At 40.3% G+C, this 128,567-nt stretch overlaps 9 protein-coding genes, 1 non-coding gene and 1 pseudogene across 10 annotated transcripts in view; 5 read left to right on the plus strand and 6 right to left on the minus strand.

Annotated features, from left to right (window-relative positions):
- LOC129623513 (olfactory receptor 1J4-like) overlaps positions 1–7,218 on the plus strand; it is a 16,626-nt gene extending 9,408 nt beyond the window's left edge. Inside the window, exon 2 of the mRNA XM_055541060.1 lies at positions 6,276–7,218. Coding sequence (XP_055397035.1) covers positions 6,276–7,218 — 943 coding nt within the window. The remainder of the gene's footprint in view (positions 1–6,275) is intronic.
- Positions 7,219–17,856: 10,638 nt separating this feature from the next.
- Positions 17,857–18,798, plus strand: LOC129622588 (olfactory receptor 1J4-like). Its single transcript, XM_055539188.1, has one exon. The coding sequence runs from the start codon at positions 17,857–17,859 to the stop codon at positions 18,796–18,798; it is 942 nt and encodes a 313-aa protein (XP_055395163.1).
- Positions 18,799–26,942: 8,144 nt separating this feature from the next.
- On the plus strand, positions 26,943–27,015 carry TRNAW-CCA (transfer RNA tryptophan (anticodon CCA)). Its single transcript has one exon. It is a non-coding gene; the product is annotated as a tRNA-Trp (tRNA).
- Positions 27,016–36,109: 9,094 nt separating this feature from the next.
- LOC129623859 (olfactory receptor 50-like) lies at positions 36,110–37,045 on the plus strand. Its single transcript, XM_055541765.1, has one exon. The coding sequence runs from the start codon at positions 36,110–36,112 to the stop codon at positions 37,043–37,045; it is 936 nt and encodes a 311-aa protein (XP_055397740.1).
- A 6,509-nt stretch (positions 37,046–43,554) lies between these two features.
- On the minus strand, positions 43,555–44,565 carry LOC129623860 (olfactory receptor 1J1-like). Its single transcript, XM_055541766.1, has one exon. The coding sequence runs from the start codon at positions 44,563–44,565 to the stop codon at positions 43,555–43,557; it is 1,011 nt and encodes a 336-aa protein (XP_055397741.1).
- Positions 44,566–56,370: 11,805 nt separating this feature from the next.
- LOC129623516 (olfactory receptor 1N1) lies at positions 56,371–84,265 on the plus strand. The gene is made up of 2 exons (XM_055541062.1): positions 56,371–56,875; positions 83,328–84,265. Exons 1-2 carry the CDS (start codon positions 56,371–56,373, stop codon positions 84,263–84,265), a joined length of 1,443 nt encoding a protein of 480 aa, XP_055397037.1.
- Positions 64,329–65,288, minus strand: LOC129622686 (olfactory receptor 1N2). Its single transcript, XM_055539262.1, has one exon. It carries the CDS (start codon positions 65,280–65,282, stop codon positions 64,329–64,331), a length of 954 nt encoding a protein of 317 aa, XP_055395237.1. The 5' UTR covers positions 65,283–65,288.
- Positions 84,266–89,904: 5,639 nt separating the features above from the next.
- On the minus strand, positions 89,905–90,921 carry LOC129623861 (olfactory receptor 1J4-like; annotated as a pseudogene).
- Positions 90,922–98,015: 7,094 nt separating this feature from the next.
- LOC129622589 (olfactory receptor 1J4-like) lies at positions 98,016–98,954 on the minus strand. Its single transcript, XM_055539189.1, has one exon. The coding sequence runs from the start codon at positions 98,952–98,954 to the stop codon at positions 98,016–98,018; it is 939 nt and encodes a 312-aa protein (XP_055395164.1).
- A 13,516-nt stretch (positions 98,955–112,470) lies between these two features.
- LOC129622592 (olfactory receptor 1J4-like) lies at positions 112,471–113,412 on the minus strand. The gene has a single exon (XM_055539191.1). It carries the CDS (start codon positions 113,410–113,412, stop codon positions 112,471–112,473), a length of 942 nt encoding a protein of 313 aa, XP_055395166.1.
- A 7,665-nt stretch (positions 113,413–121,077) lies between these two features.
- On the minus strand, positions 121,078–123,884 carry LOC129622591 (olfactory receptor 1J4-like). Its single transcript, XM_055539190.1, has 2 exons — positions 123,877–123,884; positions 121,078–122,020 (listed from the first exon to the last, which is right to left on the minus strand). Exons 1-2 carry the CDS (start codon positions 123,882–123,884, stop codon positions 121,078–121,080), a joined length of 951 nt encoding a protein of 316 aa, XP_055395165.1.
- Between the last annotated feature and the right edge of the window lie 4,683 nt (positions 123,885–128,567).

The raw sequence follows: 128,567 nt of genomic DNA on the forward strand, positions 1-128,567 counted from the left end.
GATCTGAGCCACAGTCAGCTCCTGGTCTTGCTTTTGCTGACTGTATAGAGCTTCTCCATCTTTGGCTGCAAAGAATATAATCAATCTTATTTTGATGTTGACCATCTGGTGATGTCCATGTATAGAATCTTCTCTTGTGTTGTTGGAAGAGGGTGTTTGCTATGACCAGTGCATTTTCTTGGCAAAACTCTATTAGTCTTTGCCCTGCTTCACTCCGGATTCCAAGGCCATATTTGCCTGTTACCCCTGGTGCTTCTTGACTTCCTACTTTTGCATTCCAGTCCCCTATAATGAAAAGGACATCTTTTTTGGGTGTTAGTTCTAAAAGGTCTTGTAGGTCTTCATAGAAATGTTCAACTTCAGCTTCTTCAGGGTACTGGTTGGGGCATAGACTTGGATTACTGTAATATTGAGTGGTTTGCCTTGGAAATGAACAGATATCATTCTGTCGTTTTTGAGATTGCATCCAAGTACTGCGTTTCGGACTCTTTTGTTGACCATGATGGCTACTCCATTTCTTCTGAGGGATTCCTGCCCACGGTAGTAGATATAATGGTCATCTGAGTTAAATTCACCCATTCCAGTCCATGTTAGTTCGCTGATTCCTAGAATGTCAACATTCACTCTTGCCATCTCTTGTTTGACCACTTCCAATTTGCCTTGATTCATGGACCTGACATTCCAAGTTCCTATGCAATATTGCTCTTTACAGGATCGGACTTTGCTTCTATCACCAGTCACATCCACAGCTGGATATTCTTTTTGCTTTGGCTCCATCCCTTCATTCTTTCTGGAGTTATTTCTCCACTGATCTCCAGTAGCATATTGGGCACCTACTGACCTGGGGAGTTTCTCTTTCAGTATCCTCTCATTTTGCCTTTTCATATTGTTCATGGGTTTCTCAAGGCAAGAATACTGAAGTGGTTTACCAGTCCCTTTTCCAGTGAACCACATTCTGTCAGATCTCTCCACCATGACCCACCCATCTTGGGCTACCCCACTGGCATGGCTTAGTTTCATTGAGTCAGATAAGGCTGTGGTCCTAGTGTGATTAGATTGACTAGTTTTCTGTGAGTATGGTTTCAGTGTGTCTGCCCTCTGATGCCCTCTTGCAACACATACCATCTTACTTGGGTTTCTCTTACCTTGGGCGTGGGGTATCTCTTCACGGCTGCTCCAGCAAAGCGCAGCCGCTGCTCCTCACCTTGGATGAGGGGTATCCACTGGAGAGTATATAACTCCATTGCTAACACTAGCAAGGGGGTACTCTTTCTGCCCTCTTCTGATGCCTATGTCAGAAACTTTCTCTATCTCCTTTATACTTTAATAAAACTTTATTACACAAAAGCTCTGAGCGATCAAGCCTCGTCTCTGGCCTTGGATTGAATTCTTCTCCTTGGAGGCCAAGAATCCCAGGGTCTTTTCATGGTTCAGCAACAAACTTTCAGTAATATACATGTTTCAATGCTATTCTCTCAAATCATCCCACCCTCACCTTCTCCCACAGAGTCCAAAAGTCTGTTCTTTACATTTGCGTCTCTTTTGCTGTCTCTTATATAGGGTCATTGTTACCATCTTTCTAAATTCCATATATATGCATTAACATACTGCACTGGTGTTTTTCTTTCTGACTTACTTTGCACTGTATAATAGGCTCTAGTTTCATCTACCTCATTAAAACTGATTCAAATGCATTCTTTTTAATAGCTGAGTAATATTTCACTCTGTATATGTACCATGGCTTTCTTATCCATTCATCTGCCAATGGACATCTAGGTTGCTTCCCTGTCCTAGCTATTGTAAACAGTGCTGTGATGAACATTGAGGTACATGTGTCTCTTTCAATTCTGGTTTCCTCAGTGTGTATGCCTAGCAGTGGGATTGCTGGGTCATATGACAGTTCTATTTCCAGTTTTTTAAGGAATCTCCATGCTGTTCTCCATAATGACTGTACTAGTTTGCTTTCCCACCAGCAGTGTAAGAGGGTTCCCTTTTCTCTGCACCCTTTCCAGCATTTATTCTCAATATCACTCATTATCAGAGAAATGCAAATTAAAACCACAATGAGGTACCATCTCACTCCAGTCAATGGCTACTATCAAAAAGCCCTGTACATTTTAAGGGGCTTTGTGTTTTAATGGAAGCCTGTGTAGGTATTGGGAAGCCTGCAGAAGCTTGCTGAGTTCCTTACACTGTCTGTACCATACACTGCCGTACATAGAACCTGAACTCATGGCGCAGAAGCTGTGGGCAATAAGGGAACTTCCACTTCCCACCCATAGATTTGACCAGAAGCCCAGTACCACTGACTTTAGGGACAATATCTCCTGTGGCCCCAGGTATAGCTCAGTCCCTCTGGATCCTAAACATACTCCCCATCAAGGAGCCAGGAGGAAGCTGGGCAATTAGCCCCAGTTGACTGCTTCTGTAGTCAGGTATTGGTGGCTGTTTCCCTCTGGGGTTTCTTTCTGATAAGTCAAAGGAGACCTTCTTGCCTGTTGTTTTGAGGCTGCTGAACAGACATGAGAGTCTGTAAAGGTCCTCGGGCCACCAAGGTTTGCTCTTTTTCTTTGGATGCTGGGTCTTTTGAGCAGAAAGTGAAGATTCAGGTGACAGAAAGAAGCAGAAGGTATCTGAACTTATAGCACCGTTAAAGCTCAGAAGAAGCTCAGAAATCTCCAAGTCATGCACGTGTGTCTGTGTGTAAATATGTGCACATGTGACCATGAGAGACATTGCATGTATCTGTGTGTGTGTTGTGTTGTATGACTATGTGTGTATGTGTAATTGGAATTCCAGAGAAGCTGGAAATTTCCTATCAGTGTGTGCTCCTTTTACTTCCATTCGTTGCTTGTGTGCTGAATGTAAGGCCTTGTTCATAACTCGTGAAATGAATACGTATGACTTCTTGGTCTGCAATGACTGTGGTATAGGATGGTTGAGAGTTCTCTGTGTGTAGCTGTACTGTACATGTGCATTTTGTTTGTGAGTTTTGCATAGATTTGAAGCTGACTCACATCCTGACTGTATTCACCTATTAACAGTTTGAGCGTGTGTGTGTGTATGTGTGTGCAAAGTCATTTTTTACTGTTTTATGGCCCTATGAACTATAGCCCACCAGGCTCTTCTGTCCATGGAATTTTCCAGGCAAGAATACTTAAGTGGGTTGCAATTTCCTACTTCAGGGAATTTTCCCAACCCAGGGATTGAACCTGGGTCTCCTGGGTCTCCAGGCAAGAATATTGGAGTGGGTTGCCATTTCCTACTTCAGGGGATTTTCCCAACATAGGGATTGAACCCGGGTCTCCTGGGTCTCCCGTGTCTCCTGAATTGGCAGGCAGATACTTTACCATTGTGGTACTTGGGAAGCCCAAGTTAGAGAAAAATAAAATCCATTTGGCAGGTGTTTGTCTGGGATACTGTGTGAGTGCCTTTGTGAAAAACAAACAAACAAACAAACAAAAACACCCACATCTTGACTTACTTCACACAGAAGATACAGGTGTGTGTGTGTGTGTGTGTGTGTGTGTGTGTGTGTGTGTGTGTGTGTGCATAATGGTCTCATATTTTAGCTCTCCATTTGGATGAGACCAGAATCCACACAGGCAGCCCAAAGGAAGCCCACTTAGAGGAACTTCTGGCATCCATTTGTCAGTGATGTAAATATTCCAACAGTACTGGAAACCCAATACTTTTGACACACTTCTTCAATTTTGGTAATACATTTTAGAAACAAAATGCTCATTTCTGGTGTCACATATGTATACACTCAAACCGTTGACTTTTCCCCACTTAATAGCTTTGGATTTGGCCTTGGTGATGCTCAGCATCCTCTACTGTCAATGGAATCCTGATGATTGCTGAAAGATCTTGTGTGTAAGGTGCTTCAGACATTCTAGACACATTGCAAGCTCTTATTCAATAGTAAATTGTAGACTCATGGAGGCTGAGACAGCTGACCCTCCATTTCTCTACTTCTCAGGAGAAAAAATGGTATGAAGACAGGAAAATTAGACCCATCCATAGGCTGTCTCCCAATCCCCAGACTGCACTCCCCCAGATTGCCACTTCTGTCTTTATTACTGAGCAATTCCCTGGCCACCTCTTTCCACGTGGTGTTGATAGCACCACCTCTGTATTGTTCCCAGCTCCTTGTTTTCATTATGTGCTCTGGTTCTCCTCCAGGAGATCTTTGTGATCCTGGGTTAAGTTCGACCTAGCAACTTTCAGGGAGAAGGCAGTCCTTGGCAGAATGGTCCAGAGCCTGGACCCTTCTTCTGCCCTATGAACTGAGTCAATTAATGACCTCAAGTAACTTCCTGGTCTGGAGCAAGCATCTAGTGAGAGATTCTTACACAATGTTAATGTTTATCTTTCTCTCTCAAGCATATTTTACATTTTTACTTTAACTTTTCACATTTCACATTTAAATGTTGCCTCTCTACCACTCATAAAAATAAATGAGTGGGTTCTCGCTTTAGCGAAAAGATTATCAGAAAATCAACCTTTGAGACCAGGCTCCACTATACAGTATCTATGTGAGATTATTTAATTTATTTCACTACTCCTGTTAGTAAAATGATGGAAAAATTTACTGTCTTCTCTATTTTCCAGATACAAATAAACATTGATGGACTGAACAAAATTGAAGGCAAATAAAAGCCATTTACAAACTAAGGGGCTGCAGGAATATGAGTGTTGACAGTTATCTAAGCAGAGAGAATCCTTCAAATCTTGAAATAACATTTCTTAAGATCCTGCCTATTCTAACTAGAGAGAAAGAGAAATAGTAGAGTCACAAGAGCAGAGATTCCAAAAAATTTTAAAAAACACAAGAGAGAATTGTGACTATAGAAGTTACTATATGATCATGCTAGCTTCCTACTGCTTCTCAGTATGTTTACAATGAAGTTTAATAACACCTACTTCTTAGGACTGTTGACAAAATTTAGTGAGGCTATTTTCCAAAAATGTATTAGTCTGACATAGTGTTCATTAAATGTCAGTAATTATCCAGTGTGAGGATCAATATTGAGAAATTGTGAACGGTCAGTCAGGTAACTGAATTCTAATAGACCCTCCAATCCTTCAGTATCTCTCAGCTCTCAGACCCCAGATCTCAGATCTCAGGTGTCTTCCTACCTATGAACATCCAGATCTGAGACAACATGAAAAACCAGAAATGGATGGAAATACATGTATAGAAAGAAGGTTTGTTTCTTGGCCAGAAGATAAACATGCATTAAGACAAGTTCTACCAGAGAATTGACCTCAGTGATATCTGAACTCAGTTCACCTTAGTGTGTGAGTGCTCAGATAGATGCAAATTTTAGGCCAGTTTCTTGGACCTTTGTGCTCACCATCTCATAATACTGTTTTATTAAATCCTTGAATTTAATATTGAGTTTTTTGGATACTTGTCCTGTCATAAAAAATAATTGAGGAAATTTTGTATGTATTTTATGTAGGACATTATTCTTAGATATTAATATGCCTTGAACTAGAACGCTTTTTTAGGCAATGGCACCCCACTCCAGTACTCTTGTCTGGAAAATCCCATGGATGGAGGAGCCTGGTGGGCTGCAGTCCATGGGGTCTCAAAGAGTCGGACACGACTGAGCGACTTCACTTTCACTTTCCATTTTCATGCACTGGAGAAGGAAATGGCAGCCCACTCCAGTGCTCTTGCCTGGAGAACCCCAGGGACAGGGTAGCCTGGTGGGCTGCCGTCTATGGGGTTGCACAGAGTTGGACATGACTGAAGCGACTTAGCAGCAGCAGCAGCAGAATGCTCTTATTAACTCTATGAATGTGTGATGTTGGTGTCTTTGCATTATAGAGGCACATGTGAGGCCAAGAGAGATTTAGTATCCCAAGTCATATAGCTAAAAAGAGGTGTGGCCAGGATCACAACATGAGGAATCTGGCTTCAGGTCCATAATGTTAGTCAATCCTTTGACAGGTGTTCCCTAGAGGGTGAGTATCCAAAGAGAAGAGGTCCTGTGTGACCTGTTTATTCCTATATCTCCAGTCAAAAGCTTAAAGCCAGAAACATGGTTAATTAAAAAGAAAACTTAAGAATGAATTTGCTCTGGTTTTCATCAAAAGGAATCATATTGATCATTGAGGATGTGTCGCTTGCTCTGGCAACGTTAGGTGATAAAAGGAATTTAGGAGAAAATTCTTTTTCTCTGAGAATAAATTAGAGACCCTAGTGTGGTCAAAACTTCTGACATTTTCCCCCTCTCCTTCATCTGCAGCAGACAGGAGAGGAGCATGAGGAGGGAGAACCAGAGCAGCGTGTCCGAGTTCCTCCTCCTGGGGCTCCCCATCCGGCCAGAGCATCAGGGTGTGTTCTTCACCCTGTTCCTGGGCATGTACCTGACCACGGTGCTGGGCAACCTGCTCATCATCCTGCTCATTAGGCTGGACCCTCGCCTCCACACCCCCATGTACTTTTTCCTCAGCCACTTGGCCCTCACTGACGTCTCCTTCTCATCTGTCACTGTCCCTAAGATGCTGATAAACATGCATACTCGGGATCAGTCAATCCCCTATGCAGGGTGTGTAACACAGATGTACTTTTTCATATTTTTCGGTTGTGTTGACAATCTTCTTCTTGCAGTGATGGCCTATGATAGGCATGTGGCCATCTGTCACCCTCTACACTACACCACCATCATGCAAGGAAACCTGTGTATTTCACTAGTGGCTGTGTCCTGGATCTTCTCCTGTAGCAGTGCAATGTCCCACACTCTCAGCCTGGCCCGGCTGTCCTTCTGTGCTGATAACACAATCCCTCATTTCTTTTGTGATCTTGCTGCCCTGCTTAAGCTCTCCTGCTCAGACACCTCCCTCAATGAGTTGGTCATCTTCACTGTGGGAGCACTGGGAATCATCATACCACTAACTGGCATCCTAGTCTCTTATGTCCGCATCGGGGTCTCCATCCTAAGAGTCCCTTCCACCAAAGGGATTTACAAAGCCTTGTCCACCTGTGGCTCCCACCTCTCTGTGGTTTTCCTATTCTATGGGACAATTATGGTTCTGTACATTTTCCCATCATCAAACAACTCCAATGACAAAGACATAATTGCTTCAGTGATGTACACAGTGGTCACGCCCATGCTGAACCCTTTCATCTATAGTCTGAGGAACAGAGACATGAAGGGGGCTCTTGGGAGATTTTCCAGGAGGGAGATCTTCTTCTCTAAGTAACAATACCTCACCTTCTCAGTTTCTCACTCCGAAGAACCAAATGGCACCAGTGTCAGAGATTCCCCTGTGGAAATCTGTGCCAAAGACCTTGCCTGTTGCTGGTACCCACCACACTTCCCTGTTTCCAGCCACTTGCTTTGCTTGTTTTTTTCTGTTTGCTTTTCTTAAAACCAGTGAGTTCCAGACATGGACACAGCAAGTGCTATTTGTTGTAACTGTCTGTGTTTTTTGAACAAACTTCTTTTTGCTTTAGCTTTATTTTATGTCTCTTTCTGTTTCATAAGCCTTGGAATTTGGCAATACACTAGAGCACCATCATCTTAGTTGTCTTCAAAGCACCAAAGGTCTTTTAAGTCATGAGTAGGAAGCGTCATCTTTTACAGTTATACTATTGACTTATAGTTATGAATAGGCAAAAAGATCCCTTACTTTGATACATATGTTTCTTCTTTAAAGAAAAAGAAAATTTGACTGCAAATTTATTTGCTCTTTGAATGTGGTAGAGCAAATAACAATTTTTAAATTTTAATATTATTTTTTAAAATAATATTTTTTAAAGCTGTATTTTCTCAAAGTTTCTGATGCATATATCAAGAATACTAGAAATGTCAGAACTAGACAGAAGTACTAGAATGGTTTTATAGTTAGTAATAATATGTATTTTAGCCATCATTCCTTAGTTTCACTCTCAATGTTTATAATAATTTTTTTTCTAGAGCTATAAATTTCAACTTCCAAGTTTAAGTTAAGGATATTCAAAATGCTGGCTTGGAGAAGATGACAGAGAAATGTTTCTTATGGTTTTTCAAAATCTTAACACAATACCACACTTTTGGCAGCTTATTCTAATGCACAGCCAAGATGACACTTGGACTAAAGTGATTAAGAAAAGCACAGGGAACCGAATCAAGATGCATGTTCTAAAAATAAATATCTACAATTACACTGGGAATTCTATAGAAAATTTATATGGTAGAATCCAGGAGGAAATTTTTGCCAAAGTTTTGCCATAGCTGAAAGAACATCTTATCCTTGGGAGCCTTGTAGATAATGAAATGTCGACCAAAACCAAACACAAAGAATCACCACTTGATGAGGCCTTACAATACAGCAGATATAACTCTGAACTCTTTAGATAGTTCAGTTCAGTTCAGTCGCTCAGTCATGTTCAACTCTTTGCGACCCCATGGACTGCAGCACACCAGGCTTCCCTGTCCATCACCAACTCCCAGAGTTTACTCAAACTCATGTCCATTGAGTCGGTGTTGCCATCCAACCATCTCATCCTCTGTCATCCCCTTCTCTTCCCACCTTCAATCTTTCCCAGCATCAGGGTCTTTTCCAGTGAGTTAGTTCTTTCCATCAGGTGGCCAAAGTATTGAAGTTTCAGCTTTAGCATCAGTACTTTCAATGAATAATCAGGACTGATTTCCTTTAGGATGGACTGGTTGGATCTCCTTGCAGTCCAAGGGACTTTTAAGAGTCTTCTCCAACACCACAGCATCAATTCTTCAGCGCTCAACTTTCTTTATGGTCCAACTCTCACATCCATACACGACTGCTGGGAAAACCATAGCTTTGACTAGACAGCTGAGTGCAAAAGACAGGCTTCCAAAGGAATCTGCTTTGAAAAATGAATATGGACAAAAATATATTTCCATGTTTAATATTTTTGTGAAATGTCTTTGTGTGGAAAGTATTCCCTAATGTGAAAATTGTGTTAATTAAGATAATGGCAGGGGAAGGTCTCAATGGAAAATATTTCTGTTGTTTGGGGACTCTGGCTTATTTCTTATTTCTTCATTTTCTTTTACAGTTTTATTGGGGTGTAATTGACATACAGTTTTTAAAAGTTCAATTGAAGATATTTTAACATACACATGAACAGATGGCACTTTGATCTTTTACTTCCTAGCCTTTAGACCTCTGACAAAGAGGGATCTACCAAAGTGGTGTACCAATTTGTGTTCCTACTAGCACTGAGCCAGGGTTCTTGTTGCTTCACATCCTCACCGGCATTTAGCATTGTCAGTGTTTTGGATTTTGACTTAGCTTTGGTATTCCTTTGTCTGAAGAAAGGGAGCTGATCTACTGATTATAACAGTTACTGAGCCCCTTATATGTGGGCAGGCCTGTGTTAGGCAGTTGGACAAAGGAAAACATCAACCAAAGGGTCTTTGGCATAAATACAACTTTTTATGGTCAGAATAAATGAACCTCATCGTATTTGGAGGCAAATATGTGTGTCTCGAGACTGATGATTTGGGAAGCTTCTTAAATTGATACACAGCCTGGAGCAGAACCTAGAAAATCATGCATTTTTGAGACATGGAGAACACTGGAGGCAGCCATCCCAACAATTATGTTGGTGGCAACTGGGTTGATTGAGAATGGCAAGGCAAAATGTAGATTTAGTATATTAGTCTATTCTCTACAGATGTAATAAATTATTTGTTGTAGTGTGAAGTTTCCTCCTCAGAAAGACATTTCCTCTTCCTTTCCTTAAAGGTTATGAAAACATTCTCATTTGAATCAACTATTTTTTATTCATATCTAACTTTCTCGGGATGCCTACTCTGACCACTTTGCTTAAGTGTATTTATAATCACTTCTCATATCCCTATCCTGATCTGTTAACACCATGATGTTTTTTACCCACTGCCAAGTCATAGACTGTATTATTTTGATTTTTTTGTGTTCTTGTTTTACTGAGTAGACTTGTTTTGTTTCCGGCTTTTGTTTGTTTCCTCCCCTTAAACTGTAAGCTATACCAGATAACATGACTTCCCTGGTGGCTCAGGTGGTAAAGAATCTGCCTGCAATTCAGGAGACCTGTGGCAATCCCTAGGTTGGGAAGATCCCCTGGAGAAGGGAAAGGCTACCCACTCCAGTATGTTTGTATTTTATTCACTCTGTGTTCCACAGCTTAGCTTATCACCTTTATAAAGTCTTTAGTCAATATATATCAAAAAGAACAAATGAATACAGGAAGTTAATTAAATGTCCTGAGATTTAAAAATTATTGCTGATATCCCCTAACAATTACTGCACTTTTTCATGTACCAGGCACTGTGATAAGAATGCTAATGTGTATTATCTCATTTAATCTTCACAACAACCTCTTGAGGAAGGTACGATTCATAACCCCAAGTTATATTTCAGACTGAATACTGTAGAACTGAATTATATCGTTTAGGAGCTCTTGTTTAGGAGCTCGCAGTAAGTTCAGTTCAGTCGCTCAGTCGTGTCCGACTCTTTGCGACCCCATGAATCCCAGCACGCCAGGCCTCCCTGTCCATCACCAATTCCCGGAGTTCACTCAGACTCACGTCCATCGAGTCAGTGATGCCATCCAGCCATCTCATCCTCTGTCGTCCCCTGCTCCTTCTGCCCCCAATCCCTCCCAGCATCAGAGTCCTTTCCAATGAGTCAACTCTACACATGAGGTGGCCAAAGTACTGGAGTTTCAGCTTCAGCATCATTCCCTCCAAAGAAATCCCAGGGCTGATCTCCTTCAGAATGGACTGGTTGGATCTCCTTGCAGTCCAAGGGACTCTCAAGAGTCTTCTCCAACACCACAGTTCAAAAGCATCAATTCTTTGGTGCTCAGCCTTCTTCACAGTCCAACTCTCACACCCATACATGACCACAGGAAAAATCATAGCCTTGACTAGATGGACCTTTGTTGGCAAAATAATGTCTCTGCTTTTGAATACGCTATCTAGGTTGGTCAGAACTTTCCTTCCAAGGAGTAAGCGTCTTTTAACTTCATGGCTGAAGTCACCATCTGCAGTGATTTTGGAGCCCAAAAAAATAAAGTCTGACACTGTTTCCACTGTTTCCCCGTCTATTTCCCATGAAGAGATGAGACCGGATGCCATAATCTTCGTTTTCTGAATGTTGAGCTTTAAGCCAACTTTTTCACTCTCCACTTTCACTTTCATCAAGAGGCTTTTGAGTTCCTCTTCACTTTCTGCCATAAGGGTGGTGTCATCTGCATATCTGAGGTTACTGAGATTTCTCCTGGCAATATTGATTTCAGCTTGTGTTTCTTCCAGTCCAGCGTTTCTCATGATGTACTCTGCATAGAAGTTAAATAAGCAGGGTGACAATATACAGCCTTGATGTACTCCTTTTCCTATTTGGAACCAGTCTGTTGTTCCATGTCCAGTTCTAACTGTTGCTTCCTGACCTGCATATAGGTTTCTCAAGTGGCAGGTAGGTGGTCTGGTATTCCCATCTCTTGCAGAATTTTCCACAGTTTCTTGTGATCCACACAGTCAAAGGCTTTGGCATAGTCAATAAAGCAGAAATAGATGCTTTTCTGGAACTCTCTTGCTTTTTCCATGTTCCAGCAGATGTTGGCAATTTGATCTCTGGTTCCTCTGCCTTTTCTAAAACCAGCTTGAACATCAGGATGTTCACGGTTCACGTATTGCTGAAGCCTGGCTTGGCGAATTTTGAGCATTACTTTACTAGCATGTGAGATGAGTGCAATTGTGCGGTAGTTTGAGCATTCTTTGGCATTGCCTTTCTTTGGGATTGGAATGAAAACTGCCCTTTTCCAGTCCTGTGGCCACTGCTGAGTTTTCCAAATTTGCTGGCATATTGAGTGCAGCACTTTCACAGCATCATCTTTCAGGATATGAAAGAGGTCAACTGGAATTCCATCACTTCCACTAGCTTTGTTCAAAGTGATGCTTTCTAAGGCCCACTTGACTTCACATTCCAGGATGTCTGCCTCTAGGTCAGTGATCACACCATGGTGATTATCTTGGTTGTGAAGATCTTTTTTGTACAGTTCTTCTGTGTATTCTTGCCACCTCTTCTTAATATCTTCTGCTTCTGTTAGTCCATTCCATTTCTGTCCTTTATCGAGCCCATCTTTGCATGAAATGTTCCCTTGGTATCTCTAATTTTCTTGAAGAGATCTCTAGTCTTTCCCATTCTGTTGGTTTCCTCTATTTCTTTGCACTGATCACTGAGGAAGGCTTTCTTGTCTCTTCTTGCTATTCTTTGGAACTCTGCATTCAGATGCTTATATCTTTCCTTTTCTCCTTTGCTTTTCACTTCTTTTCTTTTCACAGCTATTTGTAAGGCCTCCCCAGACAGCCATTCTGTTTTTTTGCATTTCTTTTCCATGGGGATGGTCTTGATCGCTGTCTCATGTACAATGTCACAAACCTCATTCCATCGTTCATCAGGCACTCTATCTATCAGATCTAGGCCCTTAAATCTATTTCTCACTTCCACTGTATAATCATAAGGGATTTGATTTAGGTCATACCTGAATGGTCTAGTGGTTTTCCCTACTTTCTTCAATTTCAGTCTGAATTTGGTAATAAGGAGTTCATGATCTGAGCCACAGTCAGCTCCTGGTCTTGTTTTTGCTGACTGTATAGAGCTTCTCCATCTTTGGCTGCATAGAATATAATAATCTGATTTTGGTGTTGACCATCTGGTGATGCTCATGTGTAGAGTCTTCTCTTGTGTTGTTGAAAGAGGGTGTTTGCTATGACCAGTGCATTTTCTTGGCAAAACTCTATTAGTCTTTGCCCTGCTTCACTCCGGATTCCAAGACCAAATTTGCCTGTTACCTCAGGTGTTTCTTGACTTCCTACTTTTGCATTCCAGTCCCCTATAATGAAAAGGACATCTTTTTTGGGTGTTAGTTCTAAAAGGTCTTGTAGGTCTTCATAGAACCGTTCAACTTCAGCTTCTTCAGTGTTACTGGTTGGGGCATAGACTTGGATTACTGTGATATTGAATGGTTTGCCTTGGAAATGAACAGAGATCATTCTGTCATTTTGGAGACTGCATCCAAGTACTGCATTTCGGACTCTTTTGTTGACCATGATGGCTACTCCATTTCTTCTGAGGGATTCCTGCCCGCAGTAGTAGATATAATGGTAGTCTGAGTTAAATTCACCCATTCCAGTCCATTTTATTTCTGATTCCTAGAATGTCAACATTCACTCTTGCCATCTTTTGTTTGACCACTTCCAATTTGCCTTGATTCATGGACCTGACGTTCCAGGTTCCTATGCAATATTGCTCTTGACAGCATTGGACCTTGCTTATATCACCAGTCACATCCACAGCTGGGTATTCTTTTTGCTTTGGCTCCATCCCTTCATTCTTTCTGGAGTTGTTTCTCCACTGATCTCCAGTAGCATATTGGGCCCCTACTGACCTGGGGAGTTTCTCTTTCAGTATCCTATCATTTTGCCTTTTCATACTGTTCATGTGGTTCTCAAGGCAAGAATACTGAAGTGGTTTGCCATTCCCTTCTCCAGTGGACCACATTCTGTCAGATCTCGCCACCATGACCCACCCTTCTTGGGTTGCCCCACCAGCGTGGCTTAGTTTCATTGAGTTAGACAAGGCTGTGGTCCTAGTGTGATTAGATTGACTAGTTTTCTGTGAGTATGGTTTCAGTGTGTCTGCCCTCTGATGCCTTGTTGCAACACCTACCATCTTACTTGGCTTTTTCTTGCCTTGGGCATGGGGTATCTCTTCACGGCTGCTCCAGCAAAGTGCAGCCGCTGCTTCTTACCTTGGAGGAGGGGTATCTCCTCACTGACGTCCTTCCTGACCTTCAACGTGGGATAGCTCCTCTAGGCCCTCCTGCACCCTCGCAGCCACTGCTCCTTGGACGTGGGGTTGGTCCTCCCAGCCACCACCCCTGGCCTCGGGCGTAGTGGCAGAGCCCAAAATCAATTCCAAAAGTGTCTTTGTCATGACCTATAGGGTCCATTCTTCTATTCTTCAATCTTCTGATCTAGGCTCAGCCCCTGCTCTATAGGAGCCTCTCCAGGCAGTGGAGAGACCAGTGAACTCTAGGCATGGCTTGTGCCAGAGGTCCAGGAGCATTGCTCTGACATGGGAGCAGGCTTACTTTATCTCCATGAATACTTATGAGGCCCAAGACTGACTTTGGTCCCTTTGCCACCCACTTGAAACAAGCAGATCAGACAGAAAGAGACCAAGGTATCGCTAACGTCAGAAACACTGTCCCCAGGGACTCCAAGGTTTCAGCCCCTCTGGGCCCTGCACAGGCTCCTCCCCTAGAGGCCAGCAGGAATGTTGTTCAATTAGCCCACATTGACTGTTTCTTTATTGATGATCCTGGGTGTTTTTCCCTCGTGTCTTCTTTCTGCTATAAAATAAAAGCCTCCTGCCAGTTGTTCTGTTACTGATAAACAGACATGCAAGTCTGTGACAGCCCCTGAACCACAGAGACTGTATCTTGTCCTTTGGCTCCTGGGTCTGTTGGAAAGAAAGCAAGGACCAAGGCAATACCCCAGAGCAGAAGGTATTTTAGCATATTGATAACAAACATAGGTCAGAAGGGGCTTGTGTAAACTGATGTGTGTATGTGATTATGAGACTGGGTGTGCATGTTCTGTGTTTTCTATGTGTGTGTTGCTGACTCATAAATGGAAAATCTCCACCTGGCATATGCGTTGACCAGGCATGGCTAGAAATCTATGAGCAGTATATGTGCTTTAGTGGTTAAGTCTATGTTGCCTGTGTAGTGTTTGTATTGTTGTGATTTGAATATTTGTGATTGTCTGGGAGTGCCTGTACATATGCATTTCTATTACATGTTTTTTGTCAGTTCTTTGTGGGACTCTTTGTATGTTATGTGTGCTTACACATTTATGTGCCTCTATGAGAGAATGCTTATGAACTTTCTGTGAAACAGATTTGTACCCTGATCATCTTCATCTATGGCATGCATATGTCAGAGAGAATAGAAAATTACCATTTAACAGTATGTGTGTTGTGAAGTATATGTGTGGGAGAAAGAGAGAAATTACAGGTGTAGAGGTGCCTGTACTATATTTAACAAACTCACATCTCTATTAAATTCACCTAGAAGTGATAGGGGAAATGTGAGGGCTTAAGTTCTAATAAAGCTGTGTGTGTGTGTGTGTGTGTGTGTGTGTAGGTATGTTTGTGTATACATGCACATGTGTGCCTGTGTATAGGGCAGTCTTTCCAGTGTTCCTCTTGACTCAAACCAGAACCCACCAAGGCACTTTCAAATTGGATTCTCCTCAAGACCTATTGCTGCCACTGGACTTGGTGAGTCAACTTTTCCCAGAGCCCTAAACATGTCCCACTCTGGCCTTTGGTATTGTTCATATTGACATTTTAGGAGCATGGTAACCTGGTTCAATGTCCAGGTTCTGATGCCCTAGGAATCTGGTGGTGCCATGCAATAGCTTTTTGGGCTTACATTTGATCTCTCTAAGGTCCGCAGCCTTAAATGTAAAATAAGGTAATAACAGCTGCTATGAGATATTCTTTGCATGTCAGGCATGTAGTAAGACCTAGCCAGCCTATATATTATTTCCCAAATGTAGGCTGATGTCCTTGACTCTTCTTCAGGTAACTCTAACATGGGAGAATATGTCATGTCAGTTAGAACAGAAAGTTCATGCAGATTCTCTCCCAAACATTAGGTTACAGTTTCATTCCTGAGTATCTCTCACATTGCCACTTAAATACATGATGAATGCTTCCTTTCTTCTGGTTCACCTCTTGATTCAGCTCTGTGCCTACTTCAGGCTTCCTGATCACCCCATCCCTCACACTCCCTTCCAGAGAAGCCAGAGCTCTTGGTTGAGGTTTCACCCAAGAATTGTCAATAAGCATCCAGACCCCATAGGGTGAGAGGTCACTTCCTTCTTCCTAGTGTCCTTGTGTTCCTGAGAATCACCTTGGTCTGGAATAAGAATCTACGGTTATCAGTCTTTTATGCAGTCCTGTGTGTTAATGTCAGTTTCCTCTTCTAGGCATGCATGCATGTATGCGTGCTAGGTTGCTTCAGTTGTGTCCATCTCTTTGCGACCCCATGGACTGTAGCCCGCCAGGCTCCTCTGTTCCTGGGATTCTCCAGGCCAGAATACTGGAGTGGGTTGCCCTGCCTCCTCCAGGGGATCTTCTGACACAGAAATTGAACCCATGTCTCTTATGTCTCCTGCATTGGCAGGTGGGTTCTTTACCACTAGCACCACCTAGGAAGACCCTTTTAGGCATATGGGTATTTTAATTCCATTACCCACTCCTCCCACCCCCAAATGGGAAGTCTGTCCCTAATGAAAAGAGTATCAGCAGACTCTGAGATCAAATTCTACCACCAAATACATTTTGTAAGTGACTCACTTCTCACATTAGTAGAATGAAAGAAAATAAGTCACTGTTTTCTCTCCTTCTCAGACACATAATATATGCTGATTGCATATAATTGAAAGCATATGGAAGCCATTTGTACAGTGTAGGCTGTGGGAATCTAAATGGATATAGGTATGAATGATGGCAGATGGGTGAGCTGGTGGTTGAGGTCATATTGAGCATAAACATCCTCTTGCAAAGACTGAAATAACACATCTCAAAGGCATGGCTCTTCTGATCAATTAAATAAGGGGAGGGAGAGTATGTAAATAAGAGTAGAGACTTAATAAAAACTTGAGTAAAGAGTGATGACTCTCGCAGTTACTGGCTGTGTGATCAAGGCTGGTTTCTTAGCATCTCTTAGCTTGAGCATCACGCACGCATGATGTGTATGCTAAAATCCATTTATTTTGTCTGGTGAATAGTAGACTCCATGCTCATTAAATGTCAATTACATTAAGACTGATAGTGGGGACTAGCCATAGAAATCAGATAAATATTAATTCTAATAGGCATCACTTATCATATAGCACCTACCAGCTCTCATATCCTAGGGCAAATGTTCCAGTGCCTCACTGCATATGGCTACCTAGATTAGGCAATTTGATTCACTAAAGGTAGATGCAGAGAAATGAACAACAATGGAGATGGGTGAAATACAATTTATTTCACTCCAAATTAAACAAAATGTGTCAAGTTAAGTTCTATCAGGAAATTAACCACAGGGTCTTGGGCGTGTGTGGCTCTGCATCTCCCTTGGGGCACTGGGAGCCCATGTAGATTAACACAGCTTTGAGATCAGCTACCTGGTCTCCTCTCATTCCTGGTGTAATGAATGGGTTTCTGAAGATTAATCCAGGATGTATCTGGGTACCTACACTGATGTGAAGATAATAAATTATGTATCTGTGCCCTTACTATGTGAACATTGTTCTAATATTGTTACTCACATTGAATCATTTAATTCTTCTACAATCCCTATGTAAGTGTTACTGTGAGTATTGGTAGAGGTTCAAAATGGAGCTGGGAGAGAGTAAGTTTATGCAAATAACTAGAAAGTCTTGGAGTCAGAACCCACTAGAGGTCTCGCCACAAATACAATGAACTGAGCAAGTTTCTGAAGAGGCTACTCCTGGGCATATGAGCTCCCTGAAGGAAGGGTCTTTCTCTGTCTTTGTTTTCTCCAGCAAAGAGTCTCCTGATAGAACTATCTGTCTTTCATATTGTTAAACAAATAAATAAGTTTCCCCTGGTATACACTGAAGGACAATTTTTGCTCACTGGAGTTTTGATAACTTCCTCCTGCTCCACTGGGGGAGGGTGGAGATTGAGGTGATAGCATGTAAGGAATATCCTGAGGAATGCCTCAGTGGAAAGTAGATAGCCCTACAGGGATTGTCATTATCATGATTTATCATCTGGGACATTTCCAATCTAAGCAGAGAGACAAGGAGCATGAGGAGGGAGAACCAGAGCAGCGTGTCCGAGTTCCTCCTCCTGGGGCTCCCCATCCGGCCAGAGCAGCAAGGCGTGTTCTTCGCCCTGTTCCTGGGCATGTACCTGACCACGGTGCTGGGCAACCTGCTCATCCTCCTGCTCATCAGGCTGTACCCTCGCCTGCACACCCCCATGTACTTCTTCCTCAGCCACTTGGCCCTCACTGACATCTCCTTCTCATCTGTCACCATCCCTAAGATGCTCATGAACATGCAGACTCAGCATCAATCCATCTCCTATGTAGGGTGTGTAACACAGACATATTTCTTCCTCTTTTTTACTGATCTGGATGATTTCCTGCTCACCTCGATGGCCTATGATCGGTACGTGGCCATCTGCCACCCTCTCCACTACACCACCATCATGGGACAGGGGCTGTGCACCTTATTAGTAACTGCGTCCTGGATTCTCTCCTGTGCCAGTGCCCTGTGTCACACCCTCCTCCTGACCCAGCTGTCCTTTTGTGCTGACCACAGCATCCCCCATTTCTTCTGTGACCTTGATGCCCTGCTGAAGCTCTCCTGCTCAGACACATCCCTCAACGAGCTGGCCATTTTCACAGTAGGAGTGGCCGTCATTGTCCTCCCACTAGTATGCATCCTGATTTCTTATGGCCGCATCGGGGCCACCATCCTGAAGGTCCCCTCCACCAAGGGGATCTGCAAAGCATTGTCCACATGTGGCTCCCACCTCTCTGTGGTTTTCCTATTCTATGGGACAATTATTGGATTGTATACTTTACCCTCATCCAGCACCTCTAAGGACAAGAACATAATAGCTTCAGTGATGTACACAGTGGTCACACCCATGCTGAACCCTTTCATCTACAGCCTGAGGAACAGAGACTTGAAGGGGGCTCTCGGGAGACTTTCCAGGATAGAGATCTTCTTTTCTAAGTAGCAATACCTCACCATTTCAGTTCTTCCTTCAATGAATGGCACCAGTGTCAGACATTCCTCCATGGAAAACCATGCTGAAGACCATCCCTGTTGCTGGTATCCACCCCATTTCCCTGTTTCCAGCCACTTGCTTTTCTGTTTACTCCTCCTGAAAGCAGTGAATTCCAGGCATAGACATACCAAGTGCTATTTGTTGTAACCATCTGTGTTCTTTGAACCAACTTCTTTTTGCTTTAGCTTTATTTTATGTCTCTTTCTGTTTCATAAGCTTTGGGATCTGGCAACACTAGAACACCATCATCTTAGTTGTCTTCAAAGCACCAAATGTCTTTTAAGTCATGAGTAGGAAATGTCATCAAATAAGGCAATGGCAACCCACTCCTGTACTCTTGCCTGGAAAATCCCATGGACGGAGGAGCCTGGTAGGCTGCAGTCCATGGGGTCGCTAAGAGTCAGACATGACTGAGCAACTTCACTTTCACTTTTCACTTTCATGCATTGGAGAAGGAAATGGCAACCCACTCCAGTGTTCTTGCCTGGAGAATCCCAGGGACAGGGGAGCCTGGTGGGCTGCCGCCTATGGGGTTGCACAGAGTCGGATATGACTGAAGCGACTTAGCAGCAGCAGCAGCAGGAAATGTCATCCTTTACAATTACACTATTGACTTATAGTTATGGATAGACCAACAAAATCCCTACTTTGATACATATGTTTCCTCTTTAAAGAAAAGAAATTTTGAGTGCTAATTTATTTGCTATTTAGATGTGTTAGGCATTTTAAATTGGAGAAGGCAATGGCAACCCACTCCAGTACTCTTGCCTGGAAAATCGCATGGACAGAGGAGCCTGGTAGGCTGCAGTCCTTGGGGTTGGGAAGAGTCGGACATGACTGAGCGACTTCACTTTCACTTTTCATTTTCATGCATCGGAGAAGAAAATGGCAACCCACTCCAGTGTTCTTGCCTGGAGAATCCCAGGGATGGGGGAGCCTGGTGGGCTGCTGTCTATGAGGTTGCACAGAGTTGGACACGACCGAAGTGACTTAGCAGCAGCAGGCATTTTAAATAGCTGTGTCTTCTCTTTCTTTCGGAGAAGGCAATGGCACCCCACTCCAGTACTTTCTGATGCCTATGTTGAGAATATTAAAAAATCTCAAATGTGCTGTGGTTTGGAAATGTTTATCTTTTGTAGTATTTATGTGAACCTCTTATATGTGTTTGTATCAATATTTGTGAAACTTAGTGGTGTTAGTAATTAGATCACTCTTAAAATGGCTGTATAAAATTAATAATAATCCATATTTTAACAACCAGCTCCTTAGTTTCACTCTCAATTTTTATCATATTTTTTCCTATAGCTGTCTCAACTTAACTTCAAAGTTTAAGAACATTCAAAATGCTGGTTTAGCTAAAGGATCAGCTGATCAATTAAATGCTTCTTATGGGTTTCCAAAGTCTAAACACAATACCAAACTTCTGGCAGTTGATTCTAATGCACAGTCGAGGTTGAGGACACTGGACTAAATGATTAAGAGAAGCACATAAAACTGAGCCAAGATTCTTGTCTTAAATACACCTGTACCTACATTGGACTTTTCTGGTGGCTCAGATGGTAAAGAATCTTCCTGCAATGCCAGAGACCTGGTTTTGATCCCTGTGTCAGGAAGATTCCCTGGGGAAGGAAATGGCAACCCACTCCAGTATTCTTTTTTTTTTTTTTAATATAAATTTATTTAATTGGAGGCTAATTACAATATTGTATTGGTTTTGCCATACACTGACATGAATCTGCCACAGGTGTACATGTGTTCCCCATCCTGAACCCCCCTCCCACCTCCCTCTCCATCCCATCCTTCTGGGTTATCCCAGTGCACCAGCTCCGAGCACTCTGTATCATGCATCAAACCTTGACTGACCAGTATTCTTGCCTGGAGAATTCCATGGAGAGAGGAGCCTGGTGGGCTACAGTTCATGGGGTTGCAAAGAGTCAGACACGACTGAGCAACTAACACTTTCACTTTTGTACCTATGCTGGGAATTGCTATAGAGAATGTATATGGTAGAACACGAGAGTAAAATTTTGCCAAAGTTTTGCAATTATCCTTGGGAGCCTTGTAGATAATGAAATGTGAACCAAAACCAAACACAAAGAATCATCCCTTGATGAGACGTTACAATATGGCAGATGTAACTCTGATCTCCCATCCTTTAGATAGTAGCTGGATGGAAAAAAAAAGCTTATTTTTTCCAAAGGAATCTTCTTGGAAAATGAAGATGGAGAAAAAGATATTTCTGTGTTAATTTTTTTGTGAAATACATTTGTGTGGAAAGTCTTCCCTGATATTAAAATTGTGTTAATTAAGATAATGGGGGAGGGGGTCTCAATGGAAAATTTCTGTTGTCCAAATAAGACTCCTGAATGTCTTATTTCTTCATTTTCACTTACAGTTTTATTAGGGTGTAATTGACATATAGCTTTTAAATGTTCAACTGAAGGTATCTTGACATCCACATGTGGAACAATTATCATAATCAACATAACGATCATATCTATAATCCTCAAAGGTCACCCTGAACAGTTTCCTCATATGCTTTTGTAAGCCTGCCCTCACTTCATTTATACCTAATATTTTAATTTGTGTCTTTTTTCTTAATCAGCTTGGTTGACAAATTTTATTATTTTCTTCAAAGAACCAATTTTTGCTTTTATTGTTATTGTATATTGCCTTTTCTGTTTTCTATTTCACATATTTCTGCTTTTTTATTATCATTTTCTTTGTTTTGCCTACTTTGGGTTTTGGATTCACAAAAGACCCTGAATAGCCAAAGCAATCTTGAGGGGGAAAAAAAAAAAAACACTTGAAGCAGCACATATCATGATTTCTAACTATATTACAAAGTTATAGTAATCAAAACAGTATGACATTAGCTTAAAACAGATGCATAGATTAGTGGAACAGAATAGAGAGATTGGAAGTATTTATAAACCTACACACATATGATCAATTAAATTTACCAAAAAAGTACCAATAATATACAATGGGGAAAGGACAGTCTCTTCAATAAATAGTGTTAGGAAAACTGGACACCCACATAAAAAAGTGAAACTGGACTACTATCTTATACTCCTAAAACAAGTAAAAAATTAACTCAAAACGGATTAAAGACTTGAACATAGACTTGAAACCATAAAAATCCTAGAAAAAGACATAAGCAACAATCTCCTAGACACTGTTTTTGGTGTGATTTTTAAAAATTTTGACACCAAAAGCAAAGGCAACCAAAGCAAAAGTAAACAAGTGGTACTACATAAATTTATAAAGCTTCTGCCCAGCAAAGGAAACCTCCACAAAATGAAAAGGCAACCTAACAATGGGAGAAAATATTTGCAAATAATATATCTGATAAGGGATTAAAATCTCCCCAAATTATAAAGAATTTATACAACTCGATGACAATCAGGCAATCCAATAAAAAAAAATGAGCAGAGGATATGAAATGGATATTTTTCCAAAGAAGACATATAGGTGGCCAATAGGCACATTAAATGATGCTCAACATCACTAATCATTGGTTTTGTTGCTAAGTCGTGTCCAACTCTTGTGACCCCATGGACTGTAGCCCACCAGGATCCTCTGTCCATGGGATTTCCCAGGCAAGAATACTGGAGTGGGTTGCCATTTCCTTCTCCAGGGGATCTTCCTGACCCAGGAATAGAAACTGGGTATCCTGCATTGCAGGTGGACATTGGGAAAATGCAAATCAAACCATAATGAGAGATCACCTTACTCCTATTAGAATGGCTATTATAAAAAAGACAACAGTAATAAGTGTTGGCAAGAATGTGGAGAAAAGGAAATGATTGTGTACTGTTGGTGGGAATATAAATTGGTGCAACTGCTGTGGAAATAAGTATGGAGGTTCCTCAAAAAATTAAAAATGAAGCTACCATATAATCCAGTAATTTCACATCTGGGGTGTTATCCAAGTAATATTTATTTGAAAAAAATTATACCAATTTATTCCATAGAAAATGAAAACAGTAATTTAAAAAGAGATGTACACATCCAAATATTCATTACAGCATTATTTACAATAGCCAAGATATGGAAGGAACCTAAGTGTCCATCAGTGAGTGAATGGATAAAGAAGATAATTGTATATATATCTGTGGGTGAAATGGGCAAAAGGCATCCAAAGGTGTAATTTTCCAGTTTTAAAATAAAGAAGTCTTGAGGGTGTAATGTACAGCATGGTGACTATAGTTATTAATAATAATACTATATTGCATATTCAAAAGTTGCTAAGACTGTAAATGTCCACATCACAAGAAAAAATATTTTTGTAACTATGTATGAGGACAAATGTTAATTGACTTATTGTGGTGATTATTTTATAATATATAAATATCAAATCATTATGTTGTACACCTAAAACCAATATAATATTATATGTCATTATATCCTAATTCTAAAAACTCTTATAAAAGTATAAAACAATTCTGATAAAGAACATCTCTTTTTAAAAACCTAAAGAGCATATTATCTTTCATGGTAACATTTTAAGCTTGCCTTGAGAACCCCATGAACAGTATGAAAAGGCAAAAAGATAGGACACTGAAAGATGAACTCCCCAGGATAGTAGGTGCCCAAAGCTGCGAAAGATTGAGGGCAGGAGGATAAGGGGATGACAGAGGATGAGATGGTTAGATGGCATCATCAATTCGATGGACATAGGTTTGAGTGGACTCCAGGAGTTGGTGATGGACAGGGAGGCCTGGCGTGCTGCAGTTCTTGGGGTAGCAGAGTCGGACATGACTGAGCAACTGAGCTGAACCAAGATTTTTAATGAGACAAAGATTAATAATTTTTACTGTACTTTCCAACCAGAGCCTTTATACTAGTATGATAAAACTGGCAGTGCTCAGATCAGATCAGATCAGATCAGTCGCTCAGTCATGTCCGACTCTTTGCGACCCCATGAATCGCAGCACGCCAGGCCTCCCTGTCCATCACCAACTCCCGGAGTTCACTCAGACTCACGTCCATCGAGTCAGTGATGCCATCCAGCCATCTCATCCTCTGTCGTCCCCTTCTCCTGCCCCCAATCCCTCCCAGCATCAGAGTCTTTTCCAATGAGTCAACTCTTCGCATGAGGTGGCCAAAGTATTGGAGTTTCAGCTTTAGCATCATTACTTAACCTATGAACATTACAATCTTTACAACATAGTTTTGGTCAGATTCTCAGTCACGGCTATTCTGCAAACACCCAAGGTAAAGGGAAATGCTTCTATTTAGGGTGCTCTAGGGGCACTCTGATGCTTGTACTTATATTTAGGTCTTTGGGTTTTTGGCTTGCTTGTACATACTCTTTGGGTAGTCAGAATCAGCAATCCCACCCCATAAACATTGTGATTATTGTGTTACATTAATGACTCTATGCCATAGTGAGTTGATCTCCCAATGCTTTGTCCTCCATCTCTATTATGTATCCAGCCACCACCAGTGATAATTTGAACAACCAGGATGCTGCTGCTGCTGCTGCTAAGTCGCTTTAGTTGTGTCCGACTCTGTGCAACCCCATAGACGGCAGCCCACCAGGCTCCTCCGTCCATGGGATTTTCCAGGCAAGAGTACTGGAGTGGGGTGCCATTGCCTTCTCCGAATCAGGATGCTACCATATCCCAAAGGTTATCTACCACTCCTTGTCATGAAGGTGACTCAGGTGCTTTTCAAATATATGAGCAACCCAATCTCAGAATTCTGGTTTTAGTCTGTCTGTCCTTTAGCATGGACAATGTGTGCTATCAATTACTATTTTATGTAGTGTCCTGACAACAAACAATTATACACTCAGATGGTGAGAAGCAGATACCATTCATAGGTATGAACACAGAAGATGTGAAAGCACTGTCAGCATAGTTAACGCACTTAGCCATATCCAACTCTTCATGACCCCGTGAACTGTAACCTGTCAGGCTCCTCTTTCCATGGAATTTTCCAGGCAAGAACACTGGAGTGGGCTACCATTTCCTACTCCAGGGATCTTCCTTACCCAGGGATCAAACCTGCGTCTCTTGCATCTCCTGCATTGGGAGGCAGATTCTTTACTACAGCACCACTCTTAGTATAAGCCATGAGTATTCTAGCTGTGAGCAAGAGGCTACTTGAGATGAACTACAGCGTATAGGTACAGGGGCAAAGGAAAAACACACCCTACTCCGGTAAAGAGGAAATCTCAACCTCAAATCTCCTCCCATGGCTTAACCCTACAAGAAGTCAGAGGTCCAAGAATATCAGAAACAAGAAAACCTAGGTTTGAAATAACACTGAGAAAAAAGGAAATAGTCCTAAATTGCCGGGGTCCAGCCCCGGCTGATCCAGGGAGTTCGAAGCGGGGACAGCGTCAACAAGGATCAGGATACAATAGCTTCAATTAGATATTAATTAGAGATGTAAAGAGTAATAGAATGAGGATAGCTCAGTAGGAAAATTCAGTGGAGAAAAGAGGCTGAGTAGCTTGGTTTACGCGGGAGACCAATAAAACTTCAAGACAAGAAGCTTGCACCACTTACGTAGGCCGCAGGCGTCCTTCCATTCTCCCAAAGGAGAGGAGACACTGACGCCTCCCTGGTCGGATGTTAGAAGCCCAGGCAAAATTAGTAAGCTTGGTGGGTTCCACTCTCCAGATGGAGACTCAGCCAGAGTGAGAGAGAGAGAGAGCGACATGGGGAGACCAGTATTTCGAGAAACTGATCCCAATTCTTTATTTTCCATGGTCTACTTTTATACACTGAGATGTTATACAAAAGTCACGCGGGGTCAGCAGTCCTGACTTTTATCAAAGTCAGGTGCTTCATACAAATGAATACAGAGGTCTTAGGGGTGTTACATCATCTTCTGGCCAGGGGGCCTGCTGACAATTTATGACCCTCTCCTTGTGACAGTGGTCAGTCAACCAGGACACTTATTTCTCCAGGGGTGATTATTCTTAAAACAGACGTCACTCAAATAAAGTTACATTCCTATAGGGTGAGGGTGTAGTGGGTTTTAGTTAAGGAAAGAATTTACTTGGCCTAAGGTCTAACGTGATTTATATCAAAGGTTAATACTTATTTCTTCTATATATTCATTAATGTGTGTAAGGGCAGGGGATATGGAGACTTAGCAATAAACATTGGCTCAACAAATGAAAAACCCTTCACCAATACAATTTCTAATCAGTCCATTATACTTATACTAATAGTTTTCTAACTTTTCTAAGGAACCTATTTTTAGAAGGTTTAAAGCATCTCGTGCCTCTCACGGTTGGGAGGCTGTGAGCAATCACATGTGACCGGACAAGCCTGTCAGGCAGGCTAGAGAACCTTCAGAGGAGTTTGTACGTTAAAACACTCTTGTCACACCCAGGAGTTTTTATTAACTGGAGCTCTAAGTTAACTCCTTCTCCGAAAGAGGTGGTGGGGGACAGCCCCCTGTAAAGTCAGAGGTGTAGGTGAGAGCACAAAGTAGTAAAGTAGGCAGGCTCTGGTTATGGGGGTAGATGCTCGAGGATCTCCAGGGGGACTCCTGAGGCTCGATCCCACCTTTGCGTATGTCGAGCCTCCTTCCTCATGACCTTTGCCATGGGCGGAGTGCCTCATGCTGGCCCCCAACACTAAATGTTATCGTTTTGAAAAATATAGAAAATAACCTTCAAATATATATCCAAAATTTCAGAGAAAAGAAAAATAGGTAAGTCACCTTGGGGCATGTATACTAAGTAGCTTCAGTTGTATCTGACTCTTTGTGACACTATGGACTGTAGCCCACTAGGCTCTTTTGCCTATGGAATTCTCCAAGCAAGAACACTGGAGTGTTTTGCCATGCCCTCCTCCAGGGGATCTTCCCAATCCGGGATTCAAACCTGTATCTCCTGTGACTCCTGCATTGCAGGTGGATTCCTTACCACTGAGCCACCTGGGAAGCCCCAAGTCACCTTGGTAGCAGTGTTAAATAGTTTAACTTGAGATGGAAAATCAGTCAAAGCAAGTGAAATAAAGTGAAATGTTTAGAGGGAATTGTTACAATCTACTGCATAAAGAAAGGCAATGCCAAATAATGCTCAAACTACCACACAATTGCACTCATCTCACATGCTAGGGGCTTCCCTGGTGGCTCAGAGGTTAAAGCATCTGCCTCCAATGCAGAAGACCCAGGTTCGATCCCTGGCTCAGGAAGATCCCCTGGAGAAGGAAATGGTAAACCATTCCAGTATTCTTGCCTGGAGAATCCCATGGACGGAGAAGCCTGGTAGGCTACAGTCTATGGGGTCACAGAGTCGGACATGACTGAGTGACTTCATCTTCACCTTCACCTTCACATGCTAGTAAAGTAATTGCTCAAAATTCTTCAAGCCAGGCTTCAGCAATATGTGAACTGTGAACTTCCAGATGATCAAGCTGGTTTTAGAAATGGCAGAGGAATCAGAGATCAAATTGCCAACATCCACTTGATCATCAAAAAAGCAAGAGAGTTCCAGAAAAACATCTATTTCTCTTTATTGACTATCCCAAAGCCTTTGACTGTGTGAATCACAATAAACTGTGGAAAATTCTGAAAGAGATGGGAATATCAGACCACCCGACCTGCCTCTTGAGAAACGTGTATACAGGTCAAGAAGCAACAGTTAGAGCTGGACATGGAACAACAGACTGGTTCCAAATAGGAGAAGGAGTACATCAAGGCTGTATATTGTCACCCTGCTTATTTAACTTGATGCAGAGTGGATCATGAGAAATGCTGGGCTGGAGGAAGCACAAGCTGGAATCAAGATTGCTGGGAGAAATATCAATAACCTCAGATATGCAGATGACATAACCCTTATGGCAGAAAGTGAAGAAGAGCTAAAGAGCTTCTTGATGAAAGTGAAAGAGGAGAGTGAAAAAGTTGGCTTAAAGCTCAACATTCAGAAAACAAAGATCATGGCATCTGGTCCCATCACTTCATGGCAAATAGATGGGGAAACAGTGGCTGACTTTATTTTTTTGGGCTCCAAAATCACTGCAGATGGTGATTGCAGGCATGAAATTAAAAGACGCTAACTCCTTGGAAGGAACGTTATGACCAACCTAGATAGCATATTCAAAAGCAGAGGCATTACTTTGCCAACAAAGGTCCGTCTAGTCAAGGCTGTTGGAGAAGACTCTTGAGAGTCCCTTAGACTGCAAGGAGATCCAACCAGTCCATCCTAAAGGATATTGGTCCTGGGTGTTCATTGGAAGGACTGATGTTGAAGCTGAAACTCAAATACTTTGGCCACCTGCTGCGAAGAACTGACTCATTTGAAAAGACCCTGATACTGGGAAATATTGAGGGCAGGAGGAGAAGGGGATGACAGAGGATGAGATGGTTGGATGGCATCACTGACTCAATGGACATGAATTTGGGTAAACTCTGGGAGTTGGTGATGGACAGGGAGGCCTAACCTGCAGCGGTTTATAGGGTCGCAAAGAGTTGGACACGAATGAGTAACTGAACTGACTGACTGACTGTGTAATTAGTATTTACTTGTGTCCCTCCAAAATTCATACATTGAAACCTATTCCCCAATATGATGGTATTTAATGTTAATTAGGTTATGAGGGTGGAGCCCTCATGAATGGTATCAGTGCCCTGTAAAAGAGACCCCAGAGAGCTCCCATGCCCCCTCTGCCCAGTCAAGACACAGCAAAAAAGATGACTGTTTATTAACTAGGAAGCAGGCTTTCACCAGACACCAAATCTCTAGCATCTTGGTCTTGAACTCCCCAGCCTCCAGGACTATGAGAAAACAATGTTTGTTGCTTAAGCTCCCCAGTCTTTGGTATTCTGTTATAGTAGCCCAAACACATTAAGATATGCTCTTATCTATAAAAAGAAGAAATAAGATGCAAGGTGGCCAAGATGGCAGAGTAAGAAGACCCTGAGCACCTCTTCTCCCACAAGCACACCAAAATTACAGCTATTTACTGATCAGCTATCTAAGATAATAACCTGAAGATTAGCAGGAAAGATTTTCCACAACTAAATATATAAAGAAGGAAACAGTGAAACAAGAAGGAGGGGTAGAGATGTGATATTGTCAAAATCCATACCTCTGGAGAGGTGACCCACAAAAGGGAGGATAATCACAATTGGAGAAGTTCTCGCCTAAAAGCCAGGAGTCCAAGCACCACTTCAGGCTTCCCAGCCTGGAGGTTCTGCACAGCAAAGACAGGCTCCCAGAATGTCTGGCTTTGAAAGCCAGCAGGGCTTGCATGTGAGAGAGGGCTGTAGGAAACAGAGACTCTACTTTGAAAGGGCACATACTAAATCTCACATGATCTGAGTCCCCATGCAGAGACAATAATTTGAAAGGACCCCTCAGATTCATTTGCAGATCTTGGAGAACCTCCCAGAGAGACAGGACTCCATCTGGGAGCACAGAGGCTGGCAGCAGCCATTCGTAGAAGCTTGTTCTACCATAAGAAGACCAGTGCTGGCAAGTGCCATGTGGGGGTTCTCCCTCTAGTCCATTAGCACCAGAGGTTTACCCAACCACCAGTCCCAGGTCCCCCAACAGCCGGTGGCCTAGTTACCCCCACCAGTGGGCTGGCACCAACCCAGGGATGACAGTAGTTACACCAGACCTGGCCCCATCCAGCCCCACCCAGTTGGAGCCAGCAGCCAACATATGAAGTAGAGCCAGGCAGCCAACTGGGTAAGGGAACAGTCTTACCTACAAGCTCCCTACAATAGCCAATCCTTCCACAGCAGAAGGACTCACACAGCCCACATAGGGGGCATCCCTAGAACACATAGCTTAGATGGCCAGGGGGTAGCATGCTGTTAGGCACATAGTGCATGTGGATAGTCCTATGTAGGATTACTTCTCCAATACTAGGAAACATAACCAGTGTACCTAATACATAGAAATAAACACAGAGAATTAGGCAGAAGAGGAGACAGAAGAATATATTCCAAAAAAGGAACAAGACAAAGCCCCAGAAGAAGAACTAAGGAAAGTGGAGATAAGCAATTTAACAGATAGGGTTCAAGGCAATGGTCACTGTCATTTAATCGCTAAGTCATGTCCAACTCTTTGTGACCCCATGGACTGCAGCATGCCATGCTTCCCCGTCCTTCACCATCTCCCAGAGTTTGCTCAAACTCAAGTCCATTGAGTCAGCAATGCCATCCAACCATCTCATCCTCTGTCACCCTCTTCTCCTCCTGTCCTCAATCTTTCCCGGCATCAGGGTCTTTTCACATCAGATGGCCAAAGTATTGGAGCTTCAGCATCAGTCTTTCTGATGAAAATTCAAGGTTGATTTACTTGAGGATGGACTGGTTTGATCTCCTTGCAGACCAAGAGACTCTCAAGAGTCTTCTCTAATACCACAGTTCAAAAGCATCAGTTTTTAGGCCCTCAGACTTCTAAATGGCCCAACTCTCACATCCATACATGACTACTGGAAGTGCCGTAGCTTTGACTAGATGGACCTTTGTCAACAAAGTGATGTCTTTGCTTTTTAATACACAGTCTGGGTTTGTCATACTTTTCTTCCCAGGAGAAAGCATCTTTTAGTTGTGTGGTTGAGTCATCATTGACAGTGACTTTGGAGCCCAAGAAAATAAAGTCTGTCACTCTTTCCTTTTTCCCCATCTATTGGCCATAAAGCGATGGGACTGGATACCCTGATCTTAGTTTTTTGAATGTTGAGTCTTAAGCCAACTTTTTCACTTTCCTCTGTCACCTTCATCAAGAGGTTCTTTAGTTCCTCTTTGCTTTATGCCATTAGGGTGGTATCATCTGCATATCTGAGGTTGTTGATATTTCTTTCAGGAATCTTAAAGATGATCAATGAAATTAAGAAATTAAAAAAAGAAATCAATGAAATTAAAAAAGAAAAGAATAGATGAACATGGTGAGATGCTTATGAGTTAGAAAATATAAAGAAGAGATAAAAGAATACAAAACAGATCTCAAGAGTACAAAAACTGAAATAAAAATACACTAGAAGGAATCTATAGATCAATAGATTAGATAATACAAGAAAGTGGAAATTACCAAGGTGAACAGAAAAAAAAATAAAAAGAATTTTTTAAAATGCTGATGAGTTAAGAGATTTCTGGGACAACTTACCATTCACATTATAGGGGTCCCAGAAGGAAAAGAGAGAAAGAGTCGAGAACTTATTTAAAAAAATAATTTCTGAAAACTTTTACCTGGGGAAGTAAACAGATATCTAGATCCAGGAAGTACAGAGACACTATACAAAGACACATTATAATTAAAGTGACAAGAATAAAAGATAATGAGAGAATGCAAAAAGCAGTAAGAGAGGGCTTCCCTGGTGGTCCAGTTGTTAAGAATCCACCTTGCAATGCAAGTGACACCAGTTCAATCCCTGGTCCGGGAAGACCCCACATGCCTCAGAGCAACTAAGCCAATGCACCACAACTGCTGAGCCTGTGCGCTAGCGCCCATGCTCTGCAACAAGAGAAGCCACCTCAACAAGAGCCCTGTGTACTGCAGTGAATAGTAGCCTCCCTCAGTGAGACCAGACAAAGCCTGCGTGCGGCCATGAAGAACCACTTACAGTCAACAATCATAAAATAAATAAATCTTGTTTTAAAAAGCAGTAAGAGAAAAGCAGCTAGTTATGTATATAAGACTAGCAGCTGATTTGTCAGCAGGAGCTTTGCAGACCAAAAGGAAGTAACATGACATATTCAAAGTTCTGAAAGAGAAAACTACAACCAAGAATACTATATTCAACAAGTCTTTCATTCAGATTTGAAGGAGAGACAAAGAATTTTATGGACAAGCAAAAGCTAAAGGACTTAAATAGCTTTCAAGAAATGATAAAGGGACTTCTCTAAGCAGAAAAGACCATAAATGGAAAAACAAAAATGACAAAAGGAAAAATCTTGTTGGTAAAGGCAAACATAAAGTAAAAAAATATATGTAAAATGGGCAACTAGTGACAACCTGTCATTAAGCACAGGAAGCTCAGCTCAGTGTTCTGTAACACCTAGATGGGTGAGAGGGGGGTGGGTGGGAGCAAGGCCCAAGAGGGAGAGGAGATATATAGATATAGATATAGATATAGATATAGATATAGATATAGATATCCAATACATATATATATATATATATATATATATATATCCAAGTAGCTGATTCACTTCATTGTATACCAGAGGCTAACACAACATTATAATGCAATTCTACTCCAATAAAAATAATAAAATCACCAGCCATAAAGCTGGTAGAAAGAGTAAAGGAAAAAGCAATAGAATTATCTATAGTCACAATAGGTAGTTCAGGGATTCACAAAATAAAAGGATGTGAAATATGATGCAAAAAAATTAAATGTAGTTGGAAGGAGTAAGAATGCAGGGTTGTTAGACTGTATTCAAACTTAAGAGATCATCAACTTAATCATAATGTGTAAACGAACTGTAGTCCATTCCCCAGGGTCCAGTTGTGGTGACAAGACATAAAATCCCTCAATCTTTTGTTCAGAGAACAAGAGTATTAAAGTGTTTCTGGTGTTCTTGAAATAACATGGAATCCAGAAACAAGAGACTTCGGTTAACTCACTCAAGCTCCAGTTTGGTTTGTTATAGACTCTGAAACACATTTTCCCCAATGTCAACTGAGAAAGTAAAAAGCTTTGTGAATCACCAAGTTCCTAAAAGTTGCTTTGTTGTTATTATCCATTATTCCTCTGGGGTGAACTTTCCTATTTCCTGCTGTCAACAGACAGTTCTTCCCTCAAGGGAACCAAAGACAATGAAGGAATTATTTCCCATTTGTCTCTAGCCTGGAACTAGCAGTGGGGTTTCCCCTCCCATCCCCAATCTGGTCCTCTCCATTATTCATAAATTTAAAAGCCACTCCCATTGCTCAGGGGTTATAAGAAAATGTGTGTCAGCACATTTATCTTATTTGGTTTTGAACTCTTAATTCTTCCCTTTGCAAGGCTTCTTCAATATCCTTAGAGCCTCCGCTGTTTCAGTGTACTGTTTGTCTTCTAGAGAGAAATGGAAGAACGTTCCCATGCCTTGTAGCTGAAGGTATATGTGCTAACCACCTAAGAGGCAAGAGTAGGAGTAGAATTTACTCAATACTGTGATACATGTTCGGAGAAAGCAATGGCACCCCACTCCAGTACTCTTGCCTGGAAAATCCCATGGACGGAGGAGCCTGGTAGGCTGCAGTCCATGGGGTCTCTAAGAGTCAGACACGACTGAGCGACTTCACTTTCACTTTTCACACCCATGCACTGGAGAAGGAAATGGCAACCCACTCCAGTATTTTTGCCTGGAGAATCCCAGGGACAGAGGAGCCTGGTGGGCTGCCGTCTATGGGGTCGCACAGAGTCGGACACGACTGAAGCGACTTAGCAGCAGCAGCAGCAGCAGTGATACATGTTTGTGTGTGTGTCTCCAATGTGTATTATTGATCCCTCTTGTAGTTCTACCACTTTTCTCACCAGCATATAACAGACAGTTCCATGTAGAATAATTTATCTCAAACTGATCCTCTAGCCAATCTTTGAGAGGATAGGGAAAACTATATCTCTTCTTACTTACCTTTCTTCCTCATTGTTGTCTTTTTGGCTTTTCCTCTAAGTTTTATCCTAAATCTGCGATGATCTTCATTTCTGCTGTTATGATTCGGGTGTAAGCAGGTATTCTTTTGTACCTGAACTACTGCAATAGCCTCCTGTTAAAATTTTTGCTAACACTCTTGCCTTGCTATTAATGTAATCTGTTCTCTATCCAGTAGCCAGCATACAACTTAGAATTTTTCATTCACTCCTTTACTTAAATATTTTCTTCGGTGTCGATTGCTCTGAGAATAGAATCAAAGCTTTCAATTACAGCAGAAAAGGTCTTAAATAAGCTGACTCCTAGATAATTCTCCAACCATGTAAGTTTCCTGTGCTTACATTGCTCCTGAATTTTACCTATTCCTCAAACACCACAGTCCTGTATTATCCAACCTAACTACAAAGCCTGTTTTTATAAGCTTTATTCAACAGGATTTTTATTATCTAGAATTCACTTTAAAGAACCCATAAGAACAGACTTCCTCACCGCCTTAGCTTGTAGTTTAACAAAATCACTGCAGATGGTGATTGCAGCCATGAAATTAAAAGACGCTTACCCCTTGGAAGGAAAGTTATGACCAACCTAGATAGCATATTCAAAAGCAGAGACATTACTTTGCCAACAAAGGTCCATCTAGTCAAGGCTATGGTTTTTCCAGTGGTCATGTATGGATGTGAGAGTTGGACTGTGAAGAAAGGTGAACGCCGAAGTATTGATGCTTTTGAACTGTGGTGTTGGAGAAGACTCTTGAGAGTCCCTTGGACTGCAAGGAGATCCAACCAGTCCACTCTAAAGGAGATCAGTCCTGGGTATACTTTGGAAGGAATGATGCTAAAGCTGAAACTCCAGTACTTTGGCCACCTCATGCGAAGAGTTGACTCATTGGAAAAGACTCTGTTGCTGGGAGGGATTGGGGGCAGGAGGAGAAGGGGATGACAGAGGATAAGCTGGCTGGATGGCATCACCGACTCGATGGATGTGAGTCTGAGTGAACTCCAGGAGTTGGTGATGGACAAGGAGGCCTGGCGTGCTGCAATTCATGGGGTCACAAAGAGTCGGACATGAATTGAGCGACTGAACTGAACTGAACTGATTACTATCATGAATTTATATAGCCTTCAATAGCATTTCTAGGAATTTATCCTACAGATATATAAGCTAATGTGAAAAAGGCCTTTGAACAATGTTACTAATGAGGTATCATTGGAAATAGTAAAATATTAGAAACAATCTAAATGCCCATAGACAGCTAGTTAGCACTTTTATCGTGATAAACTGATTAGTATTAGCGTAGTAATAATTAGCAACACTGAATGTGTAATTCATCTAAGGTAGTAATATTAAGTAAATAGGATTTTTTAATGCAGTAAATTGGGGAATATAGAAATTGTAGAGATAACTTGAGTCAAATTGGGAGAACTGGTAGATAATGCAAACTTCAGTTAACCCCCAGCAGAAAAGATGAGTTCTATTGTGAGATACTTTCTCAGCTCCCAAAGAGAGAGAGAGCTTTAGAATAAATGTGCTTATATAGTATGCAGATTCTATTTTTCAGTCAACAGACCACCATGTTCTCTTTCTCTATTATTTCATGAGCATTCACATGAACAAATCTAATTGACATGAAGAAGAAAGAAAAATGATAATGTTAACAAAGTGTTAAAAGTGTTAGAATACAACAAGGAAATCTCAGTTATGAATCACTGGCATAAAACTTAGGTTAGGACTCTGAAAGTTATTCAGTAAATTATATAGGCCAGATACTTAAGATGAGCTTTTTTTTTTTTTTTTTTTCTTGGCAGATCCAGGACATGATTGGAAAAAGCCAAAGCATTTACTGGTGTTTTGAAAACTTGAATAAAATGATCTGGTTAGAACTGAGGGAATAAGTTTGGAATTTAAAAGGGAAACTGTTTTTTTTTCCTCCATGTCCCATGAAAATCTCTCTACAAAGAATGATGGCAGATTGAAAATGTTGAGGAATGGAAAGGCATTTTCTTAAGAGAAGAACTGATTATATTACATGGTGTGTCACTTGATCTTTTATGTTATTGACAAAGACTTCTGTCTTTAGTGCCTTCATTTGATCAGTTACATGTTTTCACCAAGTCTCCAAATCCCAATTTCTGGGCGATACAAAGCAGTCCATTGGTTTGTCTCATCTTGATCCAATCCAATCAAAGTATAAGCTAAAGTGTGTGAGAGGCATGTGGAAGGTTAAGAAAGGCCAACAGACCAATTGTAGAGTCTCTACTAGTATTTCTATTTTTTTATTATTTTTTTTAAATTTTATTTTATTTTTAAACTTTACAAAATTGTATTAGTTTTGCCAAATATCAAAATGTATATTTCTAATAACTGGTTACTGACATAGCCATGCAGGCTAATATTCTATTAATAATCTCAGATTTCTGTTATAAACTCCTGAACTCCTCAGGTTTGAGCCTGATTTGATATAATAATAATTCTAATGTTACGTGGTTTCTCCAAAAGAAATAGTGCTGGTTTCTAGGTGGACATTTTTATCCAGACCATCACTAGTCCATTAGTGGAGCAAAGACCATGAGCCATTCAGGTTAAGATTCATGTACTGACTTGTTCCAAAGTACGCTTCATTATGTGATAGTCATAATGATTTCTCATGCTTCCACATTTTCATCTCTTTTTTTCATCTCCAGCAAAAGAGACCATGGGGAGGGAAAATCAGAGCAGCGTGTCCGAGTTCCTCCTCCTGGGGCTCCCCATCCAGCCAGAGCAGCAGGGTGTGTTCTTCACCCTGTTCCTGGGCGTGTACCTGGCCACGGTACTGGGCAACCTGCTCATCCTCCTGGTCATCAGGCTGGACCCTCGCCTTCACACCCCCATGTACTTCTTCCTCAGCCACTTGGCCTTCACTGACATCACTTTTTCATCAGTCACAACTCCGAAGATGCTCATGAATATGCAGACACATAGTCAATCCATCTCGTATGCTGGGTGCATTTCCCAGGTGTATTTTTTCTTAATGCTTGGGTGTCTTGACAGCTTTCTTCTCACCTCAATGGCCTATGACAGGTATGTGGCCATCTGTCACCCCCTCCACTACATCACAATTATGAGTCAGAGCCTGTGTTTCCTGTTAGTAATTGTGTCCTGGGTCCTATCCACTGCTAGTGCCATCTTACACACCCTCCTCCTGGCCCATCTCTCTTTCTGTGGAGACAACCTTCTCCCTCACTTCTTCTGTGACCTTGCCACCTTACTTAAACTGTCCACCTCAGATACCACAGTCAATGAGCTGTTTATTCTCACTGTGGGAGTGGTGGTCATTACCCTGCCATTTGCATGCATATTGGTCTCTTATGGTTGCATTGGGGCAACCATCCTTAGGGTCCCCTCCACCAAGGGACTCTACAAAGCCTTGTCTACATGTGGGTCCCACCTCTCTGTGGTGGCTCTGTACTATGGAACAATTATTGGACTGTACTTTTTCCCCTCATCTAATAACTCCAATGACAAGGATGTTACTGTGGCCATATTGTACACTCTGATCACTCCCATGCTAAATCCTTTTATCTACAGTCTGAGAAATCAGGATATGAAAGGAGCTCTGGGAAATATACTTAGTAGAGGAACATTTTCATAAGGATAACCTTTGTTTCCCTATTAATTGAACCCCACACATACAATGTGAGTATCCTTTCCTCTCTGATTAGTTATTTCTTAGTGAGTCTCGATGTGGCCTTCTATCTTCAGTCTCTGCTTCAGCTTGGACATGGCTTTCTTCCCTGTTTAATTTTTTGCTCATTATAGAGAGGGAAAGATTTTACAAATATACCTGCACAACTACCATTTCCTTCCCCCCTCCTGTTTTCTGTGGTATTCATTGTTCCACAAACATTGAAGAAAAAATTTTGTAGTCACAACTCTCACTATTTTGGTGAAGGGGTGTGGATAATTTACAGACCTTATGTAACAAAGCATTTTTCCCTTCTCAAGATAACAAAAAGATTATTTCTGGTTGGCTTATGATTTTATTTTTAGTTTAATTCCATAATACATTTAAAAGTTCTCTTTTGAGTGACCTTAATTAGAAACCTAGTATTAATTCTATCTGTAATTTCTTATCAAATTATTACTATATTTTTACTTTTAAAACAACCTCCTGTTACATTTTTAAAATCCCTATCTTTTAAGCTTTCATTGAAACATTTCTTTTTCTGTGGCTGTCTTTTTTTTTTTCACAAATATAATTGTATATATTTAAAGTGTACAATGTGAACATTTGATAAACTAGACAACAATAAATACTATATGGCATCACTTATATGTGGAAACTTTTTTAAAATGCTGATTTCGTAGGAATAGAGAATGGAATGGTGGTTACCAGGGGCAGGGAGTAGGGGGAAGTAGGTAATGTAGGTCAAATGGTTCAAAGTTTTAGTTTGAAGAAGAAGTTCTGAGGACCAAGTGTAGTGTGATGGCTAGTTAATAACATGGCATTGCATACTTGAAAGTTTCTGAAGATAGTTCACAAGCATTATCACTACACACATGAAAAGATTAACTAAAGGAAGTGATAAATGTGTTAATTATCTTAATCTTGGTAATCATTTCACAATATATATGTATTTCAAATCATCACATTGTGTACTTTTGTTTATAATTTCTTATAAAAAGAAACACTTATCTGTATTATTCTCTATGGCTTTTTTGCTTATTTTCAGCATTATGTTATTATGAACGATGTAGCAACAAATATTTTTGTGCATTACTTATTGTGTATAAGCAAGAGAGCATGTAAATTATATACTCAGAAGAAGAATTATTGGATTGTAGATGTGTATGTTCAACTTAATTATCACTGCTAAATCTCCTGAAATAGTTGTACCAAGAAGTCAATTTGAAAAGACTACATACTGTAGGATTCTAGCTATATTAGATGCTGGAAGAGGCAAACTGTAGAGAAGACAAAAATTTCAGTGGTTACCAGGGGTCCAGAGTTTGAGGTGGAAGAAGGATAAATAGAAGAGAGGGGATTTTTAGGGCAGTAAACTATTCTGAATGATAATATAATAGTGCATACATGTCATCATATATTTTCCAAAAATTTTAAAACTACAACACAAAGAGTGAATTCTAAACATAACTATGAACTTTAATAAAATATATCGATGATGGTTCACTCATAACAAATGTACCAAATGGATGTAAGATGTTTGTAATTCTCTCCCCCCATAAGGGTTGGGGAGAAGTTCCTGGACATTTTCTGCTCAATTCTTCTTAAACCTAAAACTACTCTAAGGAATACTCTATTAATTTTTTTAAAGTTATACAAATTTAAAACTCCATTGTCTGAGTATGAGAGTCCCTAATATTTTACTTCTTCAGCAATAAGTGAAGTGAAGTCGCTCAGTCGTGTCCGACTCTTTGCAACCCCATGGACTGTAGCCTACCAGGCTCCTCCCTCCATGGGATTCTCCAGGCAAGAGTACTGGAGTGGGTTGCCATTTCCTTCTCCATTCTTCAATGATACTTGATACTAATAAATTTCTAAAGTTTTTACAACTCTGGTGAGTAGAAAATTATATCTCATTGTAGTTTTACTTTCTATTTTTCTGGTAATTGATGACATAGAGCATCTTATCTTATGCTTATTGGATGTTTGTGGCAGAGATGGCTAGCTGTCCACCAGAATTTCTGATCTCTTTCCCAACTGTGAAGCTGGCTCTGGGAGACAGCTGCCACATTTCCTGCTAATCTAGGTGTGGCTCCGTGGCACGTCCTCCCCTTTGGAAAAGAATGTGTGCTATTTCCTGGCTGTAATTTTAAAGAAGGATGTGTGTCTTCTCTATTGTCTGGAAGCAGATTTATCTGCAGTCCTGAGAGATCGGTGGTCTTGGTCCCTCATTTACTACATAGTGAAATGCCATCTACCCACTAGAAAACCCACTTTGCAACATTTGAGCAGCCATCATTGTCCCTACTGGTACAAGATTTTCTTCTGTGAAATAAATGATTATGTCTTTTCCTGCTTTTCTATTGAGTTATTTCTCTTTTTTAATTGCAGTACAGATGGACTTCATATAATCTTAAAATTAATCCTTTGTCACATTTGTATATATTGTAAATGCTGTCCATTATTGGAAGCTTGCTACTTTTGCTTCTTACTTTCTATCCATGTCTTAATTTTAAAGTGATTAAAGTTATTAATGTATCATTTTGTGATTTGCATTATTGACTTTAAAGTGCTTCCTTGAGAAAGTCACCCTGAAAATGGCAACTGTTGTATTTTACAGACAACAAGAAAGGGATGTGACATCAGAAAAAGTGTAGGGTCTGAAGAAAGGTGGACTCAGATTTTTTGTCAGCATCATGAATGTGCATGCTGCTGCTGCTAAGTCACTTCAGTCATGTCCGACTCTGTGTGACCCCATAGACGGCAGCCCACCAGGCTCCTCTGTCCCTGGGATTCTCCAGGCAAGAACACTGGAGTGGGTTTCCATTTCCTTCTCCAATTCAAGGAAGTAAAAAGTGAAAGTGAAGTCACTCAGTCATGTCTGACTCTTAGTGACCCCATGGACTGCAGCCTTTCAGGCTCCTCCATCCATGGGATTTTCCAGGCAAGAGTACTGGAGTGGGGTTCCATTGCCTTCTCCATGAATGTGCATAAATAGTAGGAATACCCCACTGTAATATCCTCTAATACAATTTACTATAGGTGGGTCTACCTTGTACAGGGTAGAGTTGTTTAGCAAGATAATCTACAACAAGACAGTTATGGTATGTGGGTTAACTGACTGCCACAAACATCACTCCGGTGGGGGATGTTGAGAGTCAGGGGGGCTGTAGGTGTGCTGTGACAGGGGTATATAGGAACTCCATGCTTACACTCAATTTTGCTGTAAACCTAAAACTTTTCTTAAACAGTAAGATCTATGATTTTTTTTTAAAAAGACAGTTACGGTACTGCAGTGTCAGTGTCAATGTCTTTCAAACTCAAACATCAATTAATATCAACTGAACACACACGAACACTGTATGACGAACAGCTGTTATGTGCAAGGCATTGTCCAGAGTCAAGGGGAGGTTCGTGACTTTGGAAAATAGCAGCAATTGAATGTCTAGAGTAAAACCCATACTCCTGACCTTGTTAATAGAGCACAAGAGCCTGAGCTAGGTGTCATCAGAATAGAATAATAGAATATCAGTAGTATATCTCTTGCTAACAATTGAACAGGCTTCAGTTTTTGTAGCACTTTGGACATCCATGCCTCAGTAGTGTTTTGTTCTAGCATTTGGTAGTATATTGTGTGATGTTCAGTGTGGTTTATATGAAATATATCTGAATTTTTTAAAAGCAAAAAATGACTTCCCTGACTCATGTACATAAAGATAGTGTGACATTTATGTAGAAATTAAAAACTTTGTCTCTAGTTCTTGTTATTTTTTTTGCTATACCACATGGTTCATGGGATCTTAGTTCCCTGACAGAGATCAAACTGTGGCCCTGGGCAATGAGAGTATGGAGCCCTGACTACTGGGCACCCAGGGAATTCCCTGCCTTTAGTTCTTAAAACACATGGAGTTGTTTTTAATGCAGTAGGAAATAAAGATTTAGTTTAATGTTTCTTCATAGTAATAAGGAACTTCTAAAATTTAATTTTTAAAGAGTTCATCCTTTCTTCACTACTCTATGATAGATGTCCCTGACTAAAATTGAAAGTATTTCAATCTGGCAATTTCATCTCTATACCAAAAAATAGACTCAGATAAGTGATGAGTAATTTTGATGTGGAAGTATTCCATAAGGATTTGCTCAGAAGAGTAGAACAAAGGTGCTTGCTTAGCCAACTATTGCAAGAGCTGGAGAATGAAGGTCAGAGGAGTGGCCCTTGAAGGTTAAAATAGCGACAACTAAAGATTTCAGCCTAAAATGTAAAATAGATGGTTTTAAAAGTTTGATGGTTAGTAGCTGAAAAATCTCAAGAAATACTGACAAACTCCTCAAAATGTCTCAACCTGCTGCCATGCAGGCAGCTCTTAGAAGTCCACTGGGAAATTTCTGTGAACTTCACTTTTGCCTGTTTCTGCCTGTAATGTAATTACCTCCAGAAAGTAACGCCTTCTCCTTTTCTGCCTTCTAAATTTCTCATGAGTTCTCATTGCAAAGCATTAAACTTGAACAATACAAAAAGGAAAAATCTGGAAATGTTTCCAGCCTCACCGCTACAAGGAGGGGAAGACTTAGCAGTGGGTGATGATGATGCTAAATTCGCAACAGATAGTCTAGTAGTGCATAAGGACAAGAAAGGTGGGGTGGGGTAGGAGGCTGCAAGTCCTAGGAAGAAGGTGAAGGATGTGTGATTCAAAACCACCCCAAATGAGCCCATTTTAGATCAGCTAACCTTGTGTCTCAGCTGGTAAATAATCCCCCAGCAATGCGGGAGACCTAGGTTCGATCCCTGGGTTGGAAAGATCCCCTAGAGAAGGGAAAGGCTACCCACTCCAGTGTTCTGGCCTGGAGAATTCCATGGAGTGTACAGGTTTCAAAGAGTCGGACACGACTGAGTGACTTTCACTTTTCAAACTGCAGCTGGCCACAGAAGCATGAGTGAGACCAGCCACATCCAGAGAAACCGCCATTCTGAACTGAATCAGCCAAGCCTCAACCAACCCTCAGAATCATAAGTAACATAAACATTTTCTCCAAAAGAAACATCTTTACAAAAACCTCTCATGTCCTCCTCTTAGCACTTTTAGGATCTAACAGTTGAGATCTTTAACCTCCTTCTAGTTTGGGAGTCTCAGGAGTTACGAAATTGATTATTGGACATTTCCTATAAACATCTTCACTTTATGTCTTCCAACTCACTTTGGTACCTGGTGTCTATCAGATCTTGGTTCCTCAGTTGAAACAGCCAGTTTGTTGTCCTGAAACACACTGCCTCCTCTACCAGTGATCATCAGGGTGAGATAGAATGTGTACGTCTGGATAATTCTGATTTGTTAAGTCTCAAGTAAAGAGACATCTTCTCTAGGAAGCTTTTCATGTATCCTCTGCCACTAGGCTGAGATAACTATTCCTCCCCAGGACACAGTGTCCCACATACATGACTACAGTCCTTGGCAATTCCAATGCAGGAGATGCAGACTCGATCTCTGGGTTGGGAAGATCCCCTGGAGAAGGAAATGGCAACCCACTCCAGTATTCTTGCCTGGAGAATCCCATGGACAGAGGAGCCTGGTGGGCTACAGTTCATGGGGTCGCAAAGGACATGACTGACCAACTAAACAATAACAACAAACCACTCTGGAATCAGACAGCCAAGTTTCAATCCTTCTTTTCACCGACTGTGATCCTAAAGTGTTCTCCACCTCTTTGAGCCTGAGTTTCTTAACGTGTCTCTGAGGGTTGCTGTCGGGATGAAAGGAGAAGATTTTATCACATAGTAAATTCTTTGACTGGCACCTGAAATGATAGAGGTGACATTTATTTTGTTGTTGATTATCTGCAAGGGTCTTGGAAGAAAGTTAGTGTGGGTTATATTCCTGAAGGACAAGAGAAGTACATTTATTATGGGAAGAGAAAAATCGAATATGTTCTAGGGAACTTCCCTGGTGGTTCCACTGCAGGGGATGTGGGTTTGATTTCTGGTTGGGAAACTTAAAAGATCCCACATGCCTTGCAGTGTGCCCAAAAAAATAAAATAAAATAAAATTATTTTTCTTTCCCTGCAAGTTCTAACAGGACTCAGGGTCTCTGGATGCCTAGGTGTCTGGGTGCAGGAGGAACCATATTCTCACCAAAATGGAAAATTCTTTAGAAATGGGGATGTGAACATTCAGGCACATTTTATAAAACTTTAAAATCTGGGGAAGAGCCAGCCCTGACAGCCTCCATTTAATGGCACCAGCCAAAGTGACATAGCATCCCCAAAGTATTTTCCAATCCCCATTAACCAAGAAAAGAGCAAATTAAGTTCTATAAAGCATATCCCACCTTATTATTCCCCCAACAAGTATAAGAATACTGTCAATAAAGATTTCTGAGTGACAGCTACGAAAGGAAGACAAGGGAGCCATGTTTTCAATAATTTGTATTTACATGTAAAAATGGAATCACAGGGACTGTTTATAAAGGAAAAGTAAATATCAGTTGGAAGAATATGTTCTCTTGCTCAAGAGTTTTCTCAAGGCCCCTTTCATGTCTTTATTTCTCAGGCTATAAATAAAGGGGTTCAACATGGGAGTGACCACTGTGTACATCACTGAAGCAATTATGTTACTGTCATTGGTGCTGTTGGATGATGGAAGAAAATATACACCAATAATTGCCCCATAGTAGAGAGTCACTACTGAGAGATGAGAGCCACATGTGGACAAGGCTTTGCAGATGCCCTTGGCAGAGGGTACCCGGAGGATAGTGGCCCCAATATGGCCATAAGAAACCAAGATGCATACAAATGGAAACATAATGGCTGTTAACCCTGCAGTGAAGATTACCAACTGGTTGAGGGAAGTGTCTGAGCAGGACAATTTGAGGAGGGCAGCCAGATCACAGAAGAAGTAGGGGATAGTGTTGTCAGCACAGAATGACAGCCGGGCTAGGAGAAGGGTGTGCAAAAGAGCACAAGCACAAGCAATGATCCAGGATCCAAGCACCAGCGTGACACAGACACTCTGGCTCATGATGGTGGTATAATGCAGAGGGTGGCAGATGGCCACATACCTGTCATAGGCCATCGAAGTGATCAGGAAGCTGTCCAAATCACCAAGGAGTATGAAAAAACATGTCTGTGAAAGGCACCCTGCATAGGGGATGGATTTGCGCTTAGTCTGCATGATCACGAGCATCTTAGGGACAGTGACAGATGAGAAAGTAATATCAGTGAGGGCCAAGTGGCTGAGGAAGAAGTACATGGGGGTGTGGAGGCGAGAGTCCAGCCTGATGAGCAGGAGGATGAGCAGGTTGCCCAGCACCGTGATCAGGTACACGCCCAGGAACAGGGCAAAGAACACACCCTGCTGCTCTGGCCGGATGGGGATCCCCAGGAGGAGGAACTCGGACACGCTGCTCTGGTTCTCCACGGTCATCAGCTGGAGGGGATTAGTAGGGAAAGTTGAAGGGAAAAGGTGAATGTCTTGGGATACTAAGGTGATCATCGTGGCAGAGCATGATAAAGATGTTCTTTTGATTTAGGGAAGGTCTTCATCGATATTTTCTTATATTTGTACCATATTTTGCTGGATAAATGTAGCAAAAGTGTAGGTTTCTTTCTCAATCTGGTGCCAGACCCTGCGAATGACAATATTTACAGTTAATTTTTGTTAAATAATATCTTTATTCACTGTTTTTATAGCTTCTGTGTAGTAACTGATGTAATATTCTTCAGAATGGGAGTTAGGTAGGCACTATTAATATTATTATTTACACTTTCCAGATGGGGTACCTGAGGCAGACAGTCTCACAGACCCTGAGGTAAGAAGGGAAACTGGGATTTGGACCCAAGCATTTCACTAGGAGTCAGACACGACTGAGCGACTTCACTTTCATTTTTCACTTTCCACTTTCATGCACTGGAGAAGGAAATGGCAACCCACTCCAGTGTTCTTGCCTGGAGAATCCCAGGGACGGGGGAGCCTGGTGGGCTGACATCTGTGGGGTCGCACAGAGTCGGACACGACTGAAGTGACTTAGCAGCAGCAGCAGCATGTTGACTTCAGAATTTGTGCTCTGGAAGCAAAACAAATTATTTGACATCAGAAGTCTCTTTGCCCTTCATAATTTTGTATGTAATAATATGTTTAATTCTGCATCCTCTTCTTCTGTACACCCTCCATGATTACTTCTAATTTGTTCATTGGTTGTAGACCTAGAATCTATCAAAGACAATTAATGCATACACATTGTAAGTTTGTTGATCAAATACAAGATGTCACATCCAATTAAAATTTAATGGCAGTCTCTTTAAGAAAATTACATCAAGGATCATTGGAGTGCATGTGTCTTTTTGTTTTTGATACAACATTTAATCCAAATTAAAAGTTTCCATGTATTTAGAATATCCAGTTTTCTTTCTTTCTTTCTTTCTTTTTTACTTTACAATGGAGTGCATGTGTCTTTTTGAATTATGGCTTTCTCAGCATATATGCCAGTAGTGGGATTGCTAGGTTATATGGTAGTTCTATTTCTAGTTTCTTAAAGAACCTCCATACTGTCTTCCATAGTGGCTGGATCAATTCATATTCCCACCAACAGTGCAGGAGTGTTCCCTTTTTCCCCACATCGTCTCCAGCACTTATTGTTTGTAGATTTTTTGATAATGGCCATTCTGACCAATGTGAGGTGCAGATATAGAGAACGGACTTGAAAACACAGCAGGAGAAGGAGAGGGTGGGATGAAACTGAGAGAGTAGCACTGACATATATACATTAGCATGTGCAAAATAGCTAGCTAGTGGGAAGCCGCTGTACAGCACAGGGAGCTCAGCTTGGTACTCCATGATAGAGTGGTGGAATGGGGTGTGGGAGGAGGCTCAGGAGGGAGGGGATATATGTATACTTACAGGTGATTCATGTTGTTGTAGAGCAGAAACTAGCACAACATTGTAAAGCAGCTATCCTCCAATTAAAAAATAATAAATACATTTTAAAATACTAGTGTGAAGGAGGAAATAGATCAGCAATAGGGCTGCCACTGTTGGGGAATTGGGTGAGGAGCGTGCTGTGATGGGGGAAGAATAAACAGTGGTTTGGGAACAACAAGCAAGTTGTTAAAAGGTTGGACAAGAAAAAAACCAGAAACTTACATCAGGTCTTGTTCAAGACCCAGGATTAATCCTAATCATTCAGGGGCCCCATGTTATTTATTTGCTATACAGTATGACAATCAAATAACACTCTAAAAGCCAAATGTAATTTTAAAAAGGAATTCTAGTCTTTTCCAGTGTCTCTAAATAGCCTATGAGATATTTATCTACTTACCCAAATCAGTATTTATCCAAATTTCTATGAATATTTTAAAAAGAGAAGGTAAAAATTCACTACAGCCTATCAAACATTATTATGAAGCTATACCAGTTACAACAAATGATATACCTTCAGAAGCACAGATCAATAAGGCAGTGGAGAGGAACGGAGAGTCTAGAAACAAAGACACATTTATAATGAGGACATGGCCTCACCATCACTCTGTCAACTGGATTCCAAAGGACACCATGTACCACCACTTCCCCACCCCCAGCTGAGTGAAGGAACAGTGTATTAACAAATCAACCTAATCCAGTAGCTGAAAATTCATGTCAAATGATGTAATTTCAATGATTACAGCAAAGGAGCCAATGGTTTCCCAATAATGTGGGAATGAGATATCAGATTACTATATCTAAGAATTCTTTACCTTTAAGTCTCTTGAGAAACCTATATGCAGGTCAGGAAGCAACAGTTAGAACTGGACATGGAACAACAGACTGGTTCCAAATAGGAAAAGGAGTATGTCAGGGCTGTATATTGTCACCCTGCTTATTTAACTTATACGTAGAGTACATCATGAGAAACACTAGGCTGGAAGAAGCACAAGCTGGAATCAGGATTGCCGGGAGAAATGTCAATAACCTCAGATATACAGATGAAACCACCCTTATGGCAGAAAATGAAAAGGAACTAAAAATCCTCTTGATGAAAGTGAAAGAGGAGAGTGAAAAAGTTGGCTTAAAGCTCAACATTCAGAAAACAAAGATCATGGCATCTGGTCCCATCACTTCATCTATTTCATGGGAAATAGATGGGGAAACAGTGGAAACAGTGTCAGACTTTATTTTTGGGGGCTCCAAAATCACTGAAGATGGTGACTGCAGCCATGAAATTAAAAGATGCTTACTCCTTGGAAAGAAAGTTATGACCCACCTAGATAGCATATTGAAAAGCAGAGACATTACTTTGCCAACAAAGGTCCGTCTAGTCAAGGCTATGGTTTTTCCAGTGGTCATATACGGATGTGAGAGTTGGACTGTGAAGAAAGCTGAGCGCCGAAGAATTGATGCTTTTGAACTGGGGTGTTGGAGAAGACTCTTGAGAGTCCCTTGGACTGCAAGGAGATCCAACCAGTCCATCCTAAAGGAGACCAGTCCTGGGTGTTCATTGGAGGGACTGATGGTGAAGCTGAAACTCCAGTACTTTGGCCACCTCATGTGAAGAGTTGACTCATTGGAAAAGACTCTGATGCTGGAAGGGATTGGGGGCAGGAGGAGAAGGGGATGACAGAGGATGAGATGGCTGGATGGCATCACTGACTTGATGCACATGAGTTTGAGTGAACTCCGGGAGTTGGTGATGGACAGGGAGGCCTGGCATGCTGCAATCCATGGGGTTGCAAAGAGTCGGACACGACTGAGCGACTGAACTGAACTGAACTGAAGTCTCCCAGAAACAGATAAAATATAGTTTGCTACTTAGTCCTAGAGGCAGAAGCTTTTCTGGTCAGATTTCTAGCACCTTGGACCCAATCCCAACCCCCAAATCTTCATGGAGTGTGGGAAATGAGCAATGCAGTACTCTCTCTAATATTCCCAAGATTCAGATTTTGGGGGACAGTTTTTCTTGGGGGAACATGCAGAGTTATGCCTGTGTAGTGTGATTTGCAGATCAACATTGAAACTTCTGTATCTCTATCCAGAATTCCACCCTTCACAGGCTGCTGGTACCTAAAATTCTTTCAGTTAGATAAAAACTTAAAGGTTCCAATTATAGATTAGGTTTAGAAATAAGTAATCCTGGGAGAGAGAGCCATAGGGATTCATTGAGACAGAATGACTGGGAACTGTTCATATTTGGGGGCCAGATTTGGGTGGCTGAACAAGGGCACTGACCTCTTCAGACAAAGTGAGGAGGGATAAAGCGGGGAAGTGCAGGAAGAATAAGAGCAGAGGCTGTAGACACTGAGGGTCAGTTTACCATCTTTCCAGTTTGGCTGAATGTATACCATAGGGCTAGAAATAGCCAGATTGTTAACAAAATCTGATCTGGCACTTGATTCACACCAGGTGACTTTCAAATACTCTTTACTTCTTCCCTAAACTTCTCAAAATAGGTATTCAGATCCTCATTAGAGAGGTGAGCATTGAATACAAAGGTATTCAGATCCTCATTAGAGAGGTGAGCATTGAGACTCAGTGATAAAACTTGCCCAGTCTTATAGCACCAGTATATGGTGACCCTGGGATTTGATCCCACGTCTACCTGGCTTCAAAAATCATATTCTTCCCACTGTATTACATCCCTTCATTAACTATATCCTCAGATAAGACAGTACTTGCTGTCTAAGAACATTCAGAAATACCGGGAAGTAAATCAGGAAGTTTGAGGATGAGTGGAAGATTTGTGGTTTCAAGATAAGTGCTTAGATGATCATGTCAACGATACTGATAATAAAATTATAATAACAATCATCTTTTAGCCACATATCTATATAAATATAGATCTTATGTTTATAAAAATAATCATCTTATAGCCACATATCTATGTAAATAACATGGACCAGCTGCTGTGATGTACTTTATATCATATCATATCTAAAAGGACCACAAAAAGGCATCATTCTCACTTAACAGTTGGAAAGTTGGACTTACAAGTGTAAATAATTTGCCATAAATCATTCAGCAAGAAAATGATGGACAGATCATTCGGTTCCATATTTATCTGATTTCAAGCACGTGTTCCCAGTCACCATGCTACAATGACTCCAGAAAAGTCAACTGACAGAAAGGAGACATCTGGATACATATTCCTCAGTAAAGAGAAAAATGTAAGATCTGTTATTTCCCCCGAAGCTTTTGAGTGGATATACTGCATCAGTCCTTAAATAAATAATCAGAAGTGAATAGAGAGACTAGAAGACCAGCTACTGAATTTGTAAAGACAACTGCTTATAAAATGAATTTCTCAGGGTCCCAGTACAAAAGCAGATCAAATTCTGATCAGTATTTTTCATAGGCTACCTGATTTCTATCAATAAGTCAAAGGTTAAGACAATTATGGTAAACATCTATTGGAAGTAACATCCTGTAGCCGATAAAATGAATTCGTTAAACTTATAATATGATTTTTGAAGGAACTTAACAGAAAGCTTCCCAGGTGGCACAGTGGTAAAGAATTCATCTGCCAGTGCAGGAGACACAGGACACTTGGGTTCGATTCCTGGGTTGGGAAGATCCCCTGGAGTAGGAAATGATAACCCACTCCAGTATTCTTGCCTGGAAAATTCCATGGACAGAGGAGTCTGGCAGGGTACAGTCCATGGGGTCACAAAGAGTCAGACATGACCGAGTGAGCACACACACATGTTTACTACTATTTGCAAAAAAAAAATACTGATTATATTATTATTATTAAACCTGGAAGGTTGTGCTCTCAGCTTGCATGCATGCCAGATATCCATTGTGAAAAAGAGAACAATTTATTAAAGGGGAAGGTATAAATGCCAAGGAATTACGGTTGTTATGTCTAACTAAGTTATTGAGATGACACAACAAAATTATAAAGTGCTAAGCACAGTATAATCATCTTCCAGATTTTGTACCAGACCATTCATTCATTCACACACACACACACACACACGCGCGCGTGCGCGCGCACACACACACACACACACTACTGAGTGAAATCTACAAATACCACCCTTACCTAACTCAGGAGTGATGAATTCAGCTACTCTGAGCTCAAAGGTATGACATGACTGAAGTGACTTAGCATGCAGCATGCAAGGGTATGAACTAATTTTTCATTTTCTGTCCAAAATACTTTGATCTGGAAAAAGGAAAAAGTCAGGCACTCAGTCTTGAAGTGGGAGGAGGTACACTCTTCTTTTCACCAGATCCAAGGCAATGACAAAGGTATCCATTTTTAGCAGCTAGGTTGGGACCCAGGAGAACAAAGGTGCCAATTTCTCGCAAGGAACAATTTGGGAGTAATAAATGCACTTCCCTTAACCATTCCCAGTAGATGTATCTTCTCCAGATACTACAGATAGTCGATTCCTTTGGGAATACAAATGAGGACTCATTATTTCAGATTCATTTTAAGAATGTTTGCATCTAGGAATTCATTTAACCCTCTCAATCATTTTTGAGGTAGATAGTAGCTTTCCCATTTTATTGCAATGCATACGTTCTTGGTCGCTCAGTCATTTCTGACTGTGTGGCCCCCTGGGCTGTAGTCCACCAGGCTTCTCTGTCCATGAGATTTTCCAGACAAGAATACTGGAGTGGGTTTCCATTTCCTCCTCTAAGGGATCTTCCCGACCCAGGGATCAAACCTGCATCTCTTACGTCTCCTGCATTGGCAGGCGGATTCTTTACCACTGAGCCACATGGGTAGCCCTTTATTGAAATGAGAGTGGCTCAAAAGAAAACAGTCAAATGAGGATTCAAACACAAACAAGCTAACTTCACAACTAAAGCCCTGTTCCATTGCACCATAATGCCTCTCTTCTCACAGTGGGCTCTGAATAGTGTGAATTTCTTCCTTCCACATTCAGTCCGAAACTGGGAGGAAAGTTGCTATTAATACTTGTCTCTGAGGAATAAAGACATTTAACAAAGAATCATTCGTTTCATCTCAGAAATATAATTTTTCCTTCTTATAGAAATAATTGTACACCTGTGGCGGATTCATGTTGATGTATGGCAAAATCAATACAATATTGTAAAGTAATTAGCCTCCAATTAAAATAAATAAATTTAAATTTTAAAAAAGATATAAATTATAGACTCTTGACTCTTTTAGAAGAGTCAAGTTCACAGGAGAAGCTGCAACAAGATGTAATGATGGTTCTCAGGGGCTGAGGTTCAAGTGAAACGAGAAGACATAAATCAATAGACATAAAATTTCAGTTAAGCAACATGAATAAGTTGTAGAGATCTGCTATAAAATATTGTATCTGTACAACAATATTATACTGTATACGTTAAAACACGTTAAGAGAATAAGTCTCATGCTAACTGTTCTTATCACAATAAAATAAACATTAAAAATTAAAAAAAGAAAAAGAAATAATTGACTCCATACAGGGATTTTTGGGTGGTCAGTTGTGACAAATAACAGTAGTTGGCACACAATTAGGGCTTAAAATATATTCTTTAGCCATAAGTATTAGTGTGAGAAGCCATCAGTGTCAGAATCTACTCCATTCAGACTGGCAAAAATAAAAAAAAAAGAAGAGATACAGAATCAAGTGGAAGAGATAGCATTTTACTCAATATTTTCCAACAGTGTTTGTTTACTCATTGATAAAAATATCGTATAACTACTATGTGTCAAGGGTTTTGTGAGGGACTCTGAATAAAGATTTGAAAACACATTTCTTTTCTCTAAAAGAGCTCCCGATCTAGTGAGCAGGAGAGACAAAATAGTGCGTGTCAAGTGTTGTAACAAAAGCAAGTGATGAGAGTTATGCGAGCACAGAGGAAGAGTGCCAAATCCAAATTCAAGAAGTTAAGTAAGGTAGGTTTTAGGAAGTTACAGATAAGCAGAGACCTAAGACAAAAAACAAGTAAAAGATGACATGAAAGTGTGAAGACAGAGCACTTGAGAGAGAGAAAAATAGAGGAACAGGAAAAGGCATGGAAAAGAGAAAAGGCAAGAAATTCAGGAAACTACTCAGGAAAATTGAAAGGCTGAAATGTACACCTCATCAGGGGAAGAAGTTCAGGATGTGGCAAGAGAAATTAGCAGGAATGAATGGTGCAGAGCCTTGGAAGTCATGTTGAATTATTTGCACTTTTCTACTCTTTGCCCTGTACTGAAAAAAGCTTTCCTTAGGATTATAATTAGGAAAATGTCGAATTGTGGTATAGTTTTAAAAGATAATAAGTAGTTATAGCTTAGTTTCTGTCAACAAATGAGGGGTAAAAGTCACTGTGGTATACTCCCATTGGAATATTATGTAACTGTTAAACTGATGTTTATGAAAATTTTATATGTCATTTTTGAAATAACAGAAAATTTGTATATAGGCATATTTACAACTATTTGCAAAGATGCAGATTATTATCTTCTTAAAACCTAGAATCATGTGCTCCTAAATGTTAAATAAAGTATTTTGTTGTTGAGAGCAGAGACATAAATGTATTTAAAAAATACTTCTGGCCATAATATTTATATAACCCTGCCTTTCCTTTATAAGTATTACAAGTATTAGTTTTGTGAACTGTTGCTGAGTCATGGGAAAGGGAGAGTCCAGGAAGAAAAATCCATGGGTTGAGAAACTTTAAGAAACGGATAGGGACTTCCCTGGTGGTCCAGTGGTTAAGAATCTACCTGCCAATACAGGGGACACAGGTTCAATCCCTGGTCCAGGAAGACTTAACATGCCACGGGGCCATTAAGTCTGAGAGTCACAACTACTGAAGCCCAAGGGCTCTAGAGCCCATGCTCTGCAACAAGAGAAGCCGCTGCAATGAGAAGCCCAAGCACTGCAACTAGAGAGTAGCCCTTGCTCACCACAACTAGAGAAAGCCCATATGCAGCAGTGAGGACCCAGAAGGGCCAAAATTAAATAAATAAAAAATTTAAAAAAAAAAAGAAGAGAAATACAGGTTGAATAAAAGGCTGTCAAAGATCATCTCAAGCTGTAAACACCACTTTGTCCTGTGTACCTCACTCCTAGCGATCACTAGTGGCACAACAAACGATCATCTTCTTCAAAAAGTCAATTTTAAAGAATCTGAAGCTGTTCAATTTTGAGTCAACTTTTCTGGGTCGTGTGTGTCAACATCCTTTCCCATTTCCAAGTTTGTTTCCTTTGTGGGTTATTTTTCATCTATTTTCTTTCCTTCTTCCCCTCCTTCCTTCTTTCTTCCCTTCTTTTTTTCCTTCCTTGAGAATTGTTTTTATTTGATGTAACCAAACCTAAGTTTGTCAAGAAAGCAACAAAACCTCTAAAGAAAAAACTGCCTCTTGCCAGTTTGCATTGCATGATGACCACCAGAGAGATAAAACACAAAATCATTTCCTTTGGGTTACCTGGTGGGTATAGCCCAATAAAAGCCTTTTGAGTGGGATAGAGTTCTAAATTCTCAGACACCACTTGGTCATTTGGCTACCTGGACCTCACTGGAACCAGTAATTTTTTAAAAATAACTCTCTAGAGTTTATCTTACACCAAAATGTGAATAAAGCTGGGAAATAGAACCTGAAACAGAAAGAAGACTGAGGGTGCCTGAGATTCTTCCTCCATTGGTTCATTCTATAAGATTCCAACACAAACATCCTTCCCATGGGACAGATTTCCTAGAGGAACCAAGGGGGAAATTGGGCAATTAACCCAAGTCTGATGGACATCTTTAAACTGTAAACTACAAGTTCATTTCCCCATCCCCTAGGGTTCCTTCCTTGGCTAGTTATACTCCTCAGTTCATAGATGTGGGGCTGGTAGACAGGAGTGAGAGTCTGAGCTTGTAGCTTTTCTTTTTGATGCTCAAGAAATGTTGATGACTTTGGAAGCTGATATTCAGGTTCCCTAAAGACAATCTCAGGACATATTTATCCACCTCACACTGGGTCACAAATACACTTAAGGTCAGTATTGGGGACAGAATGGATATTTTTTTTTCTCAGCAATATGTAAGTTAAAATATGGGTATGGATGAGGAAAAATCAGAAAGCTGATTTGGGCATGGAAAAGGGAAAGAGAAAATAAGAGAGAGTATGGAGAAGGAATAGAGACTTGGAGTGTCAAAGAATGAAGATGCAGAGGCAGAGAGAGTAAGAACTGAGAGAGAAAGTAGGAGAAAATGAAAGAAAAATAAAGTGAAGGTGGGAACAGGAAGAGAGAAAAAAGCAAAAGGAGAAAAGTGAATCAAGAGATAAAACAGAGATTCAGAGAAGCAGAGTCTTTCAGGAGGAATTCTACTTGCTTTGGGTCCTGACAGAGTCCAGTTGCTGAATGCAGGAGAAGGGATGTTTTTGAGTCGCCATTGTGACCAATGGCAAATGCTTCCAATAAGATAGTAACCTCATGTCCTTACATACTAGGTGGGAGTTTGTTCTGTGAAGCTATTGTTTTTTGTGGTATACAAGGTGAAAGTTAGGGAAGGACTCAGGGATTTTGTTTCACTTTGGTACCCAAATAACCAAAGTATTTGAGTATGTTTGAAATCCTCCCATTATTGGTATAACTGTTTCTTATTTCCACTCTAAGAAATTGCCACAAATTTAGTAACTTAATTTAGTAACTTATTTATTGTCTTACAGCTCTGAAGGTCTTTGACTTGTTGGCATTTCTCCTGAAGACTCTAAAGGAGAATTGTCTCCATGCCTTTTCCAGCTTCCAGAAGACACTTGCCTTCATTGCTTCTAGCCCGTTCCTCCATCTTCTATGCCAGGAGCATAATGTCTTTAAATCTCTCTCTGACAAACTTCTGCTTTCCACTTCTACATTTAAAGACACCTGTGGGCCCACAAGATAATCCAGGGTAATCTTGTATTAAATCAGATGATTAGCAGCCTCAATTCCACCTGTAGCTTAATTCCTCTCTTGCCATATCCACAGGTTCTGGGTATTAGAACATGGACATCTTTGCAGGTTACTATTTCTGCTTACAATCACCAACTAGAAAGTGTATTAAAAGGCAGGACCATCTAATAAGGAGATGAAAGTTTGGGATACAGCTAAAATTTCACTTATTTTGGCATCTTTTGATAATAGTCCTTATTTTTTAATGAGATGTTATTATGTTGCATAGAAAGGAAAGGGAATGTATTAAAAATGATATACTTTGTATATATAGGGTTTCCCTTATAGCTCAGTTGGTAAAGAATCCACCTGCAATGCAGGAGACCCCGTTCAATTCCTGGGTTGGGAAGATCTTCTGGAGAAGGGATAGGCTACGCACTCCAGTATTTTTGGGCTTCCCTTGTCTGCCTGAAATGCGGGGGACCTGGGTTTGATCCATGGGTTGGGGAGATCCCCTGGAAAAGGGAAAGGCTACCCACTCCAGTTTTCTGGCCTGGAGAATTCCATGGACTGTACTTTGTATACTTTGTATACATGATGTTACACCATCCCTTAGCCTTCTATCTAGAAAATAAACCATAAATAAATTTGCATTAAATATTAGCTGGGAGTCCGATTGGTCTTTGATTTCTTAACATAACATAGGATCCCAGAGAACATACAACCACCAAAGGGGAGGAAGTCTAAACGACATAAAATGGAAATCTGTCTTTCCAGGAAAGATGGAACAGACATGTCAGCAAGGTTGAGGATGATGGGGATGAGGAAGAAGAGATTGGAAATGTAGGAGACACACACAGATTTCTTAGGGTCTCTAAACCATATTAAGGTTGTTTCACTTCATCTTAAGATCCATGGGAATCGTTTGAGAATTTTTAAACAGGGGAAGTCATTTAGGTTTTCAAAAAAGGAACATAAGTTTTTAAACGAATCTCTCTTTGACTGCAGGAGGGAGAATGGATTAACATAATCCAGAGTTTCTTAAGGACCCTCTCTGAATTGAAAAAAATACAAAATATGTGTATATGATGAGTGCTGTTTAGCAAATACAATATTTTTTTTATCCTTTCATATGAAAAGTATAACTCCCATACAAAATTTAACTGTGGTTGTTGAAGTCAACTCTTCTAAAGGTTGCTGTGCAATGGTTGATGATCCTCACCACAGAGCACTCATGGGGCAGTAAAATGGCTGTGTCATCATGTACTCACCCTCAGTGACACAGATACACGAATGCTATTTTGCTAGTGAATCAAGAAAAGATGGCTCTCTTTAACGTCCCTCGCTGATAATTTTTTCTAATTCCCTTATGTGTCAACATATAGGGAGTATATAAGAAATACATTGTTTCCCACTTCCCAAAATCAGATACATATTTTTTACAAGACTGATAAAACTATTTCAGAGACCTTCATATTCTCAACCATTCTTCATCCGCAGCAGACAGGAGAGGAGCATGAGGAGGGAGAACCAGAGCAGCGCGTCCGAGTTCCTCCTCCTGGGGCTCCCCATCCGGCCAGAGCAGCAGGGCGTGTTCTTCGCCCTGTTCCTGGGCGTGTACCTGACCACGGTGCTGGGCAACCTGCTCATCCTCCTGCTCATCAGGCTGGACCCTCGCCTCCACACCCCCATGTACTTCTTCCTCAGCCACTTGGCCCTCACTGACGTCTCCTTCTCATCTGTCACCGTCCCTAACATGCTAATGAGCATGCAAACCCAGGATCAATCTATCCCCTATGCAGGGTGCATAGCACAGATGTATTTTTTCATATTTTTTACTGATCTGGACAGCTTCCTTATTACCTCCATGGCATATGACCGCTATGTTGCTGTATGTCGCCCCCTTCACTACACCACCATCATGAGGCAGGAGCTGTGTGCCTTCCTAGTGGCCGGATCCTGGATCCTGTCTGGTGCCAGCTCCCTTTCTCACACTCTCCTCCTGACCCAATTATCCTTCTGTGCTGACAACACCATCCCCCATTTCTTCTGTGACCTTGGTGCTCTGCTCAAATTGTCCTGCTCAGACATCTTCCTCAATGAGTTGGTCATGTTCACAGTAGGCGTGGTGGTCATTACTCTGCCATTCACATGTATCCTGGTATCTTATGGGTACATCGGGGCCACCGTCCTAAGGGTCCCTTCAACCAAAGGGATCTGCAAAGCATTGTCCACGTGTGGCTCCCATCTCTCTGTAGTGACTCTGTTCTATGGGTCAATATTTGGGCAGTACCTCTTCCCAACACTGAGTGATTTCATTGACAAGGACATCATTGTGGCTCTCATGTACACGGTGGTCACGCCCATGTTGAACCCCTTTATCTACAGCCTTAAGAACAAGGACATAAAAGGGGCCCTGGGGAAACTCTGCAGTAGAGCAATGTTTTTCTTACAGTGACACCCAACTTTTATTTAAATCAGAACCTCATTTTGATTCATCTCTTGTATTTGATTTTTCCATTTGAATATAATTCAAAGCTTTAATGTCGCCAAACCCTAAGAAAAATGATGGCATGTTGTATTTACTTGACAAATGCTCATTGACCAGAATTCCATTCCCTTATTAGCAGTACTCTTCTGGTGTGGAGAAAAAGGAAACCTCTGCACTGTTGGTAGAAATGTAAGTTGGTTCAGTAACTATGGCAAACAGGATGGAGGTTTCCCAGAATTTCCATATGATTTAGCAATCCAACTCCTGGGCATATATCCAAACAAAACTGTAATTCAAAAAGATATATGCACCCCTATTATGTTCATAGCAACACTATTCACAATAGCCAAGACATAGAAACAATCTAAATGTCCACCAATGTTTAGATGAAGGGATAAAGAAGATATGGTATATATATATATATATATATATATATATATACACACAATGGAGTACTACTCAGCCCTAAAAAAGAATGAAATAACACCAGTAACAGCAACATGGATGGACCTAGAGATTATCAATTGTACTTACATGAAGTAACTCAGAAAAAGAAAGACAAATACATATGCTACCTCTTATACATGGAATCTAAAATATAATACAAATGAACTTATTTATGAAACAGAAACAGACTCACGGACATAGAGAACAGACTTTTGGTTGCCAAGGAGAAGAGAAATGGGGGGAGGGATGGACCGGAGGGTTAGCAGATGTAAACTACTATATATAGAATGGATAAACAGCCATGTCCTATTATATAGCACAGAGAACTATGTTCAGTACCCTACGATAAATCATATAGTAAAGAATATTTTTTAAATGTGTACCTATGCATAACTGAATTACTTTGCTGTACAGCAGGGATTAACATGACATTGTAAATCAACTATACTTCAATAAAAAAATTAAAAAAAAACCCAGTGCTCTCCTTTGGAAACAACTTTTGATCAGAAAATGCTATATTAATTTTATTACTTATTTCTACAACTTGGGGACATTAACAATACAAAAATATACAGGTCATTTAGTTATCTTTTATTTGAGGAGAATTTTGGAAACCGATATATTTTAGGCCCATAGTCTCAGGCTTTCACACCCCGAGAATCTAAAGAATTACCTATATTATTATACCACACTCTTATGGAGACAATGCAGGATTTTCTTTTTGTCTTTATGGGTCTATTAAATCATAGAATCCAAACTGTCACTTAAATAAAAGGAAATGCATAACTTTCTGCATGTGGTATAAAATGTTACAAAAACAACTCTGAGGATAGGAGAACCTGGAGGAGATCCAGACTGGCCAGGAAGTTCCCCTTTGCCAGCACAGTGTGGTTGACATTGATTAGCCCCCAAACACAGTCAGCAATGAAAGCATACTTAGTGCTGGCCTCCTTTGTATACATAATGAAATGCACTAGATTATTCCAATGCATAATCTCTGAAAACGTCATTCATTTTTGTTAATATCACTGCAGATTCAGCACTCTCTATCCTTCCTGGACTTCTTGCTTTCCCAAATAAAGAATGAAAGCAAGTCTTTTCAAACTTTAACATGCCTAAGAGTTCCTGGAAAGCTTGTTAAAACAGAGATTCCTGAACTATCTCCATGAATTCCAATCCTGTAGTTGTGGGACGAGATCCAAGAATTTGCATTTCTAACAAGCCCCCACACGATGTGGACACTGCAGATTTGTGAACAACGATTTGAAGATCAGTGAAAAACTAAACTATGGAAGTGGTGGGATGCAGGCTTATAACACCTTCCAAGAATTCTTTTTTTTTTAATTTAATTTAATTTTATTTTATTTGGGTAGAGTGAAACAAGAGAACACTTGGATTATTTGGGGAATAGAGGAATCAGTGGTTCATGGTGATATTTTCAGATTAATTCTAGCTACAGTAAATTCCTTTTTTCAATTTCTAATAGAAGAGGATCTTTCCTGAGCTATCAGATTCTCTTCTCTCTTTCACACTCACTACAGACATATCAGACACTGCTGACTGTATATTCAATGAAAAAAACCCAAAGCTTTGAAAAAAACTGCATCCTGTGTTCATTGGTAGCTTCTTGTTTACATTAAGCTACGTGAAATTTCAGTGTGACTTGCAACTTTGCTAATGTCACTCAAAAACATTTTAATATTTTATTTTTTAATTTATTTTTCATTTGGAGGAAAACTGCTTTACAAGGTTGTGTTGGTTTCTGCTGTACAACAATGCTAATCAGCCATAATTATACATGTATCCCTTCCCTCTCCCCCATTTTACTATTTTAAACTAACAGTTATTTCACATATGCTGCCAAAAACTGTACATCTGTTATAAAGAATTAGTTGATTTCAGAGCATCTGTACCTCCACAAAGGGACCTTTGAGTTCTTTTTTAATAATTAATTATTTTTGGCTATGCTGGGTCTTCATCGCTTTGCATGGGCTTTCTCTGGTTGCAGCAATCAGGGGCTATGCTGTAGTTGTGGTGTGCAGGTTTCTCATTGCGGTAACTTCTCTTGTTGCAAAGTACAGGCTCTACGCACATGGGCTTCAGCAGTTGTGGCTCAGGTGCTTAGTGTCTCAGGAGCTTAGTTGCTCCAGGGCAGGTGGAATCTTCCCGGACTAGGGATCAAACCAGTGTCTCCTGTACTGGCAGGCAGATTCTTATCCACTGGACCACCAGGGAAGTCCCATTTGAGTTCTTGACAGGACACTAAAAATGTTTTGTTGTATAATGCTATTCATGTTTAAAGGCCCTCATCTACCTTGCCATGTTTCTTGACACAGCACAAAGGATAGGACTTGTCTTGAATCCAATATTACAGGCATTGAGGCTACTTTACCCATCTTTTCCCTTTCTCTTTGTGTGTATGTGTCTGCCCTATGTAAAATGCAATATGTTTATCCAATTTTGTACATAAATATAAGACTAATTAGTATGCAACCAGCATCTGGAGTGACATTTAAGGCTAAGGTGATGTCCCCAACTCTAGTCTGTTTTGAGGTGTGAAGATGGAAGTCAGAAATTTTGGTAAAAGCTTAATATTTGATACACATGTAGTATATTTTGATAGCAACTTTCTTTTATTATTCATTTATTTCATTTTTTAAGCTCTGATTTAGGTAATCCCTTAGGTAAATGAGGCTTCCCTGGTGGCTCAGAGGTTAAAGTGTCTGCCTGCAATGCGGGAGACCTGGGTTCGATCCCTGGGTTGGGAAGATCCCATGGAGAAGGAAATGGCAACCCACTCCAGTATTCTTGCCTGGAGAATCCTATGGACGGAGGAGCCTGGTGGGCTATAGTCCACGGGGTCACAGAGTCGGACACGACTGAGCGACTTCACTTTCACTTTTAGGTGAATTAAGACAATCTGGCTTTGTTGTCTCTCTTTCCATGGGGTTCAACCTAGACTTCCATTCTTCATGTATTTTTATGAATATTTTCTTTTTTTTTTTTTTTTTTTTGAAGTTATATCGAAATTGTTTTATTTTTTTTTTTTTTTTAAATTTTATTTTATTTTTAAACTTTACATAACTGTATTAGATTTGCCAAATATCAAAATGAATCCGCCACAGGTTTACATGTGTTCCCCATCCTGAACCCTCCTCCCTCCTCCCTCCCCATTCCATCCCTCTGGGTCGTCCCAGTGCACCAGCCCCAAGCATCCAGTATCGTGCATCGGACCTGGACTGGCAACTCATTTCATACATGATATTTTACATGTTTCAATGCCATTCTCCCAAATCTTCCCACCCTCTCCCTCTCCCACAGAGTCCATAAGACTGTTCTATAATTTAAATTTATTTATTTTAATTAGAGGCTAATTACTTTACAATATTGTATTGGTTTTGCCATACATCAACATGAATCTGCCACGGGTGTACACGTGTTCCCAATCCTGAACCCCCCCTCCCACCTCCCTCCCCATACCATCCCTCTGGGTCACCCCAGTGCAGCAGCCCCAAGCTTCCTGTATCCTGCATTGAACCTGGGCTGGCGATTCGTTTCTTATATGGATATTTTCAAAGTTCATGCTTCTCTTTTCAAAGGAGTAAGCCACAGGCACTGGGGAACTAAGACAATGGAGCTCTTTAAAATAGATGCTTTGGAGATATGAAAGTAACCTTGATCAGACAACTGACACAAGACATTTCAAGTGTAATATAATTGTTAATAAAGTTTCACAATGAATCACTGTGTTAATTCAATAAGAGATAAACTAAAACTTAAAAATTTTAAGTGGATTGATGTACTGATGCTGTGTACATTCTATGTATTGATATGTATAGAGGCAGAAATGTAGATATTACAATACAATAAAACTAAATTATTATAGAAAAGGAAAGCTATAAAATACCATGTAAAATAAGTCCCATTTATGTAAACATAAAACTTTATGAATAAAAACCATTTTAGAAGGATAAAAAATGAATAACAGAAGTGTGAAGTACTTTGTATCCTTTGTTTTCATGTCTGTGTTACTATATTTGGATTTCCATCATAAAGCAGATTTAATTTTAAAAGCAGCAAATCAAAAAAGAATTTCCACTTAGGAGAAAAATCCCTCTTCACTTCCCAAGCTGTGACTTAAATAGGAGAAGCAGTAAGCTGGAATAAATACTCAGAAAATATATGATGGCTTGAATTGCATTTGTTTCTAGTTATTCTCTTGTCCTAGTGATTCTTTACATAAATAGTGAATTCTAGTTATTATTAATGATAGCTCTTGTGTATTAAATTGAGCAATTAACATCACTAGTAGAACTTAAGTTTCTAGTCTTATTTCCTGAGAAACTATTAGTTCTTTTTTAAACAGCTTTATTGAGGTATATTTGACATATAAACATTGTATGTATTTAAAACGTACAGCTTGATATTTTGGTAGGTGTATGTTGGAAATCATCACCATAGTCAAGTTAATTAATGTATTTGTCACCTCCATATAATGGCCATTTTATTTTTGTATGTTTGGTGAGAAGACTTAATTCAAGAGCCACCTTAATAGTACATGACAAGCACACAATACAGTGTCATTCACTATAGTCGTCTTGCCGAATATTTGATCTCAAAAAACTCATTCATCTTGCATAACTGGAACTTTGTACATTATGCTAGGTGAAATAAGTCAGACACAGAAAGACAAATACTGTATGAGTTCACTTACTTGTGGCATCTAACACGGTCAAATCATAGAAGCAGAGAATAGAATGGTGGTTGCCAGGGGCCCAGTGAAAGAATGGAAATGCCTTCTTTGTTAAACACCTAATTTTTTAATGTCTTGATAACTTTCCCTTAAATCAGTCTGAAAATAGTGGAGTCATTCAAATGATGGAGTTCAGTTCAGTTCAGTCACTCAGTCGTGTCCAACTCTTTGCGACCCCATGAATCGCAGCACGCCAGGCCTCCCTGTCCATCACCAACTCCCGGAGTTCACTCAGACTCACGTCCATCGAGTCAGTGATGCCATCCAGCCATCTTATCCTCTGTTGTCTCCTTCTCCTCTTGCCCCCAATCCCTCCCAGCATCAGAGTCTTTTCCAATGAGTCAACTCTTCGCATGAGGTGGCCAAAGGACTGGAGTTTCAGCTTTAGCATCATTCCTTCCAAAGAAATCCCAGGGCTGATCTCCTTCAGAACGGACTGGTTGGATCTCCTTGCAGTCCAAGGGACTCTCAAGAGTCTTTTCCAACACCACAGTTCAAAAGCATCAACTCTTCCGCGCTCAGCCTTCTTCACAGTCCAACTCTCACATCCGTACATGACCACAGGAAAAACCATAGCCTTGACTAGATGGACCTTTGTTGGCAAAGTAATGTCTCTGCTTTTGAATATGCTATCTAGGTTGGTCATAACTTTCCTCCCAAGGAGTAAGCGTCTTTTAATTTCATAGCTGCAGTCACCATCTGCAGTGATTTTGGAGCCCAGAAAAATAAAGTCTGACACTGTTTCCACTGTTTCCCCATATATTTCCCATTGAGAGAGTCATTTCCTAGGCAGGTTGATAGAAAATCTAGGGGTCCCCAAGGAGAGAGGGGTCTCCAAATGGAGGAAATAGCCTGCAAGTATCAGACATTTTTATCTCTCTTAAGCGGCAGGAGGAAACAAACTAACAATATTTTTTTCCTTCTCTACACAAATTTAAAGGGAGGTTTCTCTTAAAATACTGTGTTGCCATAATGACACCAGGTTTCGCCTGAAGTTAGCTATTCTTGAGCCTAGAGATAACCAATGCCTTTTTCTTATGGAAATGTTTGTCTTGAGCTATGCTAATGTACTATGCCTTTACCCCAAACTCTGTCTCCAAGTCGGTTCGCCTCTTGGCCCAGAACCTACTTGACAAACCAATATGTTATACTCAGATATTATTCCCCTAATCTATGTAGATGAAACTATTTGTATGGTGGTCTGCCCTTCTTTAAGATTCAAGTTAATCATTTTATGGCCCAGGATAAACCATTTGGTGCCAAGATTATCCCAAAATACACCTTATGGGCGAGGGGCCTGGTGCTATTCTGAATTTTAAGACATTCCTTTCTTTCATTAACAGACTGCTAGTGACTATATAACATCCAGCTAAAGACTAGCAGGGGGGTACTCTTTCTGCCCCCTTCTGATGCCTATGTCAGAAGCTTTCTCTATCTCCTTTATACTTTAATAAAACTTTATTACACAAAAGCTCTGAGCGATCAAGCCTCGTCTCTGGCCCCAGATTGAATTCTTCTCATCCGGGGGCCAAGAATCCCAGTGTATTCGCATGATTCAACAACAACCTTTCACCATGAAGTGATGGAGATGCTGCTGCTGCTGCTGCTACTGCTAAGTCGCTTCAGTCGTGTCTGACTCTGTGCGACCCCATAGACGGCAGCCCACAAGGCTCCCCCGTCCCTGGGATTCTCCAGGCAAGAACACTGGAGTGGGTTGCCATTTCCTTCTCCAGAAGTGATGGAGAGCAGGGGTTAATTCAGATACCAGGATTGGCCATCACTGTCATGGTAAAAAGATGGTTTTCCCACTGCCAAAGAGTTTACTCAAAGCCTCATTCATATCTTTATTCCTCAAGCTGTATATGAAAGGGTTCAGCATGGGAATAATCACCATATAGAGAATGGCAGCCCTGCTCTCCCTCTCTGCAGAGTGAGTTGATGGAGGAAGTAAATACACACCCATAAGAGACCCATAGAAGAGCAGGACCACTGTGAGGTGAGAACCACATGTCGAGAAGGCCTTCCACCGCCCTCCAGGAGATGAGATGCCAAACACGGCCCAGGAAATGCGGACATAGGAGAGGACAATCAGCAGGAGGGGAGCAGTGAGGAACATCAGGCCCATGGTGATGATCATCAGCTCGTTAATGCGGGTATCTGAGCAGGCAAGCTTCAGGAGAGCACTGGGATCACAGTAGAAGTGGGGAATGGCCTTGTGGGCACAGAAGGCCACACGGGTCAGCAATAGTGTGTGTGTCAGTGCAGGACAGTTGGTTAGCGCCCAGCATATGCTCAACATTAATGCACAGAGTTGGGGACTCATAGCTGTGCTGTAATGAAGTGGCTGACAGATGGCCACATAGCGGTCATATGCCATCACTGCCAGAAGTAAGTTGTCAAGGCCACCAAACACGAGGAGAAAATACAGCTGTGCAAAGCACCCAGAATAGGAGATGCTCTGACTCTGAGTATGCATGTTGACCAGCATTTTGGGGATGGAGGCAGAAGTGAAGCAGGCGTCTGTTATTGATAGGTTGGCCAGAAAGAAGTACATGGGAGTATGGAGGTGAGGGTCAGAAGTGATGGCCAGGATGATGAGCAGGTTTCCCATCACAGTGACCAGGTACATGCCCAGGAAGATGACGAACAGGAGAGTTTGCTCCTCTGGCTGCTCAGAGATCCCTAGAAGGAGGAAGTCTGAAAGGGTGGTTTGATTCACTCTGCTTGGTTTTCCCATCCTTTGTAGTTTTGCTATCTGTGCAGATAAAACACTTCCACGTGTCAATATTTAAGTATTAGATCAATTCACAGATAATATCTGTGTAGCCCAAACTGTTCCAGGAAAAAAAGAAGAAGTGGTCCTTGCCCATGAGAATCTCTGGATGCCATTATGATGTGAGAGAAAACACACATGGGACTTTAGAGAACAGGCAAACCAATACCCATGCAAACTATACCATGCCTTCATAGCTGTATATAATAGGGTCCTTAGGAAAGTGATCAGTTTGACCAGAGAAGTCCATGTTGGAAATTGGAGGAGATAAGAATTGAGCATATCCTTAAAGGCAAGATTGGAAAAGTCACTTTTGCTCACCAAGTAAAAAGGAAATGCATGATCTTCCTTGCTGCCCCTCCCCCAACACCCACCCCTTGACATACACCATAGACAAGATAGTCTATTTCTACTTGCCTCCTCAATCCCTAGAACTTGACCTCACCTATTTAGCTCCACTCCCTGTACTCTTACCTTACTGGAAGCACGGATATATGGGCTGAGGCCAGGGAGTGTCTGTGATGTTCCATTCTCTGTATCCACAGTAGACAAACAGGACAGGGCTGCCAACCCTTGATCCTCATCACTCTCTCTCCTTTTTCCCTGAACTCTTCCCCTATTGCACATCTAGACATTTGAAAACTGGTATTTCTCTCCCCCTAGTCTCTTGGACATGAACATGATCAGTACCTGTTTGTAGATGCTTGCTATGTTCCAGAGAAATTGATGGCACTGTTTTGTTCTTTCAAGTCTGGTAGGTATTATTCTCCTTCACGATTCTGCAAATGGTGCGATTGAGTCTTAGAAATATTTGATGTACTCAAGATCAGAAAGCTAATGAATGTGATTCAACAGCAGGTGTGTCTGACTCCAGTGTCTGTGCCTTCCATCAACACTTGTACTCTAACTCTCTGATGTTTCTTTTCAGCAAAGGGAAGGTAGAAGGAATCAGTGTCTGGTTCTCTGGGCTTGAAAATGGCCACTCTGATCTTCAGTTCTCCTAGGACTTAGAGCAAGCTTGTATAAGATGTCATTTCACGTCCTCCCTAACCTTATTAGATTTTGCCACTGTATTAGTACTCCATTTGTTCTTGGTTTATAGAGAGGCTTCTAATCTTAGGCAGACATTTAGATCAGCCACCCTACAAACTTTTGCCTGGTCCTTGGGCTGGGAAGGGAGGTGTTTGTACAAGTGTGTGTGTTTGTCCCCTACCCTTCCAGATTCTCTCACCTATCAGAACATGGATTGGTTTCAAGCATATTCAGATTCTTCAGTTCCCTCTTGTGGGTGGGAAGTTCACAATAAGGAACTCCTTGAGACCTTTCTGACCTTGTAAATCTGGGGTCTATTGAGTCCAGGGGTCATCAGGAATACCTGGAGTGTATAATGCATTTTTCAGACCTGGCAAGACAGGAGCCTTTCTTAGGGTTTTAAAGATCCCTAGAACATCATCCCCAAAGTGCTCATTAGAGCCAACCTCAGTGTTCCTTTTCAGCCTATTCTCTAGCCATCTCTGCTGGGGTCCTGGGAGAATAGACGGCATCTCTTTCCCAGGGGTTAAGCTCTCAGATGGGGAACTTGGGGGTGAGATTCTGAGGCCTTTAGCTGGGATGCTATGCACTCCAGCTTGACCAGCAGTCCTCCTGGAAACTCTTGCCTCTGCCCTGAACCATTTAATGCCTGTCCCAGGTTCTAGGTTAAACTGGATTGAGGGAGACATTAAGAGCTTAAAATATAATGATCCTGCTGGTGATTTCTCTAAATGGACTGTAGCCTGCCAGGCTCCTCTGACCATGGGATTATCCAGGCAAGAACACTGTAGTGGGTTGCCATGCCCTCCTCCAGGGGATCTTCCCGACCCAGGGATGGAACCCACATCTCTTATGTCTCCTGCATTGGGAGGCAGGTTCTTTACCACTAATGATACCTAGGTATTACCTCTCTAAACAGAGTAATGTTAAGAAGCAACTCCCCCAAGTCCTAACCTTTCAGTTACATAAGGCAGCCTATGTAGAACACACCAGTCATAATATCTGATACATAACCACAGCAAAAATGTAACTTCTTCAGTATTGTCATTAATACTAGTAGTACTGGGACTTCCCTGGTGATTCAGTGGTTAAAACTTCACCTTCCAGTGCAGAAGGCATGGGTTTCTCCCTGGATGGGGAGTTAAAATCCCACAAGCCTCAGGGTCAAAAAACCGAAGCATGAAACAGAAACAATATTGTAAAAAAATTCTATAAAGATTTTAAAAATGTCCATATAAAATATCTTTTAAAAAATACTGTAGTCCTTACTGCACACTTTCATTAAATGATCTCAAGTAATACAAGTTTATTAGGATAAAGAAACTATAGTCATCCCTATTTTACAAATGAAAAAACTGAGGCCCAGTGAAGATAATGACTTGACCAACTAAATGGAGAGGATGGAATTCCAATCTAGGTCTCCATGACTCTAGAGCCCACTTTTTTTTTTTTTTTTTTTGAGACAGATAGTGCAGGGTGTAGTGTTGGCAGACTGGAAAGGAGAGAGAAGTAGAAAATCAGAACTTGGATGGAGACCTAGAGATGGAGAGTATACACAGGAAAAGGAAAGAAGGAAGAAAGGATGGAGTGGCTTCAGTCCATGCTCTTAACCGCCATAGTTTGTCCCAGTATCATTGTTGATTTTAATCATTAGCAATATCATTGGTACAGAACAATCTCATTTTCTATGTGAAAATCTCATTTTCTCTGTGTATGCCTTTGGTTACTAGCAAGATCAACTATTTTTTTAATTTGATTTTTAACCATAGTAATTATTCTTCAAATTATCCTGTTAATATATTTGTCTTTTTCCTACTGGGGTGTTTGTGCTTTTAAAATGGATATTAAATGAAATAAAACAAAATTAAAACATTTTATTTGGGGTGTTTTTTATGTCCTTGCCATTGAATATTTATAGAAGTTTTTTAAAATTAATTAATTTATTTTAATTGGAGGCTAATTACTTTACAATATTGTGGTGGTTTTTGCCATACATTGACATTAATCAGCCATGGGTGTACATGTGTCCCCCATCCTGAACTCCCCTCCCAGCTCCCTCCCCATCCTATACCTCTGGGTTGGCCCAGTTTCATGCATCAAACTTGGATTGTTCATCTATTTTTATAGAAGGTTTTAAAATTATTTTTTAGTCAAAATTGACAGATATTTAGCTTTGTATTTTTCCCCATTACTTTTATACTAAAAAGTCCTTTCCATCCTGTAGATCAAGGAAATTCCATTTAGTTCTTTCTTCTAGTTTTAAACACTATACTAAGTTTTTCATTTACTTGCAATTTATGTTGCTGTGGGGTGAGAAAAAAGTATCTAGCTTTACTTTTAATTTTTCACATGTAGCTAGTCTGATTGAGGGCATGAGAAGCAGGTGACAGAGGATGAGATTGTATGGCATCATCGATTCAATGGACATTAGTTTGAGCAAACTCAGGCTGCAGTTTATGGGGTCACAAAGAGTCAGCAGACATGACTGACTGACTAACAGCAGCAACAGTTTTATCAGTACCACTTTTTAGTAACTCACACATTCTCCATTTGTTTGTTAGGTCTGAACACACACACACACACAAACACACACACACACACGTATATATATATGGCCTTTCCAGATATGTATGGCCTTTCCATATATATCTAGGCTACTCACAGCACAGCAGTGGGCTTCAGAAGTGGGGCATTTTGAGAGCAAACCATCTAAGAAGTCATGATGGAAGCTGCAAGGTCTTCATAAAACCTAGCTTTGGAAATCTGAGAATCTTGCTTTCACTGTCTTCTATAGAGCAATCAATCACTAAGGCCAGCCCAGTGACTAAGGGAAAGAAGTTAAGCTCCATCCCTCCATAGGAAGAATAGGAAAGAATTTGGGACCCTCTTTCACTTAGCACAGCCTGCTCTCTTGACTCAAATTATTTATATTCTTTCCAGATTCAGAATAGACTTGTTCCTTCCAAAAAGCCTCAGAATCCACATGGACTACAGACTTGTCTAACTCAATGAAACTATGAGCCATGCAGTGTAGGGCCACCCATGATGGATGGCCACCCAAGACGGATGGTCATGGTGGAGAGTTCTGGCAAAACATGGCCCACAGGAGAAGGGAATGGAAAGACACTTCAGTATTCTTGCCTTGAGAATCCCATGAACAGAAAGAAAAGGCAAAAAGATAGGAACTGAAAGATGAACTCCCCAGGCTGGTAGATGCCCAATATGCTACTGGAGAACAGGGGAGAAATAACTCCGGAAGGAATGAAGAGATGGAGCCAAAGCAAAAACAATGCCTTGTTTCGCATATGACTGGTGATGGAAGTAAAGTCCTATGCTGTAAACAACAATATTGCATAGGAACCTAGAATGTTAGATCCATGAATCAAGGTAAACTGGAAGTGGTCAAGCAGGAGATGGCAAGAGTGAACATTGACATTTAGTAAAGTGAACTAAATCAACTGGAAAGGGTGAATTTAATTCAGATAACCATTATATCTACTACTGTGGGAAAGAATCCTTTAGAATAAATGGAGTAGCCCTCATAGTCAACAAAAGAGTCCGAAATACAGTAGTTGGGTGTAACCTCAAAAATGACAGAATGATCTCTGTTCATTTCCAAGGCAAACCATTCAATATCACAGTAATCCACACCTATGACCCAACCAGTAATGCTGAAGAAGCTGAGGTTGAACAGTTCTATGAAGACCTACAAGACCTTCTAGAACTAACACACAAAAAAGATGTCCTTTTCATCATAGTGGACTGGAATGCAAAAACAGGAAGTCAAGAGATATCTGCAGTAACAGGCAAATTTGGCCTTGAGTACAAAAGGAAGCAGGGCAAAGGTTAACAGAGTGTTGCCAAGAGAATGCACTGGTCATAGCAAACACCCTCTTCCTACACACAAGAGAAGACTCTGCACATGGACATCACCAGATGGTCAATATTGAAATCAGATTGATTACATTCTCTGCAGCCATAGATGGAGAAGCTCTACACAGTCAATAAAAACAAGATTGGGAGATGACTGTGGCTCAGATCATGAACTCCTTATGCCAAATTCAGACTTAAATTGAAGAAAGGGGGGGAAATCACTAGACCATTCAGGTATGACCTAAATCAAATCCCTTATGACTATACAGTAGAAGTGAGAAATAGATTCAAGGGATTAGATCTGATAGACAGAGTGCCTGAAGAACTGTGGACAGAGGTTCATGACATTGTACAGGAGGCAGTGATCAAGACCATTCCCAAGAAAAAGAAATGCAAAAAGCCAAAATGGTTGTCTGAGGAGGCCTTACAAATAGCTGAGAAAAGAAGAGAAGTGAAAAGCAAAGGAGAAAAGGAAAGATATAAGCATCTGAATGCAGAGTTCCAAAGAATAGCAAGGACAGATAAGAAAGCCTTCCTCAGGGATCAGTGTAAAGAAGTAGATTTTTGCATCTATGTTCATCAGTGATATTGGCCTGTAGTTTTCTTTTTTTGTGGGATCTTTGTCAGGTTTTGGTATTAGGGTGATGGTGGCCTCATAGAATGAGTTTGGAAGTTTACCATCCTCTGCAATTTTCTGGAAGAGTTTGAGCAGGATAGGTGTTAGCTCTTCTCTAAATTTTTGGTAGAATTCAGCTGTGAAGCCGTCTGGACCTGGGCTTTTGTTTGCTGGAAGATTTTTGATTACAGTTTCAATTTCCGTGCTTGTGATGGGTCTGTTAAGATTTTCTATTTCTTCCTGATCGAGTTTTGGAAAGTTGTACTTTTCTAAGAATTTGTCCATTTCTTCCACGTTGTCCATTTTATTGGCATATAATTGTTGATAGTAGTCTCTTATGATCCTTTGTATTTCTGTGTTGTCTGTTGTGATCTCTCCATTTTCATTTCTAATTTTATTGATTTGATTTTTCTCCCTTTGTTTCTTGATGAGTCTGGCTAATGGTTTGTCAATTTTATTTATCCTTTCAAAGAACCAGCTTTTGGTTTTGTTGATTTTTGCTATGGTCTCTTTTGTTTCTTTTGCATTTATTTCTGCTCTAATTTTTAAGATTTCTTTCCTTCTACTAACCCTGGGGTTCTTCATTTCTTCCTTTTCTAGTTGCTTTAGGTGTGGTACATATACACAATGGAGTATTATTCAGCCATTAAAAAGAATACATTTGAATCAGTTCTAATGAGGTGGATGAAACTGGAGCCTATTATACAGAGTGAAGTAAGCCAGAAAGAAAAACACCAATACAGTATACTAACGCATATATATGGAATTTAGAAAGATGGTAACAATAACCCTGTGTACGAGACAGCAAAAGAGACACTGATGTATAGAACAGTCTTATGGACTCTGTGGGAGAGGGAGAGGGTGGGAAGATTTGGGAGAATGGCATTGAAACATGTAAATATCATGTATGAAATGAGTTGCCAGTCCAGGTTCGATGCACGATACTGGATGCTTGGGGCTGGTGCACTGGGACGACCCAGAGGGATGGAATGGGGAGGGAGGAGGGAGGAGGGATCAGGATGGGGAACACATGTATACCTGTGGCGGATTCATTTTGATATTTGGCAAATCTAATACAGTTATGTAAAGTTTAAAAATAAAATAAAATTAAAAAAAAAAAATAAAAAATAAAATGGTTACAAAAAAAAAAAAAAAAAAAAAAAATAGAGGAAAACAATAGAATGGGAAAGTTTAGAGATGTCTTCAAGAAAATTAGAAATACCAAGGGAACATTTCATGCAAAGATGGGCACAATAAAGGACAGAAATAGTATGGACCTAACAAAAGCAGAAGACATTAAAAAGAGGTAGCAAGAATACACAGAAGAACTATACAAAAAAGATCTTCATGACTGTGATAACCACAATGGTGTGATCACTCACCTATAGCCAGATGTCCTGGAATGCAAAGTCAAGTGGGCCTTAGGAAGCATTCCTATGAACAAAGCTAGTGGAAGTGATGGAATTCCAGTTGAGTGATTTCAAATCCTAAAAAATGATGCTGTGAAAGTGCTGGACTCAATATGCCAGAAAATTTGGAAAATTCAGCAGTGGCCACAGGACTGGAAAAGGTCAGTTTTCATTCCAATCCCAAAGAAAGGCAGTGCCAAAGAACACTCAGACTACTGCACAATTGCACTCATCTCACACATTAGCAAAGAAATACTCAAAATTTTCCAAGCCAGACTTCAACAGTACGTGAACCATGAACTTCCAGATGTACAAGCTGGATTTAGAAAAGTCAGAGGAACCAGAGATCAGATTGCCAACATCTGTTGGATCATGGAAAAAGCAAGAGAATTCCAGAAAAACATCTACTTCTGCTTTATTGACTATGCCAAAGACTTTGACTATGTGGATCACAACAAACTGTGGAAAATTCTTCAAGAGATGGGAATACCAGACCATCTCATCTGCCTTCTGAGAAATCTGTATGCAAAGCAAGAAGCCACAGTGAGAACTGGACATAGAACAACAGACTGGCTCCAAATCAGGAAAGGAATACATCAAGGCTATATACTGTCACCCTGCTTATTTAACTTATATGCAGAGCATATCATGAGAAATGCCAGATGGATGAAGCACAAGCTGGAATCAAGATTTCTGGGAGAAATATCAATAACCTTAGATATGCAGATGACACCACCCTTATGGCAGAAAGCAAAGAAGAACTAAAGAGCCTCTTCATGAAAGTGGAAGAGGAGAGGGAAAAAGTTGGCTTAAAACTCAACATTCATAAAATGAATCTCATAGCATCCAGACACATCACTTCATGGCAAATAGGTGGGGAAACAATGGAAACAGTGAGAGACTATTTTCTTGGGTTCCATATTCACCGCAGATGGTGACTGCAGCTATGAAATTAAAAGATGCTTGTTCCTTGGAAGAAAAGCTATGACCAACCTAGACAGCATATTAAAAATCAGAGACATTACTTTGCCAACAAAGACCCATCTAGTCAAAGCTATGGTTTTTCTAGTAATCATGTATGGATCTGAGAGTTGGACTATAAAGAAAGCTGACACCAAAGAATTGACGCTTTTGAACTGTGGTGTTGGAGGAGACTCTTGAGAGTCCCTTGGACTGCAAGGGGATCAAACCAGTCAATCCTAAAGGAAATCAGTTCTGAATATTCATTGGAAGGACTGATGCTGAAGCTGAAACTCCAATACTTTGGCCATCTGATGTGAAGAACTGACTCATTGGAAAAGACCCTGATGCTGGGAAAGATTGAAGGCAGGAGGAGAAGGGGACAACAGGGCTGAGATGGTTGGATGGCATCACTGACTCTATGGACATGAGTTTGAACAAGCTTCAGGAGTTGGTGATGGACATGAACACCTGGCGTGCTGCAATCCATGGGGTCACAAAGAGTCAGACATGACTGAGCAACTGAACTGAACTGGAAAAGCCTCAGAATCTCATTCCATTGCAACATGAGGTCAAGGTCCAAGATCTTGTCATCTAAATGAGGTCCAAGTGGAAAAATGTCTCCTTAGATGCACCCCTCTATGTATTGTTCCTTTTAGTCTGAAGACCTTGGATTTTATTTCCTCTATACATATACCCAGTACAAGAGTGATGCAGACATGGCATAACTACAATGGAAATCATCTGGAAGTGGGAGAGTAGACAGGGAAGCAAGCAGGAAACTCAAACCTGTGTTTCATTCATTCTCATTGCTGCTGACATTCATTCATGGAAATTACCATAATTCACCTAGTCTATTGTTGATAGCTATTTAGGTGATTTTCAGTTTGGTATTTTATAAATAGTGATGGTACAAACATTTTTATCCAGACCTCTTGAGGAATGTGTATACACATTTTGGTTGGATATATGTTTAATAGTAGAATTTGGGAATCCTAGGTTTTGCATGGTTCAGCTTTAGTTTTCAGAGTGATTGTTCTATGGTGTTGACAGTGGTTATGAGATTCTGGTTGCTCCAATCTCACTAACTTTTGGTGCAGTCTTTTTCATTTTATTCTGATAAATGTGTAGTAGTAACACATTGTAGGTTAAATTTAAGCTGTCCTGATGACTAATGAGGTTGAAAATATTTTCATGTGTTTTAAAAAATATTTGATATTACATTCTGATATATTTTTAAATGTATTTTGGAGTTTCTTTCTGTTTGTTGATTTGAAAAGGGTCTTATATATATACTGGTATACAATATTTTGTGAAATGCATGCATGACACATGTCTCCTTCTTGCTTGTGTGTTGACTTTTCACTCTCTTACTGGTGCCTTTTGAAAAATAGAAGTTCTTAATTTTATTTTATTTTTATTTTTTTTTAATTTTATTTTGTTTTTAAACTTTACATAACTGTATTAGATTTGCCAAATATCAAAATGAATCTGCCACAGGTATACATGTGTTCCCCATCCTGAACCCTCCTCCCTCCTCCCTCCCCATTCCATCCCTCTGGGTCGTCCCAGTGCACCAGCCCCAAGCATCCAGTATCGTGCATCGAACCTGGACTGGCACCTCATTTCATACATGATATTTTACATGTTTCAATGCCATTCTCCCAAATCTTCCCACCCTCTCCCTCTCCCACAGAGTCCATAAGACTGATCTATACATCAGTGTCTCTTTTGCTGTCTCGTACACAGGGTTATTGTTACCATCTTTCTAAATTCCATATATATGTGTTAGTATACTGTATTGGTGTTTTTCTTTCTGGCTTACTTCACTCTGTATAATAGGCTCCAGTTTCATCCACCTCATTAGAACTGATTCAAATGTATTCTTTTTAATGGCTGAATAATACTCCATTGTGTATATGTACCACAGCTTTCTTAGCCATTCATCTGCTGATGGACATCTAGGTTGCTTCCATGTCCTGGCTATTATAAACAGTGCTGCGATGAACATTGGGATACACGTGTCTCTTTCCCTTCTGGTTTTCTCAGTGTGTATGCCCAGCAGTGGGATTGCTGGATCATAAGGCAGTTCTATTTCCAGTTTTTTAAGGAATCTCCACACTGTTCTCCATAGTGGCTGTACTAGTTTGCATTCCCACCAACAGTGTAAGAGGGTTCTTAATTTTATTTTTATTTTTTTAGAAGTTCTTAATTTTAATATGGTCCCACTTATTTATTTACTTTCAGTTAGTCTGTTTGTGTCCTATTTAAGAGATAGCTGCATACTTCTTGATTAGGAAGATATTTGTGTTTTCATCTAAAATTTTGTTGTTTTGTCTTTTATTTATATATGAATTTAGTTGGAACTGATTTTTTATACAACATGAGGTCAGGATCAAGTTAATTTTTTTCATTTGAATATCTTATTAACTGATAATTTTGTGAAAAGCATATAAAATTTAAGTGTTAACTACAATGAATTTTGCACTGGAACTGCCTGGAAGCCCTGTGTTTATAGAAGGAGCTGTCAATTTTGAGTTTCACTGTAGGATTATCTGGCTGGGAAAACTTTCGGGGGAAGGCCAATGCCAGTATCCTTAGTTCTTTCCTGCTCAGCTACTTGAATGTCAAAGAAATTCTTACACTATTCTGTATTCACGATATAGGTCTTTAGGTTTCAGGATTCATCATTTGGTGTTATATAGACATTACTTTGCCAATAAAGTTCTGTCAGTCAAGGCTATGGTTTTTCCAGTGGTCATATGCGGATGTGAGAGTTAGGACTGTGAAGAAAGCTGAGTGCTGAAGAACTGATGCTTTTGAACTGTGGTGTTGGAGAAGACTCTTGAGAGTCCCTTGGACTGCAAGGAGATCCAACCAGTCCATCCTAAAGGAGATCAGTCCTGGGTGTTCATTGGAAGGGCTGATGTTGAAGCTGAAACTCCAGTACTTTGGCCACCTCATGTGAAGAGTTAACTCATTGGAAAAGACTCTGATACTGGGAGGGATTTGGGGCAGGAGGAGAAGGAGATGACAGAGGATGAGATGGCTGGATGGCATCACTGACTCGATGGACGTGAGTCTCAGTGAACTCCGGGAGTTGGTGATGGACAGGGAGGCCTGGTGTGCTACGATTCATGGGGTCACAAAGAGTCAGACACGACTGAGCGACTGAACTGAACTGAACTGATAGTCATGCATATATTTTTCTGGGCTTTATTTTTCTGGGCTCCAAAATCACTGCAGATGGTGATTGCAGCCATGAAACTAAAAGACACTTACTCCTTGGAAGGAGCGTTATTAAAAAGCAGAGACATTACTTAGTCAACAAAGGTCCGTCTAGTCAAGGCTATGACTTTTCCAGTGGTCATGTATGGATGTGAGAGTTGGACTATAAAGAAAGCTGAGCACCAAAGAACTGATGCTTTTTTTTTTTTTTTTTTGGTTTACTGGTGAGAAAATTTATAAAATCTCCCTAAAAAAATTTTTTTTCTACTAATACAATTTTTTTTTAATTTTTTTTAAATTTAATTTTATTTTTAAGCCTGAAACACTGTATTAGTTTTTTGAACTATGATGTTGGAGAAGACTCTTGAGAGTCCCTTGGACTGCAAGGAGATCCAACCAGTCCATCCTAAAGGAGATCAGTCCTGGGTGTTCATTGGAAGGACTGATATTGAAGCTGAAACTCCAGTACTTTGGCAATCTCATGTGAAGAGCTGACTCATTGGAAAAGACTCTGATGCTGGGAAAGATTGAGGGCAGGAGGAGAAGGGGACAACAGAGGATGAGATGGTTGGATGGTATCACCGACTCGATGGATATGGGTTTGGGTGGACTCCAAGAGTTGGTGATGGACAGGGAAGCCTGGCATGCTACAGTTCATGGGGTCGCAAAGAGTCAGACACACTGAGTGACTGAACTGAACTGATAGTCATGTAAGGGCTTCCCACGTGGTGCTAGTGGTAAAAAACCCACCTGCCAATGCAGGATAGGTGGGTTCACTCCCTGGATCAAGAAGATCATTTGGGGAAGGAAATGGCAACCCACTCCAGTATCCTTGCCTGGGGAATCCTATGGACAGAGGAGCCTGGCAGGCTATGTCTATAGGGTTGCAAAGAGTTGGTCACGACTGAAGGACTTAGCGCGCACGCACGTGTGCACACATGTGCACACACACATATACACAGAGTCATGCAAAAGGCTTCCCTGGTGGTGTTAGTGGTAAAGAACCCATCTCCCAATGCCTGGTGCCTCAGACGGTAAAGAATCTGCCTGCAATGTGGGAGACCTGGGTTCGATTTCTGGGTTGGGAAGATCCCCTGGAGGTGGGCGTGGCAACCCACTCCAGTATTCTTGCCTGAAAATCCCTATGGACAGAAGAGCCTAGTGGGCTGCAGTCCATGGGGTCACAAAGAGTAGGACACAACTTAGCAACTAAGCACAGCACAGCCAATGCAGGAGACACAAGAGAGTTAGGTTTATCCCTGGGTGAGGAAGATCCCCTGGAGGAGGGCATGGCAACTCACTCCAGATTCTTGCCTGGAGAATCCCCATGGACAGAGGAGCCTGGAGGGCTACAGTCCACAGGGTTGCACAGAGTTGGACATGACTGAACTTAGCACGCATGCACATAGTCATGTAATTCTCGTTTTTATATATTATTCACTAATTTGAATTTTATGTGACAACTCCTAGTCACAACTTCTCCAGAAAGTAAAACTACCAACTTCTGCTGGGATAGAAGACAGTATTCCAGTACTGAGGAGTGAAAACTAGAATCTAGAGATTCCATTTCTGAAATAGCTATTACCTCTGAGTTTATTTCATATACCCAGAGCTCCCAGTTTCTGTTTTTTTGTGGATTCTTCAGTATTGACAAAATTGATTATTTTATTTCATCTACCACCAGCTTAGTATCTAGCTTCTTCATGTCTGTTAACCCACTCACCACTGTCAAAGATAAATTACACATGTGGAGTTAAAGAAGCAAGGAAGACTTTATTCAAGAATACTGTAATTGGAGAGACAGACTGAAGTCAATTCTGCTGAAACAAAAGGAAAGGGGATTTATAAAAGCTGGGATTAGCTAGTGGAAAAGTATCAGAGGGTGTTGTAAAGAAAGTAGGTCAGAGATATAGGCCATCTATTAATATGTTTGCTAATTGGCATCTATTGAAGTTAGGTTCCTACCCTTTCAAAGAGACTGGGAGACAGGGGTGTTATCTTTATTGATAATTACATTTCAAAGGGATAGCTCCCAGAACCTTGAGAAAGACATTCCTAAGGTATAAGAACAGTATAACAGATAAGAGCCTGGGAGATTTACAGCCCAAAAGGGCAAAGAAAGAATTTTAAAACACAATTTTTCTAAAGTTAGATGTTCTAAAAAATGGGAGGTCAGCAGTCTATAGTCAGGAAAAAGCTGTCTAACATTTAGTCAAGTTGAGGAAAGAAAGAGCATTTTGATCACCACTCACTCATCCCTTTGCTTTCCAACTTCTGAAATTTTACTACTGTTTGCTTTCCACTCTTCTCTGCCTTCATGGGTTTTATGTCTTTTTTTAAAAAGTCACTTAATAACATATATGAAACAAGTTGCCAGTCCAGGTTTGATGCATGATACTGGATGCTTGGGGCTGGTGCACTGAGATGACCCAGAGGGATGGTACTGGGAGGGAAGAGGGAGGGGGTTTCAGGATGGGGAACACGTGTATACATGTGGCGGATTCATGTTGATGTATGGCAAAACCAACACAATATGGTAAAGTAATTAACCTCCAATTAAAATAAATAAATTTATATTTAAAAAAAATTTTTTTAAGTCACTTCACTTTTAGTGGGTTTGAGGGGACAGTAAAATTGAATGCATGGCTCTAATATAACATCTTTAACCAGAAGTTCAAGAATTCTTTAAGTATGTCATATGCCACTAAACTGCACATGTGAATACAGGCAGTTTCTGGATTTCTTTAAAGGAGGAGCTTAGGGGCAGGAATCTTGTTGCAAGGGGGCAGCTAGGAGACTTCTTTACATAGAAAGTGGCATTTTTGTCATGGACTGCGATTACAAATCAATACAAATAACACCAATCCTTAATGCTACCATTTAACAAGAGAAAGCAGTAAAGCTTCCAAGTTGTTTTAATGAAGCCAACACTGTACTAATTTAATCTATTATATGAGATACAGAGGAGAAACTGGGCAATTATGACTGTTCTAACAAGGCTCTGGGGAACTCTTTCCCATGAAGCCCTGTCTACATATGGCCAATGTAGAGCCCTGTTCAGCCTCTTCTTGGTATAGTCTGATGCATCCTCTCCATTTCTGAGTCCCTTGTTCAGGTTTCAAAATATAAAATATTTCCAAATTTCTGTAGACCTGAGTGGGGTCAGTGTACCATGTGCAGCTGCTGCTGCTAAGTCACTTCAGTTGTGTCCAACTCTGTGTGACCCCATAGACAGCAGCCCACCAGGCTCCCTCGTCCCTGGGATTCTCCAGGCAAGAGTACTGGAGTGGGGTGCCATTGCCTTCTCCAGTACCATGTGCCCCAGACAGTCTTAAATACTCTTCATTCTGGGCTTCTCTGTTCCAGTTGGCAAAGGTGACTGTGATTGCTCTAAATTCCCCTTCACACCTAGCCATGGCTTGCCTTTGCAATCTTTTGCTGATTTCTTGGGCTCCTTACTGGGAATTCTGGTATTTCTTTCTCTCCCTTCCTCGCCCTAAACTTGTTTATAACATCAGTTTAGCAATCTGACTTATGTTTCTGGATATTTGCCAATTGTATTTATTATTCTTGATCCTAAATTCTGATTCCACATAATCCCATCACGAAGGTTGTCAGAAAGAATCTGAGCTCTTTCCTCCTTCCTTCCAAATTAAAGATAACCACAGTGCCTTCTCGGAGAAGGCAATGGCAACCCACTCCAGTACTCTTGCCTGGAAAATCCCATGGATGGAGGAGCCTGGTAGGCTGCAGTCCATGGGGTCGCTAGGAGTCGGACACGACTGAGTGACTTCACTTTCACTTTTCACTTTCATGCATTGGAGAAGGAAATGGCAACCCACTCCAATTGCACAGAGTTGGACACGACTGAAGCGACTTAGCAGCAGCAGCATAGTGCCTTCTTCCTGGTAACTGGTATAGCAGTAAGAAGAGAAATGAGACAAACAGTTGCAGACTAGTAAGCCCTGCCTTTGGAAAAATCCTCTCCATCAAGGCAAAGCCATCTTTTACCTGTTGGCAGACACAGTAGGTGAAGAAGCAGTAGAAATAAGTAAAGGGGTGTCACTCTGGGGTGACAAAGCCAGAGGTTGGCCCAAGGATCTGGAGCTGCTCATTTTAGTCTCTAAGAGCAGTAGAGTTTTTTGAGGTTATAGTCAGGATGAAGACTGAGAAACTCTTTTAGGGAAAGAAGAACCAGAGAATAGGACAACAGAATCAAAGGATAAGGCCCTTGATAGAAAAAACAAAAAGACAAAGGTAAAAAACAGGGTTGACAATGGAGAGTTTTAGGCCCTTTGTTGAGGATTTTGAAATTTTTCTGATGTTAAATGGTCAGTGCTATTGATGAAGAGAGCACTAAGGGAATAACCTGATTCAGGCTTACACGCTGACAGATATAGTGAAACAAATGCAACTCCATCCTAAGATAACTTACAGTTCCCTTGAGAAGCTTTGTGGGGATGGGTAGACTTTCTCACTAAAGGCAAGGTCTGCAGTCAGGAAAGCATAAAACTGTCTAATCATTCAATCTGTATCACTCTCCTCTCAATGAGATACACCATCATTTGAGTCTTAAGAATCTGTCACTTTCCAGAACATGGTTATTAGAATGTGCCCAGTCAGGGGAGTCCAATCTTTGTGAGGCATTGTATTCTCCATGGAAAGACGGAGTAGGAAAAAAATAACTTAGTTTGTGGTTTTATGATATCTTGGGAAAGGTTATATAGTTCTGAGATACATTCCTAAATTAGTACAGGGCTCAGGAATAAATAAATATGCAATAGTGTTCAGATATTCTTCATGTTCATGAAGTATTAACTTCAAAATATGAATAATGTTTCAGTAAATCTTCTTGTCCATCTATAGGTAAGTTTTTCTTTAAGTGTGGAGTTTGAATAGAAGTTAAGAATAGGAACATATTTAGATCTGCAAGATACTGATAACAAAAAAAAATAATTAAAAAGATAACTGGCTTAACAGAAAGGGCACTAGTCAGAGAGGCTGAATATCCTGGTTGTCATACCATGTCTTCCTCTAAAGCACAGTGTAAATTATTTCAATAACTTTATTTTTGAACTTTAGCCTATTCATGTGTGAATCAAATGGAGGAGTTAAGCAAAATTATTTATTCTTAGTGTCTGAAAAAGTGAAAGTGTTAATCACTCAGTTGTGTCCAACTTTTTGTGACCCATGGATTGTAGCCCGCCAGGCTCCTCTGTCCATGGAATTCTTCAGACAAGAATGCTGGAGTGGATTGTCCTTTCTTTCTCCAGTGGACCTTCTGGACCCTGGTATGGAACCCGGGTCTCTTGCATTGCAGGGAGATTCTTACCATCTGAGCCATGAGGGAAGCCCTTCTTAGTCTCTGATGAGCATTAAAATACTTGAGAATTTAGCTTTTGTTTTTAAATAATACCCAGTATTTAAACTGGGTAACCAGACTATATCCTAAAAATTTTAACTCATAAGTCTGAGGAGTCTGTATTTTTTAAAAGCGTCTCATCTGGTTATGATTGTGACCAATGTTTGGGGATCTCTAGACCATATGATCTTGTATGTGTGTGTGTGCTCAGTCACTCATTCATCTCCATCTCTTTGTGACCCCACAGACTGCAGCTCAGCAGGCTCCTCTGTCTATGGGACTTTCCTGACAAGAATACTGAATTGGAGACCATTTCCTCCTCCAGGGGATATTCTTGACCCAGGGATTGACTCTGCATCTCCTTTGACTCCTGTATTGGCAGGTGGATTCTCTACCACTGAATCACCCAGGAATGCCATATGATCCTGTAGGTTCTATCTAGTTCTTAAATTTCATTATTCTTCTATGAAAAATAAGTATATAAGATAGAAAAACTACAAGGTGAGGTTAAAGATTCTAAAATAAAAATACTTCTGGGTCATCCCAGTGCACCCATGGTGGATTCATGTTGATGTATGGCAAAACCAATACAATATTGTAAGGTAATTAGCCTCCAATTAAAATAAATAAATTTAAATTTAAAAATTAAAAAATAATAAAAAATAAAATAGAAATACTTAGAGATAAAATATAAATATAAAGTATAAAGATAAAATATAAAATAAAATATAAATAAAAAACCACTTTCTATCTATATTGATTTATTATTCAGTCTCTGGCATCTTGTGCATGGGTTTGAATTCTAGCTCCAATATTTGCAAATTGTTGGTGCAAATGATTCAAGTAATCTTAGCCTCAGTTTTCTTCAACACATGGCCTTAAGCATAACAATCTCTCCTTCCTTGTTTTGTTTAAGGGCTAAAGCAGACAGTCTGTATGAAGTGCTTAGTTGAGCACCTGACATGTAACAAGTGGACGCAAATGTTAGCTGCAGGATGACCCTATGCCAATGATGAAAACGGAAAGGCAGATGAAAAATGCACTCCATAGTTTCTATTTCAGAAGAAAAGATAAGAAAATAATGCCCTTCACTCTAAAATGAGATATTGTGAGGGCTTTAAGAACAATTTTTTTATGGAATTCAGGAGCTATCAACAGAGTATAAGATTTAGCTCACCGCCACCTACGCGTGTATCCACGTTACTAAAAATGATGACACTGATACAGGGCCGCAGAAGTAGACCAAAACTTTGTAAGACTGAAGCTGAATATGCCCAGAGACTCCCTAAAAGAATCATATCTGTATAAAAGATTGACCAGAGGGAAGAGAGAGGAAAGAAAAAAAGCTATGATATTCATAAGGAGGAAAGAAAGAAGTATGGTCAGATTGGAGGTGAAGTCCAGATTGGGGATGAAAATGAAATAAAAGGGAGATTTAGGAGTTGGAAAATTTGACAGACAGCACAGGCAGAGTTCTAGAAGAAATCTAGCATTCTAACTCTCCTTCCTACCTTCCAGGTGCAGCAGAGTCATGGAAAACCAAACCAGCATTTCTGAATTTTTCCTGCGAGGAATACCTGGCTCGCCAGAGCAACAGCAGTTATTCTTTGGAATTTTCCTGTGTATGTATCTTGTCACCTTGACGGGGAATGTGCTCATCATCCTGGCCATCAGCTCTGACCCACACCTCCACACCCCCATGTACTTCTTTTTGGCCAACCTGTCTTTTGTTGACATGGGTTTAACATCCTCCACAGTAACCAAGATGCTGGTAAATGTACAGACACAACTTCATACCATCTCCTATGTTGGCTGCCTCACACAGATGTACTTCTTTCTGATGTTCGGTGATCTGGACAGCTTCTTCCTGGCTGTGATGGCATATGATCGCTACGTGGCCATTTGCCGCCCTCTCCACTACTGCACGGTTATGAGTCTGCGAGTCTGTTCCCTGCTGCTTGCACTGTGTTGGATCCTCACCCACATTGTTGCCTTGACTCACACCCTCCTCATGGCTCGTCTGTCCTTCTGTGTTGTTGGGGAAATAGCTCACTTTTTCTGTGACATAATTCCCGTCCTGAAGCTGTCCTGTTCTGACACCCGCATCAATGAGTTGATGGTCTTTGCCTTAGGAGGCACTGTGCTCATGGTCCCCTTCATATGCATTGTCATCTCCTACATTCACATTGTATCTGCCGTTCTGAGGGTCCAAACGCCGGGTGGGGGTGGCAAGGCCTTTTCCACCTGCAGTTCCCATCTCTGTGTCATCTGTGTCTTCTATGGGACACTCTTCAGTGCCTATCTGTGTCCTCCATCCATTGCCTCTGAAGACAAGGACATTGCAGCAGCTGCAGTGTACACTCTAGTGACCCCCATGCTGAACCCCTTCATCTACAGCCTACGAAACAAGGACATGAAGGTGGCCCTTAAGAGGCTCCTCAGTCATAGGAGAATTACTGCTTCTTAGCTCTAGTGATAGTAACTTTCAGTGAAAAGACGTAGACTCGGAGTCAAACTTGGCTTCAGTTTTGATCTGCCACGCAATAGTCATAAAAGTTACCTAACCTTGCTGAACCTTAGACTTCTCATCAATAAAATGGAAATGTAATCTCTATTTAATAATGTGACTTGGAGGATTAACTAAGATAAACTACAAAATGTGTGTAGTATACTGGCTCATAGTAGGATGTTTTTAATAAATGATGGCTATTATTATTAGCATCTTTCTCAATCTTCATCCCTCTTTCACTGAAAAGGTATAAAAATCTTTTCTTTGAGATCCATTCATTAAACAAATATACACCAGACACCTACTATGTGGGGGGAGGTTTAATAAGTTCTGGGAATAGAACCCTGAACAAGACATTGACCTTGCTTTCATGACATTTTCATTCCAGGTTGTTAATTTGTCAATCATAAAATTGGTGGTCATCTCTATGTTTATAGCACTAAGTGGAGGTTTGGACAAAAGAAATAAAGAGTAGAAGTCCATTCTAGGAGATGCAAAATAGGTAAAGACTTCCCTGACAGAAGACTGATATTTCAATGTTTAGGTTTCCATGATGGTTACTTTATATTCCATGGTTTGCCAAAATTTCAACCAGGAAAGATGATTGAGTTCCATGGGCTGCCTCTTCACCCTACTTAAGGGCCAAAATGTTCAATGCCAAGCATCTTTTGTGTGACCTGAAGGAGTGAACACTGCAAACTTTTCCTTATTTACTTTCAGGTTTGTTGTCAGATCTAAAAGGGGCACCAAAGCTTAAACAATTGCAGAGATAGGGAAAAAACCAACCTTTTTATGGGCACCTAAGTTTTCTTCTGCCTTTAAGAATCTTAAACACATTAAAAATATTATTGTTAAAAATAAAGACCATAAAATTTTGACTCCTCACATCCCCCCTGGTGTGACCAGGAGTCTACTGGCTACCTAAAACCCCTCCGCAAAGCAGTTTGTTTCTCATACTCAGCCTGTCTTAAAATGTCTCACAATACCTATATGTGTAAATTAATTTTCATTACTGAGCATCCTTCATGGAATTAAACTCTCCCAGCCTTCAGCAGTGGAAGGCACAAATGTGAATCATTTCAAGCAGCATGCCTCATCTTAGTACTTGACGATTCCATTTGTTTGCTGATTGGAGGTGGGGCTTCTGTTCCCTTGAGATCTCCTTTCTGGATAGTCTCTCTAGGGTCCTTGACTCGGTGAGAGGGGCTTTCTTTTTTTCCCTTTTTAGTAATGAAGCATGATTGCTCTACAATGTTGTGTTACTTTCTGCTATATAATGAAGTGTATCAGCTATATGTATACATATATTCCTTCCCTCTTGGACCTTCCTCCCACCCCTCTAGTTCATCACAGAGCACCAAGCTGAGCTCCCTGTGCTACACAGCCTGTTCTCACTAGCTACCTATTTTACACATGGTAGTGTATATATATGGGAGAAGGCAATGGCACCCCACTCCAGTACTCTTGCCCGGAAAATCCCATGGATGGAGGAACCTGGTAGGCTGCAGTCCATGGGGTCGCTAAGAGTCAGACATGACTGAGCGACTTTACTTTCACTTTCCACTTTCATGCATTGGAGAAGGAAAAGACAACCCACTCCAGTGTTCTTGCCTGGAGAATCCCATGGACGGAGAAGCCTGGTAGGCTGCAGTCCATGGGGCCGCACAGAGTCGGACACGACCGAAGCGACTTGGCAGCAGTGTATATATGTCAATCCTAATCTCTGAATTCATTCATTGCAGCACAATTTACAATAGCCAGGATACAGAAACAACCTTAATGTTCAATGACAGGTTTATGGGTAAAGAAGATGTAGTACGTATATACAATGGAATACGACTCAGCCATAAAATGGAACAAAATTGGTTCATTTGTAGAGATGCAGATGGACACAGTCTGTCATGTCATATGGAATGAAGTAAGTCAGAAAGAGAAAAACAAATTCATATATTAATGCATATTTGTGGAATCTAGAAAAATGGTATTTTCAGGTCAGGAACAGAAATGCAGACACAGAGGATGGATATGAAGAGGACCTTCTCAAATAATCAGATCTGGAGCTATTGAAGCCGCAGAGTCCTTCTGTCCCATCTTCTTATCGTTGACTCTCATTTCATTTTCTTGACATCTATTATTTTGCAGACTATGGGGAACTGATAGTCTAGTCTCACTGAACTATTAACCTCTAGTGTTCTTTCTGTCCTTCGAATTGGCAAGAAAATATCTTCGCCCCTCTTGATTGGCTCTTTTAGGAAAGGCATCTCTGGCAGGGTTCTAAAGCTCATGTTGACATATCACATGGACATGACAGGGGCTGGGATGTGAGATTACTGAACACAGCATCCAACCAACCTTGCCATCCAAGACCCTTTTGATACTCTGAACCTGTTGCTCACACTGGCCCCCATCAGTTCACCTTCTCTACTCATTCTGACCCTCAGGTAATCTTAATCCAGTAACAGTGCAGTGCACATAGGAACCCTGTTGGGTGGCTGGATTTACATTTATCCTACAGGTCCCAAACAGACTAGATGAGACTGGGTTCCCCACAACCAGAATAGTTATCACTGTATTTAAATTTCCAAACTTATTTATCTCCTGGTACATCCTATCATCCAGACCCCAATCTCTAAATTCAACCTTCAATCATTTTAGGTCCCCAATTCAAATAAAGTTAATGTGATATTGACATTAAAACAATTCACACTGGATTACAAGTCACTTCTAACTCTGCATTTTGGTAGTGTCATCTGAGAAAGAAGTGCTTTTGATTGGGATCTGTTCATGGGTGGGTGATGAAGAGTTTCTGGTCACCCCTTCACTATTCAAGGTACTTGCCTTCCTCTTGCTTGGAGCCCTTTTATAAAAAAGCAGATAGTCAGAAACTTATTCTCTCTCCCACTTAAGACTATTACAGTGTAGACAGCCCTGGCATGGCTGAGGGAAAATGCTTCAAACAAAGTTCATACTTTCAAAGAGATTTTCAGAAGTTTTATATACATAACCAAATCAATATGGTGCATACCAGATTGCTTTGGACTGTTCACAACCAAGGAAGGCCAATCTAGCATAGCAGGTGGTGATAAAACTCTTCCCAACAAGCAAGTGCCTTTGACATTTTTTGAGAAAAATCCACTAAGAGCACTGTCACCCACCCATGACCAAAAATGTGAAGAACAGCAATGACCTCTAGGGAATGAGCCAGAGACAACCAGGTAGATGATCAGGGATCCAAAACAGAACTCTAGTGCCAACAGGGATGCTAAGCCAGGCACTCATGGGTGTGTCCAGGCCAAATATGCTGTGTGTCCACAGCATATTTTCTCTAGGACAGCACAAAAGGCTTCAGCTCTGTTCAGGTTTGGGTTCTGGAACTGGAGGATACTAAACCTGCAGACACAGTAACTCCATGTCTGCAGCTTAATTGTTCAGGGTTGGGGTAGGGGACAATTTTGTCTTTCCACAAAGTCAACTGGGATGTTGAATAACAGCTTCATCAGCTCCAGGGGCTTCCCTAATGCCTCAGCTGGGAAAGAATCTGCCTGAAATTCAGGAGACACAGGAGATGCAGGTCCAATTCCTGGAGAAGGAAATGGCAACCCACTCCAGTATTCTTGCCTGAAAAGTCCCATGGACAGAGGAGCCTGGTGGGCTACAGTCCATAGGCTACTCACAAAGAGTCAGACATGACTGAACATGAGCACATCAGCTCCAGGTCAAGGATCATTCTCTGAGTGAACGTTAAACAAGTAGAGAGTAAGATACTCTTCTGATCTCTTTCCTCATCTACTCAGCCACCAACTTATCCATTGCTTCTTAGTCATTTGGTTCTAGCCTCATCAGCCGAGATGTGTAACTGTGTCCTTAGGAGTGCAGATTACCTTTGTATTGGGAATATAATCTCTATTCCATGATTCCAAGTTGGCATAATTCAGGAATATTTATGCAAATTTTCCTCCAAAATTCACCTCTGATGAATCAGTAGGGAAAGCTAATATTGATTATTTTTGGTCAATTGTAATGCTGACCAAATTTAGTATTTAATTTTTTAATCAAAAATACATTAAATGTTTTATAATATTTTAATTTACACAAGAGAAATTTATATTTAGAGGAGTTAAGTGAGTTGTCTGAGGCCGTACCCTATGGCAGATACAACTTACATGAGCTCTGTCTTTCCCAAATGCTCTTCTCTTACAGCTATGTGGTGCTGAGCCTCAGAAGCAGATTTGATCATGGTTGTCCTCAAATGACTGCAGCCTGAACAAAGAAAACTATGTGATCCTTCACTGGATGTCAAAGAAAATAGATTACTTGGCTTATACCACAAACGTAGGTTCACTAAACTGAGTACAAATGAGTTTCTGGGAGACATATTTTGACATTGAATGTGACATGCTCCAAATTCAGTGTGGGCAACAGAAGACTCCAGTCCCAGTCTGGACTGAGCAGGTGTCTTCCTGAAACTCACACATGCAGTCAGAAAAATCCATAGACTTGGTTTCAGTGTTTCTAAATCAAGAACAAGCTTTGAGTCCTAAAGTGGAGGGCCTGAACTCTTATCTGTAGATTGTTTCCTGGAGCAATAAAGGCTACTATACAGTTTCTTCTCCTGATCCACCATTATTACCACCACCAAGAAAAACTGAAAAGAACACTGAAGGGAAAGTGAGGAAATGAAAGGAAATACATTACAAATCCCAAGCTTTCTACGCTGTGGGAGCCTTGTTAGTGTCTTCCAGCAGGCTATAAGAACCCCATTTCTTTCCATCCTCTAGGAACCACCATTCTGGTCTCTGCTTCTGTGAATTTGACTATTTTAGATTCCATATACAAGTGAGATCATGAAATATTGGTCTCCTTTTGAATTTGACTTATTTCACTTGGCATAAAGTACAAAGTTCCAGTTATGCAGATATATAAGTTCTTGGGAGGTCCAAAGTGTGGCATGAGGACTATAGTTAAACATACTATATTGTATGGCTTTTCTGGTGGCTCAGATGGTAAAGAATCTGCATTCAATGCAGGAGACCTGGGTTTGACCCTTGGGTTGGGGAGATCCCCTGGAGAAGGGAATGACAACCCACTCCAGTATTGTTGCCTGAGAATTTCATGGACAGAGGAACCTGATGGGCTACAGCCCATGGGGTCACAAAGAGTTGGACATGACTGTTTAACTAACACACACATACTGTATGCTTGACATTTACTAGTAGAGTGGATAATAAATTACATCTTCTCAACAAACACACACACAAATGGATTAAACTGATAACTTAATGAATGATGATGAATATGTGAACTTGATTGTAGTGGTTATTTCACAATGTATATACATCAAAATATCAAATATAAACATTAAATATTTACAATGTGTATATGAAAATTTTAGCTCAACAGATATGTTTTTGAAAGAACTAATAAATTCCTGAGAAATAAGACTAGAGACATAAGTATTACCAGCTGTGTATTTTCTCAATCTAATACACAAGATCAAAAATCAAGAATATCTACTCAGAATCCATAATTTATACTAATAAATTGTAAGGGAACAATAACTGTAAAAGAATGCAATCAAGTGGTCATTCACTGAGTATTCATTTCTTGCCAGGCTCAAATGTAGCGATGTAGGCTCTGGGGTTTGTGTGAACACATGTGGCTGTTATAAAGATGAGCAAACACCGAGACAAGACTTTCGCCCTGTGCAAGAGTCTCTCCAAGGCCCCCTTCATGTCCCTGTTCCTTAGGCTATGAATGAAGGGGTTCAGCAGTGGAGTGAGCACTGTGTACATCACAGAGGCAATGGTGATCTTGTCCCTGGAGGTGCTAGATGAGGGGAAAATATACAGCCCCAAAATTGTTCCATAATACGGAGACACCACAGAGAAGTGAGAGCCACATGTGGACAATGCTTTGCAGATCCCCTTTGTGGAGGGGACCTTCAGGATGGTGGCCCCGATGCATCCATAAGAGATCAGGATGCATACTAGTGGGAGGACAATGACGGCCACTCCTACTGTGAAAATGGCCAGCTCATTGAGGGATGTGTCTGAGCAGGAGAGCTTCAGCAGGGCACCAAGGTCACAGAAGAAATGGGGGATGCTGTGGTCAGCACAAAGGGAGAGCCAGTCAGGAGGAGGGTGTGACACAGGGCATTGGCACAGGAGAGAATCCAGGACACAGTTACTAGTAAGGTGCACAGCCCCTGTCCCATGACAGTGCTGTAGTGGAGAGGGTGGCAGATGGCCACGTACCGATCACAGGCCATCAAGGTGAGCAGGAAATCATCCAGACCAGTAAAAAATAGGAAAAAATACATCTGTGTTACACATCCAGCATAGGGGATGGATTGATCCTGAGTCTGCAGGTTCATGAGCATCTTAGGGTGACAGATGAGAAGGAGATGTCAGTGAGAGCCAAGTGGCTGAGGAAGAAGTACATGGGGGTGTGGAGGCAAGGGTCCAGCCTGATGAGCAGAAGGATGAGCAGGTTGCCCAGCACTGTGGTCAGCACATGCCCAGGAACAGGGCGAAGAACACGCCCTGATGCTCTGGCCGGAGGGGGAGCCCCAGAAGGAGGAACTCGGACATGCTGCTCTGATTCTCCCTCTTCATGCTCCTCTCCTGTCTGCTGGGAATGAAAGGACAGTGAAAGAAGCACGTTTTGATTGCAGCAGGCACATATAAATGAGTCCTTTCTCTTGGTTAATATGTTACTGTCTGTCTGCATTGCCATGTCCCTGCAGAAACCCCTAAGATGAATGGTATTACCATGTATAATGAAGGAATTTACCAACCAACAAGAGTTTGATACAAAGGAGATACTGGCCCAGTGGCATTTTTCCATCACCCCAGTAAACAGAAAGTGTCACACTGTCTTAGAAGAGAAATAGTAAGTTAAAGACCTCCCTAATTTCTCTTCTATTTCTGTACATATAATCATAGGGTTTAGACCTTCAGGCTGTGACATATTGACGAATTGAAATCTGACTTCAAAGTCCTTTCATATGTCAAGTATAAGGAGGATGTTTCATCAATGAATTCTCAAAGGAAAGAGGGTCAAAAATACACAGCCAAGGAATTTCCTGGCAGTCCAGCGCTTAAGACTTCACCTTGCAAGTCAGGGCGTGTGGGTTCAATCCCCGGTCCATGTATAAAGATATCACGTGCCTTATGACTAAAAACCAAAACATGAAACAAAACGATGTGGTAACAAATTCAGCAAAGAATTTAAAAGATGATCCACAGGAAAAAAAATTTTTTTTAATAAATAAGTAAATATAGTCAGTTCCATTATGTATAAAGGTTGAAGAAAGAAGCTTAACTGTCAACTGAGCTCAGAGTATCTTAGAGCTCAATCTTGCAATATCACTGCTCTATGAAGTAAAAATATTACTGGCAGTTACAGTACTTTATAGCAGTTTCACTTCAGTTCAGTTCAGTTGCTCAGTAGTGTCTGACTCTTTGCAACCCCATGAACTGCAACACGCCAGGCCTCCCTGACTATCACGAACTCCTGGAGTCCGCCCAAACTCATGTCCATTGAGTCGGTGATGCCATCCAACCATCTATCCTCTGTCGTCCCCTTCTCTTCCTGCCCTCTATCTTTCCCAGCATTAGGGTCTTTTCAAATGAGTCAACTCTTCGCATCAGGTGGCCAAAGTATTGGCGTTTCAGCTTCAACATGAGTCCTTCTTGTGAACACCCAGGACTGATCTCCTTTAGGATGGACTGGCTGGATCGCCTTGCAGGCCAACGGACTCTCAAGAGTCTTCTCCAACACCACAGTTCAAAAGCATCAATTCTTCTGGGCTCAGCTTTCTTTACAGTCCAACTCTCACACCCATACACGACTACTGGAAAAACCATAGCCTTGACTAGACAGACCTTTGTTGACAAAGTAATGTCTTTGCTTTTTAATATGCTGTCTAAGTTGGTCATAACTTTCCTTCCAAGGAATAAGCGTCCTATAATTTCATGGCTGAAATCACCATCTGCAGTGATTTTGGAGCCCCCCCCCCCCAAAAAAATAAAGTCGGCCACTGTTTCCCCATCTATTTGCCATGAAGTGATGGGACCAGATGCCATGATCTTAGTTCTCTGAATTTTAAGTTTTAAGCCAACTTTTTCACTCTTCTCTTTCACTTTGATACTAATACTCAAATTTATCATCCTCCAATATCCTCCTGATTCAACAAAATCCTCTTGTTGAAGAGTTCCCTAATCCAAAATAAAAACAGTTGCTGCCAAGAGGTGTCAAAGAGATATGCCCTGATATGCTTTCTCCCTTCATCTTTAAGAACTAGTGATAAAGGTATCATAAGCAAAAGCACAGAGAAGTGCTGAGCACCTGTATACACACACATACACACACACACACACACACACACAAATACACACCTGCTATTGGTGTAGGAGACCCAGTTCTTCTCTGAACTTTATGCTCAAGTAATTGAGCTACCTTGGGTAAGAACTGGTTTCGCAGACTCTTTGTAGGACACCTGGAGACCAGATTTATCCACTTCTGTGGTCCTGAACTACTCACCAGCATCAGAGAAAAAAGAGCTAGACCCTCAATTCACCAACATCAGAAATGGAGATATAAAGACTGCTCTGTCCACCAGGGAGGGGACCCAACTGGACAGGGCTCAAAGCTCTACGTTAGAGACATGCATTAAACATGTATTTATTGCTCAGTTTTCTTGTTTCTCCCTCCAGGACACATGCCCTAGGGCAGTGGTTCCTAAACTTTGATGTTCCCTAGAATGTGCTGAGGAGCTTATTAAAGATGCAGATCCCAGTGCCATCTCCAGTTACACTCATTCTTGAACTCTATGGCCAGGGAATTCTGACACACATTGTCCTAAGGACCGACACTGAGAAAGCAGTGTCCTTAGGAAGAACGTCATGATGATGCCCTGTGGGTGTGAGCCCAAAGGAGATGTGGAAAGATCCCCTTATTGACCCTTCTTACAAGCTTAAAGTTTCCGCTAGTTAAGTCAAAGCTTGGGATGTGAGGATGGAGTTTTCTCCCAAGCCACGATACCTTCTTAGTTTGTTGCCTTCTAAGTAAATCTCCTTCATGGTAGAGATCCAAATACAATATGAGAAAGTCAAAGTATTTCCCTTGCCTTTTTATTCATTTTTTAAACTTCTAAAATGGTTTTTATTCATAAAACTTTATATTTACATTTGTTGTTGTTCTATCAAAGTGTTAGTTGCTCAGTCATGTCTGACTCTTGGCAACCCCATGGACAGTAGCCCACCAGGCTCCTCTGTCAGTGGAATTCTCCAGGCAAGAATATTGGAGTTGTTGTTCAACTCCATTTGTTGTTTTCAGTTGCTAAGCTCTGTCCACCTCTTGCAACCCCATGAACTTCACCATGCCAGGCTTCCCTGTTTTTTGCTATCTTCCAGAGTTTGCTAATACTCATGTTCATTGAGTCAGTAATGCCATCCAACCATCTCATCCTCTGTCATCCCCTTCTTTTCCTGCCCTCAATCTTTCCCAGCATCAGGGTCTGTTCCAGTGAGTTGACTCTTCATATCAGGTGGTCAAAGTATTGGAGTTCAGCTTCAGCATCAGTCCTTCCAATGAATATTCAGGGTTGATTTCCTTTAGGATTGACAGGTGCAATCTCCTTGCAGTCCAAGGGCCTCCCAGGAGTCTTCTCCAGCCCCACATTTTGAAAGTATCAATATTCGGAACTCAGTCTTCTTTATGGCCCAATGCTCACATCCATCCATTACCACTGGAAAACCAATGCTTTGACTAAATTACATTTTTTAGAATAGTGATGTCTCTGTTTTTTAATGTTCTATGTAGATTTGTCATAGCTGTTCTTCCAAGGTCAAGTGTCTTTAATTTTCATGACTACAGTCACCAAATGAAGTGATTTTTGAACCTAAGTAAATAAAATCTGGCACTGTTTCCACTTTTCCCCCATCTATTTGTCATGAGCAATGGGACAGGATGCCATGATCATTGTTTTGTGAATGTTGCATTTTAAGCCAGCTTTTTCATTCTCCTTTTCTACCCTCATCAAGAGGCTCTTTAGTTCCTCTTTGCTTTCTGCCATTAAAGTGATGGCATCTGCATATGTGAGGTTGTTGATATTTCTCCCAGCAATCTTGATTCCAGCTGGTGATTCATCCAGTCTGGCATTTTATATGATGCATTCTGTATATAAATTAAATAAGCAGGGTGACAATATACAGCCTTTATGTACTCCTTTCCCAATTTGGAAACCATCAGTTCTTCTATGTCCCATGCTAACTATTGCTTCTTGACCTGCATACAGGTTTCTCAGGAGACAGGTAAGGTGCTCTGGTATTTCCTTCTCTTGAAGAATTTCCCACAGTTTGTTGTGATCTACATAGTCAAAGTCTTTAGCATACTCAGTGAAAGAGAAGATGTTTTTCTGTAATTCTCTTGATGTTTCTATTATCCAACAGATGTTGGTGAGTTGATCTCTGGTTCCTCTGACTTTTGTAAATCTAGCTTGGACTTCTGGAAGTTCTTGGTTCACATACTGCTGAAGCCTAGTTTGAATGGCTCCGAGTATAATCTTGCTAGCATGTGAAATGAGTGCAGCTGTACTATAGTTTTAACATTCTTTGGCCTTGCCTTTCTTTGGGATTGAAATGAAAACTTCCATTTTTCAGTCCTGGGGCCACTGGCGATTTTTCCAAATTTGCTGGCATACTGAATGCAGCAGTTTAAAAGCATCATCTTTTAGGACATATTTACATAAATGCAATTTATTTTGCATGGTATCTTAGAGCTTTCTTTTCCTAAAATATATTTATTGCAATAATATTTGCAAGTCTACTTCTATGCTTATCAGTGCATAGGATATATATAACATCAATACATTAATCTTATAAATTTTCAAATTTTTAGTTCTCTCTTGCTGAATTAACTGAGTGATTTTTAACAAAGGTTCTCTAATTCTTCAATAAGGTAAAACTTTTAAAAATATTATAGTACACCCTGAAGTCTTCTCCTGTGTCAGTTGTCTGATCAAGATTACTTTATTATCTCCAAAGCATCCATTTTAACAGGCTGCATTGTCTTAGTTCCCCCGTGCCTGTGGCTTGCTCCTTTGAAGAGAGAACAACTGAACTTTGAAAATGTCCCTGAAAATACATGAAAAGTGGAAGTCTAGGTGGAAGCCCATGGAAAGAGAGGCAATAAAGCCAGGCTCTTTTCATTCACCTAAGGAATCATCTAAATCAGAGCTTATGGAATGAAATAAATAATAATGAGGAAAGTTGCATCATAATATTTTATACATGTATCAAATATCCAAGTCTTTCAAAATATTGTGACCCATCTTTACACCCCAAACAGACTAGAGTTGTGGACATCACCACAGCCTTGCATGTCACTCCAGCTACTGGTACATACTAATTAGTCTTCTGTTTCTGTATAACGTTGGTAAACATATTACATCTTGCATAGTGCAGTCACACACACACAAAGGGACAAGATGAAAAAACAGGGGTAAAAATCTGACCCCAAAAAAGGACATATATGTAGTATGTCGATAAGAGAGATAAAATGAATAGTATAAACTAATCTAAAAGAAGGCCAAAAAGAGGGAAAAGAAAGCAAAAAATCTTTCTCCAAATCTATTTGTACTAAGTGAGATTTGCAAGGTAGCAGGATTACAAAGTTGATGAATAAAGAACAAAAATCAATGATACTTTATATCCTAGCAGTGAGCACTGACAATTGAAGTTTTAATATACTAACTAAAACAGTTTAAAAAGCAAAATATGCTTATGGATGAATTTACCAAAATACTTGTATGTTAAAAACCACAAACTCATTCATGGCAAATTTAAAGAGGATGCAAATGAATACAGATACACTTTACACATAGACTGGATAACTCAATATCATTATGGAGCCAGGTCTCTCCTCCAATTGATATAGGGTCAGTGCAATCAAAGGCAGTATATCAGTAGCCTGTTTGCAGAAACTGATTCTTAATATTACACGGAAGCAAAAGGGAAGACAAGAAAATCTTAACATGAAAAGGAAACTGTCATACTTAGTTTACCTAATTTCAAATTTTTTATGCTCCATAGCAAGCAAAATAAAAATAATTGCATGAGAATAGGAATACTGATGAATAAAACAGTGAATATTTTGAAATAGATCAATACACAAAAGGTCAATTAATAGTTTTCAATGCACCAAGGCAATTTAATGTGGCAAGCATAGTGTTTAAAGAAATGGTTCCAGCATGCTTCAGTATCAATATGTCTTAAGTGCACATGGACTCTTGTGCTGCTCTGCATACAAAACATAACTGAAAATGGGTCAAATGTGTAAAAAATATAACTATAAAACTATTTTGAAGAAAACTTTGGACAAAATTTTGGTAAATGTAGGGTAGGCAGTATATTCTTAAATAGGACACAAAAGTCATGAACACTAAAAGGAAAAGAGCATAATTTTGATTTCAAAAAAATAAAATGCATTTGCTGTTCCAAAGAATGGATTCATTTTGATATTTGGCAAAACTAATACAATTATGTAAAGTTTAAAAATAAAATTAAATTAAAAAAAAACTTTTTAATAAAAATTTATTGGGCTACAGTTGCATAACAATGCTGTGTTATTTTCTGATCTCAGAAAAATGAATCTGCCATATGTATATATATCTATAGCCCTGTTTTTTTAATTCCCTTCCCCTTTAGGCCACCACAGAGCTTTGAGCAGAGTTCCCTGTGCTGTACAGTAGATTCTCATTAGTATTTATTTTATGCACAGTAGTAAATGTCCATTGACAGAGGAACAGATACAGAAGAGGTGGCACATATATACAATGGAATATTATACAGTCAAAAATGTAACAAAATTGTGCCATATGCCGGGATGTGGGTGGGTCTACAAGTGTCTGGGTCTGACATACAGAGTAAAGAGAAAATTAAATATTGTATGTTAATGTCTATACATGGAATCTAGAAAACTGGTAATGAGGAACTGATTAGACAGGCAAGAATAGAGATGCAGACATAGAGAATGAATTTCTGGACACAGTTGAAGGAGGAGTTGCTGTTATTCAGTCACATGTCTGACTTTCTGCAAGGCCATGGACTGCAGGATACCAGACTCCCCTCTCCTTCACATAGTATGCTCACAGGGAAGGAGAGGGTGGAAAAAACTGATAGAACCACTGACATATGTACACAACCATGTGTAATTAGATTGCTAATGAGAAACTGCTACATAGCACGGGAAAGTCAGTGTGGTACTCTGTGATGACAGAGAGGGCTGCAAAACATGGGGAGGGTAGGGAGAGAGGATCAAGAGGGAGAGAATATATGTGCTTATACCTGTTTCACGCTATGGTATAGCAAAAAAAAGTATTGCAGAGCAATTATCCTCCAAAAAAAAAAATAACAAATTAAATAAATTTTTAAAAAAGAAATAAATTCCCAGGATATAAGGGGAGAGACTAAGTACTACCAGCTATATATTCTCAGCCTTATAGACAAGATCAAAAATCAAGAACATAAACTCAAAATTCACAGTTTATGCTAATGAACTGTTAGGAAATAGACAATAATTGTAAAGGAATGCAATTCAACTATCAAACATTTACTGAATATTTATTCAATGCTGGGATCAAATCTAGGGATATAGGATCTGAGGTTCTATGAACACACGTGTCTGTTACAAAGACAAGCAAACATCATTGAGACAAGACTTTCACCCTGTGCAAGAGTCTCTCCAGGGCCCCCTTCATGTCCCTGTTCCTTAGGCTATAAATGAAGGGGTTCAGCAGTGGAGTGACCACTGTATACATCACAGAGGCAATGGTGCTCTCGTCCCTGGAGGTGCTAGATGAGGGAAAAATATACAGCCCAATAATTGTTCCATAATACAGAGACACCACAGAGAGGTGGGAGCCACATGTGGACAATGCTTTGCAGATCCCCTTGGTGGAGGGGACCTTCAGAATGGTGGCCCTGATGCATCCATAAGAGATCAGGATGCATACTAGTGGGAGGATGATGTCGGCCACTCCTGCTATGAAAATGGCCAGCTCATTGAGGGATGTGTCTGAGCAGGAGAGCTTCAGCAGGGCACCAAGATCACAGAAGAAATGGGGGATGCTGAGGTCAGCACAAAAGGACAGCTGGGTCAGGAGGAGGGTGTGACACAGGGCATTGGCACAGGAGAGAATCCAGGACACAGTTACTAGTAAGGTGCACAGCTCCTGTCCCATGACAGGAGGGTGGAGAGGGTGGCAGATGGCCACGTACCGATCATAGGCCATCGAGGTGAGCAGGAAATCATCCAGACCAGTAAAAAATAGGAAAAAATACGTCTGCATTATACACTCTGCATAGGGGATGGATTGATCCTGAGTTTGCATGTTTATCAGCATCTTAGGGACAGTGACAGATGAAAAGGAGACGTCAGTGAGGGCCAAGTGGCTGAGGAAGAAGTACATGGGGGTGTGCAGGCGAGGGTCCAGCCTGATGAGCAGGAGGATGAGCAGGTTGCCCAGCACTGTGGTCAGGTACACGCCCAGGAACAGGGCGAAGAACATGCCCTGCTGCTCTGGCCGGATGGGGAGTCCCAGGAGGAGGAACTCTGACACGCTGCTCTGATTCTCCCTCGTCATGCTCCTCTCCTGTCTGCTAGGAATGAAAGGACAGTGAAAGAAGCACGTTTTGATTGCAGCAGGCACATATAAATGAGTCCTTTCTCTTGGTTAATATGTTAGTGTCTGTCTGCATTGCCATGTCCCTGCAAAAAGCCCTAAGATGAATGGTATTACCATGTATAATGAGGGAATTTACCAATCAAGAAGACAGTTTGATACAGAAAAGAAACTGGCTCAGTGGCATTTTTCCATCATCTCAATAAAGAGAAATTATCACAATGTCTTAGCAGAGAAATAGTTAGTTTAAAACCTCCCTAATTTCTCTTCTGTTTCTGTACATAAAATCATAAGGCTGAACCTTCAGCTTGTGACATATTGACCTACAGAAATCTGACTTCAAAGTCCTCTCATATGTAAAGTATAAGGAGGACGTTTCAACAATGTGTATGTTTCAACAGAGTATAAGGAGGATGTTTCCTTCGAATTCTCGAAGGAAAGTGGAACAAAAATGCACAACCAAGGAATTTTCTGGCAATCCACTGCTTAGACTTCAGCTTCCAAGTCAGGGGGTGTGGGTTCAATCCCTGTTCCAGGTATAAAGATATCACATGCCATACGGCTAAAAACCAAAACAGGAAACAAAACAATATGGTAACAAATTCACCAAAGAATTTTAAAAATGATCCACATAAAAAAATTATTTAAAAATAAATAAGCAAATAAATAGCCAGTTCAATTATGTATAAAGGTTGAAGAAAAAGAAGACACTTACCCATCAACAGAACTCAGAGTATCTTAGAGTTCAATTTTGCAATATCACTGCTCTACAAACTAAAAAATATTACCAGCATTTGTATGTATTTTTACTGGTACTCATATTTAATCATTCTCCAATAGCCTCCTGATTCAACAAAATCCTCTTGTTGAAGAGGTCTCTAACCCAAAATAAAAACAGTTGCTGCCAAGATGTGTCAAAGAGATATGCCCTGATATGCCTTCTCCCTTGTCTTTAAGAACTAGTAATAAAATGTATCATAAGCAAGAGCACAGAGAAGTGCTGAACACCAGTATACAGACACACACACACCTGCTACTGGTGTAGGAGACCCAGTTCTCTGGCTTTAAGCTCAAATGATCTAGCTGCCTTGAGTAAGAACTGGATTCTCAGAATTCTGTAGGACAACTGGAGACCAGATTTATCCACTTCTGTGGTCATGAATCACTCACCAGCACCAGAGAAAAAATAGCTTGATCCTCAATTCACCAATGTCAGTAATGAAGACAAGTCTGTGCTCTGTCCACCAGGGAGAGGATGCAAGAGAACAGGGCTCCAAGCTCTTGGTTAGAGACATGCATGAAACATGTATTAATCGTTCAGTTTTCTTGTTTCTCCCTCCAGGACACATGCCTTAGAGCAGTGGTTCCTAACTTTAATGCCCCCTAGAATCCCCTGGGGAGCTTATTAAAGATGCAGATCCCAGCTTCAGCTCCAGTGACATTCATTCTTGAACTATGTGGCCAGGGAATTCTGACGCATGTGGTGCTAAGGGCCGACGGTGAGAAAACAGTGTCCTTAGGAAGAATGTCATGATGATGCCCAGTAGCTGTGAGCCCAAAGGAGATGAGGAAAGAACTCCTTACTGACCCTTCCTACTAGTTTAAAGTTTCCCCTAGTTAAGTCAAAGCCTGGGATGTGATGATGGAGTTTTCTCCCAAGCCGAGATGCCTTCTTAGTTTGTTGCCTTTCAATAAATTAAAGTTCAACATTCAGAAAACTAAGATCATGGCATCCAGTCCCATCACTTCATGGCAAATAGATGGGGAAACAGAGGAAACAGCAGCTGACTTCATTATTCCAGGCTCCAAAATCACTATAGACAGTGATTGCAGCCATGAAATTCAAAGATGCTTACTCCTTGGAAGGAAAGTTATGACCAACCTAGACAGCATATTAAAAAGCAGAGACATTACTTTGTCAACAAAGATCTGTCTAGTCAAGGCTATGGTTTTTCCAGTAGTCATGTATGGGTGTGAGAGTTGGACTGTAAAGACAGCTGAGCACAGAAGAATTAATGCTTTTGAACTGTGGTGTTGGAGAAGACTCTTGAGAGTCCCCTGGACTGCAAGGAAATCCAACCAGCCCATCCTAAAGGAAATCAGTCCTGGGTGTTCATTGGAAGGACTGATGTTGAAGCTGAAACTTCAATCCTTTGGCCACCTGATGCAAAGAGCTGACTCATTTGAAAAGACCCTGATGCTGGGAAAGATTGAGGGCATGAGGAGAAGGGGACGACAGAGGATGAGATGGTTGGATGGCATCACTGACTCAATGGACATGGGTTTGGGTGGACTCTGGGAGTTGGTGATGGACAGGGAAGCCTGGCATTCTGTGGTTCATGGGGTCTCAGAGTCAGACACGACTGAGCGACTGAACTGAACTGAACAGTTTGATCAGACTCACGTTCACTGAATTAGTAATGCCATCCAGCCATCTTATCCTATGTCATCCCATTCTTTTCCTGCCCTCAATCTTTCCCAGTATCAGGGTCTTTTCTAATGAGTTGGCTCTTTGCATCAGGTGGCCATAGTATTGGGGTTTCAGGATCAGTCCTTCCAATGAATATTCAGGGTTGAGTTCCTTTAGGATTAACTGATGAGACACATTGCTGTCCAAGGGACTCTCAAGAGTCTTCTCCAGCACCACATTTGGAAAGTATCTATTTTTGGCACTCAATCTTTTTTACAGTCCACCTCTAGCAGACGTACATGACTACAGGAAAACCACAGCATTGACTAGATTACCTTTGTTGGAAAAGTAATGTCTCTGCTTTTTAATATGCTATGTAGATTTGTTATAGCTGTTCTTCCAAGGTCAAGCGTCTTTAATTTTCATGACTTCAGTCAAGGAATGAAGTGATTTTGAACCCAAGAAAATAAAGTCTGTCACTGTTTTCAATTTTCCCCCGTCTATTTGCCATGAGGCAATGAGGCAGGATGCAAGGATCTTTATTTGTCCATGTTGAGTTTTAAGCCAGCTTTTTCATTCTCCTCTTCCACCCTCAACAAGACACTTTAGTTCCTCTTCACTTTCTGCCATTAAAGTGGTGTCATCTCTATATGTGAGGTTGTTGATGTTTCTCCCAGCAATCTTGATTCCAGCTAGTGATTCACCCAGTCTGGCATTTCGCATGATGCATTCTGTATATAAATTAAATAAGCAGGGTGACAATATACAGCTTTATGTACTCCTTTCCCAATTGGAATCAGTCCGTTGTTCCATGTCCCATGCTAACTATTGCTTCTTGACCTGCACACAGGTTTCTCAGGAGGCAGGTAAGGCAGTCTGGTATTCCCATCTCTTGAAGAATTTTCCAGTTTGTTGTGATCTACACAAAGGCTTTAGCATAGTCAATGAAAGAGACGTAGATAATTTTCTGTAATTCTCTTCATTTCTATTATCCAACAGATGTTGGCAATTTGATCTCTGGTTCCTCTGACTTTTCTAAATCTAGCTTGGACTTCTGGAAGTTCTTGGTTCACAAACTGCTGAAGCCTAGTTTGAATGGCTTTGAGTATAATCTTGCTAGCATGTGAAATGAGTGCAGTTGTACTATAGTTTTAACATTCTTTGGCCTTCCTTTCTTTGGGATTGAAATAAAAACTGCCCTTTTCTAGTCCTGGGGCCACTGGGGAGTTTTCCAAATTTGCTGGCATACTGAGTGCAGCAGTTTAAGAGTATTATCTTTTAGGATATATTTACATAAATGGGATTTATTTTGCATGGTATCTTAGAGCTTTCTTTTCCTAAAATATATTTATTGCATTAATACTTGCAAGTCTACATCTATGCTTATCAGTTCATAGAATATATATAACATCAATACATTAATCTTTTTAAATTTTTAGTTGCTCTCTTGTTGAATTAACTGAGTGATCCATTAACACAGAATCTCTAATTCTTCAATAAGGTAAAACTTTTAAAAATATTATAGTACACCCTGAAGTCTTCTCCTGTGTCATTTGTCTGATCAAGATCACGTTATGATCTACAAAGCATTAATTTTAACAGGCTGCATTGTCTTAGTTCCCCCTTGCCTGTGGCTTTCTCCTTTGAAGAGAGAACAACTGAACTTTGAAAATGTCCATGAAAATACATGAAAAGTGGAAGTCTAGGTGGAAGCCCATGGAAAGAGAGGCAATAAAGCCAGGCTCTTCATTCACCTAAGGAATGATCTAAGTCAGAGCTTATGGAATGAAATAAATGAATAATGAGGAAAGTTACATCATACTATTTTATACATGTATCAAATATCAAACTCCTTCAAAATATTGTGATTTCCAACTTTACACCCCAAACAGACTAGAGTTGTGGACATCACCACAGCCTTGCATGTCACTCCAGCTACTGATTACATACTAATTACTCTTATGTTTCTGCATAACTTTGGTAAACATATTACATCTTGCATAGTGCAGGCACACACACACACACAAAGGGGCAAGATGAAAAAACAGGGTAAAAACTAGATGCACAAGAAAATACATATATGTAATAAGTCAATAAGTAGATGAAATAAATAGTATAAACTAATCTAAAAGAAGACCAAAAAAGAGGGCAAGAAAAACAAAAAATCCTTCTCTAAATATATTTTTACTAAGTGAATTTTGCAAGGTAGCAGCATTACAAAGTTGGTCAAAAAAGAACAAAAATCAGTGATATTTTATATCCTAGTAGTGAGTACTGAGAATTGAAAATTTTAATATACCTTTCATAACAGTTTAAAAAGTAAAATATGCATATGAATGAATTTACCAAAATACCAGTAAGTTAAAAACTACAGACTAATTCATGGTTAATTTAAAGAGAATGCAAATGAATAGAGATACACTTTGCCCATAGACTGGATAACTCAATCATCATGGAGCCAGATCTCTCCTCCATTTGATCTATAGGGTCAGTGCAATCAAAGGCAGTGTCCCTCACTGTGAAGAAACTTTTCATCCTTAACCTAGATGTTTTATCATCACTGCTGTATAGATGGAGAAGTCTTGAGGCTACTGTAAGAATAAGACTGAAAACCAGAGGCAGGAGGCTTAAGTCCAAATCCTGAGAACACCAGAGAAATCCTGACTCCAGGGAACATTAATCAACAAGAGCTCATCCAAAAGCCTCCATATCTACACTGAAACCAACCTCCACACAAGGGTCAACAAGCTCCAGGGCAAAACATACCAAACAGATTCTCCAGCAATGCAGGAACATATCCCTGAACTTCAATTAACAGGCTACCCAGTCACTCCAAACCCACTGACACCTCATAACTCATTATTGGACACTTCATTGAACTCCAGAGAGAAGAAATCCAGCTCCACCCACCAGAACACCAACACAAGCTTCCCTAACCAGGAAACCTTGACAAGCCACCTGTCCAACCCCACCCACAGTGAGGAAACTCCACAACAAAGAGAACTCCACAAACTGCCAGAATACAGAAAGGCCACCACAAACACAGCAATATAAACAAGATGAAGAGGCAGATAAATACCCAGCAGGTAAAGGAACAGGATAAACACCCACCAAACCAAACAAAAGAGGAAGAGATAGGGAATCTACTTGATAAAGAATTCAGAATAATGATAGTGAAAATGATCCAAGATCTTGAAAACAAAATGGAGTTACAGATAAATAGCCTGGAGACAAGGGTTGAGAAGATGCAAGAAAGAGGGTCGGACATGACTGAGCAACATCACTTTCACTTTTCACTTTCACGCACTGGAGAAGGAAATGGCAACCCACTCCAGTGTTCTTGCCTGGGGAATCCCAGGGATGGGGGAGCCTGGTGGGCTGCCATCTCTGGGGTCGCACAGAGTCGGACACGACTGAAGTGACTTAGCAGCAGCAGAAGAAATAAAAAAGAGTCAATATATAATGAATAATGCAATAAATGAGATCAAAAACACTCTGGAGGGAACCAACAGTAGAATAACAGAGGCAGAAGATAGGATAAGTGAGGTAGAAGATAGAATGGTAGAAATAAATGAATCAGAGAGGAAAAAAGAAAAACGAATTAAAAGAAATGAGGACAATCTCAGAGACCTCTGGGACAATGATAAATGCCCCAACATTCGAATCATAGGAGTTACTGGAGAAGAAGACAAAAAGAAAGACCATGAGAAAATACTTGAGAAGATAATAGTTGAAAACTTCCCTAAAATGGGGAAGGAAATAATCACCCAAGTCCAAGAAACCCAGAAAGTCCCAAACAGGATAAACCTAAGGTGAAACACCCTAAGGCATGTATTAATCAAATTAACAAAGATCAAACACAAAGAACAAATATTAAAAGCAGCAAGGGGAAAACAACAAATAACACACAAGGCGATTCCCATAAGGATAACAGCTGATCTTTCAATAGAAACTCTTTAGGCGAGGAGGGAATGGCAGGACATACTTAAAGTGATGAGAGAAAATAACCTGCAGCACCAGATTATTGTACCCAACAAGGATCTCATTCAAATATGAAGGAGAAATCAAAAGCTTTACAGACAAGCAAAAGCTGAGAGAATTCAGCACCACCAAACCAGCTCTCCAACAAATACTAAAGGATCTTCTGTAGACAGGAAACACAGAAAGGATGTATAAACCCGAACCCAAAACAATAAAGTAAATGGCAACGGGATCATACTTATCAATAATTACCTTAATGTAAATGGGTTGAATGCCCCAACCAAAAGACAAAGACTGGCTGAATGAATCCAAAAACAAGACCCCTACATATGTTGTCTACAAGAGACCCACCTCAAAACAAGGGACACATACAGATTGAAAGTGAAGGGCTGGAAAAAGATATTCCACGCAAATAGAGACCAAAAGAAAGCAGGAGTAGCAATACTCGTATAGATAAAATAGACTTTAAAACAAAGGCTGTATAAAGAGACAAAGAAGGACACTACATAATGATCAAAGGATCAATCCAAGAAGAAGATATAACGATTATAAATAAATATGCACCCAACAGAGGAGCACCACAATATGTAAGACAAATGCTAACAAGTATGAAAGGGGAAATTAACAATAACACAATAATAGTGGGAGACTTTAATACCCCACTCATACCTATGGATAGATCAACTAAACAGAAAATTAACAAGGAAACACAAACTTTAAATGATACAATAGACAAATTAGACCTAATTGATGTCCATAGGACATTTCACCCCAAAACAATGAATTTCACCTTTTTCTCAAGAGCACATGGAACATTCTCCAGGATAGATCACATCCTGGGCCATAAAGCTAGCCTTGGTAAATTCAAAAAAAATGAAATCATTCCAAGCATATTTTCTGACCACAATGCAGTAAGATTAGATCTCAATTACAGGATAAAAACTATTAAAAATTCCAACATATGGAGGCTGAACAACACGCTGCTGAATAACCAACAAATCACAGAAGAAATCAGAAAAGAAATCAAAATATGCATAGAAATGAATGAAAATGAAAACATAACAACCCAAAACCTGTGGGACACTGTAAAAGCAGTGATAAGGGGAAGGTTCATAGCAATACAGGCATACCTCAAGAAACAAGAAAAAAGTCAAATCAATAACCTAACTCTATACCTAAAGCAACTAGAAAAGGAAGAAATGAAGAAACCCAGGGTTAGTAGAAGGAAAGAAATCTTAAAAATTAGGGCAGAAATAAATGCAAAAGAAACAAAAGAGACCATAGCAAAAATCACAAAGCCAAAAGCTGGTTCTTTGAGAGGATAAATAAAATTGACAAACCATTAGCCAGACTCACCAAGAAACAAAGGGAGGAAAATCAAAGCAACAAAATTAGAAATGAAAATGGAAAGATCACAACAGACAACACAGAAATACAAAGGTTCATAAGAGACTACTATCAGCAATTATATGCCAATAAAATGGACAACTTGGAAGAAATGGACAAATTCTTAGAAAAGTACAACTTTCCAAAACTCGACCAGGAAGAAATAGAAAATCTTAACAGACCCATCACAAGCACAGAAATTGAAACTGTAATCAGAAATCTTCCAGCAAACAAAAGCCCAGGTCCAGACGGCTTCACAGCTGAATTCTACCAAAAATTTAGAGAAGAGCTAACACCTATCCTACTCAAACTCTTCCAGAAAATTGCAGAGGAAGGTAAACTTCCAAACTCATTCTATGAGGCCACCATCACCCTAATACCAAAACCTGACAAAGATGCCACAGAAAAAGAAAACTACAGGCCAATATCACTGATGAACATAGATGCAAAAATCCTTAACAAAATTCTAGCAATCAGAATCCAACAACACATTAAAAAGATCATACATCATGACCAAGTGGGCTTTATTCCAGGGATGCAAGGATTCTTCAATATCTGCATATCAATCAGTGTAATACACCACATTAACAAATTGAAAAATAAAAGCCATATGATTATCTCAATAGATGCAGAGAAAGCCTTTGACAAAATTCAACATCCATTTATGATAAAAAAAAAAACCTCCAGAAAGCAGGAATAGAAGGAACATATACCTCAACATAATAAAAGCTATATAAACCCACAGCAAATATTATCCTCAATGGTGAAAAATTTAAAGCATTTCCCATAAAGTCAGGAACAAGACAAGGGTGCCCACTTTCACCACTACTATTCAACATAGTTTTGGAAGTTTTGTCCACAGCTATCAGAGCAGAAAAAGAAATAAAAGGAATCCAAATTGGAAAAGAAGAAGTAAAACCCTCAGTGTTTGCAGATAACATGATCCTCCACACAGAAAACCCTAAAGACTCCACCAGAAAATTACTAGAACTAATCAATGAATATAGTAAAGTTGCAGGATATAAAATCAACACACAGAAATCCCTTGCATTCCTATACACTAATAATGAGAAAACAGAAAGAGAAATTAAGGAAACAATTCCATTCACCATTGCAAAGAAAAGGATAAAATACTTAGGAATATATCTACCTAAAGAAACTAAAGACCTATATATAGAAAACTATAAAACACTGGTGAAAGAAATCAAAGAGGACACTAACAGATGGAGAAATATACCATGTTCATGGATCGGGAGAATCAATATAGTGAAAATGAGTATACTACCCAAAGCAATCTATAGATTCAATGCAATCTATATTGCATTGAAATACAAAAAACCTCGAATAGCCAAAGCAATCTTGAGAAAGAAGAATGGAACTGGAGGAATCAACCTACCTGACTTCAGGCTCTACTACAAAGCCACAGTCATCAAGACAGTATGGTACTGGCACAAAGACAGAAATATAGATCAATGGAACAAAATAGAAAGCCCAGAGATAAATCCACACACCTATGGACACCATATCTTTGACAAAGGAGGTAAAAATATACAATGGAGAAATGACAATCTCTTTAACAAGTGGTGCTGGGAAAACTGGTCAACCACTTGTAAAAGAATGAAACTAGAACACTTTCTAACACCATACACAAAAATAAACTCAAAATGGATTAAAGATCTAAACATAAGACCAAAAACTATAAAACTCCTAGAGGAGAACATAGGCAAAACACTCTCTGACATAAATCAGAGCAGGATCCTCTATGACCCACCTCCCCTAATATTGGAAATAAAAGCAAAAATAAACAAATGGGGCCTAATTAAACTTAAAAGCTTCTGCACAACAAAGGAAACTATAAGCAAGGTGAAAAGACAGTCTTCAGAATGGGAGAAAATAATAACGAAGCAACTGACAAAGAATTAGTCTAAAAATATACAAGCAGCTCCTGCAGCTCAAGTCCAGAAAAATAAACAACTCAAAAAAAAAAAAAAATGGGCCAAAGAACTAAACAGACATTTCTCCAAAGAAGATATACAGATGGCAAACAAACACATGAAAAGATGCTCAACATCACTCATTATCAGAGAAATGCAAATCAAAACCACAATGAGGTACCATTTCACGCCAGTCAGAATGGCTGCTGTCTAAAAGTCTACAAGAAATAAATGCTGGAGAGGATGTGGAGAAAAGGGAATGGTCTTACACTGTTGGTGAGAATGCAAACTAGTACAGCCACTATGGAGAACAGTGTGGAGATTCCTTAAAAAACTGGAAATAGAACTGCCATATGTCCCAGCAATCTCACTTCTGGGCATACGCACTGAGGAAACCAGAATTGAAAGAGACATGTGTACCCCAATGTTCATCGCAGCACTGTTTATAATAGCCAGGACATGGAAGCAACCTAGATGTCCATCAGCAGATGATGGATAAGAAAGCTGTGGTACATATACACAATGGAGTATTACTCAGCCATTAAAAAGAATACATTTGAATTGGTTCTAATGAAGTGAATGAAACTGGAGCCTATTATACAGAGTGAAGTAAGCCAGAAAGAAACACACCTACACAGTATGCTGCTCCTACTGCTGCTAAGTCGCTTCAGTCATGTCCGACTCTGTGCGACCCCAGAGATGGCAGCCCACTGGGCTTCCCCATCCCTGGGATTCTCCAGGCAAGAACACTGGAGTGGGTTGCCATTTCCTTCTCCAATGCATGAAAGTGAAAAATGAAAGTGAAGTCGCTCAGTCGTGTCTGACTCTTAGCAACCCTATGGACTGCAGCCTACTAGGCTCCTCCGTCCATGAGATTTTCCAGGCAAAAGTACTGGAGTGGGGTACTATTGCCTTCTCCGCCAATACAGTATACTAACGCACATATATGGAATTTAGAAAGATGGTAATGATAACCCTGTATGCGAGACAACAAAAGAGATACAGAGGTATAGAACAGTCTTTTGGACTCTGTGGGAGAGGGCGAGGGTGGGATGATTTGGGAGAATGGCATTGAAGCATGTATAATATCATATGTGAAACGAATCTCCAGTTCAGGTTCAATGCATGATACAGGATGCTCGGGGCTGGTGCACTGGGGTGACCCAGAGGGATAGTATGGGGAAGGAGGTGGAAGGGGGGTTCAGGATTGGGAACACGTGTACACCCGTGGTGGATTCATGTTGATGTATGGCGAAACCAATACAATATTGTAAAGTAAAAAAAAAAAAAAAAAAAAAAAAAAGATTGAAGGTGGGAGGATAAGGGGATGACAGAGGATGAGATGGTTGGGTGGCATCATCGTCTCAATGAGCATGAGTTTGATTAAACTCTGGGAGTTGGTGATGGACAGGGAGGCCTGGTGTGCTACAGTACATGGGGTCACAAACAGTCAGACACAATTGAGTGACTGAACCGAACTGAACTGAAAAGGGAAGACAAAAAATGTTAAAATGAAAAGCAAAATGCCATACTTAATTTATCTAATTTCAAAACTGTTTTATAATCCAAAGCAAGGAAAATAAAAGTAAATACCTGAGAATAGGAATATAAATCAATAAAACAATGAATAATTTTGAAATACATCAATACATATAAGGTCAATTAAAAGTTTACAAATGCACCAAGGCAATTTAACATGGCAAGGATAGTGTTTCAATAAATGGTACCACCGTTCAGTATCAATATGTCTTAAGTGAACATGGACGCTGCTGCTACACCACATGCAAAACATAATTCAAAGTGGATCAATTGTTTAAGATCTATAACTACAACACTATCTTCAAGAAAAACTTGGACAAATCTTGGTAAAGGTGGGGTAGGCAATATTTTCTTAAATAGGACACAAAAGTCATGAACACTAAAAGGAAAAGAGTAGAATCTTGATTTCATAAAAATAAAAAGCATTTGCTCTTCCAATGAAACTTTTTTTTTAAGTTATTGGACTATAGTTGATTAACAATGTTGTGTTATTTTCTCTTTTCAGAAAACTGAATCTGCCATGCATATATATATATACCCCCATCCTTTTTTTAAAATTTCCTTCCCCTTTAGGCCACCATAGAGCTTTGAATAGAGTTCCCTGTGCTATACAGTAGATTCTCATTAGTTATTTCTTTTATGTACAGTAGTAAATGTCCAATGACAGAGAAATAGATACAGAAGAGGTGGCACATATATACAATGGAATATTATACAGCCACAAAACATAACAAAAGTGTGCCATTGCCAGGATGTGATGGGTCTACATATTATCTGGGTCTGACATACATAATAAAGAGAAAAATAAATATTGTTTGTTAATGTCTATATATGAAGTCTAGAAAAATGGTAGTGATGAACCAATTTGACAGGCAAGAATACAGAGGCAGACATAGAGAATGAATTTCTAGACACAGTTGGAGGTGGAGTTGTTGTTATTCAGTCACTAGGTCTTGTCTGACTTTTTACAAGCCCGTGGACTGCAGCATACAAGGCTCCCCTGTCCTTCACAGAGTTTGCTCAGGGAGAAGGAGAGGGTGGGACAAACTGAGAGAGTACCATTGTCATATATACACTTCAGTTCAGTTCAGTTGCTCAGTCATGTCCGACTCTTTGCAATCCCATGAATCGCAGCACGCCAGGCCTCTCTGTCCATCACCAACTCCCGGAGTTTATCCAAACTCATGTCCATCAAGTCGGTGATGCCATCCAGCCATCTCATCCTCTGTCGTCCCCTTCTCCTCCTGCCCCCAATCTCTCCCAGCATCAGGGTCTTTTCCAATGAGTCAACTCTTCATGAGGTGGCCAAAGTACTGGAGTTTCAGCCTCAACATCAGTCCTTCCAATGAACACCCAGGACTGATTTCCTTTAGGATGGACTGGTTGGATCTCCTTGCACTCCTAGGGACTCTCAAGAGTCTTCTCCAACACCACAGTTCAAAAGCATCAATTCTTTGGCGCTCAGCTTTCTTCACAGTCCAACTCTCACATCCATACATGACTACTGGAAAAACGATAGCCTTGACTAGACGGATCTTTGTTGGCAAAGTAATGTCTCTGCTTTTGAATATGCTATCTAGGTTGGTCATAACTTTCATTCCAAAGAGTAAGCATCTTTTAATTTCATGACTGCAATCACCATCTGCAGTGATTTTGGAGCCCCAAAAAATAAAGTCTAACACTGTTTCCCCATCTATTTCCCATATATACACTACCATGTGTAAATTAGATTGCTAATGAGAAACTGAATCATAGCACAGGAAACTCAATGTAGTACTCTGTGATGACCTAGAGGGCTGCAAAGCATGGGGAGCGTAGGGAGGGAGGATCAAGAGAGAGAGAATATATGTATACTTAGAGCTGATTCACATTGTTATAAAGCAAAAACCAACAAAATATTGTAAAGCAATTATCCTCCAATAAAAAGTAAATAAAAAATTAAATACATTTTTAGAAAGAAATAAATTCTTAGGAAATAAGAGGAGAGATGAAGTACTACCAGCTATATAAACGCTCAGCCTTATAGACAAGATCAGAAATCAAGAACATGAACTCAAAATTCATAATTTATGCCAACTAACTTTTAGGAAATAGACAATAATTGTAAAGGAATGCAATTCAATTATCAAACATTTACTGAGTATTTATTCCATGCTGGGCTCAAATCTAGGGATGTAGGATCTGAGGTTTTGTGAACACTCATAGCTGCTATAAAGACTAGCAAATGTCATTGAGACAAGACTTTTGCCCTGTGCAAGAGTCTCTCCAGAGCCTCCTTCATGTCCCTGTTCCTTAGGCTATAAATGAAGGGGTTCAGCAGTGGAGTGACCACTGTGTACATCACAGAGGCAATGGTGATCTTGTCTCTGGAGGTGCTGGATGAGGGGAAAAAATACAGTCCGATAATTGTTCCATAATATAGAGACACAACAGAGAGGTGAGAGCCACATGTGGACAATGCTTTGCAGATCCCCTTGGTGGAGGGGACCTTCAGAATGGTGGCCCCGATGCGTCCATAAGAGATCAGGATGCATATTAATGGGAGGACGATGACAGCCACTCCTGCTGTGAAAATGGCCAGCTCATTGAGGGATGTGTCTGAGCAAGAGAGCTTCAGCAGGGCATCAAGGTCACAGAAAAAATGGGGGATGCTGAGGTCAACACAAAAGGACAGCCGGGTCAGGAGGAGGGTGTGACACAGGGCATTGGCACAGGAGAGAATCCAGGACACAGTTACTAGTAAGGTGCACAGCCCCTGTCCCATGACGATGGTGTAGTGGAGAGGGTGGCAGATGGCCACGTACCGATCATAGGCCATTGAGGTGAGCAGGAAATCATCCAGACCAGTAAAAAATAGGAAAAAATACATCTGTGTTACGCACCCTGCATAGGGGATGGATTGACCCTGAGTCTGCGTGTTTATCAGCATCTTAGGGACAGTGACAGATGAAAAGGAGATGTCAGTGAGGGCCAAGTGGCTGAGGAAGAAGTACATGGGGGTGTGCAGGCGAGGGTCCAGCCTGATGAGCAGGAGGATGAGCAGGTTGCCCAGCACTGTGGTCAGGTACACGCCCAGGAAGAGGGCGAAGAACACGCCCTGCTGCTCTGGCCGGATGGGGAGCCCCAGGAGGAGGAATTTGGACATGCTGCTCTGGTTCTCCCTCGTCATGCTCCTCTCCTGTCTTCTGGGAATGAACGGACAGTGAAAGAAGCATATTTTGATTGCAGCAGGCGTATATAAATGAGTCCTTTCTCTTCGTGAATATGTTAGTGTCTGTCTGCATTGCCCTGCAAAAACCCCGAAGATGAATGGTATTACCATGTATAGTGAGGGAATTACCAACCAAGAATTGAGTTTGATACAGAAGAGAAACTGGCTCAGTGGCATTTTTCCATCACCTCAGTAAAGAGAAAGTATCACACTTTCTTAGCAGAGAAATAGTAAGTTAAAGACCTCCCTAATTTCTCTTCTGTTTCTGGACATATAATCATAAGGTTTGACCTGCAAGTTGTGACATATTGACCTATGGAAATCTGACTTCAAAGTCCTTTCATATGTTAAGTATAAGGAGGACTGTTTAACAACGAATTCTTGAAGTAAAGTGGGTCAAAAATACACAGCCAATAACAAACACATGAAAAGATGCTCAACATCACTCATTATCAGAGAAATGCAAATCAAAACCACTATGAGGTACCATTTCATGCCAGTCAGAATGGCTGTGATCCAAAAGTCTACAAGTAATAAATGCTGGAGAGGGTGTGGAGAAAAGGGAACCCTCTTACACTGTTGGTGGGAATGCAAACTAGTACAGCCACTATGGAGAACAGTGTGGAGATTCCTTAAAAAACTGGAAATAGAGCTGCCTTATGATCCAGCAATCCCACTGCTGGGCATACACACTGAGGAAACCAGAAGGGAAAGAGACACGTGTACCCCAATGTTCATCGCAGCACTGTTTATAATAGCCAGGACATGGAAGCAACCTAGATGTCCATCAGCAGATGAATGGATAAGAAAGCTGTGGTACATATACACAATGGAGTATTACTCAGCTATTAAAAAGAATACATTTGAATCAGTTCTAATGAGGTGGATGAAACTGGAGCCTATTATACAGAGTGAAGTAAGCCAGAAAGAAAAACACCAATACAGTATACTAATGCATATATATGGAATTTAGAAAGATGGTAACAATAACCCTGTGTATGAGACAGCAAAAGAGACACTGATGTATAGAAGAGTCTTTTGGACTCTGTGGGAGAGGGAGAGGGTGGGAGGATTTGGGAGAATGGCATTGAAACATGTATAATATCATGTATGAAACGAGTTGCCAGTCCAGGTTCGATGCACGATACTGGATGCTTGGGGCTGGTGCACTGGGATGACCCAGAGGGATGGTATGGGGAGGGAGGAGGTAGGAGGGTTCAGGACGGGGAACACATGTATACCTGTGGCGGATTCATTTTGATATTTGGCAAAACTAATACAATTTTGTAAAGTTTAAAAATAAAATTAAAAAAAAGAAAAAAAAAAAAAAACACAGCCAAGGAATTTCCAGGCAGTCCTGTGGTTAATACTTCACGTTGCAAATCAGGAGTTGTGGATTCAATCTTTGTTCCATGTATAAAGAAATCACATGCCTTATAGCTAAAAACTGAAACATGAAACAAAAATATATGGTAATAAATTCAGAGAAGGATTTTTTAAATGGTCCACATCAAAAAAATTTTTTTAAATAAATAAGCAACTAAATAGCCAGATTCCATTATGTATAAAAGTTGAAGAAAAATAAAGGAAGCTTACGTTTCAACTGAATTCAGAATTTCTAAGAGCTCAATCTTGTAATATCATGCTCTATGAAGTAAAAATATTACTGGCAGTTATGTATATATTTTTACTAACACTCATATTAATCATTCACCAATATCCTCCTGATTCAACAAAATCCTCTTATTGAAGAGTTCCCTAATCCAAAATAAAAACAGTTGCTGCCAAGAGGTGTCAAAGAGATATACCCTAATATGCCTTCTCTGCTCATCTTTAAGAACTAGTTTAGAAAAGTATCATAGCCAGAGCACAGGGAAATGCTGAACACCTGTATACAGACACACACACACACACATACAAATACACATCTGCTATTGCCGTAGGATATCCAGTTCTTTTCTGAACTTTATGCTTGATTGATCTAGTTGCCTTGAGTAAGAACTGGTTTTGCAGCTTCTCTGTAGGACACCTGGAGACAAGACTTATCCACTTCTGTGGTCCTGAACCACTCACCAGCATCAGAGAAAAAAGAGCTTTATCTTCAATTCACCAACTTCAGACATGAAGATGTGAAGACTGCTCTGTCCACCAGAGAGTGGATCCAAGGGGACAGGGCTCCAAGCTCTTGGTTAGAGACATGCATTAAACATGTATTAATTGCTCAGTTTTCTTGTTTCTCCCTCTAGGACACATGCCCTAGGGCAGTGGTTCCTAAACTTTGATGTTCCCTGGAATGCCCTGGAGAGTTTATTAATGATGCAGATCCCAGCTCCAACTCCACTGATGCTCATTCTTGAACTCTGCAGCAAGAGAATTCTGATGTACATGGTCCTAAGGGCTGACACTGAGAAAACAATGTCCTTAGGAAGAACATTATGATGACGCCCCATGGGTGTGAGCCTGAAGGAGATGTGGAAAAACCTCCTCACTGACCCTTCCTACAAGCTTCAAGTTTCCCCTAGTTAAGTCAAAGCTTGGGATGTGAGGATGGAGTTTTCTCCCAAGCCGAGATGCCTTCTTAGTTTGTTGCCTTTTAAATATATCTGCTTCATGGTAGAAATCCAAATACAATATGAGAAAGTCAAAGTATTTCCCCTGTCTTTTATTCATTTTTTATACTTCTAAAATGGCATTTATTCATAAAACCCTACATTTGTTGTTGTTCTATCAAAAGGTTAGTTGCTCAGTCATGTCGGACTCTTCGCAACCCCACGGACTGTAGCCCACCAGGCTCCTCTGTCAGTGGAATTCTCCAGGCAAGAATATTGGAGCTATTGTTCAACTCCAGTGTTGTTCAACTCCAGTTGTTGTTGTTCAGTGTCTAAGCCATATCTGACTCTTTGCAACCCCATGAATTGCAACATGCCAGGCTTTGCTGTTTTTTGCTATTTTCCAGAGTTTGCTCAAACTCAAGTTCATTAAGTCAATAATGCCATCCAACCATCTCATCCTCTGTCATCACCTTTATATCCTTTCCTCAATCTTTCCCAGCATCAGGGTCTTTTCCAGTGAGTTGATTCTTCACATCAGATGGCTAAATTATTGGAGTTTCATCTTCAACATCAGTCCTTCCAATGAATATTCAGGGTTGATTTCCTTTAGGATTGACTGGTGTGATCTCCTTGCTGTTCAAGGGACTCTCAAGAGTCTTCTCCAGTACCACATTTGGAAAGTATCAATTCTGCCACTCAATCTTCTTTCTGGTCCAACTCACATCCATACATGACCACAGGAAAACCACAGCTTTGACTAAATTACCTTTGTTGGAAAAGTGATGTTTCTGCTTTTTAATAGGTTGTGTAGAAATGTCATAGCTGTTCTTCCAAGGTCAAGTGCCTTTTATTTTCATGACTGCAATTACCAAATGAAGTAATTTTGAACCCAAGAAAATAAAATCTGTCACTGTTTCCACTTTGCCCCCCATCTATTTGCCATGAGCAACAGAACAGAATGCCATGATCTTTGTTTTGTGAATGTCGCATTTTAAGCCAGGTTTTCATTCTCCTCTTCCACCCTCATCAAGTGGGTCTTTAGTTCCTCTTCACTTTCTGCCATTAAAATGGTGTCATCTGCTTATGTGAGGTTGTTGATATTTCTCCCAGCAATCTTGACTCCAGCTGGTGATTCATCCAGTCTGGCATTTCGCATGATGCATTCTGTATATAAATAAATAAGCATGGTGACAATATACAGCCTTTATGTACTCCTTTGCCAATTTGGAACCAGTCAATTGTTCCATGTCCCATGCTAACTATTGCTTCTTGACTTGCACACAGGTTTTTCAGGAGGCAGGTAAGGTGCTCTGGTATTTCCATCTCTTGAAGAATTTCCCACAGTTTGTTGTAATCTACACAGTCAAAGGTTTTAGCATACTCAGTGAAAGAGGAGTAGATGTTTTTCTGTAATTCTCTTGATGTTTCTATTATCCAACAGATATTAGCGATTTGATCTCTGCTTCCTCTGCCTTTTCGAAATCTAGCTTGGACTTCTGGAAGTTCTTGGTTCACATACTACTGAAGCCTAGTTTGAATGGCTTTGGGTATAATCTTGCTAGCATGTGAAATGAGTGCAGTTGTACTGTAGTTTTAACACTCTTTGGCCTTGCCTTTCTTTGGGATTGAAATAAAAACTGCCTTTTTCTAGTCCTGGCACCACTGGTGAGATTTCCAAATTTGCTGACATATTGAGTGCAGCTGTTTAACAGCAACATCTTTTAGGATATATTTACATAATTGCATGATATCTTAGAGCTTTATTTTCCTAAATTTATTGCAATAATACTTGCAAGTCTACTTCTATGCTTATCAGTGCATAAAATATATATAACATCAATATATTAATCTTCTCAAATTTTTAGTTGCTCTCTTGTTTTATTAACTGAATGATTCTTTAACAAAGAATCTTTAAATCTTCAATAAGGTAAAATTTTGTTAAATATTATAGTACACTCTGAAATCTCCTGTGTCAGTTGTCTGATCAAGGTTACTTTATTATCGCCAAAGCATCCATTTTAACAGGCTGCATTGTGTTAGTTCCCCCATGCCTGTGGCTTGCTCCTTTGAAAAGAGAACAATCGAACTTTGGAAATGTCCATGAAAATAGATGAAGAATGGAAGTCTAGGTTGAACCCCATGGAAAGGGAGGCAATAAAGCCAGACTGTGTTCATTCACCTAAGGACTCATCTAAGTCAGAGCTTATGGAATGAAAGAAATGAATAATAAAGGAAAGTTGCATCATGATACTTTATACATGTATCAAATATCAAACTCCTTCAAAATATTGTGATTTCCAACTTTACACCTCAAACAGACTAGAGTTATGACATTACCACAGCCTTCCATGTCACTCCAGCTGCTGGTTACATACTAATTAGTTTAATTAGTGTTTATGTATAATCTTGGTAAATATACTACATTTGCATAGTGCAGGCACACACACACAAAAGGACAAGATGGAAAAAAGGGGTAAAAACCTGATGCTCAAAAAGAGGCATTTCTATGTTGATAAGAGAGATCAAATGAATAATACAAACTAACCTAAAAAAGGCCAATAAAGAGGGAAAAGTAAAGAAACAATCTTTGTCCAAATCCATTTGCAGTAAGTGAGTTTTTCAAGGTAGCAGCATTACAAAGTTGGTCAACAAAGAACAAAAATCAATGATACTTTATATCTTAACAGTGAGCACTGAGAATTGAAAATTTTAATATACTATTTATAATAGTTTAAAAAGCAAAATATACATAATACAAAATACCAATACATTAAAAACTACAAACTCATTCATGGTAAATTTAAAGAGAATGAAAATGAATAGAGATACACTTTGCACATAGACTGGATAGCTCAATATTGTTATGGAGCCAAGTCTCTCCTCCAATTGATCTATAGGGTCAGTGCAATCAAAGGCAATGTATCAGTAGCCTACTTGTAGAAGGTGATTCTTAATATTATATGGAAGTCAAAGGGAAGACAAAAAAATCTTAAAATGAAAAGCAAAATGCCATAATTTACCTAATTTCAAAACATTTTTATAATCCATCAAAAGGAAAATAAAAATAATTGCATGAGAATAGGAATATAGATCAATAGAACAGCGAATAATTTTTAAGTAGATCAATACAAATAAAGTCAATTAATAGTTTACAGTGGACCAAGGCAATTTAATGTGGCAAGCATAGTGTTTCAATAAATGGTGCCAGCATGGTTCAGTATCAATATGGCTTAAGTGAACATGGACTCTTAAGCCACACAACATGCAAAACATAACTCAAAATGGGTCAAATGTGTAAGAACTATAGCTATAAGACTATTTTGAATAAAACATTGAACAAAATCTTGGTAAAAGTGAGGTAGGTAATATTTTCTTAAATAGGACACAAAAGTCATAAACATTAAAAAGAAAAGATAGAATTTTGATTTCATAAAAATAAAATGCATTTGCTCTTCCAAAAAAACTTTCTTTAAAAAAAGTTATTGGACTATAGTTGCTTAACAATGTTTTGTTATTTTCTGATCTCAGTAAAATGAATTTGCCATACGTCAAGGCTATGGTTTTTCCAATGGTCATGTATGGATGTGAGAGCTGGACTGTGAAAGAAAGCTGAGCACTGAAGAATTGATGCTTTTGAACTGTGGTGTTGGAGAAGACTCTTGAGAGTCCCTTGGCCTCCAGGGAGATCCAACCAGTCCATCCTAAAGGTGATCAGTCCTGGGTGTTCATTGGAAGGACTGATGCTGAAGCTGAAACCCCAATACTTTGGCCACCTCATGCGAAAAGCTGACTCATTGGAAAAGACCCTGGTGCTGGGAGGGATTGGGGGCAGGAGGAGAAGGGGACGCCAGAGGATGAGATGGCTGGATGGCATCACCGACTCTATGGACATGAGTTTGGGTGAACTCCAGGAGTTGGTGATGGACAGGGAGGCCTGGCATGCTGCAATTCATGGGGTTTCAAAGAGTCAGACATGACTGAGTGACTGAACTGAACTGAACTGAACTGTATACCCCTCTTTTTAAAATTTCCTTCCCATTTAGGTCACCACAGAACTTTGAGTAGAGTTCCCTGTGCTATACAGTATATTCTCATTAATTATCTATTTTATACACAGTAGTAAAAGTCCACTGCCAGAGGAACAGATAAAGAAGATGTGGCACATGTATACAATGGAATACTATACAGCCACAAACAAACAAAACTGTGCCATTGCTGGGACGTGGATGGGTCTACATAGTGTCTGGGTCTGACATATAGAGTGAAAAAAGTCAGAAAGAGAAAACTAAATATTTTATGTTAATGTCTACACATGGAATAGAGAAAAAATGGTAGTGATGAACTCATTTCACAGGCAAGAATAGAGAAGCAGACATAGAGAATGAATTTCTGGACACAGTTGGAGGAGGAGTTGTTGTTACAGTTGCTAAGTCTTGTCTGACTCTTTCCAAGACCGTGGACTACAGCATAGCATTCTCCCCTGTCCTTCACAGAGTTTGCTCAGGGGGAAGGAGAGGGTGGGAAAAACTGAGAGAGTACCACTGACATGCATACACTACCATGTGTAAATTAGATTGCCAATGAGAAACTGCTCCATAGCACAGGACACTCAGTGTGGTACTCTGTGATGACCTAGAGGGCTGCAAAGCATGGGGAGAGTTGGAGGGAGGATAAAAAGAGAGAGAATATACATATACTTAGAGCTTATTCATGTTGCTGTATAGCAAAAACCAACAAAATATTGTAAAGCAATTATCCTCCAATTAAAAAAAATAAATGAATAATTAAATGCATTTAAAAAAAGAAATAAATTCCCAGGAAATACTAGGAGAGACATAAGTACTAAGAGCTATAAATTCTCAGCCTAATAGACAAGATCAAAAATCAAGAACCTAAACTCAAAATTCCAAATTTATGATAATGAACTGTTAGGAAATAGACATAATTGTAAAGGAATGCAATTCAACTATCAAACGTTTACTGAGGATTTATTCCATGCTGGGCTCAAATCTAGGGATATAGGATCTGAGGTTTTGTGAACACACATGGCTGTTATAAAGATGAGCAAACATCATTGAGACAAGACTTTCACCCTGTGCAAGAGTCTCTCCAGGGCCCCCTTCATGTCCCTGTTCCTTAGGCTATAAATGAAGGGGTTCAGCAGTGGAGTGACCACTGTGTACATCACAGAGGCAATGGTGCTCTTGTCCCTGGAGGTGCTAGATGAGGGGAAAAAATACAGCCCAATAATTGTTCCATAATACAGAGACACCACAGAGAGGTGGGAGCCACATGTGGACAATGCTTTGCAGATCCCCTTGGTGGAGGGGACTTTCAGGATGGTGGCCCCAATGTGTCCATAAGAGGTCAGGATGCATATTAATGGCAGGATGATGACGACCACTCCTGCTGTGAAAATGGCCAGCTCATTGAGGGATGTGTCTGAGCAAGAGAGCTTCAGCAGGGCATCAAGGTCACAGAAGAAATGGGGGATGCTGTGGTCAGCACAAAAGGACAGCCAGGTCAGGAGGAGGGTGTGACACAGGGCATTGAAACAGGAGAGAATCCAAGACACAGTTACTAGTAAGGTGCACAGCCCCTGTCCCATGACGATGGTGTAGTGGAGAGGGTGGCAGATGGCCACGTACCGATCATAGGCCATTGAGGTGAGCAGGAAATTATCCAGATCAGTAAAAAAGAGGAAGAAATACATCTGTGTTACGCACCCTGCATAGGGGATGGATTGATCCCGAGTAAGCATGTTTATCAGCATTTTAGGGATGGTGACAGATGAAAAGGAGACGTCAGTGAGGGCCAAGTGGCTGAGGAAGAAGTACATGGGGGTGTGGAGGCGAGCGTCCAGCCTGATGAGCAGGAGGATGAGCAGGTTGCCCAGCACCGTGGTCAGGTACACGCCCAGGAAGAGGGCGAAGAACACGCCCTGCTGCTCTGGCCGGATGGGGAGCCCCAGGAGGAGGAACTCTGATACGCTGCTATTTTTCTCCCTCTTCATGCTCCTTTCCTGTCTGTTGTGAACAAAAGGATAGTAAATTTTCACTACAGAGGCAGATAATAATGAGTCCTTTCTGCTGGTGAATGTCAGTGTCTTCCTGCTTTGCCATGTCCCTGCAAAACCCTAAAATGTATGGCATTACCACGTAAAACAGGGAATTTACCAACCAAGAAGAGGTTTGATACAAAACAGAAACTGGCTCAGTGGCATTTTTCCATCTTCTAGGAGAGAGACCACCTTTAAGTCATAATTTGCAGCTGTGTCTTTTCAGCAAAGAGAAAATGTCACCGCATCTTAGTAGAGGGATAGATAGTAAGTTAAAATCTCCCTAATTTCTATTCTGTTTCTGTACATTTAAGAACAATCCTATGGTTTGACCTTCAGATTGTGACATAATGATTTTTTGAAATCTGACTTCAAAATCCCTTCCTAAGTAAAGTATAGGGAGGAAGTTTCAACAACAAATTCTCACAGGGAAGTGGATGAAAAATACATTGCCAAAGTTTACATTATGTATAAAGGCTGAACAGAAAAGAATCATATCTCTTGATTGAACTCAGAGGGTCTTAGATCTCAGCCTTGCAATATCACTGCTTTACAAAGTAAAAATATTACTGTCAGTCACATATTTTTTTTTACTAGTACTCATATTTATCATTATCTAATCTTCTCTTGATCCAACAAACTCTCCTGACCCCATGAATAGGCACACCCATAATAAAGAGTTGTTATCAAGAGTCAAACTGATAAGCCATGATATGCCTTCTCCCCTTGTCTTTAGGTACTAGCATGAGAACTGACATAAATAAGAACACCTGTGTACATACACACACACAAACACTCGCACAAATACACACCTGCTATAGGGAAAGGAAACCAGTTCTGCTCTGAACTTTATGCTAATGTGATCTGGCTGCTGAGAGTAAGGACTGGTTTCTCAGTTTCTCCTTAGGACACCTGGAGACTAGATGTGGCCAATTCTGTGGTCCTGAACCCCTTACCAGCATCAGAGAGAAAAAATCCATAAGCCTTGGAGTTCGTCTCCAAGGAGTTCATCTCCAAGTTCAGAAATGGAGTGTGAACACTATCATCTGCCCAACAGGGAGAGGACTCAAGGGGCCAGACACCGAACTCCTGGTTAGAGACATGCATTAAACATAGATTAATTGCTCAGTTTTCTTCTTACTCTCCCCAAGACAGATGCCCTCGGGCAGTCGTTCCTAAACTTTGATGTGCCACAGAATCCCCTGGGGAGCTTGTTAACATTGCACATCCCAGCTCCACCTCCAGTGATGCTCTTTCTTGAACTCTGCAGCCAGGGAATTCTGATGCACATGGTCCTAAGGGCAGATTTTGAGGAAACATTGTCCTTAGGAAAAGCATCATGGTGATGCCCTGTGGATATGAGCCCCCCAAAAGATATAAAAGACCTCCTTACCCTTCCCTACTAACTTAATGTTTCCCTAAGTTAAGTCATAGCCTAGTATGTGAGCAGGGATTTATTTTCCAAGTGGAAATTCCCTTTTGATTTTCTGCTTTTAAAATTAATTCTTCTTCATGATGGAAACCCAAATACAATAACATAGATATGAATGGAAAGAAGTATGTCAAAGAACTTCACCCTTCCGTTATTCATTTATCCTTCTAAAGTGGATTTTATTCAAGAAATTTTATATTTTCATAAATGGGATTTATTTTATATGGTATTTTATAGCTTTCTTTTCCTATAAGAATATATTGCAATAATATTTGCATATCTACTTCTATGCATATAAAGAATACATATAACATCAACATGTCAATGTACTTAAATTTTAAAAATTTTAGCTGCACTATTGCTGAATAGTTCCAATGAACCAACTCATTGCAAAAGACACTGATGCTGGGAAAGATTGAGGGCAGAAAGTGAAGTGGGTGACAGAGGATTAGATGGTTGGATGGCATACCAACTCAATGGACATGAAAAGTGAAAGCAAGTGAAAGCCCTCAGTCATGTCCAACTCTTTGTAACCCCATGGACTGTAGCCCACCAGGTTCCTCTGTCCATGGAATTCTCCAGGCAAGAATACTAGAGTGGGTAGCCGTTGCCTTCTCCAGGGAATCTTCCCAACCCAGGTATTGAACCCAAGGGCCCTGCATTACAGGTGAATTTTTTACCATCTGAGCCACCAGGGAAGCCCAAGAATACTGGAGTGGGTATCATATCAGATCCCAGTGTATCTTCCTGACCTAGGAATTGAACTGGTGTCTCCTGCATTGCAAGCAGATTCTTTACCAGCTGAGCTACCAGGGAAGAGTTTGAGCAGCTGTCAGAGATGGTGAAGGACAGGGAAACCTGGCATGCTGCAGTCCATGGAGTCACAAAGAGTTGGACACAACTTAATGACTAAACAACAACAAAATTGTTGAATTAACTCCGTGATTCTTTAATAAAAAATCTTGAATTCTTTAATAAAGTTAAACCTTACTAAAGATTATACTATGCCTTGAAATCTTCTCTGTGTCAGTTGTCTGACTTTCACATCTCCAAAGCATCCACTTTTACAGGCTCCATTATCATGGTTCCCCCATACCCGTGAGGAACTTCATGCTCCTTTGAAAAGAGAAGAACCTAACTTTGAAAATGTCCAGGGAAAATACATGAAGAATGGAAGGTTAAATTGAACTCTGTGAAAAGAGAGGTAATAAAGCCAGATCGTCTTCATTCACCTAAGGGATTGCTTAAGTCAGAGCTTATGGAATGAAATAAATAAACAGTAAAGTAATTTGCTATTGTAATATTCTATAATGTATCAAATATCAAACTCCTTCCAACATTTTGATTTCCATCTTTACACCCAAACAGAATAGAGCTGAGGACATACCACAGACTTAAATGTCACTCCAGATGCTGGTTATATATTGCTTAGTGTTATGTTTATGTATAAAGTTGGTAAAGATATTGCATTTTGCATAGCACCAGCACACACGCAAAATGACACGATAGGAAGACTGGGATAAAAACCAATGCTAAAAAAGAGATATACCTAATAAGATAATAATAGAGATAAAATGAACAAGTAAGAAATAAACTAATCTAAAAGAAGGCAGAAAAAGAGGGGAAAGAAAACAAAAAAGAATCTCCCTCCAAATCGGTTTGCTTGCACTAAGTGATTTTGCAAGGTATCAGGATTACAAGGCTGATGAACAAAACCCAAAAATCAATGGTACTTTATATCCTAGCATGGAGAATTGAAAAAAAATTTTTTTTTCAATTTTTTATTTTTTATTTTTTAACTTTACAATATTGTATTGGCTTTGCCATATATCAACATGAATCCACCACAGATATACATGTGTTCCCCATCCTGAACCCTCCTCGCTCCTCCCTCCCCATACCATCCCTCTGGGTCATCCCAGTGCACCAGCCCCAAGCATCCAGTATCGTGCATCAAACCTGGACTGGTGACTCATTTCATATATGATATTATACATGTTTCAATGCCATTCTCCCAAATCATCCCACCCTCTCCCTCTCCCACAGAGTCCAAAAGACTGTTCTATACATCAGTGTATCTTTTGCTGTCTTGAAAATTTTTAATATACTATTTATAACAGTATAAAAACTGAAAAATACATATTGATGAATTTACCAAAATACCTGCAATACTAGTACATTAAAAACCACAAAATATTTATGGTGAACTAAAAAGGATGCAAATAGAGATATACCTTGCTCACAGAGTGGATAACTCAATATTATTATAGAGCTGGTTCTCTCCCCCATTTGACCTACAGGGTCAACTCCGTCAAAGCCCAAAACATTAGCAGCCTACTTTTTGAAGATATTTCTTAATTTTACACAGAAGTGAAAGGGAAGCCACAATAATTTAAAGTGAGAAAAAAACTGCCAGACTTACTTTACCTAATTTCAAAACTTTTATAATCCATAGCAAAGAAAATAATAATATTGGCATGAGAATAGGAATATAGATCAATAGAATAGTGAATAATTTTTAAATCAGTCAATACACACAAGGTCAATTAATAGTTTATGAATGCACCAAGATAATTTAATGTGGCAAGGATATTGTTTCAGAAAACGATGTCAGCATGATTCAGTATCAATATGTCTTAAATGAACATGGACTTTTGGCTGCACCACATGCAAAACATAACTTGAAATGGAGCAATTGTGTAAAACCTATAAGTATAAAACTATAGTGTATGCAACATTTTCTTAGATAAGACACAGAGGTCATGAACTCTAAAAAAAAAAGTAATCTTGACTTCATAATAATAAAATGCATCTGCAATTCAAAAGAAACTCTTCTTTAAAAATTTTTATTGGAGTATAATTACAATGTTGTATTAGTTCCTGCTCTTGAGGAAAGTGAATTTCTGTTGTTATTCAGTTGATTGGTCATGTCCAACTCTTTGCGACCCGATGGACTGCAGCATGCTAGGCTTCCCTGTCTCTTACCATCTCCCGGGGCTTGCTCAAACTCATGTCCACTGAGTCAATGATGCCATCCAACCATCTCATCCTCTGTTGTTCCATTCTCCTGCCTTCAATCTTTCCCAGCATCAAGGTCTTTTCCAGTGAGTCAACTCTTCATATTAGGTGGCCAAAGTATTGGAGCTTCAGCTTCAGCATCAGCCCTTCCAATGATTATTCAGGATTGATTTCCTTTAGGATGGACTGGTTTAATCTCCTTGCAATCCACGGCACTCTCAAGAGTCTTCTCCAACACCACAGTTCAAAAGTGTCAATTCTTTGGTGCTCAGCTTTCTTTATGGTCCAACTCTCACATCCATGTCTGACTACTGGAAAAACCATAGCCTTGGACGGACCTTTGTTGGCAAAGTAATGTCTTTGCTTTTTAATATGCTGTCTAGGCTGGTCATAGCTTTTCTTCCAAGGAGTAAGAGTCTTTTAATTTCCTGGCTGCAATCACCACCTGCAGTGATTTTGGAGCCCAAGAAAATCAAGTCTGTTATGGTTTCCATTGTTTCCCCATCTGTTTGCCATGTAGTGATGGGACCAAATGCCATGATCTTAGATTTTTGCATGTTGAGTTTTAAGTCAGCTTTTTCACTTTCCTTTTTCACCTTCGTCAAGAGGCTCTTTAGTTCCTCTTGGTTTTCTGCCATAAGGGTGGTGTCATCTGCATATCTGAGGTTATTGATATTCCTCTTGGCAATGTTGATTCCAGCTTGTGCTTCATCCAGCCCAGCATTTCTCATGATGTACTCTGCATAGAGGTTAAATAAGCAGGGTGACAATAAACAGCCTTGATGTACTCCTTTCCCAATTTGGAGCCAGTCCATTGTTCCATGTCCAATTCTAACTGTTACCTCTTGACCTGCATTCAGGTTTCTCAGGAGGCAGGTCAGGTGGTCTGGTATTCCCATCTCTTGAAGAATTATCCAAAGGTTGTTGTGATCCACATAGTCAAAGGCCTTAGCATAGTCAATGAAGCAGAAAAGAAAGTAGAAAGAAAGTGAAGTCACTCAGTCGTGTAAGACTCTATGAGACCCTGTGGACTGTAGCCTATCAGGTTCCTATGTCCATGGGATTCTTCAAGCAAGAATACTGGAGTGGGTTGTCATTTCCTTTTCCAGGGGATCTTCCTGACCCATGGATCAAACCCGGGTCTCCCACATTGCAGGCAGACGCTTTACCCTCTGAGCCACCAGAGAATGAAGCAGAAGTAGATATTTTTCTGAAATTCTCTTGCTTTTTCTATGATTGAGCAGATGGATGTTGGCAGTGTGGTCTCTGGTTCCTCTGCCGTTTCTAAATCCAGCTTGAACATTTCCAAGTTCTTGGTTCACGTACTGTTGAACCAGTCTAGCTTGGAGAATTTTGAGAATTACTTTGCTAGCATGTGAAATGAGTGCAACTGTGCAGTTGTTTGAAAATTCTTTGACATTGCCCTTCTTTGGAACTGAAATGAAAACTGACATTTTCCATTCCTATGGCCACTGTTGAGTTTTCCAAATGTGCTGGCATATGGAGCTCAGCACTTTAACAGCATCATCTTTTAGGAATTGAAATAACTCAGCTGGAATTCCATCACCTCCACTAGCTTTGTTTGTAGTGATGCTTCTTAAGGCCCACTTGACTTTGCACTCCAAGATGTCTGGCTCTAGGTGAGTGATCACACCATCGTGGTTATCCGGGTTATTCAGATTTTTTTCATAGTTCTTCTGTGTATTCTTGTCATCTCTTCTGAATAGCTTCTTCAGTTAAGTCCATACCATTTGTGTCCTTTATTGTGCCCATCTTGGCATGACATGTTCCATTGGTATTTCTAATTTTCTTGAAGAGATCTCTAGTCTTTCCCATTCTATAGTTTTCCTCTATATCTTTGCATTGTTTACTTAGGAAGGTTTTCTTATCTCTCCTTGCTATTCTATTTAATATATAGTAGTATTTAACACAATACTCGAAGAAGGCAATGGCAACCCACTCCAGTACTCTTGCCTGGAAAATCCCATGGTGGAGGAGCCTGGTAGGCTGCAGTCCATGGGGTCGTGAAAAGTCAGACACGACTGAGCAACTT

The sequence above is a fragment of the Bubalus kerabau genome, chromosome 11 (genome assembly GCF_029407905.1).
Source record: "Bubalus kerabau isolate K-KA32 ecotype Philippines breed swamp buffalo chromosome 11, PCC_UOA_SB_1v2, whole genome shotgun sequence".
Lineage (NCBI taxonomy): Eukaryota > Metazoa > Chordata > Mammalia > Artiodactyla > Bovidae > Bubalus > Bubalus kerabau.

Bases quoted from the DNA above. Each gene is read 5' to 3' on its own strand.
- LOC129622686 (XM_055539262.1), bottom strand. From the start codon at position 65,282: ATGGGAAAACCAAGCAGAGTGAATCAAACCACCCTTTCAGACTTCCTC.
- LOC129622588 (XM_055539188.1), top strand. From the start codon at position 17,857: ATGAGGAGGGAGAACCAGAGCAGCGTGTCCGAGTTCCTCCTCCTGGGG.
- LOC129623516 (XM_055541062.1), top strand. From the start codon at position 56,371: ATGAGGAGGGAGAACCAGAGCAGCGCGTCCGAGTTCCTCCTCCTGGGG. The intron at 56,876-83,327 runs GTGCTGACAACA...GGTGCAGCAGAG, and splicing joins CCTGACCCAATTATCCTTCT to TCATGGAAAACCAAACCAGC.
- LOC129623859 (XM_055541765.1), top strand. From the start codon at position 36,110: ATGGGGAGGGAAAATCAGAGCAGCGTGTCCGAGTTCCTCCTCCTGGGG.
- LOC129622592 (XM_055539191.1), bottom strand. From the start codon at position 113,412: ATGACGAGGGAGAACCAGAGCAGCATGTCCAAATTCCTCCTCCTGGGG.
- LOC129622589 (XM_055539189.1), bottom strand. From the start codon at position 98,954: ATGACGAGGGAGAATCAGAGCAGCGTGTCAGAGTTCCTCCTCCTGGGA.
- LOC129623860 (XM_055541766.1), bottom strand. From the start codon at position 44,565: ATGATCACCTTAGTATCCCAAGACATTCACCTTTTCCCTTCAACTTTC.